The 144,179-nt window shown below is 36.7% G+C and overlaps 6 protein-coding genes, 3 long non-coding RNA genes and 1 other non-coding gene across 16 annotated transcripts; 6 read left to right on the top strand and 4 right to left on the bottom strand.

The window, feature by feature from the left end:
• The first annotated feature begins 11,809 nt into the window (after nt 1-11,809).
• On the top strand, nt 11,810-15,264 carry LOC104120844 (uncharacterized). Its single transcript, XR_001966803.3, has 3 exons — nt 11,810-13,095; nt 14,741-14,809; nt 14,950-15,264. It is a non-coding gene; the product is annotated as an uncharacterized lncRNA (long non-coding RNA).
• Nucleotides 15,265-17,691: 2,427 nt separating this feature from the next.
• On the top strand, nt 17,692-34,205 carry LOC104120843 (trans-Golgi network-localized SYP41-interacting protein 1). 6 transcript variants are annotated; one of them, XM_009632696.4, is made up of 11 exons: nt 17,692-17,850; nt 17,952-18,075; nt 21,509-22,060; nt 22,180-22,414; nt 22,486-27,833; nt 28,727-29,507; nt 29,627-30,312; nt 32,375-32,510; nt 33,266-33,347; nt 33,436-33,547; nt 33,857-34,205. In XM_009632696.4, the coding sequence occupies exons 2-10, from the start codon at nt 18,025-18,027 to the stop codon at nt 33,536-33,538; spliced, it is 7,974 nt and encodes a 2,657-aa protein (XP_009630991.1). In that variant the 5' UTR covers nt 17,692-17,850; nt 17,952-18,024; the 3' UTR covers nt 33,539-33,547; nt 33,857-34,205. The 6 variants fall into 6 exon arrangements, with proteins under 6 accessions (XP_009630991.1, XP_009630990.1, XP_070048313.1 ...); XM_009632695.4 differs by having other exon boundaries at nt 21,509-22,069; XM_070192212.1 differs by having other exon boundaries at nt 21,509-22,069; nt 22,150-22,414.
• Nucleotides 34,206-49,399: 15,194 nt separating this feature from the next.
• LOC104120842 (probable sarcosine oxidase) lies at nt 49,400-50,887 on the top strand. Its single transcript, XM_009632692.4, has one exon. It carries the CDS (start codon nt 49,484-49,486, stop codon nt 50,711-50,713), a length of 1,230 nt encoding a protein of 409 aa, XP_009630987.1. The 5' UTR covers nt 49,400-49,483; the 3' UTR covers nt 50,714-50,887.
• Nucleotides 50,888-54,678: 3,791 nt separating this feature from the next.
• LOC104120841 (serine/arginine-rich splicing factor RSZ22) lies at nt 54,679-61,258 on the top strand. 2 transcript variants are annotated; one of them, XM_009632690.4, is made up of 6 exons: nt 54,679-54,754; nt 58,759-58,861; nt 59,681-59,769; nt 60,188-60,407; nt 60,489-60,599; nt 60,947-61,258. In XM_009632690.4, the coding sequence occupies exons 1-6, from the start codon at nt 54,724-54,726 to the stop codon at nt 60,981-60,983; spliced, it is 591 nt and encodes a 196-aa protein (XP_009630985.3). In that variant the 5' UTR covers nt 54,679-54,723; the 3' UTR covers nt 60,984-61,258. The 2 variants fall into 2 exon arrangements, with proteins under 2 accessions (XP_009630985.3, XP_009630986.1); XM_009632691.4 differs by lacking the exon at nt 54,679-54,754 and adding an exon at nt 57,852-58,007.
• A 7,888-nt stretch (nt 61,259-69,146) lies between these two features.
• Nucleotides 69,147-69,591, top strand: LOC138903605 (uncharacterized). Its single transcript, XR_011412923.1, has 2 exons — nt 69,147-69,207; nt 69,347-69,591. It is a non-coding gene; the product is annotated as an uncharacterized lncRNA (long non-coding RNA).
• Nucleotides 69,592-79,502: 9,911 nt separating this feature from the next.
• Nucleotides 79,503-79,934, bottom strand: LOC138902337 (uncharacterized). The gene has a single exon (XM_070190190.1). It carries the CDS (start codon nt 79,932-79,934, stop codon nt 79,503-79,505), a length of 432 nt encoding a protein of 143 aa, XP_070046291.1.
• A 28,614-nt stretch (nt 79,935-108,548) lies between these two features.
• LOC138902336 (uncharacterized) lies at nt 108,549-109,037 on the top strand. The gene has a single exon (XM_070190189.1). It carries the CDS (start codon nt 108,549-108,551, stop codon nt 109,035-109,037), a length of 489 nt encoding a protein of 162 aa, XP_070046290.1.
• Nucleotides 109,038-114,223: 5,186 nt separating this feature from the next.
• On the bottom strand, nt 114,224-114,330 carry LOC117274315 (small nucleolar RNA R71). Its single transcript, XR_004504424.1, has one exon. It is a non-coding gene; the product is annotated as a small nucleolar RNA R71 (small nucleolar RNA).
• Nucleotides 114,331-123,688: 9,358 nt separating this feature from the next.
• LOC104086833 (uncharacterized) lies at nt 123,689-126,532 on the bottom strand. The gene is made up of 2 exons (XM_009591177.4): nt 126,379-126,532; nt 123,689-125,505 (listed from the first exon to the last, which is right to left on the bottom strand). The coding sequence occupies exon 2, from the start codon at nt 125,469-125,471 to the stop codon at nt 123,834-123,836; it is 1,638 nt and encodes a 545-aa protein (XP_009589472.1). The 5' UTR covers nt 125,472-125,505; nt 126,379-126,532; the 3' UTR covers nt 123,689-123,833.
• Nucleotides 126,533-132,822: 6,290 nt separating this feature from the next.
• On the bottom strand, nt 132,823-133,566 carry LOC104086832 (uncharacterized). The gene is made up of 2 exons (XR_684185.3): nt 133,179-133,566; nt 132,823-133,063 (listed from the first exon to the last, which is right to left on the bottom strand). It is a non-coding gene; the product is annotated as an uncharacterized lncRNA (long non-coding RNA).
• Between the last annotated feature and the right edge of the window lie 10,613 nt (nt 133,567-144,179).

The raw sequence follows: 144,179 nt of genomic DNA, 5'->3' as shown, positions 1-144,179 counted from the left end.
TCCCAAAAACCTGCTTCTTACATCACTAAAAGAGTTGCAACTTAGGCTCCATTTTCAGCCCATAAACTCCAAATTTTAATCATAAAAAGCGAGCAGAAATAACCCCTCAAAACACTCCAAAACCCAGCCATTAGAGCCACCCAAAACTAGCTGCGTTGCAACATGAAAACAACCACTATACCCGCTCTTTTCAACCTTAAAAATGCCACAGCTGCACCTTCATTCATTTTCGTTGTTCTCTTAAGATGAGGAAGTACAGCGAGGTCAATGCCGAGGTCGCCGTCTTGGGTCGAGGTCTAATCAAGCGCTCGTAGTTTGCTGTTGTAGATGATTTATGGTGAAGCAATAAAGGTCTGATCTTTATTTAGTTTTGATCTCATTTATTGATATATTTCTTGTGCTTAGTTGTTGGTTGAGTTTATTTTGACAAAATAGTTGTATGAAGTAGCCTACTCTATAGTTGTTGAAATTATTCACGTGTTTGTTGCTCCCATTGGTTTTCACGTTCATTAATCCTATTAGTTGATGCTTTAAGAATATTTGTAGTAATTGATTAATTATTGGCCAAGTTGACTGTTAAGTAAGTCTTGAGCTTTTTTTACCAGTTGGGATTAAAAGGATTTGGGCCATAATTAAATGCAAATGAGTATTGGGATTAAGAAATCAATTTTGGACCTATAATTTCGTGCAATGTTATTAAGAAGGAACCAAAATTGGGTTTTTGACATTACTTTGAAAGTTTTGGCTTTTAAAAATGATGTTTCTATATTAAGGACAATTGGGCCATGATAAATAAATGACCAGCTGGGTCAAATTTAGTGAGAACTTTAGGCTGTAAATAATTTCTAGTGTTTAAATTTATTCTTTTTCCATAATATTCTTCCATAGCTTTAGCCTTACAATAATCTCCAATTGGTATAGAATAAACAACATATGAATATGTGTAGAATGCTTAGGAACGTTATTAATCTATCATCGTGATTGTGTACACGTTCGCGTGACATATTTATGATCCCAAAAATAAATCAAGGTACTCGTTCGCGCGACTTTATCCCAACAATCTTAACGATAATTAAGTGTTATTAATTGTGTACACGTGCGCGTGACATGATTTTTAGCACACTAAATAAAATAGATTCAAATATACGTGGTTCGTTTCAAGATAAATTCATAACGCCATAATTAAAAGCGGATAGATAAAACATGGAAACCAATAAATTACAGTTCATCCAAAATTAATTCAAGCTAAGTTTAAGTCAATAAACTGAGTGTGCTAGAACCACGGGACTCGAGGAATGCATTACACTTTCTTCCCGGTCAACAGAATTTTTTACTCGGACTTTGTTTTCGCAGACCAATAATAATAGAGTCAAACATTCATTTGACTAGAGATTCAAATAAAAGGTTACTTGGAACACCCAAAAATCAATTTCAAGTGGCGACTCTATAAATAAAATAATCCCCACTCAAGTTTGTCACTTTAATTGGAAAAACTCTTTAACCCACACAATCCATAAAACACACATATCCATCTTTTGGGGTAGAAAACCTCCAAAAGATATATATGTTATTGATTGTGGGTTAAAGAGTTTTTTCAATTAAAGTGACAAATTTGAGTAGGGATTATTTTATTTACAGAGTCGTCACTTGGAATTGATTTTAGGGTGCTCCAAATCACCTTTTATTTGAATCCCTAGTCAAAGGAAGGTTTGACTCTATTATTATTAGTCTGCGAAAACAAAGTCCGGGTAAGGAATTCTGTTGACCGGGGAGAAGGTGTAAGATATTCTCCGAGTCCCGTGGTTCTAGCACGGTCGCTTTATTGACTATAACTTAGCTTGAATTAATTTTGAATAACCCGTGTTTTATTGGTTCTCATGTTTTAACTATGTCCGCTTTTATTGCTTGATTGGATTTATAAAAATTATCCTGAAATAAGTCACGCGTACGTATACTCATTTTGTTTGGTGTGTCAAAAACCATGTCACGCATACGTATACATAATTAATAACACTTTATTATTGTTAAGATTGTTTGGTCAAAGTCGTGTGAACGCGTACTTTGATTTATTTTGAAAATCTTAATCATGTCACGCGAACGTATACATAATCACGATGATTTGTTATTAATCGCGACTAAAGCAAGCTACGATGTTCATGAATTATTTTCCCTAAAAGTAGTTTGAGATTATTGTGAATGCCATGATTTATGGAAGTAAAACTATGGAAAATGATAAATTTAATCACTAGAAATTATTTACAACTTAGAAGATCTTACTATTCTAACTATTTACAAAATTCGGCCCAGCTTGTCATTTATGAAGTTTAGCCCAATTGTCCCAAAAGTTGAAATATCATTTTAACGCTCAAATTTTCAAAGTAATGTCAAACCCAATTCTGGCTCCTTCTTAAAAGCCTCCTACTGTCCACTAATTATAAAAGTCCACGTTCAAAATTTATATCTTCAGCACAAAGCCATGTCGGCTAATCCAAACAACATTTCTCTTATGCCTATCGATAAAGCTAGCAATCATTATAATCTCTTGATTAACTAGTGAACAATGTTCCATTTTAACATTAATCAACCATAACGCATTCAGTGTTCTTAAGACCAAGCGGGGTAAATGTTATGATTCATGACCATCCTCATTCAAAGAATTCAAAAGTTAATTTCCAAAAATATTACTACTTAACAGAGAACAATCACTAATGAACCAATTTATCTACTCAACTTAGTCTCATCAATCAGTTAAGATCACACACAAAGAAAACTCAAAATAATAACCATTCAAACACAGAATTCTTCAATCAAGCGGAGTAAAGAAAACTCAATACACTACGACTACTAAGGGTGGCAAGTGGGCTGGTCCAGGCCCAGGACTGGCCCAGAACCGCTGGGCAAACGGGCCAAACGGGCTAAAAGAGCTAGGATCGTTTGCCCCGATTTTAGCGGGCCAAACGGTCCCAACGACTATTTTTTTTTAAAAAATGAAATAAAAAAATTAAATATAGCCGTTGAGCTGTCAAAATAGTCGTTGGCTATTTATAAAATAGCTATTTAACCCCCCAACTTTGTTTTAATCCCAAACTTTTTATAATTACACTTTTTTCCTATTTTCAACTATAAATACCCCCTCATTCTTTCATTATTTCTTACAAAACCATCAATCTATCACAATCTCTCTCTATTTTTCTTCTATAATTGCTACTATTGCTTACTTTATTGTTATAATTTGTGAAATAATTGTGGAGTTGGTGAATTGAAGTCTTCAACGATAATCAGTTTTCAACAAGTTGTTCGTCAATTCGGTAAACTCGTTCCGACTCTTAAGTTTTAATATTATAATTTTATTTGTTTTATTTATTTTCTATTACTTTATTAATTAAGATGGCTTCCTTAAAAACAAAATTGGTAAAAATAAGGAAAATCCAAGAGTGACAAATCTAGTGCTCAATCTGTTCCTCCTCCACTGCCTCGGGCTTCCCGAATCAAACTCCATATCCGTTTTACACCTGTTATTCTTGATAGCGATAATAGTTTATTACAATTTACTGAAAGTCAATTTTGCCATAATATTAGAGGTGGTGAACAATTAGACCATGAATTAATGAATGCTCTTTACTCTAATTCAACTATTGATGAAAATGATGACGAAGATTAGTATATATTATGTAACTTGTATTTTGGCACATCTTGATTAGTTTTTTCTTCTTCTCAATGGTGGTATTAGCACTTTGTTGTGCTCATTCCATAGGGGATGAAGACTAAGAAAGATATTGCCATATTTTTTAATGCTATAATAAAATTACAAGGCATATCTCTTTACAATATTTTTGTCTTTAGACTTAGATATTATTTTTAACATCCTTTTATCTCTAATTTCTATTTAATTTTTAAAAAATAATCTGTTGGGCCCACTTAGCCCATTTAGCTCGCGGGCCGGGACCAAACGGTCCCAGTCCCTACAAAAAGACCGTTTAGTCCGGAATCGTTTAGCCCATTTAATTTGGGACCGGGACCGTTTGGACCGGACCACTTAGACTGTTTAGGTCTGGAGCGTTCAAACATTTTCTTTCAAACCCAAAATGATCTATAGACAAGAACTTCACCGGACCCGGCAACCTCGAGATTCCAGCGATGGCTTCCGGTAGCATTTTGGTTGTAGATTCAAGGGTCGTTGGCTGAGTTTTCATGGGTGTCTAAGGCTGGATTTTGACAGTGTTTTCGTTGGATTTTTGGTGCTGGTTTTGGGACAGATTAGAGGTCATTTTTGGCTGATTTTCGCTGGGATATTGGGGCTGTTTTTCAGCTCGTTGGTACTGGATTTTGGGCTATTTCAGCTCGTTTTTAGAGCTACTTTGAGACCGATTTCGAGCTAAAGTTTCGCTGGTGTTCCTGGCTGAATTTTGCAGGTTTTAAAACTTATTTTGCTGCTCCCTTTTGGCTTGGATTTTTGCTGCATTTTGGAGTGGATTTGAGGTAAAAATGGATGTGTTTTGTCGAGTTTTAGGTGTTGATTTTGGGGCTGTTTTGAGCTAGTTTCAAGGTGAGATTTATGGGGGATTTCACTGGTTTTTGGTGAAGAAACAATGGATTTTTGCTGCTACTATGAGTAAGGAGAAGCAGTCACATTTTTCTTTCCCATTCCCCCCTGTTTTTTTCTCTTTTTTCCCTAATTCTCTTTATGTCCTCCTATTTAGCTATTAAACTGATTTTCCATGAATTCCATAAGCGTGTGTGGGTGAAAATTAACTAAACAAGTGTGACAATTTGAAATAAAACTAGATATGCACAATTCTCAGCACAATGTCTCCATGAGTTTAAACATACTTTTAATGACTTGTATGAATCTATGAAAATCAGGCAAAATTTACATTTCAATATTTGAATATTCAATAAGCACATGAACGTCAAACAAGAGCAGATAGTTCATTAAAATAGATGAGATAGAATTACAAATTAATTGATGTGTTTACCTCTCAAGTCTCAACAGGAGATATAAGAGCAAACAACCAAATAAAAGCTAAGATCTGAGAAGGGAGTTTAGACCACTGATTTTCAGCAAAGCAACAACAATTTCAGGAGCTCAATTCGCCTTCAAAATTCCAGAAATCATGTGATAAGCTAATGCAATGTGAAGTTTTAAAGAACCTAGATCTGAGCGAGAACTTTTAATTCGAGAAAATTTCCCCAGCCTTTTTGTGTGTGTTCGTGAGTGAGTGTGTTAGGGAATGAAAATAGGTATGTGTATGTGGATCAGGGATGAATGTGAATCTGTGTATTTTCAGCCGTGAGAATGAAAATGAGCGAGAGTAAAATGAGAGAGTCTAGTAAGGAGAGGGGGCGGCTAGGGTTTTTAAAAGTGGGGGAAAGGTCTGTCCTTTTTTTTAAAGGTAATTAGGGAGGTTGTGAGTGGGGAACAAGCACGGGGACAAGAGAAAGTGGAGTAAGAATAAAGAGTGGCGGGACAAAGAGTGGGGAGCAAGAGAAAGTGGAGTGAGAAGTGAGGTATTGGTGAGATGAGTGGGAAAAAATTCAAGCATGGTCAAAAATTAGGTGTTCACACACGGGAAACTGCCTAAAGATCCTAAAGCATCTCGGGCGCTACGCACTAAGGCAGCGCGATATAGTTTCAAAGGAGGACAACTATACATAAGATCTTTCCAAGGCCCGTTGGCCCGATGTTTGGGAGTCCTCGAAGCTAACTATGTTATGCGAGAAGTCCACAAAGGGATATATACAGTTTGGGAAAGGGTTTTGATTGATCAAAAGAAGAATCTACTTCAACTCTGCGGAAATCATTCGGGCGCAGATTCCTTGGTGCTAAAGTTAATTAGGGTAAGATATTACTGGCCCCGGATGGGAAAAAATGCCAAAGCTTATGTTCAAAAATGTGATAAATGCCAACGCTACGCACTGTTAGTACATCAACCGGCAGAGCCACTGCACTCAGTTTTGTCACCATGGTTATTCATGAAGTGGGGAATAGACATCATCGGACCACTGCCCCCGGCCCCCGGTAAGGTAAGATTTCTTTTGATTTTAATTGACTATTTTTCTAAGTGGGTTGAAATATGTCCTTATCAGAAGATCGGCGAATGTGAAGTGATAGATTTCTTATGGGAGAACATTATTTTCAGATTTAGGATACCAAAAGAGGTAGCATGCGACAATAGACCACAATTTATAGGCGCAAAGGTCATGAAGTTCCTCGAAAACTTGAAAATCAAGAGGATCACAGCATCACCCTATCATCCGAGCGTAAACGGCCAAGCAGAATTAACGAACAAGGTGACTATACAAAATCTCAAAAAGAGATTGGAAGCAGCTAAAGGAAAATGGCCCGAAGAGCTGCCAGGTGTACGTTGGGCATACCAAACAGTAGCCAAATCAAGCACGGGAGAGACTCATTTTTCTCTTGTGTACGGGGCAGAAGCACTGATCCCGGTAGAAGTAGGTGAACCTACCCTGAGGTATTTTCGGTCAAATAAAGAAGCAAACAATGAAACAATATTAGTCAATTTGGAGCAGCTCGACGAACGCAGGGACTTGGCGCATATCAGGATGGCAGCCAAAAAATAGAGAATAGAGAGATATTATAATCAAAGAGCCAACCTCTGTTATTCAAAGTAGGAGACTTGATTTTAAGGAAAGTAACTCAGAACACCCGGGAACTTAATACGGGGAAGCTAGGTCCAACATGGGAAGGCCCCTATCGGGTTTTAGCAGTCACCGGGAAAGGGTCATACGAGTTAGAGAATTAAGATGGAGAAATGTTGCCAAATAACTGGAACGTGGCACACCTTAAGAGATATTATTGCTGATGAACACCACTTATACTGAAAGTATGTGCTGCACTGTTTTTCCCTTTGTCCTTTTTTTGTCCTAATTGGAATTTTCTAGCAAGGTTTTTAACGAGGCATCAACGGAAAGCATACTACGAAGAAAGCTTCAGCAATAAGACTTTTAAATGATAAGGCATACAAGTAAAGAATCATTGCGGAGCGGTTAGATAATCGTTTGCTCGATAGCAAAGTTTCTACCAGGAAGTTAAGTTTGCTGTCGAACAGAGATTACTTGACTGTTCGCAAGTGCAAGCCACTGGGGATTGTTAGATAATCTTTGGCTTAATAGCATAAATTCCTAAGGGGAAGCAAAGTTTATTATCGAACTAAAGATTATCTTGCAATTCACTAGTGGAATCCTCGAAGGTGTAAACCTTCCAGCGTTCAAATTCGCATTCTTTGCATTCTAACACTGTGGGAAATGATATGAGGATACGACAACAATCACTGCCACTTTGACCGGAATACGAAACCCGAAAATATAATTGTGTCATCGGGACCGGGGACTGCACGGCCAGCCCCGTAGAAACAAATTGTACAAGTACCACAAGAAATGGCAATTTCTTTTTTAGCACAACAAATGTTTATGTACTTTTAAAAATAGAAGGAATAAAGTAAAGTCTTTTTTGTTTCTATCTTGTTTCTTGTCTGAGTGATGAATTGATTTTATCATTTGAAAGCTAAATAAGTACTTCAAAATTCAAATGCTAGTGCCATAATAAACAGGAGACGTCATCTTCAAGAGCACCGTAAACATAAGAGAGCCCTCTCTTATGAAAACCCTCACGTTAAATGGTTGATTTCGGAAGAACTTGTGCCCGAAATCCAAACGCATCCGAGGGAAAATACACCAAAAGCCTTACATAATTAGACGCAAACAGTAAAACATGCGCAAATACTTAAACAAAAAAAGACGCAAAGAGCAAACTTGTGCAAATATTTAAACGGAAGTACGCAGAAAGGAAAACTTATATGATACTTGAACGAAAAAATATTTTTATTTACAATAAATGTGCCAAATTGCACAAGTACAAAAGTTTGAAAAGGAAAGCAAAAACTAAATTGATGCATCTCCGGAACCCGGAGGAAGAGAAATATCTATGCCCCAGGAGAAGTAGGTGGATCCGCCGCCGGTTCGATATTTTGGCCTTCGTCCTTTTGGCCTTCAGCATCTTCGCCTTCCGGTTCCTCTTCAGTTCCCAAAATCTCAGAACCAAAAGCAGAAGAATCGGTAGGATCAGGTCGGGCTTAAAGACCTCTTTTTTGCAGCTAACTCCAGCGCATGAGCCTTAGCGATTTCGGCATCAAAGTCAATAACACTCGTTTTGGCCTCTTCCAAGGTTTTTCTCCTCGTGTTGTACATAGCATATGTTTTTTCAACAATGAGGGAAGCCGTTCGGCGCTAAAGTTCTCATTTAAGCTGGCTGATCTCATCAGAGAGGTTGTCTCGCGTAAATCTTATGATATCGGAAGCTGGCTTCAAAATCACGGACAGTGGAGCTATAAATTTTATTATGCTCTAAGGTTTTCTAATGTTTCTCCTCCAACTGGGCATGATTTTCCTCGGCAACAGCAAGTTCTTCAGCCTTGGAGTTTAAGGGTACCTCTAAGTTATTTAATCTTTCAGTAGAGGCAGCCTCACTATCGGGTGCAGCAAGGACGACATTATAGACTTCAACCCATTTGGCCATAGTTTCTTCATATTGTGCCCTTAATGGGATAACCTCTTGGCTAAGGGTCACTACTTCTTGCTCACTCTGTTGCAACTGAGCCTCCAATTCAGCAGCTTCAGCAGCTCGTGCTTCCAGTTCCAAGAGGCGAGCATCAGTTTGATTTCGCTCGACCAAAAGTTAATCCCGCTTGGCGGTAAGTTTCTCCTTATCACGAATCAGCCTTTGAAGGCCCTCAGAAGCAAGGAAGTTGGCTTGCAAGAAAAGAATGCAAATTCAAAACCTTTCCATAACACAGATAGAAGAAACAACAATGAAAACAAAAACTATATCGGCGCTGCACTATGCATAACATTGTTCAGAAAACGCTCGCCCAAGAGAGTTTGTATTTTCTCCCAATTTTTCTTTGAAACCAAGGGCTTCAAATAGTTAGCAAGCTCCACCGGTCGGGACAACAAATGATATCTGGTGGAAACTGAGAGGGTGACACTCCTCTTCCTTTGTGGATCCTTAGAAGGGGCAGCATAATTTCGCTCCAAGTTCTCGTGAACTGGGGATTGGGGGAAAGAGACGTTCTCCTCCCGGACAATCACGACCGGTGGAGATGATGCAGCAGTTGCTGGTGGCGAAGGAAGAGTTGGTGAAGAAGGATATAAAGTTGATGGCATTGAAGGATGAGAAGTGGTTGCGGTAAGCGCAATGCTGGTTGTTGGTTGCTGGTCAACCGAAGAAGGCAGGGACCCGGTACTCAGCCTCACGATACCAGGCACGACGATTGGGATTCGGAAGCGCGAGTTGGCATTTTCTACCATCTCGTACTCCCCCAGAGTGCCAAGGCATCGCCCTCGTTTGGTGTAACTAACTCAACAGGTTGAGCAGTCTGTTGATTTCAGAAAGGTTGCCGCCTTCTAATTAGAGAAGCTCCCTCCTCGCTTGCTTCTCCATCATCGTCAATCATCATAGTGTCTATAGCAGTCTAGGGGGGGGGGGAGGTCTCATCACCACAACTTCCGGAGATGACTCGGGAGCGACACTCTTTGCCTTTTTATTTTTTTCCTTGGCCGCGGAGGAACGTCTTCTTTTTGGTTGCTTGTTCTCCGGCCTGGGACTCCGAGAAGAGGCACTTGCACCAGAAGCAGGCCCTGAGATACCTGTTTGTGTAAAAGCTTTCTGCAGCAGTCTCGCCGCATCAGCATGATTAGCCAAAATGTCCTCCTCGAGGATAACAACTGAGCCCTGGGGTAGACCTGAATTTAACAAGAAAGAAAGGTTAATCAACTTCCTTATACGAAAAATAAAGACAATGTGAGTTCAATTTACTATGATTTTTGGCCTTCCACCCATATTTGAGAGACAATTCTTTCAACGTGCGGGTCTCGGTCGTAGTAACGTCCAAGATTTTCTGGACCCACTTGTCCAAGCCCTCAACCCTAGGTGGTACCCACCGAGTCGCTGAGATAAGCAAAAGAATAAGCGTCAATTACAATATGGGACGATCTTTAACAAAAGGAAAGACAAATAGAGAACTTATGAGTGCGGTTCCATAATTCCAGAAAGGATGAAGCCGTTGTCGGAATGATGTCACTGGTGGCAGCTGCAACGAACCGTTCCATCCACCCACAGTCATTATCATCATCTATGTTGGACAACAAAGCATGGTGGCCACGCTTGCTGAAATTTATCATTCCCCCGTGAAAAATCTTAGAGGAATAAAGATTCATTAACCGAGCTAGGGTTAGCTCCTCTCCCATTTCCTGGCACAAGCGATGAAGACATGCGACTGTCCTCCACACATAAGGATTTACTTGTGCCAGGCAAACCTGGTAGAGGATGCAGAACTCCATGATGATGGAGTCAAGCTCTCTACTCAAAGAGAACGACCCCAAAGTGAAGGGTTACGTATAAAAATACGTAAAGCCTTTCTTGGATAAGGTTACCCACTCTACCAGATCAGGGGCGATAATGTTTAGATCTTGGCAATGACAGTCTTCCTTCACAACAGGAATACTGGAAGAACGGATGGAAGAAGGGTATACGCTAACGAACCATGTACGATGGGTGAGCGGAAGGATACTTCTTTTCAAAATCTTTAGTTGTGACAAGACTTTTTGGGATGATGGAGCTTAACATAGGAGGAACAACATCATCAGCTTTACCTTTGTTCTTTGAAGAACTACGGTTTCTAGAAGAAGAGGTCATTTTTTATCATAAATGAACAAAGTTTTTCTCTTAGGAAGAAGGTTAAAGAAAGCTTGAAGACAGAGTACGAGTTGAGTAAAAAGAGTTGGAGAAAGTTCGAAGAATCTATACATTATCTATATATTATTAAAAGGAAGAAAGTTTGGCATAGAATTGTGACAAGTGGCGGAATATGAAAATGACACCACGTGTTAGTTTTAGGACAAAAAGTAGTTATTAGGAGTAATAATTAGTTACATTAGCTAATGTTTAAAATTTAACCGTTTGTAAGTAGTGGTGTCCTAACCCTTGCAAAATAAAATTCACACTTTTTGGTAAGTGGTTGTACTTTTTACGCAATAATAAAACTGAAAAATTAATATTTAATTATTGGTTTTCATAGAGCACATTTTATTTAAAATAATTAAATTAAATATTTGATTTAATTAATAATAGGTCTTCATAGAGCAAATTTTATTTAAAATAATTAAATTAAATATTTGATTTAATTAATAATATATACATACAACCTTTCTTGTGCATCGATCCATTATGTATTGGTTGTTCAGTTATTTTTGCAGTTGTAACATTTTCAGAACTTTTTATATAATTCTAACCATTCTACCAACATATCTTTCTATTAGGATTTCAAAGTATAATGGAATTTCCTATTTGTGGAGCACTTTATTTCCTCTCTAAATTCTCAAAGTAGTCTGCTTTACATGCCAAACTTGAACTTTTTCTGTTGGTAATTTCTAAATTCCCATTGAAGTGGACTATGCATCCAAGATGTTTGATGATATGCAAAACTTGAACTTCTTCTGTTGGTAATTTCTTGGGTGTTAGTTTTCGATTGTTTTGAATAATTTCTTGAGTGATCGTACCTAATTGCAAGGTATCAAAATTGCTGCTGTAAGATTAGGTCTCTTAATTTGTGCTCTATTGTTATTTGTTCCTGTAAGAATAACTTTATCAGTAGATCCAGTTCCAAAAAGGAAGAGAGGAACAAGGAAAGATGAGGATGGATGATCTGCACAACTGCTTGTGTGACAATCTCTTCTATTCAGAAGAGAAAGCGGAAGATGAACGAAGATGCACCTATTTTTTCAGTTAAGTTCTCTACTTTCTCTCCCTTTTTCTTTTAATCGTGTGTTTATTGAGCAGCCTTAATGATAATCATTAAAGTGGACTATGCACCCAAGATGTTTGATGATATGCCTGACTATTCACCGAATGATATTTGAATAAGTACATAATGTAAAACATGTTTTAAATAGAGTTCTTCTCACGAATGCATATCTTAAAAATGATCTTGAAGAACAATCATTGCTTTAAAATTGTATTTCGACTCATAGTGCAGTTCACTATGATTATTGCAAGTAATAATTCATTTCTTTGACACGTCTAGCTTTTCTCTTATTTTTTTGTAATATGACAAAAATTAATCAGCAATTAGGCCAAGCTAATCTCTAATATTTTAAATTTGGTTCTTCTTTGACATAGAGTAAAAACTAAAAAAAATAGAGAACTGGACTTCGACGCTGCCATAACGGATGCTTTTCCATGAAGAAGTAAACTAAAGGTAACTGTCTTTTCCCTTTTTTTGTTAATGATACTTTGGCAGATTACTAGCGCTTTTTAATTGAAGACTTTTGCAGGTTTGATTTTAGTATCTTAGAGCTCAAGCATCCGGAACTACATTTAATAAAGTGAATTTATACAAACGTGCTTTTTACTATTAATTTTATACTAAATTGCTTACAAAAACTTATTCTTAAAATCTCTGTTTCTTTTTCAAGGAGCACAAAGTTATTTGATCCTATTGATATAGCATTCTCTTGGAGCTGCATGTGAGCTTTTATGGCATTCTGATCATATTATAGTTCAGCTTCGGGAAGCTTTTTTTTTTTTTGCTTTCTGAATGTTCACTTGATTTATATCATCTTTTGAGAGGCTAACGATTATAGCGAATTCGAAATATCGACGCTACGAGTTTTGAATATGTTGGTCACCAAACTCAAAGGTTATCAACACGAAATCGAGAGAGTGAGGAACGATGCTTTTCACTTTGGGCTTCAGGGTGTTTAGAGCGATATTGTTGGATCTCATCCTCTTGAAGGTAAGGCAAGAGGGATGAAGCCGAACCATAGGTGTTTGCAATTATTTTCCTATCAGTTACCAAAAAATAATATCTTCCTCTTCATCTCCTCTTACCTCTTCATATAAATTATACTTGCCTTAATACATTACTTTATTCAAGGTTTGTTCCTGCGACTTAGAATACATCACTCTATGTTGCAGTGTTGTGGATAATTTTTGAAATTTTATATGCTTAATGCAGGCCTATTGCGTACAAAGATCAGTTGAAGCCTAATCAATTGAAAGAAAATTACTATGCCCTGGTAAATATTTTATCCATTTTCTTTTAATTCGTACATTGAGTCCATGAAGTAAAGATTAACCATTGAATATTTTTAAGATATAAATTTAAAAATAATTTTGTCATCCATTCCTGTCCATGAATTATTCAGTCTGAGGCGTTTGTTTCACTTCATTGCATCATTAAATTGTTAGATACTTCATTCAATAGAATACTACAAATTACAAAGGTCTAGGAGACTAGGACCAAAACAATATTAAATTGTTGGATGAAGCAAGTGATTTGGAGTAAAGAATTGGATACTTGTAAGTGTAAAATAATACTGATATTGCTTCATTTTTCAAGTTTCGTTTTTTCTTCTGTTCTTTATTTTAGATCTCTTTATATACTTGTTATCATATTATCCTTAAAGTACACTTTGTTATTATAACTAAAATATACACGTTATTTGCTCAAATTTACACTTAAAGAGAAGTGCTTCTTTGGAAGACATGTCGTCTCAGTTGTTTTATCCAATTCAGAAAATTTTCATCTCCTAAGGGGATAATATTGATTCTTTTAGTACCCACTGAAGCTACTTTAGCCCTAAATATGGCATATATTACTAACCATTGAATAATGACAAAAGACGACATAATAACATATAATCATCAGAAAGAGTTAATAGGCGCTCGATAGTATATGGATAAATTTATGCGCAACATTCAGATTTGCAGTTTCACATTCTTACTCAGGCCTTAAGTTATTGTTGTGATGAGGGTGGTTTGTCGACACCATTTCTTGAGCCCTTTCCACTAATATATTTCCTGTAGAATGTTCTATTGCTCCACATCTCAATTGCAACTATATGTTTTCCTTTAGTTATATGACTCTCAAAATCTTTTTTAGTAAGAAGGGTACTACCCAAAACGATGTGAATTAAAGTATCTATATGGGAACTGGTCATAAATTCCTTACCTGGTATAGATCCCTTATGAATCAGTTTTCCGGGTACAAGAAATGAGTGCCCCTAACGACTTTTCTCTCTTCGGTTACTGTTCTACTGGCCTTTTGTTTAGTGGTAAATTATAACTACCTACCTTATGCAGAGACAAACGGAAAACAATCTACAAACACCTGAAATAGATTATTTAATGTCAACGAAATTTCTTTTATGCAGCGCTGCCCTTTTTTATGCACAGTATTTCAGTGTAGATGAATATATTGTCTTGAACAGATTGATGAGTTGAATCCTCTTAGTGGAGATTTTTTCAGCAAGATTGATCCCAACATGTAGGAGTAACTAAGTTTCTCAGGTGGAAATACATAGACAATGTAGCTAGGTTGAGAAATGCTGAACATTTATAGGTTTCACCAGCTCTTTTTCTTTGATGTGATAATCACGTAACAAGAAAATCTAAAAGTATTTCTTAGTATCTATCATAATTTTATTTGTGTTCTCTTTTTATTCGTTTCTACTTATGCCATGTTATTTAAGGTGCATGCAACTAGTTATTGTTGTTAAGAAACTGAAAGAGATATTCATAAAAAGATGGTTTTAGTTTTTAGTAGTTTAATTCAAGCTTGTCAGAATAGTCAAAAGCCAAAAACACAAGAAGCGTTATGGCATGCCAGGTTTTTAACTCAAAACAAATGATGTGTGATTTTTCCGATTATGTTATTCGCAGGAAATAAGATTTGAATCAAATGTGATATGTGAATATATTGATAGGAAGCTGAGTTTTAGTGGTTGTCAGGTATGTGGAATTAATTGTCATTATACACTTTGTGGGTTCTTACGCATTTACTTTTGTAGTTGATTTCCTTCCATAGTTTTTTTTTTATTTCTTATGCTGGACCTTTTAGAATTTGTTTTTGCACTATTACGGCTTTGCAGCTATAAGATGGGAATATTATTTACTTTCACAAATCTCTTTGAAAGCAAGGCAATAAACAATATCGCTTTCCAGAGGTTCCCTCAATTTTGGAGTACTTCCACAAGAATCATCAAGTTTGTGATGCGTCCTCTTATTGTGATATTAGTCCCTAGAGTATTAAATACTGTATTTATTTGAAGAAAGGGTTCCTAACGAAACAATAGCAATTACGTATACCATAGAAAATGTTAGTCTGAAAGAATATCACAATAAGAATATACAATCTGCAATATGTCACACATGATTCATATAAATCTGTTTTTATTATCTCTCCATTCTTTTTTCTTTTGAAACGATCTGCGCATCGCGCGAGTACGTATACTAGTTATGAAATGTAAATGAAGAAGTTTGATGCGTATAAGTAAATGAATAGGCGGCTAAAATCGTGGCCATAATTAACTCGATAACCGGCAAAAGTGATATTGAATCGTGGGATGACGCGTGTTCGGGGTATTAAATACGGAGAGACGTGCGTCTAATCAACCGTCAATTTTTTTTTAGAGGGGGTCAAAGAGTTTCTCGCCAAGAAAGGTATCTCGTCAAAGAGTTTCTCGTTAAAAACTTGGATCTTTTGAAAGATCCAAGTTTATGCGTATGTCTATAAATTACGTATAAATTCAATTGTACCGTATTACGGGTAAACACTAAAGATTTATGAATTTAATTTCATATTTTTGAATTAATTTAGATGAGCAAAAATCAGTAGAGTTAGGCTATGCTGTTATTTGATGCAACATACTCTAGAGAAATGTTTCGGGAGATTTTTTAGGAAAAATAAAAAAGGTAATGCAAATGATCTTAACAAAAATTTAAGATTGTCGAATTTTCCATTCATCAAAAATACTAAAAACAATGAGAAACACACAAACACACACACACACACACACAGCATAATAATACCTATAGTATAAAAAATAATACTATTAGGAACCTTAACCCATTGGAGTAAATAAATCTCAATAATTTTCATGCAAGGCCTTCCTGTTCTGCATTAAAAAAATTCAAAGCTTATTTGGCATGATTTAGAAAGAGATGAAACGTTTTAGTAGTCTGTAGAGTCTGTTACTCTTTTTATTTCCTTCACTAAGGTGATAGTTTGAAGTTTTGAACTTATAGTTTGTATTTTGTAACTCATTTAAAGCCTTTTATTTTGCGAGTTTCACATGCATTATCTTAAGTCAAAGTTACTCTATCGTTTGGTAAGAGAACAAACTATCACGGAATTATAATACGAGAATTCAATAATAACAAGTTTATTTAATGATACATTTTTACTGATAAATATTTGCTACATTGGATTAAAAATAAAATATATAGGGTATAATATAAGACATGTGTTTAATGTACACAAAATAAGTTGGTATAAGCTTTTACTTTTACTTTTACTTTTATTTTTACTTTTAAACTTGGATCTTTCAAAAGACTTAGGGAAAATAGCCTTGGAAAAGTATATCTTTGTCATTATAATATCTTATCCCGGAATTAAATAATCTAAGAATTATTATTCCACCCTTAATGTGGGATAAAATAATACCTCAATTGTGATATAAAATATAAATTAGTTCCAAGATTGCTAATTACGAATTTGAAAATTCAATCAAAACGGATAAAATAATCCGCAATCCCTGGATTATTATTCCTTATCTCACCGGCCAAATGATTCGTGAAAGATTATATTTGTGTCAAATACTCAAGTAGAGGGCTATTTCTACCTTTTCTTTTTCAACCATCTCGTGTGTGTCAAAATGTTGAGTTATTATAACAAAAAAATACATCATTTATGTTTGACTTTTGCATACTTATAGCCATTTTGGCCAAACTTTTAAAATCAGTTTATTTTGAAAAGTATTTTTTTTTTTCAAAAGTATTTTTCTCAAAAGTACTTTTTTGTGTGAAGCAATTTGTGTTTGGCTAATTAATTGAAAAGCACTTCTAAACATCAATTGGTGTTTGGCCAAGCTGTAAAAAAGTACTTTTAAGTGTATTTTTCATAAAAGCGCTTTTCAAAAAAGTACTTCCAGAAAGAAACTATTTTTTTATGCTTCTGCTTCTACTCAAAAGTATTTTTTTTATTTTCTAAAAATTTGGCCAAATATTTAACTTTGAAAAAAAAAAAAATTGGTCTTGGAAAAGTTTGGCCAAACATGCTACTCCCTCCGTCCCATATTATCTGTCATGATTCTCTTGTACACGCCCCTTAAGAAAAATTAATTAGGATGGAATTTTGACTACTTTACCTTTATTCATGTCTTAATATTTAATCTTTCTTCATTGGTATTTGAACAAAGTTATTTATAATTGAGCTATTTGTAGTCTTCAAAAATAATTGTTACTAAGAGTAAAAAAGAAAAAAAGATAATCAATTCTTTCTTGAACTTCTAAAGTAACATATAATTTGAGACAACTATTTTTAGTAACCACGACCGATTAATTTCTAACGAAACTTCAATCTTCAAACGCCAGTGCAATTCCTTTTCCTCAAGGAAAATGAGTTTCCTTCATCGTCCTGTGTCCATTTTATTTCTTTTCTTATTTTCTAATTTAATATGAATATTTTCCCAACCCATGTCAATTAAAAATGGGCCGGGTACGGGTCATTTGTAGTCTTACGGTTGACAGGCCCATTGTAACTGAAAGCTGGGCCTACCCAATTTTCACCAGCAACCAACCACCTTTGCGTCAGATCTAAAGATAATCAGCGTCGTCTTCACTCTTCTCAAACAAAAACTCATAACGAATTCATAGCCCAAAAGAGAAGGAAAAGAAAAACAGAAGAAATATATTTATGTATTCAGAATAGAATAGAATTGAGATTCAATACAGATTTTTTTTTCTTGCGATTCAAATATAGAATTCGAAAGGTATATGAATCGTTCATTTAATTTAATTTAATTTCCTGTATTTCAATCTTTTGAATTAGGGCTATTTTGATAGTTTATCTGAATTTTTGATTTTCTTACAGTTCGATTGTTGAAGGGTAATGGTGTTAAAAGAGCATTAACTAAAAGAATTGCAGCTGTATCGGATCGGATCGGATGGACAAGAATAAGAGCCGAACCGATCTGCTCGCTGCCGGTCGAAAAAAGGTAACCATTTCCGTACTCTTTTTTATTTTGCACAGTTTTAAAACACTAGATGGGTTTTTACCATTTGACTAAGCCTTGGTGGGCACTGGGCAGCGTGATTCGGTACCTGGGCTGATGGGAGGCGAAGATACCTAGTGAAATAGCCGGTGTGTTCATGCCAGCTGCTAAGCTGTAAAAAGCACTAGGTGGATTTTCCCATCTACCTTGCGGGCTCGGGCACAATTACCTGGTATGCTGATGGGACGTAGCACATACCAGGTGGAATAGTCAAGCAGCGCATGAGCTGGATTGGACACTACCGTCATAAGAATGTGTGTTGCTAAGCGGTAAAGACGCTAGCTTCGCATCTGCCCCTTGGACAAAGTTTCCCGGTACCTGTGCTTGTGGGAGGTAGCAAGTAACCTGATGTAATAGTTGAGTTGTGTTCAAGATGGCTCGGACACCATCGCCATTAAAAGAGTTGTTTGTCTAAGCTGTATAATTGCAGTTGTAAAATATATAAAATTAGAGAAATCAGAGAAGTATAGCCAATCCTAAGCCTAGATAATAGATGAGGATTTAGTTGTACTTGAAATAGTCTAATGATGATGAATCTTCTTAATACCTATGTTGCTTGTACTCTCCGAAAATGTCGCCAGGTGCGTGTTGGATCTTCCAAATGTAGTGTATTTTTGGAGGATCCGAAACGGGTGCGGCGTCATTTTGGAGAGTCCGCGCAACATAGCTTAATACGGAATTCTGACACCTGCTCGTGATGTATAGAGGAAAATGCGGAATTTGGAATGAAAGAAATAAGAGAATATTCCAGGATGTTGAAACAATTTTAAATTGCATCAATTTCTTTTTCAAACTTCATATATTATTTTGGTGTAAAGAGGAGATAACTACACGTCCAGATCATTGAGATAGTAGATGACTGTGGGTAAATTTATGTATCGATTTTTAACACCTACTTGGTGTGAGATGGATGCACACCAGGTTAGATAGGATTATGAATGAGGTTATTCGCGACAAGGTGGGTGTGGCCCCCTATTGAGGACAAGATGCGGGAAGCGCGACTTAGGTGGTTTGGTCATGTGAGGAGGAGTAGCACAGACGCCCCAGTGAGGAGGAGGAAGCGAAGCTGTCTACGAAGCTTTGCTTCTCCCCCTGTAGTCGTAATACTCGGCTTGTCGCTACTTTGATTCAAAAGGTAACCGACGGTTCCCGACTTTCTCCGCTTTCCGCAACCGTAACCACTTGTCATTCCGATTACTTCATCCATAAACCTTTTTTTTATTTCAAAATAGCGATACGCTCTAAAAAAGTAAAGGAGAAGCTTCCATTCTAGAAGCTACCGCTTCCCGCCTCCCTCGGGGTGAGAAGTTCCCTTCCCTTTTCTAAAATGCCTGAGTGGTCTGCTCAGCAAACGTACAAAGTGGACCGCAGTTTGGCTGACCCTCTTCTTCCCATTCGGGTTGGGTTGACCCAGAAGTACAGTAAGAAGGAATGGACCCCTATTGAGGACAAGATGCGGGAAGCGCGGCTTAGGTGGTTTGGTCATGTGAGGAGGAGTAGCACAGACGCCCCAGTGAGGAGGTGTGAGAGGTTGATATTGGAGGGCCTACAGAGAGGTAGAGGTAGGCCGAAGAAGAAGTGGGGAGAGGTGATTAGGCAAGCCTTGCCGCAGCTTCAACTGACCGAGGACATGACCCTTGATAGGAAGGTGTGGAGGTCGAGGATTAGGGTAGTAGGGTAGGTAGTCTAGAGTGTTCATAACAGTAGTATTCGTACGCAGCCTCGCTTTCTGTTGATAGTAGATTTTTATGACTAATCGTTATTTTCTTTCATTGTTGATTACCTTACTATCTTGTTGTTTTTATTCTGTTTTTATATGACTTTTTGGTGCCATCCCTTATTGTCTATATTTTCATTAATGTGGTGCTTATGCTTTCCTGAGCCGATGGTCTATTGGAAACAACATCTCTATCCTCACAAGGTAGGGGTATAGTCTGCGTACACACTACTCTCTCCAGACCCCACGGTGTGGGATAATATTGGGTATGTTGTTGTTGTTGTTGTATTTGTTTTATCCCCAAAAGAGAAAAAAGCAAAAGTTGAAAAGCATAGGTACTAGATACATCACTCCATAAGGGAACATGACCGTAAATCTGAGCTATTCACCTCCTGAGTGAAGATAGGAAATCTCTGGGCTATTCCAACTCTTTGAGCAAAAGTTGAAAAGCAATAGTGTGTTTGCTGCTTATAATGTTTTTATTTAATTCTTCCCAAAAAAGAAATACTTTAAGCAGCGAACACTTAAGGCTTATATCTACTATACGCTCGTCCCAGCATGCTTTTCAAGCATAATACTTTAATCAAAACGTTATATATCTCTTGCTTTATGAATAAAAAAAAATACATCTCTTGCTTTATGCTAGTTATGAAAAATTGGGCTATAAGTAGGGTTATCAACCTTAAAAGCTCTTGAACACTTTTTACTCCTAACTGCACTATCCACACGATAATTTCTATAATTTGTTGAAACTACAAGAGAATTGGGGATTTTATCATTTTTTTAAATGGAGAATTGGGGATATGATCATTATGAGTGGTAATATAGGATTGCCCTAAAATTCTGCTAAATTATTCTTAATCCTTACTAAACCCAACAATAATTATGAGTTGATCTCGAAGCTAGGAAAACTCATGATGCAACTCAACCCAATCTCACAAGATTAGAGTTTAACGTTTGTATCTCGCCGATCAAAGAAGAAAAATATCTTACTTTCGAGTCTTGAAGAATCATGATCTTGATTCGGTTCACCCTAATATTCTTTTCCTTCTTTCCATGGACTGCTAAGAGTTGTCAAAAATCTTTAATACACATTAGGGTTGAAGCTTATATAGTTACAGTGTAAAAACACAAGAAAATATCGAAAATATCGCACCGGCATGGGATTTACAGTGGTGCTTTAATTCTCACGTGCGCTGTAACCCTCCGCTTTGCATGCCCAACTACCCTTGTTTTACCGCATCACCATACACTTCTTCGGGATGAGGTAGCCTTGTTTACTTCGGCCATATAGTCTCAGCACTCTCTTCTTCCGGGACTTGTTTTGTGGTGTGAGGCATTACAAGCTAATAAAGTTTGTTTGGTATGTTCTTTTATTTATCAAGATAATTTAATGAAATATTTATGGTCTCTCTGTGTGTATGTAAACTGATTTGAAAAAGAAAATTATGTCTACATAATTTTGGAAGATTTCACATGTTCATGGGTGACTCAATGTGTTATAGGACTTATGACACTCATGTCTTGTGCATGTGCTAGTATTGGAGGAAACTCAGACTAAAAAGATTTTATGGCTTTCATATGTATGATCTCTTTCGTAAATTAAATCTATTCCGATTTATTCAGATTTAATTAATGTGATATTCTTATGTTTACCAGCTTCAACAATTTAGACAGAAGAAAGACGGTAAAGGTGGTAAATCAAGTAACGCCAGTAAATCTGGCAGTGATGTTACTCCAGATCTTGTTAACGTGACGGCAAAGTCAGATCAGGTTCCTGATGAAGAAAAACCACTTCACAGAGGTGATGGTACTCCTACTTCCTCGGAGTCACTTACCAGAAAGGATGTCTCAGTAACACATGCTGAAGCTCCTCCTCTTGATGAGTCGCTCAACGTTGAAACAGTTGAAATGATATCAGCCAGTGGCAAGCTGGTAAAAGAGGATGCTGGTGAACCTGAAGCTTCTTTGGATTCAGATTCTGGTGATCGGGATATTGTTGGTTCATCTTCAATTTCTGAACATGCTAATGCCAAAATGGTAATCGAAGATGTAACAGACGCTTATTTGGAAGCTCCCAGAATTCTTGCTTCTGATGTTTCCGCTAAAAGTTCCACAACGGATGTTCCTGTTGATTTCTCATCTTATTCCAGTGCTGATGAAGCAGTTGCTCACCAAGTAGAAGTGGAAAGGCCGCATGTATCGGAGCAGGTATCAGATGTAGGTTGTGCCTTCTCTCTTGACATCCATGCCCTTTGCATGTCATATATCCAATTGCGTGTATTTGCCTATAATGAAAGTCTCATTGTTGCTGGGTAGGGACAATGCAGGAATCACATAATTCAGGTTCGAAGCAAGTTGATTCAAGCAGTGAGGTAGAGATTGAAGGAGACAAGAAGCTCCCTTTGAACGAATCAACTGAGACTTCTATTAGCCAGACAGCCACTCTAGTGGGAGATGAGGGCAATGAGGAAACAAAAGCTGAATACATTCAAGTCAGCGAGCCAAATAATGTTCTATCAGCTGTTTTAGCAACTCAAAATGCAGAAATAGCTGAGGACAGTGGTAGGCATCCAACTACTCTTGATTCTTTACCTGAATGGATGAACTCTCTTTAATAATTTCTCAAATGGTAGGTCATCAGATGGAAGATGCAGCTTCTGGTTTGCACGAGGAAGAAAAACTAGAAAGGCCTTCGAGTGCCGGTGAATATGAAAATTACAGGGATAATATTCAAATTTCTGACTCCATAGATATTGTTTCTGGGGATTCTGTAAAAAATAAAATGGTGAACATCTCATCGAGGTCAGATGAAAGTTATATTAGCTTGTATCAGCTGGCGGAGGTGGTACGAGACCTTGATGAAGATGGCTTTAGGTTCTTGCTCACGTGCAGAGAATCAGCTCCAAATGCACCTTCTTCGAAGCTTTTTGACGATTTTGAGAAGCTCAAAGAACAGCTATACCTAGCAAGTCTTGTAAAAGATGTCTCTTGTTTGCAGCTAGCTGAAGAGTCAGAACTTCAGATGGAACTCAGTCGTCAACATCATACATTGACTGATCAAATATCTGCGGCCAAAGCTTCATTGAATGACCTTGGAGAGAAGAATGATATCCTTGCTGATCAGCTTGCGCAGTTGAGAACTGAATTTCAATTGATTGTATCTGAAAGGGATGGCTTCCAAAAGCAGGTTCACGTTTCTAAAGGTGAGGTTGGAGAACTTTCTGAAAGAATAAATGAATTGCAGACTAATTTGGAAACATCACTTGGTGAAAATGCAAGTCTGTCTTCTGAGATGGTTGACTGCAGGAATTTGGTGGCAACTTTACAGGTTCGAAATGAGAGCTTAATAGGAAGCCTTAATTTGTTATCTGAAGAGAATAAGAAGCTTTTGGAGGAGAAGGAGAATCTTGTTTTTGAGAATGAAAAACTGAGAACAGAGCTAGCACAGTCTAAAACTTTGTTCGGATCACTGCAGTTGGAAAATGCAGAGTTGTCAGAGAATTTCACTTCTTTGAGTGAGGAGAAAAGGAAACTTGATGGAGAGAAGGAGCACCTACTCAGTGAGAATGAGAAACTGCTCACTCAAATGTCGGATCACAAAAATGTTGTGGAAGCTCTTCAGGTTGAGAACAAGAATGTAAATGAGACCTTGATATCTGTAAAAGAAGCAAAAAAACAGCTTCAGGAGGAAAACCAGTCTTTGCTCAGTAAAACTGAGAAACTAGGGTTGGAATTTAAGGAGTCCAAGTCTCTAGCTGAAGCTCTGCAGATGGAAGTGGCCGAAGCAAAAGGGCATTTGATGGAAGAGAGAAACAAGCTTGAGAAGCAGAATAAGTATTTTCTCTCTGAGTCTGAGAAACAGTCATTTCAGTTGGCAGAATATAAGAACTCGTGCAATAAGGCGGAAGATGACCTGAAAGACTCAACTCTGCGTATTGAACAACTAACCGAGAAGAACATGCATCTGAAGAGAAGCTTGGAGTTGTTTGAAGCGATGAAGACAGAGTCACCTAACCAAAGTAGCTTTGCATATCAATCTAGGGAAGCTGGACCTCAACTTGAAGTTTCTTGCCAGTCTAGCTCTGCACCCGCAAATCTGATTGATGATGATGGTTCAAAATGGTTTGGAGTTATGAAAAGACACGAGGAGGAGGCAGAGAGAGTACTTGAAAAACTTGAGAAAGCAATTGGAGATATGCACTCTCAGTCAGCTTCTATGAGTAGGTCATCTGGTAAAGCGGTTTCACCTGGTGTGTCAAAACTTATTCAAGCTTTTGAGCCAAAGGACCATGATGACGAGCACCACCCAGAGGAGCTTCAGTCATTTGAAAATCAAACAGATGGAGATCCCTATGTGCTAATTCAAGGGCTAACAAAAACATTAAGAGCGTTGCTGAAAGATTTGGTGTTGGAAGCTGGCAACGGCTACCAATTTCTTGAGGGAGAGAAGAGCTGCAAAACAGCTGCTGTGGTTGCTGCTGAAGAACTCATGGCCAAATGCCAGTCTCTGAATGAACATATTGATCTTTTGGAAGGAGCAAACATTGAGCTAATGGTTTTCAATGAATCTTTAGGGGGATGTTTCTGGAATGCTAAAGAAAAGGAGGGAGAAATTAGGGTCCTAAATGAAGCTTTGCGCAAGCAAGAAGTCGCCGCAAAATCTGAGAACAATAAGTTAAAGGGGAATCTTAGCAGCTATCAGGAAAAACTATCTATTTTGCAAAATCAGCTGGGTGAAATGCGTGAAAGCTGCAAAGAGATGGGTTCTGATATCTCTAATCAGGTAGAAGTTCTTTATAGGGAAGTTGCTGACAGAGGATCAATACTTCGAGAAGAATGGAACTCTACAATTGATCAGGTTTTTCAGACACTTCGGAGGCTAGATTTGTCTGTTGAGACTGTTGGCTCCTCTTTGCCGTCAAGAATAGACCATGGTCTAGGGTGCATAAACTTAAGTAGCCGTACTGCTGCATCTATCGATGCTGCCATCAATGTGATTGAGGCATTGCAGGATCAAGTTGAAGCTTCTCGCCATGAGTCAATGAGTACCTCCCGTGAAGTCAATGAGAAGTTAGACTTCTTGCAAGTTGAAAATGAAAGGTCTGCCAGTCTTATGCATAAGATTTATAGTAAGCTCAAGAAACTTGTGAATGAAACGCCAGGGCATCTACAAGAAGCTGAAGTTGACGATCCTAAGAAATCAGTAGATCTTTCTCATCCTGGTGCTTTTGATTCCGTACTGGAGCAGTTGCAAAGGTTTCTTGATGAGAAAGCACAAGTTGAATTTGTAAATGGAAAGCTGAAGTCTGAGTTGATGGCCAGGACAAATGATTTTGAAGAACTGAGCAAAAGATCCCTTGAATCCGATTCTATTTTAAAGATGGTTCAAGTGGTTGAAGGAGTCATTGCTTTGGATAGCTTTGAAACCAACGTTAATGACCCAGTATCCTGTCTAGAGTCCCTAATCTCTCTCCTAGTTCAGAAGTGTAAAGAGGCAACTGAACATGCGAGGTTGTCCAGGATGGAATATGCTTCCAAGGAAGCACAAGTGATTGATCTGCAGGGACAAATGGATCACTTGAGCTTGTTACTTGTTCAATGTGAAAATGAAGTTGCTGTCCTTAGGGAAAGTTTGAAGAGAGCTGAGGAAGAGGTTGTAGCTATTGGTTCGCAATATCAAGAGAAAGTTGCTGATATTGAACAGTCTGAGCAGCGGGTGTCAGCTCTAAGAGAGAAGCTTGGCATAGCAGTCACCAAAGGCAAAGGTTTGATTGTGCAGCGTGACAGTCTTAAACAATCTCTTGCAGACACATCCTCTGAACTGCAGAAATGCTCTGAGGAGTTGCAATTGAAAGATGCAAGGCTTCAGGAAGTTGAAATGAAACTCAAGACCTATTCGGAGGCAGGTGAGCGCATGGAAGCTTTGGAATCTGAACTCTCATACATTCGCAACTCTGCTACTGCATTAAGGGAGTCATTCCTTCTCAAAGACTCTGTTCTTCAGAGAGTAGAGGAGATTTTAGAAGATTTGGAGCTCCCGGAGCATTTCCATTCAAAGGATATCATTGAAAAAGTTGATTGGTTGGCAAAGTCAGTTACTGGGAACTCTTTGCATCTGGCTGAATGGGATCAGAAGAGCTCTATTGGAGGATCATACTCTGATGCTGGATATGCACTCACTGATGGATGGAAAGAGGCGGCACAGTCAAACTTGGGATCTTCCGAAGACCTTAGAAGAAGATTTGAGGAGCTCCAGGGCAAGTTTTATGGGTTGGCAGAACAAAATGAGATGCTTGAACAATCCTTGATGGAAAGAAACAACCTTGTTCAGAAGTGGGAAGAGATCTTGGACGGGATAGATATACCTTCACACTTGAGATCTATGGAGCCAGAAGATCGGATTGGTTGGTTAATGCTTGCGTTTTCAGAAACTCAAAACCAGTACAACTCTCTCCAACAAAAGTATGATAATTTTGAATCATTATTTGCATCAGCAAGCGCTGAACTGGAAGAATCACGCAGAAAAATATCTGAGCTTGAGAATGCATATCAATTGGTTGTCAGTGAGAAAGAGTTGCTTTTGAAGAATTTGGAGTTTCTTAACTTTGATTATGAGGAAATGTCAAGGAAAACTGCCCAATCTGACATAACTAATGATGATTTGCGGAGCAGAGTAGGTGACTTGCAGAAGAAACTGAACGAAATGCTTGGAGCAGAGGAGCGTATTCATCATCTTGAAGGTGAAATAAGAAGATTAGGAGATATGGTCAAAGATGTCCTTCCGAATTCTGAGACAGATGATGCGTTATTTAGCTCTGGTAGCACTGAAGCTTTGGAACAGCTACTTAGGAAGCTTATAGAGAAGTATACCGCTCTTTCTTTACCTTCTGAGTCCGAGTCAACACATGAGCATGTTGATAAAGGGGCTGATCTCTCTCATGAAGAAAAGAGAGAGAGTAATGTCAGGTGTGCTGAAGATGCAGATGGAGGTGCTCTCAGCAGAAAATTGGAGGATGCTCTCAGCGACTTGTTGTCCTTGAAGGAGGAGAGGGAGAATATTGTGTTGACTAATCAATCATTGGTTCGTGAACTTGAAGAATTAGGTATCAAAAATAAAGAACTGCAAGATCTACTCAGTCAGGAGGAACAGAAGTCATCTTCTTTAAGAGAAAAATTGAATGTTGCAGTTAGGAAAGGCAAGTCCTTGGTGCAACATCGGGACAGCTTGAAGCAATTAATTGAAGAGTTGAATGGTGAAGTGGAGCGCTTAAAATCTGAGATCAAGTTGCAGGAAAATGCTATTTCAGACTATGAACAAAAGAAAAAAGATTTATCTGTATTCCAGGAGAGGATAAAGACCGTAGAATCTGAGAGCTCAATCCTGAGAGATCAATTGGCAGAAAAAGACTGTACCTTGAGCATGATTTTGAGTGCTCTGGATGATGTTAATGTTGGGTCTAACATTGGTGATCCTGTCGAGAAGCTAAAAACTGTTGGGCAATTATGCCATGATTTGCAGTCAGCTCTTACTTCTTCCGAACATGAAGCAAAAAAATCTAAAAGAGCAGCTGAGCTACTTCTTGCAGAGTTAAATGAGGTGCAAGAAAGAAATGATGGGCTACAAGAGGAGCTAACAAAGTCTCAGAGTGAACTCTTTGAACTGTCCAAGCAAAAAGAATCTGCTGAAGTTGCCAAACATGAGGCTCTTGCACATTTAGAAAAGCTATCTTTTGCTCACTCAGAAGAAAGAAAGAACCAATTAGCTGAAATCACGATGCTAAAATCTGGTGTGGATCGGCTAAGGGAGGATCTATTTGTATTTGACCATTTGCTCAATGATGTTCTATCCATGGATTTGGAGACTATGCGCAATCTCGGTTCTAGTATGAAAGTATGCCTAGAACCAACTGATCAAAATCACTTTTCTCTACATGTGACTGATGCTTCAAGTGGCCTTAACTTTGCAGAAACGGAAAACAAGGTACCACAGTTTTAAGTCATTTCATGTCACTTGTCTTATTTTGAATGCTTATAAATTTCTTTGGGGCTGAGCAATATCAACTATCAAGTCTATCACTTTCCAGTTGTTCCATGAATAAGCTAGCAAAAGATTATCAAGAAAATAGCTTACTTCTTTCTGCGGGTTGATTTGAAGATTTTTCATTTTTTTGGAAAGTTTAAAAATTTCCAATCAGCTTTTTAACCTAGTTTATATGATGATGTGGCATCTTTGAATAGTTAGGAATTTCGATAATCTAATTAAGGCTGATTAAAGGTGGATTTCCTCTTAACATTGATTCTGGGCTGGGAACATACATTGTAGGACATGCTTCACTATTTGAAGTTTGCTAAGGTAGTTGATCTCCAAATATTTTGGTGAAGGAAAAAAAGATTCTTATTTTTTGTGGGACAAGGAAAGGAAATACATTATTTCGTCACACTTTTCTAATCTCCCTTGCAATTAGTATAGAAAAATAAGGAGAAAATGACTAGTATAAGGTCCAGAATCTCTTCCTATATGTCTGAGAAATTTACCAGACATATATTAGTAAATCTTGTTAGCGTCAGACCTTGTGAAATTCACTGGTACTGATACATAGCAGTTTTTGTTGATTTTGTACCAGTGTGTTCCCTTCTGATCTTGTAGTACCAGATGACTCTTCTGTATTACACATTTCCTGCTTCCATAGTTTGTTCTCATTGCTTTCTATTGTGCTTTTCATCCTCATCTGTCATTCTCTCCTTAAAGAATATTCTAGGTTTTCACAGATCTTTTTCAACTTTTTGTTTCAATATATATTCCTCCTCCAAATGCTTAGATGATGGAGAACTGAAAGGACTATTGAAGTAAGAATGTTTGTGTACTTGCTGCAGGTTTTCAATAAAGAAATTGGTTCTATCAACGTAAAGTTAAACAGGCATTCCCATTTATTGCATGAAGAAACTGCCCATATATCTGAGATATTAAGAACCATACATGAAGAAATATCCTACCATAAGCAGCACTCAAATTCGTTGAAGACAGACGTGATGCGGTTAGAATCTATTCAAAAGGAGAAAGATGCAGAATTGTTTACTGTGCAAAGATACAATGCTATGCTTTATGAAGCTTGTACCACTTTGGTCATGGAAATTGAAAGCAGAAAATCCGAATTGGCTGGAAACAGCTTAGCTACTGGAGCTTCCAAAATCAATTCAGTGTATCGAAGTTTAGCTGAAGGAAATGATTTAGCTGAGAAGACTGACCAGTTTTCTGAGGAAGGTATTAGGTCAGTAATAGAGAAATTATTCATGGCTGTGAAAGATATTATGAGTCTGCAAAGTGATACTGCTGAAGTTGGCCAAAAGGATATGAGAGCTGCTATATTAAATCTTCAGAAAGAACTTCAGGAGAAGGATATACAGAGAGAAAAAATATGTGCAGAACTTGTTAGTCAGATTAAGGAAGCTGAATCTGTTTCAAAGAGTTATTCACAAGAGCTTCAAATAGCAAAATCTCAGATGAATGATTTACACAGGAAGGTGGACCTGATGGAGGAGGAGCGAGATTCTCTGGCACACAGGATAAAAGAACTGCAAGATCAGGAGTCCAGCTTTGCTGACTTACAGTTAAGAGTTAAAGCACTTGAAGACATGCTAGCTGCAAAGGAACAAGGTGATTTTATTGAGCTCAATTTCCAGCATTTGAAATTTTGAACTTAATTCTTTTGTTTGTTATCAGCTTTAAACCAAACTCTGACTTCTAGAAGTATTTTCTATTTTGTATGACTATAGAAAATGAGGCACTGATGCAAGCACTCGATGAGGAGGAGGCCCAAATGGAAGACATGACAAACAAGATTGAAGAAATGGAGAGAGTCCTACTTCAAAAAAATAAAGATATGGAGAACCTTGAAGTTTCCCGCGGGAAGACTATGAAGAAGCTTTCTGTTACAGTAAGCAAATTTGATGAACTTCATCAACTCTCTGAAAGCCTTTTGTCTGAGGTTGAGAATCTTCAGTCACAATTACAAGAGCGAGATACAGAGATTTCTTTCTTGAGGCAAGAAGTTACAAGATGCACTAATGATGCAATAGCTTCTGCTCAGATGGGTAGCAAAAGAAATACTGATGAAATCCGTGACTTTTTGTCATGGGTTGACAAAATGATTTCCCGAGTCCAGACGCATGATATGAATTATGATGATGCAAAAATTAGCCAGATCCATGAATATAAGGAAATGTTAGAGAAGCAGGTCGTGTCTGTGGTATCTGAGCTGGAGGATCTGCGTGCACTGGCACAGACGAGAGATTTAATGTTGAAAGTTGAAAAAGATAAAGTAGAACAGCTGGTTAGGAAAGAAGAATTTCTTGAGAACTCTTTGCGTGACAAGGAATCTCAATTAACCATGCTTCGAGGGGCCAGTGACATGGGGCAACTAGTAAATTCTACGTCGGAAATTATAGAGATAGAGCCAGTGGTATGTCATTTCATTTATTTCGTTCTATTTCATCAATTTTATTTTTTGGTTCCATCAAGCTGCCTAACTGTTTTATAATTGATAATATTACATATCAGCCAATTAAAGTGAAGCATATTAAAAGATTTATTTGTTGTGTAGATACTTGTCTTCAAAATCTGAATATGCTTGATTACTCTTCCTTATTCTCCATCTAGTAATTAACTAAAACTACGACAAAGATCCAGCATATCAGTAGTACAAGAATTAGCAAGTGATTTGTTTCATATTATCATCATATACCTATTGGATGAGCTCTTGTACTTTGAACAAAATCATCTATTCTATTGTCAGTCTTGTACAGACACCTTAGAGGGAACATTAGCTTTTGATATGAACTAGGTCAAACTGGAAGCAGGTAGGATTTACATTAAATTAGATAAGCCAAAGGGATTTACATATCAGTGAACTGGAAATTTAAAGTTCATATCCGCAATGAGGTGAAATGTAGGACATGAAAAGTACAAATGCCAAATGCTGCAATATTTTGTGGCTCTCCGTTACCAAGATTTCCTGAAAGAACTGATTCAGGGGAATGTACGTACCTTTCCAAAAAAAAAAAAAAGGATCCTGGGAAATTTCTGGGAAAAGCTAGCAAAAGGAGGAATAGGTGCTCTTGAGAAAAAAGAAAGATGCTAAAAGGTGTGGGATATATTAGAATGAGAGCATGTCTGCCGATGATTCTCAATAACTAAACAGACTGCCGTTGTCCTCCTTTGGTGGAAGGAGAACGTGGGAAGGATGTGCTAATAAATGAATTTCTGAAGATGCTTATTGAGTCTGCTCTCCACATCATTCTGTTCTAAGTATATATGTACTTCATGACAATCTTTACTAAAGTTTGAGTTCTGGAGGAAAACAATAAAGTCACTTCCGACTTAAAAAAAAAAAGAATCACTTCCCAGGAAATCTGGAGCTCTATATTTGATGTGAGAGTTTCCGGAGATCTTCTTCTTGAGGGAAATTTTTGTTTGGATTATTGTGTCTAGAGAAAAGTTTTAGAAAACAAATGTGTATAGATTGGTTCTTTTGGAGACAGGAAACTGTAACAATCCTCTACTATGTAAAAATATGGACCATTGCTTCAGTGATCCTAAAGAAATACTAATATAGACTAGTATTGATATTTTAACATCAAACAATATTACAAAACTTAAGGAAAAGATAAATAGTTATTTTGCATTTTTGGACAATAGCAGAAGATGGAAGGGATCATTAATGAAGTATATATTTAAAAACAAGTTGAAAAAGTGAGGATCAAAATGATAACCTTTAAAAGTTTGGGGGCTGTTTTTGAAGTTTTGTTTGGGTTTGGTTTGATACACAACAAAGACACTCGGTTTCTGACTCTCTGTTTTTCCTCTTATCCATTGATGCGGATGGTCTAACTCATCATCGGTTAGAATCTGTATGTTCTACTCTGGGTTTTAACTGGATTTGGGCAACATTTGAACACAGATTCTATTATCAGCCTTTCACATGTCCAAGTCTCTCTTTTTAAGGATGGCTTCATTATATACATATGTAAACATTTTTGAGTTTTGATTTCAGAACGAATGAGTACACATTCTTGGATGACGGTAGTGGTAGTAATGATTATCTAGTAGTGCTTGGCTAATATGGATTATTATGTGTGACAGTGACCTTGAGTTTAATCGCTGGTATTTACAGGATTTCTATCAATATAATATAAGAGCAAAAGGAAGTTGAAATGTATTTCAAAAGTTTATGATGGTAGAGGAAGTTAATTTTTTCAGATTCAAGATGTTGAGTACTAATTTAATATCACCAAGCTATGGACCTGTAGTAAGAGTGTGCTTAGTATAGAAAACCAGTCTGAATTGGAATATGATAATAGCATGCTATGGATTAGCCCTGAAAGGTATTTGTATTTCATCTCTATAATATCTTTAGTATTATGTGGCTAAGCATCATGTTCTTGCAGCTATACTTCTTGGCATTATTGTTGTTTTTTTGATCGGTGTACTTATTGGCACTATTTTCTTCTGCTCTTCAAATGCAGGCCAACAAAAGGGTAATGCCTGGAACTGTTGCATCTCAAGTTCGCAGTTTGCGCAAAACTAATAATGACCAAGTAGCTGTTGCTATAGATGTGGATCCTGAGAGTGGGAAACTAGAAGATGAAGATGATGATAAGGGTAATGACTTCTATTGCTAGTATATTTGAAGAATCAACATTGAAGTGTGATTGTTTGATAACATTCTTTTTGATTGGTAAACATGTTTACTGTATTCTATTATCTTGTTACTCCGGTTATATAGTAAGTTGACTCCAATATTGATTCTAATGTCAAATGGTTGGAGGTTGAGCTTACTTTCACTGTGGTTGTGGAAGGCGGCTTTGTTAGGCTGTGGCATAACGCATGAAGGTTTTTTCAAACATCATATCTTCGTATAACATTTTTTCTGCTCTTATATAATCTCGATGGTTTCGCTTCTTTAACCTTGCGTTTCATGCTTTGTCAGATGTCTCTTTTATTTTGCTTATTCTCATTCTTGATGGGCACTAGATTGAGTTTTCCTGATGATAGATAATCTTAGAAAGACATTATGTTGTTAAGAAAGTACTCCGATGATTGGTTGACAACTAAATTCCTTTCTTTTCTCTTTTCTTTCCTTTCCTTTTTTCTTCTGGGTGGTATGTCACAGTAGGTCACAGGGTGTGGAAGAGGGTATTTTTTTTTTTTTTTCATTTGTATATATGTGGTTGTAGAGCTTTCTGTTAGAATCTTTGTTTGTATTGAAGATGAAATCCCTAGATTAGTGCTAAATTTACCTGTTTTGTCTTAGTTACATTCATTCCCGAAGTCTTCTTCCCCTTATACCTTTTGAAGGGTGGTTTGGTTGGTATTCACCTCTTCAGACTGCTGATAACACCTTTCTTTCCTCTCAGCTCATGGTTTCAAGTCGCTAACGACATCAAGGATTGTCCCACGGTTTACAAGACCCATAACTGACATGATAGATGGTCTATGGTATGACAAATTTCATCCCTTGCTTTCATTTTCTATGCATTTGAAATTTTTGTTATCTAACAAAAGCCATATTGTGTCTGAATTCTAGGGTATCTTGTGATCGGACATTAATGCGGCAGCCTGTTCTACGGCTTAGTGTGATCATCTATTGGTTTGTGTTGCATGCTCTTCTTGCGACATTTGCAGTATGAGAAGAATCGGTCAGTTCTCTCATCTCGTCTCCCCTCCTTTTGTTTTCTGTTGTGCCTTGCTCCTAGTATTGGGTTGTCTTTACAGCTTTCTTCTTGCTGTATGTGGAGAATTAAGTCGCCTAAATAAAATGATAATAAGATCCTCATTATTTTAACTTTGAATTTGAAGAGACTGGAGTTTAGGAATCTTGGAATGCAATTATCGACTGCCTTGTTTTACTAATCTCTTTCCAATAGTGAGAAATTGAACACCTAACATGCCTTAATTTCTTATCGAGTGATGAAATACAGTTTGCTAATTGTTTCCATACTCTGCAGGCCCGTTGTCTGATTTTCTCACTGTGATTAGTTGTGGAGTCACGGGCAAAGATAGTGCACTGATGTCTTCACAATTTTCTGTAAATCATCCAAGTTAGTTTGGCTAGATTTTGGCTGATAATTCATTATTTTGCTCAACCAGGAATTTGTGATTTGTTATGTTTTTTTGTGAATCACGTTCTTGGTTGTATTCATATAGGCAATCCATAGCAGTGTATCCAAATATGAGATTTCATAGCAGTAGGGGCACATGGATGGAAAAATTAGATTAGTGACATCACAATCAAAGATGTGTAACCCATTTGTTAACAGTTTATCTTAATAAGAAATGTGTAGGTTGCTTCTTGTACTACAGCATTGTTTTTTGTCCTTTAGGTTTTAGGTTTGGGTGCAGCCACATACAGGAGAAATTGAGCATAAAAATGTTGGAATTGACCTCTGTTAACATGAGTTCGATTTTGGTGGGGATTATATTATGATGAAATGGGAAATTATGTGAAGTGTACGACTTTTCTTGTCCTTATATTTTACATTCATTAAATGTTTCATGTGAGTGATCATACTGTTTAGTTGTTTAAAAGACATTCTTGGATGGGCAGAAACTTTGCAGCACTGAATTAGATGTATGTAAATCTGGATCTTCATATTGTACAGTACTACTGACCATCTATTTACATTCTCCTGTCTGCTACAAAATTTTAATGCTGTTAATCTCCCCGTTTATGACTATACAAAATTTTATGTTAGGTCAACACCCCTAGCAGTCCCAATATAAGTTTTGGCACATCTCAAGTAGGATTAAATTGTTAAAATGTTCTCCTTTTGCAACTTCTGTATTGAATATAATTGTCGTTCTTATACTGATGATTTAGTTACGCTAGTGAATTTTCCGCACTTCGCGCGATCATAAAGAACGTTAATGTATTTACAGATTTTTTTAGATATTCAATTAGTAGAGATAAACTTTTTCATGTATAAGCATACAAAAATTAATTATATAAATAGATTTAAATTACAAATATCAATACTTCTATTCAAATTAGAGTTTTTAGATATGAGTTTACGCTTCTCAAGTGTGAACCCAAATGAAGTGATCAAGAAAGAGACATAATATATAAACATCACTCAAAAAATAATTACCATGTTAAATTAAAGAATTTGTACAACACTTTATATTGTATCGCCATTTTCACATAAATAGTTGATAACATCACGATATTAAGGGGAGAAACTACAACCATATTTGTCATTCATGCTTGAATCAAACATCTCATAAAAATTCTTCTACCAGAATTAACAACATCTTCATCTAGTTTCTCATAAAGTTCCCTAAATAATACCATAAATAGAAAAGATTTAAATTATGGATTTTAAAATTATATCCATTTTTTAAAAAGTTAATTAAAGTTTATCAATCTATTCCTTTCAAATTTCACTTTGAATTATCATGTTAAGCATGTAGAGCATAACATGATGGCATACCTTGTTTGGTAATCACCAATGACACTTAGGTTTAGAGAATGAGATTGATCTAGGAAAAATTATCATATTCATGACAAACAATTAATCAGAGCATGAAAAAGTTAAATGTAATATTAATGTTCAATTTACATACAATTTTGGAATTACTATGTCACGACCCAAAAACCTAACTTGTCGTGATGGCGCCTATCGTGGAACTAGGCAAGCCGACTCATTTCCAAACAATACCGATATTTTCATTTCAAAGATAATTTCAGTGTTATTTAACATAGAACCTTCATTTAAGGAGTTCAAATCAAAGAAAATAAAAGTGCGGAAAACAAAAGCTCGACATCGGGGTGTCACTAGTCATGAGCATCTACTACAATCTGTCTAACAACATCAAGGCTAACTCAGCCTGGAAAATAGCTAAATATAACTAGAGGAAGATAAGAGGGAGAAGAGCAGGGGCTGCGATCGCCAACAACTACCTTGCTATCTCCGAGAAAATCTGTAACCAGAAAAAAATCAACAACCGCTACCGTGTCCGGCTACACCTGGATCTGCACACAAGGTGCAGGGAGTAACGTGAGTATGCCAACTCAGTAAGTAACAACAATAAATAAAGACTGAGCAGTAGTGACGAGCAATAAAGCATATAACATTCATATCATGAAATCTCAGTAAAGTACAACATGCTTTAAAAATCAGTGTTTGAATCAAATCATCTCGTTTAAACCCGGTTCCAGTAAAAAATCATTTAAAGATATTTTTCCAACAGTTTTTCAAACAAAGGCTCAATGCAAAGGTGAGCAAAAATGATGAAATCATAAACAGCCCCTTGGGCAAAACATCACTCATAAATAGCCCCTCGGGAAAACCTCACAGTCACTCGTGCCACTCGGGCATACCTCACAATCACTCTTGCCACTCGGGCATACCTCATAATCACTCATGCCTCCCAGTCACTCAGGACTCGGCACTCGCACTCAGTAGGTACCTGCGTTCACTGGGGGTATGTACAGACTCCGGAGGGGCTCCTTCAGCCCAAGCGCTATAATCTGCACGGACAACTCACGTGCTATAATAATAAAGTATGTTGCAGGCGGGCAGCCCCGATCCACACTCATCCTCACAAATCAGGCCCTTGGCCTCACTCAGCCATAAATATGCTGCAGGCGGGCAGCTCCGATCCACACTCATCCTCACAAATCAGGCCCTCGGCCTCACTCAGTCATAAACCTCTCAAGCCACTCGGGCATTTCAGTAAAACAGGGCATTCGGCCCCAAACTTTAATATGCATCAAAATAAAGTCATAAAATCGAGTTATGCGGTAAATAAGTATAAACATGACTGAGTATAGATTCTCAATCGAAAACAATGAGAGGATGGTAAGAAACAGCCCCTAAGGGTCCAAACAGCATTGGCGCAAGGCCTAAATATGGCATTCAGCCCAATTTACAGAAATTTTTTCTAAAACATATAAGTATCATATTGTTTCAACAAAGTATGCAACTTTACAGTTGCTACGGGACGGACCAAGTCATAAATTCCCAACAGTGCACGCCCACACGCCCGTCACCTAGCATGTGCGTCACTAAAAATAGTAGAATGATACAAAATTCGGGGTTTCATACCCTCAGGACTAGATTTACAATCGTTACTTACCTCAAACCGGTCAAATCTCTACCCCGCAATGCTCTTACCTCTGGACTCGACCTCCAAATGCTCCAAATCTGTTCATAATAAGTACAATATCGTCAATATACGCTAATGGAATGAATTCCACAAGAAAAGCGTCAAAATTAGATCAAAACCCGAAATTGGGTCAAACCCGGCCCCCGATATAACGTCTCGAAATCCGATAAAATTCACAAAACTAGAAAGCTCATTCACTCACGAGTCTAACCATACCAAATTCATCGAAATCCGACATCGTTTGGTCTTTCAAATCCTTAAATTTCTCTCCAAATATTCTAAGCTCTAACCCCTCATTTTCACTAATTACAATGATTAAACAACGAAAAAATCACCATATATACGAGTATGAGGCTCAAGTAACTTACCTCAATGAAATCCTCTTGATTCCCTCTTCAAAACCCTCCAAAAGCTCCAAAAACCGAGTTGAAATTGTGAAGAATGACCAAAAATTCGCGAAGGGTTCAATTTATACCTTTCTGCCCAGCAAAACCGCATCTGCGGTCCAGATAGCGCACCTGCGGCCTCCGCTTCTGCGCCCAAAAGTCCGCATCTGCGGAAGTCACTTAAGGTCCTAAAACCCGCACCTACAATCACCTTTTCGCACTTGCGGTCTCGCAGGTGCGACCCCTCATTCGCTTCTGCGATAAAACCCCAGGCTTCCAAACCCCGCACCTACGACTAAATTCCGCACATGCGAAAGTCGCACCTACGGTTCCCAACCCGCAGGTGCGGCCACACCAGAACAGCAGCACCAACTGCATTTTTCTAACTTCAAACTTCCCGTTAACCTTCCGAAATCATCCCGAGGCTCTCGGGACTTCAACCAAAAATACCAACAAGTCCTATATCAACATACAAACTTAGTCGAACCTTCGAATCACTCAAAACAACATTCAAACACCAAATTACCCTCGGATTCAAGCCTAAGAACTTCTAAATTTCCAAATTCGGCAACCGATGCCGAAACCAACCAAACCACGTCCGAATGACCTCAAATGTTACACACATGTCACAAATGACACTATGAACCTACTCCAACTTCCGAAATTTCATTCCGACCCCGATATCAAATTTTCCACTGCCGACCGAAATCGCCAAATTTTTAATTTTGCCAATTCAAGCCTAATTCTATCACGGACCTCCAAATCACATTCCGAACGCACTTTTAAGTCTAAAATCACCTAATAAAGATAACAGAACCATCAAAATTTCAATCCGAGGTCAAATTCTAAAGAGTTAAATTTTGGTCAACTCTCCCAATTTAAAGTTTCAACATTGAAATTCCTTCTTCCAATTCGATTCCAAAATACCTGCGACCCAAAATCGACGATTCACACAAGTCAAAGTACATCATACAGAGCTACTCATGCCTTCAAACAACCGAGCGAAGTGCAAATATTTAAAAAGACCGATCGGGTCGTTACATCCTCCCCCACTTAAACATACGTTCGTCCTCGAACGTGCCCAGAGTTGTTCCAAAAGCCATCAAATCGCTGTGTAGCTTTCACATGCACATACCCGGGGGTGATCCCATGTCACCATATCCCATACAAGTCTGATAGCACAGCATAACTGAAATTTCTCAATTCAACCTAGCCCACAAGCCTTTGAATCAAATTTCCAACATCCGAAATTTCCTATAAGATGAGAAGTTTGCATCTACATACCGTATATGTCTGAACAATCTGTACCAAAAGCCGTAACCATAACTCAAATACTCAAATTCAAATACCGCATAGCTCGAATGCTCGAAGCAATGATTTCAAATCACAGTATCGACTCAAATCAATCCAGTGCCAGTAATAAACCTCATATCAGACAAACCCTCATTCTAAAACCTTCGTACAATATCGATGATGAAAGAAACATACCGAATTCATAACCATTCATTAGACCATCAAGTCATGGAGCTCTCGTTCCTTCTACAAGAACTATAGCCAATTTCAAAGCCGACTTCCGATATTATCCTCCTAATTATACCACAATCAAATCTGATAGCATCCATTCTAGGCCCAATGACCTCATCTCCTCTAACGCGACCACTCTAGTGACACTACACATTAATACAATTTAAAGCCATAACCCGTGCAATCCGTGCACCAGATAGCAACATTCCAAATGTACCCAATCGTAACAATGACCCAAACAGGAGAACAGTTCTGCAAGCTTGACGAGTACCACCCCGACGCAATGCTAAGAACCCATCACACACCGCAGAACCATAACATACGAATCTTACACAAGGGATCATATTTCCACATAACTCTGCTGCAATACGCGACCTTATCCAAATACTGATCCATATGAAACACCTCAAGCCACCCTGCTAAAATCAATAACAATGCGCAATTCAACATCAAGTGCCCAAAGTGCATTACTATAACCACAGAGAAGCAAACGACACAATGCCACATAAAATCCGAAAGAACATGACCAATACATCATCAACCAAGCAATATCCAATATTATTCTCGCTCAAATTCCGCTATAAGGCCACAATAGAACCGCACCATATGTGCATATAACCACGAATCATAACTCCTCGTAGCATAGAAGAGTAACTCACCGATCATTTCAGAGCAGGAATAAGCTTCACATCAACCGAATGTCACATCATTCAACTATAGCAGTATGGAGCCAATCAATTCGGCTCGGTGTAGAATACACATCCTAATTGAGCCTACCAATGGGGCCCGAATCAACTATGGTCAGCCACCAATAGATAAATAACCTCCGAAAGTCCACAATGACGGAATCATAACACCTTCTATCATCTGGCTAGCTCCGGCCACAACTTCACAGTTCACCACCATGAAACAATCTGCTCATGAGAACTCCCAATCTTCAATTCCATAGAACACATGAATCACCCTATTTGATTCCGCCTCCACCGCCTGAATGCCTAACACCTCTATCATACACAATCCTCCCACGAAAAATACTTTGAAACTTCTTCCGTGCCACCTGGCAAAAAATTGAATATCAACAGTCGATCAACCAGGAGAGTGCCGCAATACCAGCGAAGTACCCATAAATCAAAACACACTACCCCTTCTGAAATGTACACTCTCATCAAGCTATACCAGATAGTAATATCATTTACCTAGGCATCAAAAACCGTTCATGATGCCTAAGAATTTATGTCCTTCCCTTCAAAACTGAACTGTGACCTGGTACATGTAAATCCTATTCCCGCACAACACACCACATCTATTATGCCATCATGTGACAAGCATAAGAATTCCATTATCAACTCTGAGTCACTAGCAAATTACATACCTTATTAGTCAGAAACCTCTTTCTTGCTTTTTCTAGGAGGAAATCATAACACACAACATACTCCGTACATCGGTAGAAATTATCCGGTTCAAACCATGGTAGAACCCATCATGAACACTTAGAAATCCATTTGCATATAACCAAGCCATCTGAACTGAATTCCTCTAACTTCACCAAGCCACACAGGTTGCCAAATCCAGGAGCATTGCCACGAAACACCTGTAGATACTAGCCACATCATAAGTACACAAATAACCGATCATACCCATTACTGTGCTACCCCAACCTACTTCTAAAATGTCCTATTTTCCCAAGTCCTTTCCAAATTGCCTTCAAATTGCTATTTTATTTCCTTGTTAGAACACTACTATCCTTAACTAAAACTTGCCCTACGAACTCTAGCATAGAATCACACCGCTCTAAGGTTTATAAACCACCGAATTCCCTTTTTATGTATTCCAAAGGTTCCACAACCAAAATGCTTACTCTAAAGAGACTTTATGTGAACCTAAAATTGTTTCATTCACCTTCTTGATACTTAAATGCATAATTCACAATGATATAAGATGCAACGAGTCTCAACACCGTTCAATGCAACTCCCAGTTTTCTATCCATATTTATAAATCTTGAATCCATTGTAACCATTCTCGAATTAACCGACCAAACGGACCGAAATGACCTGTGCCTCATTAGTACACCAACACCCAAGGGAATAAAGAGTAACCCTCACTCCTACGCAACCAAGTAAATTCCTGCTCCATGTACACTACATTCTCTGTGAATAACCACTCAATTATTTTTATGGTCCTCCTATAACCATAGAGTGTAATACAACTTGTGTCCAGAAATTCCTTTACCCAAGTCATCCTCGATCTCGACCTCTGTAAGTCATAACTGATTCACCGGTATACCCCGAACCGAAACTAATACGACCCATAACCGTGCAATCAACTCGTCGATAGCTGACTCCCCCACTTAGCCTTAAGCTGCAATTATATAAAATTAGAACCCGTAAGGATTTCTCCTTCTCAATTACCAAGGTCTCGCATCGTTAACCTGCCAGACTTCTTGAAGTCTTTTATTAAGCCTTTCATGAATATTCTGAATCTTCAGCCAAAATTACACACGCGACCTCATACCGAGTAGCTAGTAATATTCCTCTCAAAAGCTTCATCAACATCACGCCACTGCTAGCTGTACACAGGAGATAACCCACAGGTGAAATTCCTTAGCGACATCTCCCAATGACACTGCACTGAGTGCAACGACCACGAAATTCGTAAATTCTCCTGAGTTCATGCCCGCCCACCATTTATATAAGTCTGCACTTTCCCTATTGACATCAACTGTACGTCAACAATACCTTCCTAACTCAAGTCATATTGCACCTGACATGATAATCAGATCTTCACGCCTCTATTCATTTCAAACACACTCCTTTCTGCCATATTCAATTTTTCCTTTATACACTAACCATCACTCCAAATAGAGTCTGCAGGCCGATTCACATATTAACATGATTCCAAACCATTCTACACTTTCTCAAGGCGCACGACCACCCTACTAGTGAATTTATATGCTAATCTGCCACTCTTACTTCGGTTAAATCATCTCCTTTAAGAAACTTCTCAACCTCTACTTCTCCTACTTGATCTGCTAGTACTTCAACCACCGCAAAACACTTCCCGCCATGTCTTCCCTCATACTTTGCTACCCAACTGCTGCATCAAATCGAAATGAATTTCTGTCGCACCTGGACCAATAAAATATTACCGACTCTAAGTCTCTTCAAAGATTATCTTTCCCGAGTCATCAACATCAAAATACCCATTCGCAACCACCATTACTACACAACCACTTACTTTTCTTGAGTTCAAACTCATTGACAGACATGAGAATTTAATTTGCCCCAAAATTTAACAACGTGAAAGATCCTTCAAAATATTCACACTCGAGACGGTACGTCGCATCAAAACGAAAATCAAGCACCCAATGACCTTCTTTTATATTTAAAGAATTTACTTCTCGTCACATTCACATAGTCTTAACACTTCTCGCAGTTACATCATACTCACCACAAAGCCATTTCACTGCTCATCGAGCCACAATTCAACTCGTAGGGACATTATCGGACATATGAGTCCAAATGTATAGATTACAACTGAAGCTACAGAGCCAAAACTACGGTTTAAACCTGGCCTCAAGTCCTCCAGACTAGCCCATCACCAAAACATATAATACACATCTCGAACCTCGTTCATAGAATCACAAACCAGCGATGCACAACTGATACTGAGCGCTCATGTGCGCATACGAGATGCATGGAAGGAATTCAAAGAGTTATGTCTCAAGCTGAATCAATTTCACACGATAGAATACAAGAAAGTAAAATTTTCCTAAGGGTTCTGCAGCCTCTCGAAGATAAGTACAGACGTCTCCGTACCGATCCACAAGACTCTACTAAACCTGCTCATGACTCGTGAGACCTATGTAACCTAGGCTCCGATACCAATCTGTCACGACCCAAAAACCTAACCTGTCGTAATGGCGCCTATCGTGGAACTAGGCAAGCCGACTCATTTCCAAACAAAATTGATATTTTTATTTCAAAGATAATTTCAATGTTATTTAACATAGAACCTTCATTTAAGGAGTTCAAATCAAAGAAAACAAAAGTGAGGAAAAGAAAAGCCCGACATCGGGGTGTCACTAATCATGAGCATCTACTACAATCTGTCTAACAACATCAAGGCTAACTCAGCCTAGAAAATAGCTAAATATAACTAGAGGAAGATAAGAGGGAGAAGAGCAGGGGATGCAATCGCCAACAACTACCTTGCTATCTCCGAGAAAATCTGTAACCAGAAAAAAATCAACAACCGCTACCGTATCCGGCTACACCTGGATCTGCACACAAGGTGCAAGGAGTAACGTGAGTACGCCAACTCAGTAAGTAACAATAATAAATAAAGACTAAGCAGTAGTGACGAGCAATAAAGCATATAACGTTCATATCATGAAATCTCAGTAAAGTACAATATGCTTTAAAAATCAGTGTTTGAATCAAATTATCTCGTTTAGACCCGGTTCCAGTAAAAAATCATTTAAAGATATTTTTCCAACAGTTTTTCAAACAAAGGCTCAATGCAAAGGTGAGCAAAAATGATGAAATCATAAACAGCCTCTCGGGCAAAACATCACTCATAAACAGCCCCTCGGAAAAACCTCACAGTCACTCGTGCCACTCGGGCATACCTCACAATCACTCTTGCCACTCGGGCATACCTCATAATCACTCATGCCTCCCAGTCACTCAGGACTCGGCACTCGCACTCAGTAGGTACCTGCGTTCACTAGGGGTGTGTACAGACTCCGGATGGGCTTCTTCAGCCCAAGCGCTATAATCTGCACGGACAACTCACGTGCTATAATAATAAAGTATGTTGCAGGCGGGCAGCCCCGATCCACACTCATCCTCACAAATCAGGCATTTGGCCTCACTCAGCCATAAATATGATGCAGGCGGGCAGCCCCGATCCACACTCATCCTCACAAATCAGGCCCTCGGCCTCACTCAGTCATAAACCTCTCAAGCCACTCGGGCATTTCAGTAAAACAGGGCATTCAACCCAAAACTTTAATATGCATCAAAATAGAGTCATAAAACCGAGTTATGCGGTAAATAAATATAAACATGACTGAGTGTAGATTCTCAATCGAAAACAATGAGAGGATGGTAAGAAACAGCCCCTAAGGGTCCAAACAGCATTGGCGCAAGGCCCAAATATGGCATTCAGCCCAATTTACAGAAATTCTTTCTAAAACATATAAGTATCATATGGTTTCAACAAAGTATGCAACTTTACAGTTGCTACGGGATGGACCAAGTCACAAATCCCCAACAGTGCACGCCCACACGCCTGTCACCTAACATGTGCGTCACTAAAAATAGTAGAATGATACAAAATTCGGGGTTTTATACCCTCAGAATTAGATTTACAATCGTTACTTACCTCAAATCGGTCAAACCTCTACCCCGCAATGCTCTTGCCTCTAGACTCGGCCTCCAAATGCTCCAAATCTATTCACAATAAGTACAATACCATCAATATACGCTAATGGAATAAATTCCACAAGAAAAACGTCAAAATTAGACCAAAACTCAAAATTGGCTCAAACTCAGCCCCCGAGCCCACATCTCAAAATCCGACAAAATTCACAAAACTAGAAAGCTCATTCACTCACGAGTCTAACCATACCAAATTCATCAAAATCCGACATCGTTTGGTCTTTCAAATCCTTAAATTTCTCTCCAAATACTCCAAGCTCTAACCCCTCATTTTCACTAATTACAATGATTAAACAACGAAAAATCACCATATATACGAGTATGAGGCTCAAGTTACTTACCTCAATGAAATCCTCTTGATTCCCTCTTCAAAACCCTCCAAAAGCTCCAAAAACCGAGTTGAAATTGTGAAGAATGACCAAAAATTCGCAAAGGGTTCAATTTATACCTTTCTGCCCAGCAAAACCGCATCTGCGGTCCAGATAGCGCACCTGCAGCCTCCGCTTCTGCGCCCAAAAGCCCACATTTGTGGAAGTCACTTAAGGTCCTAAAACCCGCACCTGCGATCACCTCTTCGCACATGCGGTCTCGCAGGTGCGACCCCTCATCCACTTCTGCGATAAAACCCCAGGCTTCCAAACCCCGCACCTGCGACTAAATTCCGCACATGCAAAACTCGCACCTGCGGTTCCCAAACCGCAGTTGCGGCCACACCAGAACAACAACACAAGCTGCATTTTTCCAACTTCAAACTTCCCGTTAACCTTCCGAAATCATCCCGAGACCATCAGGACCTCAACCAAAAATACCAACAAGTCCTATATCAACATACAAACTAAGTCGAACCTTCGAATCACTCAAAACAATATCCAAACACCAAATTACCCTCTGATTCAAGTCTAAGAACTTCTAAATTTTTAAATTCGGCAACCGATACCGAAACCAATCAAACCACGTTCGAATGATCTCAAATTTTGCACACACGTCACAAATGACACTACGAATCCACTCCAACTTTCGGAATTCCATTCCGACCCCGATATCAAATTTTCCAGTGCCGACCAAAATCTCCAAATTTCCAATTTTGCCAATTCAAGCCTAATTCTACCACGGACCTCCAAATTACATTCCGGATGCACTCCTAAGTCTAAAATCACCTAACGGAGCTAACGAAATCATTAAAATTCCAATCCGAGGTCAAATGCTAAAGAGTTAAATTTTGGTCAACTCTCCCAATTTAAAGCCTCAACAATATAATTCCTTCTTCCAATTCGATTCCGAAATACCTGCGACCCAAAACCGACGATTCACACAAGTCAAAGTACATCATACGGAGCTACTCATGCCCTCAAACAACCAAGCGAAGTGCAAATATTCAAAACGACCGGTCGGGTCGTTACATACTATCACCAAACTAATGAAAATAAGGCATGCAACATGCTATAACAAGTTAAATTATGGTGAGAGTGTAAAGGAATCGTTATATTATCTGTATATATGAGTTAATTAGTAAAATATAAATAAACTGCCAAATACATTATGATCGATACTTAATCATTTAGCTTGTAAAAAGTAAAAACTGACCACAAAAAATAAACAATTTGATACAAAGGATAAAGAATAAGCATGTATCACAAACAAATGCACCCCTACTAACATATCGCTACTCAAATAGTAATCTACCATTATTGTCCCTCTGAGTTTAATTCTCAAGTTCAATTCTTCACAAATAGAAAGAAAGCCCCGTTCAGTTCTTATCCAATACTACAAGTAGCATTTTTTCTGTAATTTTTTCTAAGCAAATACACTTTCATTTACATTTGCATTTTCAGTTTCTCAACGAACAAATATAACTTGCTTTATCGATGAAAAAAAAGTTTAAAAAGCCAACATAGCCTGTTTTTGTTAATGTTATCCAATAGATCAAACAAACCAAAAATATGGATTTTTTAACCTCTCACTTGGTAAATGGTTCAGTCGATTTATATCTTTGTATGGTATTACAACAATAATACAAAATTAATACTAAACGATAAGTACTTATCTGAGGTTAGAGCAACTTGGTCAGGAGTCTAAGGATAGTTGATTACCTAAGCGGCAAGTCGCTTTCGCCAATCCGTAAGAGTTTTCTTCATCTGAAAATGAGAAGAATAAAATGTAATGATGAGGGAAGCAAAAAATTTCCAACTTCTTTAGTTACTTGGAATTTGTAAAAGGCAGGGAGAAATAGCTTTTTAGAACAATTGTGTCTGTAATTGTGACTATTCCTATCTCAGATTTTTTTTAACTACTGTTAGATGACCTTTAGATGTGATCTTTCAAATTTTAATAGAGTACTTAATAAAGAAAAAAGGCAAAAATTTAAGAAAAAAGATTAATGGGAATTCTAGTCCCTAAGAAGTATCATGTCAACATTCTTTGGCCCTCCTTTATATATACAGAGATTGTATAGTCCGATACAAATTTTTCTGTCCCTTATATCTATGTTAGGGAAATGCTGACAAATCCAAAATTTAAGGTGCAGATTCTTCAAAACCTAATGCTTTCGGTTTAAATTATGTATACGTACTTGGAAATTTGAGGTGTGTATTTATTTTCAAACTTCTTTTGCACAAATAGCCCGCTATATTTATTGTTTATTTTTTTTAACCATATACATAGATTATACGTTCATTATACACATATAATACATAAATTATGCATGCATTATACCCCGTCGGCTATTTTTAGTTTAAGCGGTTAGGTAGACGACTATTTGTGTTAATTCCTCTTGTTAATTTGGACCAATTAATGGCATGTAGATATATTATAAGTTTTGTCATATATAAACACCTCCCCGTTACATGACCAAAAAAAATGCATTGATAAATGAACGATGGAACTCAACTTGTGAATAAAGCTGGACAGAAAATTGAAAGATTCGTCTGGTTCAATCAGATAAATTATCTTCAACGTATAAATTGGTCTAGAAATTCTCTACTTCAATATTACGACATAAATAAATTATCGGGAAAAACATTAGGGAAGAAAGCCGTTTTTTTCCTTTAATGAAAAATATTTTCCAAGGTAATTCCTTTGTGGTGTTTGGTTGCCAGAAATTGACTTATATAGGGAAAAAAAACAAATCGAAAAAACTGAATTCAAAAGAGTAAATCCAATGAAATTGACCCTAATAGCAAAAACAAAACAAAAAAATAAATGGAATAGCATATAAAACCAAACAAGAAAACAGAATGATCAGTCACGTAACAAACTAGAAAGGAAAAAGATGCACTCGTGATTCATGTGAAAGACAGGAAAATCCTAGTTTCACATGTTCTGTCAAATAAGGTTAAAGAAAGAAAACACAAACAAACACAAACATAAACACAAACACAAACACAAACGACACGTCTTGAATCATTTTGGATGGAATCAAACTAAAGATTCCAATTTCTATAACATCAACAAAAATGGTTGATTTTTCTTTTTCTTTTGTCTTTTTGCATATTAAACTAATCATTGCCACGTTTGCATGACTCGGGCGATGAGATAATGTTTCATTATTTTAAAGAATATTAACTAAGAAGGTATTTTATAATGGGCAATGTGTACTCTAATATTTAGGTGATTCTTTTGAAAATTTAATAGGATTGCCAAAAGAAAAACAGTCAAGGAGTTGCAATAAGAAAATATTATATAAAATGTTATTCTTAATATTTCTTGATAAACCATTCTGCAATAGATAAATTCAAGTATATACCTAATTTGGTGTTTTTAATTTTAAAATGAATTCGATCTTTACCCTATGAATTGAAGTAAAATATTTAAAAGATTTTGGATGGAAGTGTAGTGGTTGTATTTGTTATATAAGTTTAGTAACTAGTACTATGCTTTACTTCAAGTCTTTAATATTAACATATAAAGATACAACATAAGTACATAGCGCTTTTTCTACATTTTTAAAAACCATTTGTTTTATATGTCAATACATCGAATGAGTACAATGAGTTCTCATCAATTTCAAATGGTATGTTTCATGTGTTAAGTGTTAATGTAACATTTTAGACGAATCTCATTTTAATAAAATAAGATAGCGTACATAATATATAAGGAAGCATAACTTGATCCTAATGATATGTCTTGAAACCGCACCCCTAAATTTGAAGTGGACTAAGCTATTGTGCACATACATTATTTAACAAAACACAAAAGACTACACTCTCTTTATTTTAAAAAAATAAACCATTTTATTATTTGGGGAGTCAAATAAGATTTTGTTTGACCATATTTTTCTCAAATAGTTTGTAAACATTTTGAACTGTTAGCTATGGTAACTTATAGTATTTTTTATGTAGTTTCTAAATATATAAATTTTATTTTTCAAAAAATCTTAAAGAATTTATGTTCGAATTGAAAATTAATCAATTTAATCTATGTACTCTGAAAAGATTCAAACAAATTGAGACGGATGAGTAGACAATATATACAAGGAAGCATGACTTATCCAGTAATGCGTGCAGGGGCATATATATGACTAAGGACATGGGTTCACGTGAATCAATATTCGTCTCCCTAAATCATATATAATAATGTTATATTTTTTTAAAATTATTTAAATATATGTGTGTACACCCATGTTCAAAGACTCCTATGATACAATAATTATAGAGTGTACCTCTACGAGTAAAATTAGCAGTTCAAATCCTACTTCTCGCAGTCTTATTTTCGGCACGGAGCCTTGATATATACGTGAAAATCACTAAAAATTTAAAAAGAATGTAATTTTGAACCTATAATTTAAAAAATATAGTGAGTTCACATTAACAAACTAAAGTTAAACACGTAATCCAAAATTCACTTCTTCACAATAATGCATTCATCCTCTTGAAATCATGAATCCGGCTCTAACGTCGACTAAAAAAGAAAAAGTAGAGGAAGAAAAAATATATTTTTATATCTTCACTTGGAAAATATTCCAGTACTTTTTTGTTTTCTTTTTTGGAAAGATCTTAGGTATATACGTGGAAATTTTAATCCTTTAAAAACACCATTCTCCTAGCTTACTTGACAACTCCAAAAACTCTCCCCCCTCACTCTCCAACACACACACCAGAGCAAAACAAACAAACAAAAATGGAGAATTCCATAGAAATGTTTGACGTAATAGTAATAGGAGCAGGCATAATGGGCAGCTGCACAGCTTATCAAACATCAAAACGCAGCCAAAAAACACTCCTTTTAGAGCAATTTGATTTCTTGCACCATCGCGGTTCTTCTCATGGCGAATCAAGAACCATACGTGCCACTTACCCCGAAGATTACTACCCGAAAATGGTCTTAAAATCCGAAACCCTCTGGAGAGAAGCCGAATCCGAAATCGGATACAAAGTTTACTTCAAGACTTCACAGTTTGACTTAGGTCCTACTGATAACAAAGCTCTTCAATCAGTTATCTCTAGCTGTGAGAAAAATTCAATCCCCGTTCGCGTTCTTGATAATAAACAAGTGTTTGACGAATATGGTGGATTGATTCAGTTGCCAGAAAATTGGGTTGGTGTTGTTACAGAATATGGTGGTGTTATTAAGCCTACAAAAGCTGTGTCCATGTTTCAAACACTTGCTGTTAAGAATGGAGCTTTTTTGAAAGATAATATGGAAGTAGTTGAAATCAAGAAAGTTGAAGGGGGTGTTTTGGTTAGTGTTAAAAGTGGTGAGGTGTTTTGGGGTAAAAAATGTGTGGTGACAGTTGGACCGTGGATGAAAAAGTTAGTTAAAAGTGTAACAGGAATTGTACTTCCAATTCAACCTTTGGAAACAACCGTTATGTATTGGAAGATTAAAGAAGGGTATGAGTCAAAATTCACTATTGAAAATGGTTTTCCTACTTTTGCTAGTTACGGAGAGCCATACATATATGGAACTCCGTCGCTTGAGTTTCCGGGATTGATTAAAATTCCAGTACATGGTGGGCGTCTTTGCGAGCCAACAGATCGAACGTGGACGCCCACAGTATCGCTGGATCCACTGAAGCAGTGGATCCAGGAGAAATTCGGAGGCTTTGTCGACTCCACAAAACCGGTCATGACACAGTCATGTATGTATTCTGTGACCCCAGATGAGGATTTTGTGATTGATTTTCTTGGTGAGGAATTCGGAAAGGATGTGGTAATTGCTGGTGGATTTTCGGGGCATGGTTTTAAAATGGGGCCAATTGTTGGGAAAATATTAGCTGATCTTGTTATGGTTGGAGAAGCAAAAGATGTGGAGTTAATGTACTTTGGGATTAAGAGATTTGAGAAGAATCCTAAAGGAAATTTGAAGGAATTTGATGATCAAGTGAGTTCAGCTCATTCACTCTCTTAAGTGTAGCATATGTTAATTTGTTTGTCTTATTCCATTGGTATTGTGGCAATTGTACCTATGTGGTATCTTATCACAAGGATATGGTTATTTAACTCTCACCAATCAGGTGAAAGTTTAACTTTTTTGTTGTTATTTGGAAATTCTAATAATAATTTTACTATAATTTCTTTCAAATTTATGAGCTATAAAATTATAATGTATAATCTCTCCGTTTTAATTTATGTGAGCATATTTCTTTTTTAGTCCGTGCCAAAAAGATGACCACTTTTTTTATTTGAAAATAATTTACCTTTATACAATGATTTATAGCCACACAATATATATAGCACACATATATATATATATATATATATATATATATATATATATATATATATGCGCCTCATTTTACACCACAAGTTTAAAAATCTTCACTATTTTCTTAAACTTCATGCTCAAGCAAATGAGTTCATATAAATTAAAATGGAGGGAGTATTAGTTAACTAGATCTTGCTATGTCAGTATACCAATGTAATGAAAAAGAGTTAGTACTTTTTTAATTATCCCCTTTTAAGATCCTTGAATTTTTTTCTTTTATTTTTATTTTGTTCATGTTGCGACTTTCACAATACTTAGCTGGTCATTTTGTAATAGGGGTGGGTACTCGGGTAATTCACACTGGATATGAAAATTTAGGCTTGAATTTTGATTTTTGAATTAAAGAAATTATAATTCAAATAAAATCGGATTAGATAGGATTTTTTAAAGTTCGGTTTTGGAATTGGCAATCAGTTTGTGTGCTTGGAAGATAAGAAAGGATAAACAACTGGGGAATTGGAATTGGCAGTCAATTTCAATGCTGCAAACGTGTGAATAGGGAGATACAATTATTGGTACCAAGTCAAACTCAGGACCACCATTCCTTATAAAAAGAGAGTCAAATAAAAGAGAGTTTCTCATCAAAGGAAGTGGACTCTAACAAGCATGTAATAAACTAGATCCCTTTTCCTATGTATAATTAGAAAAAGATCATGTAAAAATCATGAAAATTTGGAAAAATATTTTCCTCTTTTTTATAGGGAAGTTATTTTACTCCAATTGGGAAAAAATGAGTTCAATGAATAAAATTATTTAAGTTAATCAAACCTGAAAAAATTGAAATATATTTTCTAGAAAATATTTTCATTTATACTAAACACACCCTAGATGGAAAGTTCTATTTCCCGCTTGAGGACCGACGACTTTGTTGGTCACAACTAGTATTACTTTTTTGACAAAAAAATTACAGAAATATAATATTTTTTGGGGTGAGCTTTAATTTTTGAACCCCGCTTGTCCATAGGAAGAATTTTAAGGTTAAAAGTGGTGCCCATAAAGTAAGCGAGGGATAATACTTGTTAAACTTAAAATTCTGCCCACAGGACAAACATAGACAAAAATTCAAGACAATATTCCGTATTTCTTTTTGGCCCAGTTATTCACAATAGGCAACATTTTCTAGTTTCAGGTCACCACTTTGAGTCACGTCTTCAAGTGTTAGATCAACCTAACTCTAATATCAATAATTATAGTTGTGTTTGGCAGCTGATATAAAATTTTCAAATTTGAAGCAAGTGTTGGATGAGATGGCTTTCCACTTGAACCAAATTAATACTAAGATGGAATGTGCAAATATTCACATAAAATTGTGGCTCAGGGTTTATCAAAACGCAATACTTTCGGCTCAAAGCATAAAATTATGAGTAAAAAATTATTAAAATTATAATTAAAAGAATATCTAAACCTATAATTTTAAAAATTTTAAATTTTAATGAGTTCAATACTAAAATTTTTAAAGGTTGAACTCATATACTTTAAATCCTGAATCTGCTTCTACTTGTAGGTCTACATATAATCTGCTGAAATTATTGTTTCATGTCAGATGTAGAGCCACAAAAGCTCAAGGATGGTTAATAATGGACACCATTCGTCAGAGAATTATAATGTATGTATAAAAAATTATATAATGTATAAAAGTTAGATATTATTTTTATACATTTATATATCTATATTATATTAAAAGTACGAAGACCCTTAGCGAATTGTCGTTCGCCTTTTTTACCCTTTAAAAATAGAGTTTAGACTAGACAAAATAGTAATTTAATTATTTCCCTAATAGTTATGATTTTTTTTATTTTCCTAATAGTTAGCAATTTAATTATTTTCCTAATAGTTAGGATTTTTTACTTTTCTAATAGTTAGGACTTTTTATTTTCCTAATATTTAGGACTTTAAATCAACTAAAATTATAGTTATTAAATACTTTCTTATTTGAATTATTTAGAAAGTCCTAATATTTAATAATTTAAAATCAAATAAGATTTTATTTATGTAAATATTTTCCTTACTTGAATTGAATAAAATAACTACCAGCATGTAATTATAAGTATGTTTCTTCCATATAGAATACAAAATAATCCTAACTCCATACAAAGAACGTGTGATATACAAAATTAACTTTGTAATTAAGTATGTTTCTTTCTCTAGATATAAACAAACCAAATTAAAACATCCTTAATAAATTATGAAGTTTAAAAGTATAAAAGAACAAAGTTTTGTATTTATCAAAAAACAACGAGATTTTTGCTCTGAAAAGAATAGTTAATGTTAGGTGGAAGAATTATTTTGAAAACTAACATTCTGGTTAGTTGTCATATTTTGAATGTGAAAAATAAATATTCTCATAGGAAAAAAATAATTGTTGATATTCGAGAAAATAAACATAACAAAACTATAAGTATTTAAAGATACCTAACAACCTAAAATTTTATAGAGAGAGTTAATTGCCACATAGTGAAAATTGATCTATACACCAACTTTTATACCTTTTGAAAAACTAATTTTTATTTAAAAAGTAAATATACGTTTAAAATAGTTGTCTAACATGTAGAACTAAACCTGATTTTAATTTTAACATAAATTTAATATTTTTACTGCTTCTAGAATAGTATTAATGTAGTTCTTTTAGAACCCGTGAAATCCATATAATTTATTACAATCATAGACTCTTAGTTCTTTACTAATTTGTCGAAAACAGTTACTACATTTTTTCTTATTGATTGAAGTAATATCACAATTCGTATTTTCTCAGCGAGAAAAAAAGAGAGCATCTTTTATCAGTTAGTTGACTTTATTTGTATTTTCTATACCAATTTAAAAATATTTAACTTTTCAAATAAAATTTTACGAGAGTGTGGTTGTAATAGATAGAAAGGTTTTCTAAAACGCGAGGTCGTCGATAACAATCCTTAGAAAGCGTGCTTTTATATTGTGCATTGTTGGACAACAATTATAACTACAATTAATATTTAAAACTTGGGACTAGCTAATATTAAGATTTGAATCAGCCAAAAAAAGTTATTCTCTCTAATGTTAAGAACAAATAATTAAGTCCTAATTAACCAAAACATTCTTTGACTTAACTAATTTATAGAAAATCTAAGTCATTCTTTTCGAAATTCATCATATAATTAAATAAGTTATAAGTAATTATTAAAAATGCAAACATTAAACAATAAGATGAAGGATCATAGACAAAATATATTCTCAGTGAGTTGTCATTAATTATTTTTTATTCTTTTGGTATTCATTTAAATAAATGATAATTCCCTATATTTTTCTATGTACGACGTTACTTATCATAAAATATTAACTTAATGTAGGCATTTTAAAACTCACCATTTGATAATTTAATTTACATGTTCTTCTGTACATATATTTTATTGATTGATGCTAAGCATTGACGCTTAGCACACGTACAACGCACGTACACTAAATATTGAACACCTCAACGAAATTCCTAATTGGCTTCAAACATTACGTGGAGCCGAAATGCTGTAGATTCCTATTGAAGCTAAAGCTTAACGATTAAGTCTGGTCTGGAATCAGATGCTACAATTCATTTCAAACAATATCAAGATAGGATCAAATTAAATCCTCTTCGCTTGTCTTTTTTCTCCTTCGTTTTACACTTTGAGAAATTTAGCTAGTTCATGGGTATGTGCATGAGCTTCACGGGAAAAGGTCAGTCGCAATTCTTCACTTCTTTTACCTTATAACTTAATTAGATTTAAAAGATTATGTCAATCACTTTCACAGTTTAAGTTTACTTAGTGTTTACATTTCTCCGAATATTACTCCCATTGTTTTAAAAGGCGTGAGCGTAAGGCGAGGCGTTTTACATATGCCTCAGCGAGGCATAAGCCCCGAGGCACGGGGCGTAAGTCCCATATATATTTAATTTTTAATATTTTATAAAATAATATAATTACAGTAAATATTTATAAACAAGTAAAATTGTATAAAAAATAAAGAAAATTATAAATATGTTATATATATATATATATATATATATATATATGTGCTTCATCCCCATAAAAAAATTAGTCAAAACAATCTATTATACGCTACTTAGAAGCTCAAATAACTTGAGTTCGTTGCTTTTGGGAGATGCTAACAGACTAGCAGACAAGATAAAGAATTGGGAAAGACCATGAACTGGGGCTTCAATCAATAAAAAAGGTCTTGACTTTTAGAATTTAATACATTTCAGATCCTTTTTAAAACTTTTGAGTAATTACCAAGCTGAATTTTAAAAATTTGGGTATTATATGAAAGACTTATTCAACAAATTTTGTTTTAATTTGAAAAAATATCTGGGGATTGCGCCTCGCTAAAAAAACTCGCCTCAAATGCGGCGTACGCCACGAACGCCGGACGTACGTCCTGAATTGCTGGGCGTACGCCTCTTAAGACTTTCGCCCTGGCGCGTTTTTGGTGTGCCTCGCCCCAAAAACGTCTTTTAGAACACTGATTACTCCCTAGTTTCACCGTCTAATTAATCCTCCAGTTTTTCGTTATTTACGGGTTAGGTTGATGGTATTCCTAATATGAAAATCTTGTATAAAATATAATTACTTAGGGGGTACTTTATGCTAAATCGAATGTGAAATAAGAATACGCTTATTAGCCATGTAGGCAGTGAATTATTTAAAAATAAAAATATCTTTTTAGAATAAGTAATTCGTGTATAACACTTTCTTTATTATTAATTATTGAATTAAAATTCTTTTATTATTAATTATTATATAAACAATCCCTCCATTATATTCCTCGCATAACTAACACTTGAACCAAATGATCCCTTGGTGTTTTGTTAGTCACAAACTAGAAGTGAACTATAAGATACGATTTTGCAGTGTTTTACAAATATTAGTATCTTAATAATTGTACGTGATGATTTATACATTTATTTATATGAATGAACAATAAAATTTAATTAATGAGAGAAATTTTATGTATAATAATACAACAATCGTCTAAATGCTGAAAAATATGATTACATTAGCGTAATACATGAATTTAAAATAAAAGGACATCATCAAAACCTACACAAATGATCAAGTTTGTCATGTTAGTTGGATAATTATGTATTATAGTTTAACAGTATTTAATGTGATGATATCTTAACGAATACTTCTTTGTGGACAATATTTTTTTGTGTATGTTTCCTCCTAATGCTTTGGTTGCTCTACCTTAACCAGAACTATTGTTGTCGATCTTGATATCTCTCTTGAAAGTGCAACATACAATTGTTTGTGTAAGAAAATATACTGCGATAAATATAGTCAAATATTTAGGATGTTTGTCCTTGTGCTTTATTTATTATATTTGCAAAACATAAACATACTAAAAATTATTTTCACACAAATTTAAACTGATATTCCTTAGTTTCGGAAGACGAAAGTTGAATTCAAGGATAAGAATATACTTAGAAGCACATTGACCGGTATCATAATTTTTGCATGTAATGTTATTATCAAAATTTTTATATACCACATGTGTGCTATTACATAAGCTATTCGGCGTATCTAAATTTTTCAGTAGCATTACATACATATTTTTCTTCAAAATCAACCTATATACAATGGAAGACCAATTTTAACTTAGTCTATTATATAAACGGTGGCACTAACATACGTAAGAACGAATAAACTTGACAACAAACATGTATGGTAGAAGGTCATTTGGTATTAAAGTATTTAAGTATTCTTCTTGGTAGAAATTATTGATATCATTTTGTGGAGTCAAACACAAAATAACATCTTGTTTTTACTATAAAATTCTGCAATCAACCTTTTATTTAGTTGATAACATATTTATTTCTGCTAGCTACGACATCTTTTTAATTCTATCATGCCATTTTGCACAAATTATATTTTAATCTAATGATAGAACTATTTCTCTTATTAAATGCACTACTATTACCATTGGGATTGATAACCAAGTGTTCATGAAGAATCAAATAATCTTTTAATTGATGCTCTTCTTCGTTTCTGACACGAAGCAAGAAGACATTAAATACTGGATCTGTTCTTACTTTATATTTCTTGTCAGTTGAATCTTTTTTATTTGAGGCTAGAAGTATAACTTTGGCAAGCTAACTTTTACGGTCTCTGCTTTTATCGATTTTAGAACTACTGGTAGTACTTGACATAAATCACATCCCAAACCATTAATTTTCACCAAACGGTTCATTAATATCTAATGTATCTCTAGAACTTTGGGCAATTATTTCGATCGTTTGATACTTAGCCATAAGTGTTTCATCCCATATTATCAATTTTGCTTTCCTTATAAATTTAGCACCATTGTTCTTCTTTGATATATTAGTGATGGTTATTTAAGTTGTTTGAAGAGTTATATCAAATCTAAAGTGGGTGACATCACAATAAAATCGTTGTTGGTACACCATTAGCTTTTAATGCTAATAGTATCATGCCTTTTGATATGATATTTGCAAGTAATGCATGACATAGAAATATTATTTCGTTTCCGCTGGAGGCATCTACAAAGAATAATCCCGTTGTAAACCGACATTATATTCATCATTTTATAATAATATAGATTATTTTAGCTATTTGAGTTTTTTTATAAAATATCAATGAAAAAATAATACTCCTAAGCTATCTATAAATAAATATTTATGTGGTCATTTTTTTAATTCAAATTATGAGTAGTTATTACTTATTGGGAGATCATGTCCTCTATTTTTTCAAACTTTAAGGCCCAGGCCCATTTTTGAGTTTCAGCTTTCTTGGGCTTAACCCAGTAAGTCCAGTTTTCAAGCCCATTTCATATCCATTAGTCATCCAATTATTGACCCTAAAATATCTCTCTATACATTCCCTATTCATATTCCTCACTTTCTCAGCAAATCGGGGTGGCCTAGGGTTTTTTTTGTTGTTGTTGTTGCAGTTCTTCACTAGGGTTTCAGGTTCCTCTCTCCTCTTTCATCAATCTCCAACCTGTAGATCTGTATGCTTTGATCTGTTATTTTAATATTGAAGTTATTACTTCTTCTCCTATCTTTAGATGCTTAATTTTGTGAGTTCCGCGAATCATAATTTTGTTGGAAGTTTCACAGAATTGGAAAAAAAAGTTTTTTATTTTATTTAATTTGATTATGTTACGGATATTTAGGATAGTTTTGTATGATTTTTTTGTGTATGAAAATAGTGTTTCATTGAACTCTTCAATTGATGCCCTTTATTGTGATTAATTTCTAATCTGTGCATAGTTTAAGCAGCTTTATAGGTAACTGTTTTTATTAAGAGCTTAATTTATATACACCGGGCAAAGAATATTTACAGGTGTAAAGGAAATCCTACACTGCTCTACACTTCATAAAAAAATGGGACTTGTAATTTAGAAAATAAAGCAGGTTACTTGCTAGAACAAATAAAAATGACCTGATAGTGTAAAATTTCTTTACACTTGTACTGTATATAATACTCTTTTGGTATAATCGAGCTGGTGACCAGTGTAACATGATATTACATCATCAGTGTATACAACTCAAATCTGCAATAATATAAGCATACTACAGTGCTACCAAGAAAATAGAGTTGAAAATACCCATTTGTTTCCGAGGATTTTGGTGAATTTCTGACAGTGCAATTCAATTTCTTAGTTATTAATGTGATAGGTTCTATTCATGTTTGCCTGAAATCGGTGTTCTTTAATAGGTTATTATTCCGAGATGTCAAGGGTGTATGTTGGAAATCTTGATCCTAGGGTCACTGAAAGAGAACTGGAAGATGAATTCCGTGTCTTTGGAGTTATAAGAAGGTAAATCAAATTATACACTGAATTCTGCATTTGTAATTCGTGTGCTTTGAAATTATTTGCATATTCTACAAGTTAGTTGAATTGAAGAGAGAGTAACTACCTCTTATGTATAGGATTTTTGGTGCAACTTTATTTTGTTTTTGGCTGTTGAATACTGCCTATGCAGTAGAGTAACTAAATATTTTGCTTACAACTACTACCTATTATAAGTAGTTGCTAGTTATTCGTTCTACATTGCTTGGATTGTTTGGTAGATTCCTTCGTCAGTTCTTGGATGACGTGTGCACTAATAATCTAACATGGAGGAGCATTAAAGTCTTATTTTGTGATCAGCTAAAAGAATTTATATTAGTCTAGCTTCCCAGCTTGCTGAGTATACCTGTGACCTGTCTCCCTGAAACAGTACTTATATGCAATGGAGGTTGTATTTTGCTAATTTTATAAAAAATGAGTGTAAAATACACCGCAAGTGCATTATTTCCTAATATTCATAACTAACTTATGAAGGAAGTTTCTAATGAAATGGGATGTGGTATAAAATTTCCATGCTTTTGTTGCTATTTGATGTGTTGAGTCTGTGCTGCGTACTCTTCTGAATAAAAAAACACTGATTAATGGATGTCAAAGAAAGTGATATGTTGAGATTTAAACCAAAGGGATTTGGCTTATTAATTCTAGATATTAAGAGCATTGGTTGCACTTCAGTATCACTAGAGGTTATTTCATTTATGGAATTTGACTCCTTATTTTTTCGATCATTCTTCTTGCTATAATGCTTTCTGATTAGCACACTTGATCCAAAAATATAAATACTTGCAGTGTTTGGGTTGCAAGACGCCCACCTGGTTATGCTTTTATCGACTTTGATGACCAAAGAGATGCACGCGACGCAATCAGGGAAATTGATGGTATGGTTCCTTACTCCTGCATATTGTTCAACCTTCTTTTTGGCAGCCCGATGTACTAAGCTCCCGCTATGCGCGGGGTCCGGGGAAGAGCCGAACCACAAGTGTCTATTGTACGCAGCCTTACCCTGTTTTTCTGCAAGAGGCTGTTTTCACGGCTTGAACCCGGTCACATGGCAGCAACTTTACCATTTACGCCAAGACTCATATTGTTCACCCTTCTGAATGGGTTTATTTATCTTATTTATGGCCATGCAAATTTTAGCCTTTTCCGGTGTTCAATCCCTTTTGTTTTATATTTTAGGTTGATAATCACTTTTATTTTTATGCTGTCGCTCTATACTATAGATTCTGTAGTGTTCAGCAAATATGTCGGGAATTGAAGCATTTGATGGTGTTCTCTTCCTTATACATTAAACAGGGAAGAATGGATGGAGAGTGGAGCTCTCGCACAATTCTAGAGGAGGAGGAGGAGGAGGCCGCGGAGGTGGTCGCGGTCGCTCTGGAGGCTCTGATTTGAAGTGCTACGAGTGCGGTGAGGCTGGTCATTTTGCTCGTGAGTGCCGAGGGCGTGGAGCTCCTGGAAAACGTAGAAGTCGCAGCCCTCCTAGATATCGGAGGAGCCCAAGTTATGGTCGCAGGTCAGAAGAAAACTTCATTTCCAATATACAGCAGGACATGACAAATTCGCTTTTCCCCTCCTGATTTCCTTTTTGAAACAGGAGTTATAGTCCTCGTGGACGTTCGCCCAGACGCCGAAGCCCATCGCCTCGTGGTCGTAGCTATAGCCGATCTCCTTACCGTGGACGAGATGAAGTTCCTTATGCCAATGGGTGAACTTACTAACTTGGGAATCTTTTATTGTGTCATCTCTGTTTATTGGACATTCTTTTCTTAATAATGTGTAAATTTGGTTAAAGTTTGGTATTTAGATACTTGTGCATGTATATGTATTAGGATTTGTCTCTTGAATTGTTATTTATATTATTTCGTATCCATTTGGTCCATCATGCCTTAGTTCGTGTAGCATTGGTATTGACAGTGTTGTTACCTACTTATTTTTGGTTTTTGAATCGGGATGTTTGGTCTCATGCAATACAAACTTGTTATATTATTTATTCATTCGTATTGATAAAGAATGTTGTCTTTTTCCTTAGCTTCTCTTCTGCTTTGTATGCAGAAATGGCCTCAGGGACCGAATCAGAAGCAGGAGCTGAATGGAAGAGATGATTTCTTGTCTCGATCAGGAGTTTTTGGATGTGTTACTATGCTTGACTTAGTCGCAGCTGTGTAAGTGAGGCCATGCCCTCAACTTAAACGGGTTTCAATTTCGTTTAATATTATAAGTGTGTTTTTTATTTTCTTAAACTTTTTCCCATTTTAAGAAGCACTATCTTAGGGACTTAGACCTTATGTATTTTATGGCATCTATTACTTTTAGAGAATGAAAACGTCTTATGAATGCTGCTAAAAATTTATTTTTGTTTTCTTGTGTTGAGGTGTCTTCTGCTACTGCTTCGTTGGTTTTCTGCTCCCACACTCTGTGGTTTCGTTCTTCACTGCCCTGCTGTGGGATCTTCAATTTCAAAGATTGTGGATCCCAGCTAGCTACTACATCACTATGCTTCTGTTTGATTGAATCTCTGCGGCTATGACACGCCTCACCTCAAAGTGTAGTGGTAATTTAAGTAGATATTAAGGATGATGAATGGCATCACAGTCAAATGGCAGGTACCTAATCTGTTACAGAGTGGTTTGAGGAACTCACATTCTTGTTAAACAATTGATCGCCACTTCAGCAAGGTCGTGGGGCTGGGTATCTGAGAGTTATGAATCTTACTCATGGAAGTTCCTGGCATCGAGGATTGCATCAACCTATGGGCCTGTGATTCCCTTTGCTTTTTATGCTGCTGCTATCCTCTTTATTTTTTTCCCTTTTTAAAAAATAAAAATCTGCTTCTCTTTATTTGATTTAAACTATTTTGTGTTCTTTTTCTTTTCATCATTTCTTTATCAAAAGCTTCCCTTTTTCCTCAGCATTATCTCTCCGTGTTTATGGGGAGAAAGGAACAAATTTTTATCAAAATATTGCTAGTCAGTTTGACTAATTTTCAAGATGTAAACTTCTCCGCACAAATTAACATAGAAGTTTTCTTTTTTATAAGTGGCCTTATAACCTACTACAGAGTTTGCATTAAACCAAGTAAGACCTGTGGTACACTTTGCTTTGGTATGCTGTATGTTCCTGTTTTTCTCTTTCTTTTGGTTTTAATGATATTTTTTTCCCCTTTAAAATTTGTTTTGTTTTGTCAAAAGTTTCGCGATATAAACTTTCTTTTCTTCCCAACAAGTTCTGGAGAAGTTTCGTTTTGCTTAAAGCCCTTGGTTTTGTAAAAATTTAGAAGAGTGAGTGAATTGCTTGGGAGTGATTACATCAATCTCCATTTAATTGACCTATAGTGTGGATTGTTTCATTGCCCGCTTTGACCCCCTGGGATACATCATTGAGCTGACTGAGGTTTTCAACCCCGATAGAGCTTCCCTGCCTTCAGGCCTTCGTCTCTTCGTACTGGTTTTTGTCCTTCCACAGGACGGGCTGCTTTGTTGCCAGCTATTGGTAGACATTCAAGTCATTAAACCTTGTCTCTTTGCCCCTCACCCTTCCCAAATTTCCTGCTTGCAGCAGCGTTGAGCATCGTACTAAGATCTATTTTTGTATTCATACAGTTTGAAATGTTTAAGGTTTTTCACCAGTTGCCTAAATTGTTATATTGTGCTAGCCGTAACAATCTTCAGTTTTTGCACGTCTACTTCACATGTATTTTCAATCTGTGAGAGGTTCATGTCTTGAGAATAAAGAGGGGAATAGGCTTAGCCACCCTTTTCTTGAGGATTTTGCCCCGTTTTGACATTTTAATTATCAGATTTTTATTGCTAAACTATACATAGATATTTGCAAGCTAGTAATGGACTTAGGGTGTTTCTTTGTTCAGTAGCATTAACACTTTAAATTTCTTTGCTTGAATTGTCACATTAGGGGTATGTTGAGTTGCTTGAGTTTCAGTATTATGTTACCGATTTGGTGTTGTTCAACTTCATTGGCTTTCATCTTTAAAAAAAACATCAGCAGGATAAGTTTTTATTACATCCGTTTCAATTTATGTGAATCTATTTCTTTTTTAGTTCGTGTCAAAAAGAATGATCTTTTTCCTTATTTGGAAACAGTTTACCTTTATGCATTGATTTATAGTCATATCTCATTTTATACCACAAGTTTAAAATTCTTTTTTTTTTTTGCTTAAATGTCATGTCCCAGTCAAATGAGTTCACATAAATTAATTGAAATTATTACTGTACACTTTATTCTATTTTATATGGCATATTTAGGAGGAAAATACTATTGCTTATGGCCATATTTAATACTTCAAAAATAAATAGTCATTTTGTAACATTTTTTATACAGTTCTAAATATGCAAGTTTATTGAAAAAAGTTGAAATATTTTGGGTTTATATTATACTAGTATACGTACTCGAGATGCGTGGATCGATTCAAAAAAAAAAATAGCGAAGATTAAATTTAGGCAACAAAACAAATAGATGAATTTTATCGGGTTGTCTCTATATTATTGTTGCGAAGGACTACCAATCCCAAGTTACTTGTGAAAAAAGGGCTTGAGTTAAAAACTTAGCAGCAAGAGAAGAATATGAAAAAAAAATTAACCTCAAAAAGTTTAATTTTTTGATGAGGCGAAAAACCAACTAACTAATTTAGCTTTGCTAATATATCCATCGGCTTGCCACTTCCTGTTAATAAGCTACCTGACAACAAAAAGAAAATTAAAGAGAGACAAAATAAATACTCCGACTAATCCATAAGGACTTAAAGTATGCTTCTATATTAGTTGATCAAATAACTCGACCAACTTACTTGAATTGCCATCAATAGAATTTTTAAGTACCTCAAATATTAGGGGTTAAATTTGATAAGAACTATTTCATTATAGTCTGCTCAGAATCTTGTAACCACAAAAGCTACTAGTGGCATAAGGAGTCTATCCGATATTAAAGAATAGATTTGATTTACCGGAGAAGATGAATCTCCAGTAAATCATCCAACATTTTGCAATTTTCTTTTCAATCCTTTCTTCATCAACGATATGAACTAACGCCGAAAGAATAGCACTTGTCTGCAAGAAATACTCTGCAATTTGTGAAAAGTATAAAACGTGATTAAATGACAATATAAGACTGCAATTTGCAATTCAGTCTATAACATAAGATTTACATCACCTTCGTCTAATTGGAATACTAAAAATATGAAGCAAATGAATTGGTTTAATAGAATTGCAAATAAACAATTCAGAGTAAGATTTGAACCGCCAACTTCACTAGTAGAGGTGCACCAAATTGTGTCCTTTAAATGAAAGCAATTTAGATATCCAGACTCACTCATTAGAAGAACGGTATGGTAGATGAAGATGTAATACATAGAATTCAAAACCGGATGACTAAAATGGAGGAGCCTTGCGGGCTAGCAACGTGAGTGCGACTTATTAGAACAATTGGAAGACCAACAATGTTACATGTGTGTAAATACTGAGCCTAGGTGTCTTAGAAATTTGAATGCTATGAGGGTAATACCAGATTATACGGGATTAGAGATGATTGCGTTGGCAGAGAATGCAACTAACTCACGAAACATGTATATGATAAAATGAATAAGTTAGCCTAAGATGATTTGGTTATGCTCCACGTATTCCTACAAATACATCATTTCGTACGTGTGGCACTACAGACACATCATTTCATAGTTCTACTTACCCTCAGTTTATGTTCTTCAAAATTGAACTGACAGTGGTGTCCAATGACTCTGCAGGACAATTTAGTTGAAGGTATAGTTGCATCACTGTCCCTGGTCTATTTTTCTTTACAACTTTGATCTCTCACAACTGATTTAAAAGATGCTGTATTTGAGGTATAATACAACCGCTTAGAAAAATAAAGGCATCAACATCCAAAAAATTGGTGCATGATTCATTCCCCAGCATCTCATTTCCTTCTTATTTATGGGGTACTTGACTTTGTGTCTATATGCATGTGAGGATTGATAAACTTGAAAGAACTTTAGGTTAACCAATAACGTCAAAGTTCTTTTAACTTTAAGTTACAAAGTATTAAGATATAATTTTCAAAATTTCAAATGAGCTTATTGCTAAATCTGTACGCCTTTGCTCTTATTAGATTTACTTGAGAGGTTTGATAAGTTATAAATGAAGGTAATAGTTCTCTGTTTTTAGCTGTCCCTGAGTTTCGCTAAAGTTAAGATAGTTGTAGTTAATCACTGAAAAAACTAAGATCTATTTTTAATAGTTCTCAGTTTTTAGCTTATCGCTAAAGTTTCACTTTGTTTTGAAGTTCTTTAAAATCTGAGTTTGTTCTTTCGCAGTTAAACACTTAAAAAGCACCATAGACTCGAGGAAATCTACTTTTGTTTACAAGTATTGTATGAAAGCTAGAATATGTAGATTAATTCAATCTGGAACTAGAAGATATAAACCTCATATGTTACTGGGAAAAAAGATTAAAACCTATTCATCCTTCAGATGATATCAAATCAACATCCTGTATTCTTTCATGTATTGCATGTTCTGAAAATAACAGACTACCAATGCCTGTTTTTTATTTTTTTCAATTATTTTTTATTGGTCTAACAAAGTGGTATATTGTGGTCGATGTGTGAGGTGTAGATTTTTGAGAGTGAGGTTATGAACTAAGAGGCATTTTGTATCAGGAAATTTATGCTTTCATTTTAGTTTCCCATCTTCTACTTTAGTCTTTTTATATTAGTAGCTTTATTTAGTGTATTATTGTCACGATCCGAAATTCTCACATTCAGACTGTGATGGCGCCTAACATTTTACTTGCTAGGCAAGCCAACGTTAGAATAATATTAATCAATTTTTAAATTATTAATAATCAAAGAAACAAATGTGGAAGCAAAGTTTGAAATATAGTGAATAATCCATAAAAACAACGGTGTCTAAATACCATCCCAGAATTGGCATCACAAGTGCACGAGCTTCTAGAATAAATACAAATAAAGGTATGAATAAAATAAAGCTGTCTGGAAATAAACACATATCTAAAGTAAAATAGACGGAGACTTCAGAACTGTGGACGCCATACAGTTATACCTCATGTCTCCTATGGTAGCTGAAATCCGAGCAAGTCTATGGTGCGCCGCTGGGACCAACTCCAAAATCTACACAAAAAGTGCAGAGTGTAGTATCAGTACAACCGACCCTAAGTACTAGTAAGTGCCGAGCCTAACCTCGACGAAGTAGTGACGGGGCTAAGGCGGGTAACTTACATTACCTGTACGCAATATTAGTAACAACAACAATAATAGAAATAAATCAGGTAACTCAGCAGTTATAACCAATTATCATTTCCATCAATTCTGTTGCAGCGTGCAACCCGCTCTTACAATATATTCATATTCGGTTATGTTGCGGTGTGCAACCCGCTCCTCCAATATATTCATTTTAATCAAGTCTGTTGCAGCGTGTAACCCGATCCATCAATATATATATATATATATATATATATATATATATATATATATATATATATATATATGTCGACTTTGAAATAAGTCTGTTGCGGCGTGCAACCCGATCCTCCAATATGAACTCTTAATAAGTCTGTTGTGACGTGAAGCTCGCAAATGCGAGAACCTTCACATTTCCGCTGCCTTCGCAAATGCGAAGAGTATGTCGCATTTGCGACAATTGGCCCTTCGCAATTGCGAAGATAAACTCGTAATTGCGAAGATAAACTCGCAATTGTGAGAACTGCTGGCCTAGGCTTTCTTCGCAATTGCGATAAAAATCACACAATTGCCATACTTTCTTGGTTCGCATTTGCGATGTATGATCTCGCAATTGCGAGATCAGAGGCCTGCAACAGGTTCAGTTATACCAGCAAAATTTTCTAAGTTCAAAACATCCCGTGGCCTATCCGAAACTCACCCGAGTCCTCGGAGCTCCAAACCAAATATGCAGCAAGTCTAAAAACATCATACGAATTTGCTCGTGCGATCAAATCACATAAATAACACCTAAAACTATGGATTTAGCACCAAAACCCATGAATTCCTCAAGAACATTTCAAAACTACTATCTTCTCAACTGGACATCCGAATCACGTCAAATCAACTCCGATTGATACCAAATTTCACAAACATGACTTTTATATATATATATATATATATATATATATATATATATATATATATATATATATATATATAAAATATGTACCGGAATCCGGAACCAAAATACAGGTCCGATACTAACAAGATCAAATATTAATCAATTTCTTTAAATCCATAGAATTTCAGTCTTATAATTTTCATCAAAAATTTATTTTTCGAGCTAGGGACCTCGAAATTCGATTTCGGGCATACGCCAAAGTCCCATATTTTACAACGACCTTCCGGGAACGTCGGAACACATATCCGAGTCCGTTTACTCAAAACGTTGACCAAAGTCAACTAAAAATCAATTTTAAATCCCAAATATTATTATTTCATAAATTTCCACATCAAGGCTTTTCGGATTTACGTCCGGACTGCGCACACAAATCGAGGTATGTAAAAATAAGGTTTTAAAGGCTAACGAGCCTGTAATAGAGTCTTAATTCACAAGATGACCCTTTGGGCCATCACAATCTCTACCTCTAAAATAACCGTTCGTACTCGAACGGACATAAATAAATAAAAAATACCCGAACTGGCGAACAAGTGGGGATATCTACTCCGCATGTCCGACTCGGTCTCCCAAGTAGCTGCCTCAACAAGCTGACCTCTCCACTGCACTCGAACTGAAAGGTAACTCTTTGACCTCAACTAACGAACCTGCTAGTCTAGAATGGCTACCGGCTCCTCCTCATAAGTCAAATCCTTATCCAATTTGACAGAGCTGAAATGTAACACGTGGGACGGGTCACCATGATATTTCCGGAGCATAGACATATGGAACACTGGATGAACCACTGATAAACTAGGTGATAATGCAAGCATATAAGCTACTTCACCCACCCTTTCAAGAATTTCAAAGGGTCCGATATACCTAGGGATCAACTTGCCCTTCTTTTCGAACCTCATTACACCTTTCATAGGTGAAACCCGAAGCAATATTCTTTCTCCAACCATGAATGCAATATCACGAACTTTACGATCGGCATAACCCTTTTGCCTAGACTGAGCTGTGCGAAGTCGATCCTGAATAATCTTGACCTTATCCAAGGCATCCTATACAAAATCGGTACTCAACAATCGAGCCTCTCCCGGTTCAAACCAACCAACTAGCAATCGACATCGCCTTCCGTATAATGCCTCATATGGGGTCATCTGAATGCTCGACTGGTAGTTATTATTATAAGCAAATTCCACAAGCGGCAAGAAATGATCCCACGAACCTCCAAAGTCTATAACACAAGCGCAAAGCATATCTTCCAATATCTGAATAGTGCGCTCTGACTGCCCGTTTGACCGTGGATGAAATGATGTACTCAACTCCACCCGCGTGCCTAACTCACGATGTACAACCCTCCAGAAGTGTGAGGTAAACTGCGCATCTCGATCTGAAATAATAGACACGGGCACACCGTAAAGGCGGGCAATCTCACGAATGTAAATTTCAGCTAACTTCTATGAAGAATAGGTAACTGCCACTGGAATGAAATGTGCTGACTTGGTCAACCTATCCACAATGACCCAAACTGCGTCAAATTTTCTCTGAGTCCGTGGGAGTCCAACAACAAAATCTATAGTGATACGCTCCCACTTCCACTCAGGAATTTCTAACTTCTGAAGCAAACCACCAGGTCTTTGATGCTCGTACTTAATTTGCTGACAATTCAGACACCGAGCTACATATGCAACTATATCCATTTTCATTCTCCTCCACCAATAATGTTGCCGCAAATCTTGATATATTTTGGCGGTACCTGGATGAATAGAATACCTGAAACTGTGTGCTTCTTCAAGAATTAATTCACGAAGCCTACCCACATTAGGCACACAAATACGACCATGCATTCGCAGAACCCCATCTTCCCCCACAACAATCTGTTTGGCATCACCATGCCGCACCGTGTCCTTAAGGACAAGTAAATGAGGATCATCATACTGCCTCTCTCTGATACGCTCATATAAAGACAAAGTCTTAAAAGTTGTTACGCTTACTGACGACGAGGGAATTATAAAGAAATACATTCCTTCAACACAAGAAGGACACATTCAAAGTATGTTTCTATTCTCAATTTTTCTCAATTTTTTTATTTGTGATTGAATTACATTTTAATTATGATACACTTTTTTATAGGACCCAGATTTCAATAATAACGAAGTTAGTCATGAAGATAACGAAATCACGGTGATTTTACAACTCATTATAAATATTTTACATAATTTATTATTTTAATGTAATGATTTGCAGGTTATAAAATAATAATGCAACAAGAACTATAGATTAACTATTGATTTTCACAAGTTTATCTGTTTTAAATAAGTAGGATTCGACTGAAGATAATGAGTTGATCGATATTGCACATACACCTGCCAAGATAGGTATAACTAATCCTGCAGCGATGGTTGAAGAAGATTCAAATGCACAGTTATCAGAAAATAAGATCAAGAGAGTATTTAAAAAGAAGAAGACAACATAAGTTGTTTGCATGTGTAATTGTTGGAGAAACTAAGAATAGTCTGTTTAGTTAGTTTATTAGTTTTATTAGTTATGAACAAGACGTTTGAATCATTTCATGTTTTTTTTTTTCTGGTATTGAACTTTTCCTGTTTAGTTATTTTTGTATTTTCATTTGTTATGGACAAGATATTTGAATTCGTTCATGGTTAGTTTACAAGGGGGAAAGAATAGACAATTTCTCTTGCCCAATATGAGTTCTGCACAGTATGATACATCATCTAAATCTGCAGTAGCGTCCGAGGACGAATCCTCCAAAACTCTCTCGTGTTGGTCTTTGCTTCCAAAAATGGGAAACCTCGGCATATTTCTTCCTGGACCTTCATAATAAGGTTCAAAGTAACTATAAACAGGTGACGAAACATTCAGTGTTCCGTTCTTACTATGAAGCAAATAACCACAATTTCCTATTGCTTATGGCCATATTTAATACTTCAAAAATAAATATATTGTCATTTTGTAACATTTTTTATACAGTTCTAAATATGTAAGTTTATTGAAAAAAGTTGAAATATTTTGGGTTTATATTATATTAGTTAAATGAGTTGACCCATGTTTCAAACCCTGTGGGTTTAGCTTGCGAATCACAAACTGCAATACCTTTATTTTTTGTTTGGGGGCGGGGAGTAGGGGTGGATTTAAATTGCAATATTCTCTTAGCCAGAGCCTTCTTACATTGCTAACGTGAGAAAATGGAATAATTGGAGGTTAATCTTAATTATAATAAAAAAACACATACGTATTTATGTGAATATATTCTTATTAAGTAATGTTAAGAAAATGAAATTTAAGCATAATAGCTCAATCCAAAAGCTATCAAGAGAAGGGAAAATATTTTTCAAATCTTTTCTTCAACCTTCCCCACCCTACTCCCCATCCCCACCAACCCCCTCCCCCTACACCCACCCCTACTCCCATCCCCACCACACCCACCGTAAATAGAAATATTATTAAGAATACTTTTTTTCATCATGTCGTAAATAGAATACTTTCTTTTTCATTTCAACAAATGAGAATTTTTTTTATGATGTAGTAAAAAGTAGTTTCTTTCATTTCAACAAAAAAAGTATTTTCTTTTCATGATTTAGGAAAAAATATTTTCTTTCATTTCAACAAAATGATGTAATAAAAAGTAATTTCTTACATTTCAACAAAAAATGTACTTTCTTTTCATGATTTAGAAAAAAATATTTTCTTTCATTTCAACAAAATAATAATGCAGTAAAAAGTATTTTCTTTTATTTTAACAAAATGAGTATTAATTTCTTTTCATGATGTAGAAAAAATATTTTCTTTCATTTCGACCAAATAAGTATTAATTTCTTTTCATGATGTAGAAAAAATATTTTCTTTCATTTCGACAAAATAAGTATTAATTTCTTTTCATGATGTAGAAAAAATATTTTCTTTTATTTTAACAAAATGAGTATTTTCTTTTCATGATGTAAAAAAAATATTTTATTTCATTTCAATATTTTCTTTCATTTCAACAAGACGTAGTAAAAAGTACTTTTTTCCATTTTAACAAAATGAGTATTTTCTTTTCATGGTATAGAATTCTTTTTTTAACAAAATGAGTACTTTTTTCATTTTGCCGAAATAGTACTTTCTTTTTCAACCAAAAAAGAGTACTTTCTTTTGTGTTATGTAGCACAAACTTCAACCTTGTTTTTGCGTGAAAAAGTAAAATGGCACATTAGTCCCTTTGCGTTTGTGTGAACTTTTAAAAAAATAATTAATTTCTTGAAGAAAATAGAGTGCTGAAAACATTGAGTATTTGGGGTTTGGGGGGAGCGCAGGAAATATGGGTATTTGGGGGGAGAGGGGTAAGGAAAGTATAAAAAATTATTTTTCTAAAAGATATTTTTTTCTCTCTAAACAAACACTAGAAAATATTTTCCGAAAAAAGTTTTTCACTCACCCAACAAACAAGAAAAAATAAGTGATAAAACCACTCATTTTCCAAGAAAACATTTTCCTTCATACCCAACACACCCTTAAGGTGAGAGTTTCAAAATCATATAAAAAGATAATTAACACCGCCTCATGCCCAATCTGGTCAATTGGAGCAAGAATAACATAACACAATGGCCCAACATTGAAATTTGAATGAATCAAGAATAGGGGTGAGTCGATTCTGATACCAGAATATATTCTTTGCAAAAACATGGTCAAACAAAACTCCCCAAATAGTAAAATGCTCTTTCTTTTTTAAACGAAGATAGTATTAATTACTCTCACTGACAATCTAAACTTTTGAGACATTAATTAGAGCAAAGATCAAACCATGGTTCAAGTGTGTATATGTACAGTACTTTTGGCTCCCTTACTTGTCGACCAAACCGTGTAACTTCTCTAACAATTTTCAGCTCTTCTCTATATAAGAGATCCCTCAGCTTCCCCTCCCACATTAAACACAAAAGATCTCTCTCTCAAACTTAGCCGGCCATGAAAACACAAAATTGGTCACTATTAAAGACACTGATGAAAAATGCAGCCAAGAAGATAGCTTTTCTACTTAGTTCTAACATGCATAAATGGAAATTAACTTCAAAAATCCTTAGCTTTCGAAGGAAGCATCCTATAAAATTATTCAAAAAGTGTAAGAGCAGCTCCTTATATGATGTAATTCGCGACATTGATGAATTTGAACAACGGGATGATCCTTCTATACGTTGTATTCAAAGAATCAGAAGTAATGTGGATAACGATGATGAAAATGACATTGATCGAAGATCGGAGGTGTTTATTGTTAATTTTAGAAGACAACTTAGATTGGAAAGACAGATTTCTTTGGAGCTTCGGTACAGTACATGATCATGAAGATTTCTTGTTGAGCAAGTAATCGACTGTTTAAAAGTTTTTGGAGAATATAATTTGTTATTTATTTATTTTGTTTCTCAATTCCTTGTTCTGCAGCCAAAAGAATAAGATATATATATATAGAAATAAATGTTGGTCTTATGTTTATTAAACAAATTAAACTTGTATTTAATTGATTTTTTTCTTTGTTATTGTGATTACTGTTGTAATTATATTATAAGTACTGAATTGAGTATTGCAGCTTCTTCTTTTTCTCTTGAGTACTATTGCATTCAATTATCAAATAATTTCTCTTAGATTGACTATACAAAATGAAAAGAGGAAGGGATTCGCCACTCGCCCACTACATTACTCCCTCTTGTCTAAATCCATGTGGTGTAGTGTGATTGGTCATAACGTTTAAGAATTCTAAATTTGTGTCTTTAAATATGTAATAATATTTGTGTGATTAAGAGTAAAATAAAAATTTAAGTTAAATTATTTCGACACTTTAAAAGATGACATTCTTTATGGAATGGACATAATGAAATGACTTAATTTGTATACACTAACAATGTAAAGATCATTTTAACTCTATTTGTGAATTTTAATTGGTTATAAAAGATTATTTACCATTAATACCACAATGCCAATAATTGTCATGACCCGGAATTCCCACCTTCGAGACTGTGATGACGCCTAACATTTCACTCGCTAGGCAAGCCAACGTTAGTGTAAATCATTTGCCATTTTAAACATTTCAAGTAATTAAGCCCATTTAAACTGAAATAAAGCTAAAATGATGTGCGAAAAGGTAAAACAACCAAAATGTGTGTAAGAACAATTCCGGACCTGGAGTCACAAGTGCACGAGTTACTAAAAATTCTACAAACAGAGTCTAAAGAAATACAACTGTTTCGAATTAAATGAACAGTAAATAAGAAAAGAGGAAGGGGACTTCAAGGTCTGCGGACACCAGCAGATTTACCTTGAGTATTCAAATGTGCCAATCTAAGCAGATGCACCTCACGTACAGCTGAGACCAATACCAAAATCTGCACAAGAAGTGCAGAGTGTAGTATGAGTACAACCGACCCAATGTACTCCATAAGTGTCGAGCCTAACCTTGACGAGGTAGTGACGAGGCTGTGATACGACACTCACATAATTAAACCTGTACAAACGAAGATATATATGCAACATAACAACAAATAGAGACTAAGTGCGTACGATTGGGAGGGGACATGCGAAAGGGGAACAAGATACAATAACTACAACAGGAATAACAACATAAGACAGTTAAATAAATCATGAACCAATGAAAACGGACAACATAATAAACAAAGACGACACGACATCACCCATCGTGCTTTTACTCTCAACCTCACTATAAAACAATAATAATGGCACGACATCACACTTCATGCTTTTACTCTCAACCTTTCCATGAAACGATACACCCTTCGTGCTTTAATTCTCTTCCTGAGTATGTACTAATCAATAAATGAAGCAATAAATGATATGATATCACCCTTCGTGCTTTAATACTCTCACGCACCATGTAGTAATGAATATAAGAATTTGGGAGATAGAATAAGCAAGAATAAACCTTACGTCAATAATGATTCCAAAATACTAAACCTCAACTTCCAAAATACTCAACCATCACAATTAGTCCATAAATACGTAGAGAATGATCAAGTAGGTAATCAACTAAGCTAAGCATGGATATCATAATTAAAGAAGGCAATAAATTACAAAGAAACAAGTCCCACCCGCATGATTTAACCCAATAACAACGCATAAGTATTCGTCACCTCACATATACGTTGTACCCATACATTTAAAAACGTAGAAAATAGGCAAACAAGTCCTAATCTCTCAAGTCAAGGTTAACTACGACACTTACCTAACTCCGCAGTCAATTCAGAGCTCTACCGGGGCCTTTCCTCTAGAATCCGCCTCCAAACCATCCGTATCTAACCACAATCGACTTGATAACGTCAAATAATGCTAAGAGAATCAATTACAATACATAAAGGTAGAATTTTTACACATTTCCCAAAAAAGTCAAAAAAGTCAATCCCTCGCTCGCTTGGTCAAAACTCAAGGTTCGGACCAAAACCCATTTACTCATTCACCCTCGGGCCCGATTATATAATTAGTTTCGAAATCCGATCCCAAATTGAGGTCTAAATTCCGAATTTGCAAAAAATCCCAATTCTTCCTAAATCCCTAGTTTTCTACCATGGAAGAACAATGATTAAGGCTAGAAATTAATGGGTGATGTTAGAAAAGAAATAAAATGAGTCAAAGTATACTAACCTATGAGTTGGTGTTGAAATTTCTCCTCCAAATCGCCTCTAAGCCGAGCTCTAATGGAAAGATTATGAAGAATGGGTGAAATCCCATTTTTGAAATGTTTAAATGACTGGGCGTCAGGATTTTGCGAGTTCGCAAAGGGCCTGCCGCGTTCGCGAAGGGCCTAACGTGTTCGCGAAGGCTGCTCCCCCAGGCCTCCACATTCGCGAGCCAATGCTCGCGTTCGCGTAGAAGAAAGCACTAATCCTCCTTCCAAGGTCTAAAGCCTACATGTTCGCGAGAAGCTGGTCGCGTTTGCGAAGGATAACCCCCCATTACTCCACATTCACGACCCAGCTATCGCGTTTGCGATTAAGGTAATCCACCCCATCCCAGTTTACCCTTCGCGATCGCGAAGAAGGAAACACCAGATGACAGCAGAAGCTAAAGAAACCAAAATTTCTAAGTCCAAAAATTTCCTTAGCTTATCCGAAACTCACCCGAGCCCTTGTGGCTCCAAACCAAATATGCACACAAGTCCAAAAATATTACACGAACTCGCTTGTGCGATCAAAACACCAAAATAATACCTAGAACTACGAAGCAGATACCAAAACGAATGCAATTTTCAATAAAACTTAAGAACTTTCATTTTAACAACCGGACGTCCGAATCACGTCAAATCACTTCAGTCTTGCACCAAATTTTGCAGACAATTCGTGAATATAGTAATGGACCTATACCAAGTTCTGGAACCAAAATCTGGACACAGTATCATTAAAGTCAAACATCGGTCAAATGTATAATTTTTTTAAATCTTTAAACTTTAATTTCCCAACAAATTGCGATAACTCGGGCTAGGGACCTCCAAATGCGATTCCGGGCATACGCCCAAGTCCCAAATCACGGTACGGACCCACCGGGATCGTCAAAATACGGATCCGGGCTGTTTGCTCAAAATGTTGATCGAAGTCAACTTGAATGAATTTTTAAGGCACAAATTCACATTTTAATCAATATTTTTACATAAAAGCTTTCCGGGAAAAGACACAGATTGCGCACGCAAATCGAGAAATGCTAAAAGGAACTATTTGAGGTTTTAAAACACATAATTAAGGGTTAAAACTCTAGATGACCTATCAGGTCATCACATTCTCCATCTCTAAAACAAACATTCGTCCTCGAACAGACATAGAAAAGTACCTGGACTGGTAAAAAGGTATGGACTCGGACTCCCAAATGGCTGCCTCGATTGGTTGACCTCTCCACTGTACTCGAACTGAAGGATAACTCTTTGACCTCAACTGTCGGACCTGCCGGGCTAGAATAGACACCAGCTCCTCCTCATAAGTCAAATCCTTGTCCAACTGGACTGAGCTTAAATCTAACACATGGGACAGATCACCGTGATACTTCCGGAGCATGGACACATGGAACACCGGATGGACTGCTGATAAACTAGGTGGCAATGTGAGCCTGTAGGCCACATCACCCACTCTCTCAAGAATCTTAAAAGGCCCGATGTACCTAGGGATCAACTTGCCCTTCTTTCCGAACCTCATCACACCCTTTATGGGTGAAACCCGGAGCAACACCATCTCTCCGACCATGAATGCAACATCATGAACTCTACGGTCGGCATAACTCTCCCGCCTAGACTGAGCTGTGCGAAGTCGATCCTGAATAATCTTGACCTTATCCAAGGCATCCTGTACAAAATATGTACCCAACAACAGAGCCTCCCTTGGCTCGTATCATCGAACAGGCGAATGTAACCGCCTCCCGTATAATGCCTTATAGGGAGCCATTTGAATGCTCGACTGGTAGCTGTTGTTATAGGAAAACTCCGCGAGTGGCAAGAACTGGTCTCAAGAACCCCCGAAATCGATAACACAAGCGAAACATGTCCTCCAATATCTGAATGGTGCGCTCGGACTGTCCGTCCATCTAGGGATGAAATTCTATGTTCAACTCAACCTGCGTGCCCAACTCACGTTGTACTGCTCTCCAAAAGTGTGAGGTGAACTACGTACCTCAATTAGAAATGATAGACACAGGTACACCGTGAAGACAGACGATCTCGCGGATGTAGATCTCAGCCAACCGCTCTGAAGAATAGGTAACTGCCACAAGAATGAAATGTGCTGACTTGGCCAGCCCTTCCATAATGACCCATACCGCGTCAAGCTTCCTCTGAGTCTATGGGAGTCCAACAACAAAATCAATAGTGATACGCTCCCACTTTCACTCAAGAATCTCTAACTTCTGAAGCAAACCACCAGGTCTCTGATGCACGTACTTTACTTGCTGACAATTTAGACATCGATCTACATATGCAACTGTAGACACTGAAATTTTAACAGATCAAGATAAATCCTAAATTCAAGACGACTCTTGAAATATTAGGAGTCTATTAGGGTTACTTGGTGGCTACTCCACCAAAAACCTAATTTATGCCTTTAAAGAAGGCTATATATGTCCTTCAAAGATGATCTCGACAATCCCATAGTGCACAAAGAGATCACATATATGATTTCGAAATTCCATAAAAATTCATGTAATATTCATTAGAGATCAAAGACATATCAAATATGTCTTGCTCAAAGTTCTAGCAACATTCAAGATTCAAATGGAGTGTTGCTATATTCTTCTTAATCATCAAATACATCAAGGAGATGCATATCATCCTACGTTCGAGAAATACGCCGCTAAGGCCCTCGAATTATGGATAACAAATCGGAGAGAAGAATCAAGGGATAAACAGAGTTGTAACCTGCAATGTTTATCAAAAAAATCTTTTTCTTTATAGTTGTTTGTGATTGTAGTTTTATTTTTCTGCATAAATTTATTGCAAACAAAAACTATATCCTTCTCCACCAATAATGCTGCCGCAAGTCCTGATACATCTTGGTGGCACCCGGATGAATGGAATATCGGGAACTGTGAGCCTCCTCAAGAATCAACTCACGAAGCCCATCCACACTGGGCACACAAATACGACCCTGCATCCTCAAAACCCTATCATCTCCAACAATGACTTGCTTGGCACTACTGTGCCACACCGTGTCCCTAAGGACGAGCAAATGAGGGTCATCATACTGCCGCTCTCTAATGCGCTCATACAAGAAAGACCGAGCGAGTGTACAAGCTAGAACATAACTGGGCTATGAAACGTATAACCTAACAAACTGATTGGCCAAAGCCTGAACATCTGATGCGAGCGGTTTCTCTCCAACTGGAATGTACGCAAGGCTGCCTATACTCACTGCTTTTCTACTCAAGGCATCGGTCACCACATTGGCTTTCCCGGGATGATACAAAATAGTGATATCATAGTCTTTCAACAGCTTCAACCACCTCCTTTGCCTCAAGTTGAGATCCTTTTTTTGAACAAATACTGTAGACTCCGATGATCTGTGAATACATCGCACGACACGCCGTAAATATAATGCCTCCAAATCTCCAGCGCATGAATAATGGTTGCCAACTCTAAGTCATGAACATGGTAATTCTTCTCATGAACCTTCAACTGCCGCAACACATATGCGATCACCCTGTCATCGTGCATCAATACTGCACTGAGCTCAACACGAGATACATCATAATACACCGTGTAAGATCCTGAACCTGTGGGCAACACCAACACTGGCGCCGTAGTCATAGGAGTCTTGATCTTCTGAAAGCTCAACTCACACTCGTCTGACCATCTGAACGGGGCACCCTTCTGGGTCAATCTGGTCAATGAGGCTGCTATAGATGAGAACCCTTCCACGAACTGACAATAATAGACTGCCAAACCCAGGAAACTCTGGATCTCTATAGCTGAAGTGGGTCTGGTCCAGTTCTGAACTGCCCCAACCTTTTTAGGATCCACTCTTATGCCCTCTGCCGATACGACGTGCTCCAAAAAGGCGAATGAGTCCAACCAAAACTCGCACTTTGAAAACTTGGCATATAATTGGCTATCTCTTAGAGTCTGAAGTACAATCCGAAAATGCTGCTCGTGCTCCTCTCGACTATGAGAGTAGATCAAGATATCATCATTAAATACAATCACAAAGGAATCCAGGTAGGGCTTAAACACCCCTTCTCGACCATATATCGATCCTTCACATAAGAGATAACCCTGCTGGTAGAATGGCCAAGAGTCCCCTCCACTCCAATCGAGGCAACCCCGGCAAGGCTAGGGTCACTGTCTTGGCATGACCAATATAGTATGATAAGGTGACAACCATTCCATACTCAAGATGACATTAAAATCTACCATATCAAGAAGTAGGAGATCTACGCTAGTCTCAAGACTCCCAATAGTAACCACACACGAGCGATAGACACGATCTACTATGATAGAATCTCCCACAGGTGTGGACACATACACAGGAGCACTCAAAGAATCACAAGGCACAACCAGATATGAAGCAAAATAGGATGACATGTAGGAATCCAGATCAAATAGAACTGAAGCATCTCTATGGAAAACTGGAATAATACCTATGATGATAACGTTAGATGACTCAGCCTCAGGTCTAGTTGGGAAAGTATAACATCGGGGTTGGGCCCCACCACTCTGAACCATGTCTATCAAACGACCTCTAACTGGTTGGCCTCCACCTTTAACGGCTTAACCCCCACCTTTAGCGGCCTGACCTTCACCTCTGGATTCCTGACCTCCGCCTCTAGCTGCCTGAGCGGGCGGTGAAGCCCGGTGCCAGAACCATGGCACGAGAACCTTGTTGTTGTGTGCTGCCCGGTGACCGTGGGCAAAATCTAGTAATGTGCCTCGGATCACCACAAGTATAACAAGCCCTCCATTGTTGACCCTGGAACTGGCCCTATCGACCTGAGTAACCACCCTAAAAACTCTAGAGCGGAGGTGCACTAATAGGAGCTGGTGGTGCACTATAGGATAGCTGGTCGGGATGAGACACATAAGGGCCGTAACTACCTGACACACTATGAGATGCCTGGAGCGCTGACTGAAACGTCCTGGGAGGATGGCCTCTACCAAAAGTACCCCTACCTCTAGATGAGGCACCACTGAACCCACCGAACTGACGAGGCCTCTTATCAGACCCCTGCATCCTCTCCTGAGCAAGAGCCATCTCGATCCGCATATCAACATTTACAGCCGTCTGAAAAGAAATATCACCCCCGGTCTTCTTGGCTATCTGTAGCCTGATAGTGTAAGTGAGTCCATCAATAAACCTTCTCACCCTCTCCCTCTCAGTAGGAAGCAAGATGAGGGCATGATGAGCTAGATCCATAAAACGGGTCTCGTACTGAGTAACAGTCATACTGCCCTGCTGGAGATGCTCAAACTACCTGCGATAATCCTCTCTCAGTGTGATAGGGAGGAATTTCTCTAGAAATAGCTGTGAGAACTGATCCCAAGTAAGTGCAGGCGACCCAACTGGTCTGGTCAACATAAAATCTCTCCACCACATCTTGGCAGAACTCGTCATCTAAAACACAGTAAAATCGACCCCATTGGTCTCAACTATACCCATGTTCTGTAGCACCTCATGGCAGCAGTCAAGATAATCCCGTGGGTCCTCAGAAGGTGCACCACTGAAGTGAACTAGAAAAGCTTAGTAAACTTGTTCAATCTCAATAAAGCCTCAGAAGACATGGCGGGCCTATCATCGGCCTATGTCGCAACAACTGGCTGAATTACCCCAACTGGCGAGGCTGCTGGAGTCAGATACTGGGGAGCCATCTGCTCCAGAATGTGAGTAGCGGGATTCTGTGCTCCTCCCCAGCCTGAGGCTCCACTGTTGGTGCTGGTGCGCGAGCTCTAGGCTGAGCTCTGCTTCTTTCTCGGTCCTGGCACGACCTCGGCGTCGACCTCTGCCCCTCATAGGAGCTGCCACTGAGGAATCCGTCTGTTGTCCAGCTGTAGATGCAGTACGTATTCTCGCCATCTGCAAGAGAACACGAATAGAAGAGTTCAATCATCAATGATAGAATAAAGTCGCACGACAGCGAAGAATAGAAGTGAAATTTTTCCTAAAATCCATAGCCTCTAGAAGATAAGTACAGACGTCTCTGCACCGATCCTCTAGACTCTACTAAGCCCGCTCATGACTTGTGAGACTAGGCAACCTAGTGCTCTGATACCAATTTGTCACAACCCGAAATTCTCATCTTCGGGACCGTGATGACGCCTAATATTCCACTCGCTAGGCAAACCAACGTTAGTGTAAATCATTTTCCATTTTAAACATTTCAAGTAATTAAGCCCATTTAAACTGAAATAAAGCTGAAATGATGTGCGAAAAGGTAAAGCAACCAAAATATGTCTAAGTACAATCCCGGACCCGGAGTCACAAGTACACGAGCTACTAGAAATTCTACAAACAGAGTCTGAAAGAAATACAACTAATTCGAATGAAATGAACAGTAAATAAGGAAAGAGGAAGGGGACTTTAAGGTCTGCAGATGCCAACAGATCTACCTCGAGTCACCAAATGTGCCAATCCGAGCTGATGCATCTCACGTACAACTGGGACCAGTACCAAAATCTGCACAAGAAGTGCATAGTATAGTATGAGTAAAACCGACCCAATGTACTCCGTAAGTATCGAGCCTAATCTCGACAGAGTAGTGACAAGGCTATGACAGGACACTCACGTAATTAAACATGTACAAACAAAGATATACACGCAACATAACAATAAATAGAGACTAAGTGCGTGCGATTGGGAGGGGACATGCTAAAGGGAAACAAGATACAATAACTACAATAGGAATAACAATATAAGACAGTTAAATAAATCATCAACCAATGAAAACGGACAACATAATAGACAAATACGGTATGACATCACCTATCGTGCTTTTACTCTCAACCTCACCATGAAACAATAATAATGGCACGACATCACCCTTCGTGCTTTTACTCTCAACCTCTCCATGAAACGATAAATACGACACGACATCACCCTTCATGATTTAACTCTCTTTCTCACTATGTACTAATCAATAAATGAAGCAATAAACGTCACGACATCACCCTTCGTGCTTTAACACTCTCCCTTACTATGTAGTAATGAGTATAGGAATTTGGGAGACAGAATAAACAAGAATAAACCTTACGTCAATAATGATTCTAAAATACCAAACCTCAACTTTCAAAATACTCACCCATCACAATTAGTCCATAAATACGGAAAGAACGATCAAGTAAGTAATCAACTAAGCTAATCATGGATATCATAATTAAAGAAGGAAATAAATTACAAGGAAACAAGTCCCACCCGCATGCTTTAACCCAACAACAATGTATATGTAGTCGTCATCTCATATACACATTGTACCCACACATTTAGACACGTAGCAAATAGGCAAACAAGTCCTAATCCCTCAAGTCAAGGTTAACCACGACACTTACCTCACTCCGCAGTCAATTCAGAGCTCTATCGGGGCCTGTCCTCTAGAATCCGCCTCCAAACCAACTGTATCTAATCACAATCAACTCGATAACGTCAAATAATGCTAAGGGAATCAATTACAATACATAAAGATAGAATTTTTACACTTTTTCCAAAAAGCCAAAAAATGTCAACCCCTGGCTCGCTTGGTCAAAACCCGAGGTTCGGATCAAAACCCATTTACCCATTCAGCCCCAAGCCCGATTATGTAATTAGTTTCGAAATCCGACCCCAAATTGAGGTCTAAATCCCGAATTTTCAAAACCCCTCAATTCTTCCTAAATTGCTAGTTTTCTACCATGGAAGAACAAAGATTAAGGCTAGAAATTAATGGGTGATGTTAGAAATGGAAGAAAATAAATAAAAGTATATTAACCTATAAGTTGGTGTTGAAATTTCTCCTCCAAATAGGTCGAGCTCTAATGGAAAGATTATGAAAAATGGGTGAAATCCCGTTTTTGAAATGTTTAAATGACTGGGCGTCAGGCCTTCTTCGCGTTCGCGAAGGGCCTGCCTTGATCGCGAAGCACAACAACCCAATTGGCCTACGCGTTCGCGAAGGCTGCTCCCCCAGGCCTCCGCGTTTGTGAGCCAATGCTCGCGTTCGCGTAGAAGAAAGAACCGATCTCCCTTCCCAGGTCCAAAGCCTACGCATTCGCGAGAAGCTGGTCGCGTTCGCGAAGGGTAAGCCCCCCATTGCTTCGCGTTCGCGACCCAGCTATCGCGTTCGAGATTAAGGAAATCCACCCCAACCCAGTTTATCCTTCGCGATTGCAGAAGTAACTTCGCGATCGCGAAGAAGGAAACACCAGTTAGCAGCAGAAGCTAAAGAAACCAGAATTTCTAAGTCCAAAAACTTCCCTAGCCTATCCAAAACTCACCCGAGCCATCGGGGCTCCAAACCAAATGTGCACACTGGTCCAAACACATTATACGAACTCGCTCGCACGATCAAAATACCAAAATAACACCTAGAACTACGAATCGAATACCAAAACGAATGAAATTTTTAATAAAATTTAAGAACTTTCATTTTAACAACCGGATGTCCGAATCACGTCAAATCACTTCCGTCTTGCACCAAATTTTGCAGACAAGTCATGAATACAGTAATTTACCTATACCAAGGTCTAGAACTAAAATCTGGATCCGGTATCAACAAAGTTAAACACCGGTCAAATTTTTTGATTCTTTAAACCTTTAAACTTTAATTTTCCAATAAATTGCGATAACTCGAGATAGGGACCTCCGAATTTGATTTCGGGCATACGCTCAAGTCTCAAATCACAGTACGGACCCACCTGGACTGTCAAAATATGGATCCAGGTCCGTTTGCTCAAAACGTTGACCGAAGTCAATTCGAATAATTTTTTAAGGCACATATTCACATTTTAATCAATTTTTCACATAAAAGCGTTCCGAAAAAAGACACGGACTGCGTACGCAAAATCGAGAAAGGTTAAAAGGAGCTATTTGAGGTTTCAAAATACAGAATTAAGGGTTAAAAATCTAGATGACCTATCGGGTCATCACAATAATGCTTATCAAGAAATTTATCGGTAATTATTTAATAAATAACCCAACCAGCGCATATATAATTAAATTTTTAAGAAGTTTGTGAATGTTTTTTTCTGTAAACCACGTTTAAATAGTTGCTTCGAAACCATGCTTAACGGTATACATATTGTTAATTCTACATAAAAGTTTTCTTCATGTAGTTTTTGGACTTACTCCTATTCTTGTAAGGTTGAAGAATTAATCTTCTTCATAGAAACTACGAGGTCCAATCTACACCATTTTAAGTTAAACCTGCACTATTTTGATAGTTATTTTTTGTAACTAAATATTTTTATTTATCACTAAGGAAACTGTACAACCATAACTAACTAACACATTTAGCTATCCAAGTATATCTGTCCAACTGCTACATGGCCAAAGAAGTTCTACTAGAATCTAAACGTAAGTACTTCTCTTCTAATTCTAGCAGGCGCTCTCACATTATAAACACAAGCAATATCTCTAGCTAAAGATTCACTATTTCTATACACTTTTTCAAAGATTCTCATATTTCTTTCAATCCATATTATGTGTATATCAGCTTGAAGATCTGCACAGCTTGAGACTTCCTCTTTGATCTGCTAATAATCTCTTGTTGATATTGTTGCCATCCCCCTGTATTCATAGGTCGACCTTATGCCCATTGAAGCACTGCCACACTTTTTTTGGAGAATTCACAGTCCAAGAAGAGGTGCTCATTAGTTTTATCAGAACTTTGGCACAACACACATTGAGCATTTATCTCTAATCCCCATTTGACTAATTTGTCAGTAGTTAGTAGTCTGCCCTGCATCTGCAACCACAGGGTAAACCTAGCTTTTGGTCGAGCAACATTGGAGAATATCATGCATTTTCATGGTACTTTAGGTTCATTTCCCAGCAGCTGTATGTATATTTGCCTTGTGATGCTCTTTCCAGCTTTAAAATTGCATTGAACTTCTTCCAGTGTAGACCTTGCTTCCATAATCTTCCTGATCATCCAACATGCCTGTTTAGGTATTGCCACAGAGATCATTGAATGGCCTTTGATATAATATGTGTGAATCCACTTGATCCATAGTTTATCCTGCTTATGTGCTAGATCCCAGCAAGTTTTTGCTATAGTCGCTTTATTCCAAATGTAAAATTTGTCAAGTTAAGACCACCAACCATAGGTAGCTTCTACAATATGCATCAACAACTTTTAAAACTTTACCAAGTAGTACAAACAGTTGGGCCCAATAAACTTGCACACCTTTAGTAACAAACTTATGAATATTTTGACCCTTTGTAAAATTGACTGCCCATGAAAGATTACGTCAAAGTGAAATAGTATATTAAATGATTTCTGTATCTAAATTTTATGAAAACATGATATCAGCAGTACATCTTACTGGTAGGGTTGGCCGGTTGGTAGGGTGGGGTGGGGTGGGGTGGGGTGGGTTGGTTGGAAATGACACAGAAGATGTTTGGAAAATGACTTGCCTTCTCGTGCCACAGAGTTTCCAGAAAATAGAGAAAAATGTGTTCTTAGAAAAAATATTTTTCAAAAATATTTAAACTAACCAAATATAAAAATAATCAAAGAAAAATATTTTCCTTAAACCAAAAACTCGTACCTTTAATAAAACTTCCCTTCAATGTCCTATTGAATTCTACCTACAACCTTAAAGTAAAAGAATTCATGAGATTTAAAGAGCGACCAACTTGACATCCAGTTATCTAATTTCACCAGTATTTTAGATATTAAAGTCACTATATTTGTAGATACTTATATTCGGTTAAACGCGTATTTGCAAATGCTGAACTTTAATATTTGCAAATATAAAAATAAATTACTAAAAATTACGGTGAAGTGGTATGTATTCCTCTCTTCTTAACCAGGGGTCTTCCATTCGAGCCCTAGCTATATATGGAGTCGCCTTTTACAGAAAAACTTTATCCCCAAAAATGAAATTTTTTAGTGTGAATCCGAATTAGTTGGGGCCCAAAGCGGATACAGATAACCGAAAAGAGAAGATACGAAAAATTAAACTATCTACGGGCAAACGGGACCTTAGCTTATTAAGAAGAAATCGTGCTTAATGTAGGAAATGCAGTGTAGAATTTATCTTATGAAAGCATAATTATATGTTGTAAGTAACACGTGCAGTGTAGAATTTATCTTATGCCATTAATTCATAAAAAAACTTATAAGTCAAGAAAAAAGATATATAATAATTGATTTAGGTTAGTATTAATATGACTTTTCTAATTGACAACTATGTAACTGAATCGCTGTCCAACGTAGGACCGTGCAAAATACATATCCAGAGACTAGGTAATAGAAATAGGAAAACATGTTTCCTGAAGTTAACACAAAATGAAAACTTAGTAGTAGTGTGCTTTTGTAGCATGTGGAGTAGCGAAAATGATATACCAGATTTTCTCTTTTATTATTGCCATTATTAATTTTCAGGTTCTTTTCTTTAGCCTATTTATTAATTATCATATAGACTCTTGAAGTCTAGATACTAATAAAGTACGTAGATAACTTTTGCTTTTCGTTTTGTTTTGGCTGCTCTCCTTCTATTTGTTACCACTAGTAGGGGATGATATCAAGAATACTAAAGAGGATATAATAATGTCAAAGAAAATGCTAGAGTGAGACGAAACATGTAAATGATGTAAGATGGTACTAACAAAGTTTGGTTAGATTCAGTCTTGTGAATTGTAGTGAAATGATAAATACTTCTTCATTTTTAATTATAGATGTCGAGTTCAATTCCTGAATATATATAGAGTCGTCTTTGTTAGAAATCATTTTACCCCTTATAATATGAGATTTTTTGGAGCGAATCCAGATTTAAGAACTCCAACACAGATCAAATAAAAAGTTTGTATATAAAAAAGGATTAAATATTAGATATTCAGGAGCCTTTTTTTGGGAATCAAATTTGAAACTGATGTAATCTTTAAGACTAGCATAAATAGGTATATATAGTATAAAGAACATAGGTCACATCATCAATTTTTCTCTCTTTTTCAAACTTAAGGTAGCAACTAACACACAGTTGTATGAAAAAGAAAATGTATAGTTAATTACTTTGAAATGTCATTCGTGGGGCTTGTATTGCATGTTCATGACCACTATTATCATGAGGGACCTAGTAATATATAACACCATAACAAATTCTTATAAATTTACTTTTAGAAGAAAAAGTTTAAATTATGACACAAACCCGTCTTTATTTATGAAGATATGATAAGATAGGTACATTATATTCAACTCTTTCACAATCAATCAACTCTTTTTCATCTTAGTTCCTCCTATATAATAGACCCCTTGTTGGCTTCCTTTCATTTCCACACTCTAGAACACAAAAGGCAAACCTAGATCTTCTCTAGCAAATTACAAAACATAGCCATGAATATTACACAAAGCTGGTCACTAGTCAAGGCGTTCAAAAAGGCAACTAAGTGTACCCAAAAAACACTCAAAAAGGCAACCAAGAGGTCACTTTTCTACTTAATTAGATCTAACATGCAGAAAAAGAAACTAACTTCAAAAATCCTTAAATTTCGACGGAAGAATCCTATAAGGTTATTCAAGAACTGTAAGAGCTCTTCCTTACACTATGTAACTCGCATTATTGATAAGAGAGCAGTGGTGTTTATTGCTAATTTTAGAAGGCAACTTAAATCGGAAGCAGAGGCAGATTGAAACTTTTAAGTTTATGGGGTTTGGATCACATCCCTTTTTTGCTTATTTGGTACTTGAAGACTACTTATACCTAAGTGGATTTCTTAATATAAATATAGGATATGAGTCAAACCTATTGAATTCTCATAACTTAACGGTAAATTAATCCACACTGGTTGGAAAGACAGAATATTTTGGAGCTTCAGCACTGGAAATGATGGAAATTTTCTTGCTGAGCAAGTAAGAAATATATTGAGAGTTTTGGAGAGTATTTATTTTGTTTCATTTCCTTTATTGAGTTCTGCAGCCAAAAGAGTAAGATAGCGTTGAGTTAGTTTATAGTATTTGAGGGTCTTAAATTTAATATACATATATGTTGGTGAAAGAGAATGGCTTATATGGTCATTTCTAACGTTCTATAAATATAGCAACTTCCTTAAAGTTGAAAAAAAGAAAAAGAGTGAAAAAATGAAAAGAAATTATGGCTAATGGGAATTGAATCAGTGACCTCACGAGAGTTTTGAACCCCTTGAACACTGAACTATGCTTTTGGGTTGTGTCAAGGGGATTCAAAATATAATATATAGAGGGAAAAAACAGATTTTGCCTTATAAATACAGTGTAATTTTTTGACGAATAGGGTTTGGGTACCCTTCCACCCCTAAATCCGCCCCTGCCTACGGTATGCTAGGGCTTTATTAGGTCCTAAAGGAAATTGTTTGTATTTCCCTAATTCTTTAAAGGCAACGGTATCTCATTAAACTTTTTTCTTTGTTTTTGTGATGATGATTACTTCTATTATTAGTAAAGTAATGTTGAATTTGATTGTGGTATCTTCCTTTCTTTATTGAGTTCTGCGGCCCAAAGAATAAAATAAAAATTAATATAGGTCTTAATGTTATTGAACAAACTGATATTTTATCTGTTATTGTGATGATGTTTACTGTTATTACTACCCCTGCTACGACTGGTCTACTATTGAACTAGTATTTTGACTATTGTAGCGTCTTCTTTTTTCTTTTATGAGTAGTATTGGTTTCAGTCATCAAATAATCTCTTAGCTTGATGGTAAGAGATTATCCCTACCCCGCCCCCACACCCCCAAAGTCAAAATTCATGGTATAAATTTATTAGAAAATAGTTTTTGTTTCCTTACTTTCCAGCTTATGTCTACTTAAGCTTATAAAATATTGACCCTTTTACTAGTTTAAAGTATGTGTGATGACCGATAGGTCATTTTGAGTTTTAATTTTTATTTTTGTGTTTCGAGACCTCGAATAGTTCTGTTTAGTGTTCTTTAATTTTCGTGCGCAGTCCGTGTCCTTTTTCGGGATTTGTTTTTGTGAAAATTAAAGAAAATGTGAATTTTAGCCTTAAAAATAATTTGAGTTGACTACGGTCAACGTTTTATGTAAACAGTCCCGGATCAGTATTTTGACGGTCCCGGTAGGTCCGTATCGTGATTTGGGACATGAGCGTATGTCCGGAATTGAATTCGAAAGTTCCTAACTCGATTTAACGTGATTTGTTAAAAACTAGTGATTTGAAGGTTTAAAGGCTTCCTAAGTTTGACCGTATGTTGACTTTGTTGCTACCGATTTCAGATTTCTATTCCGGAACTTGGTATAGGTCATTTCGCTATTTATGACTTGTCTGCAAAATTTGGTGCAAAACGGAGTTGATTTGACGTGATTCGGACGTTCGGTTGTAAATTTGAAAGTTATCAAGTTTCTTTGAAAATCTCATGCATTTTGATATCCGATTCGTAATTCTAAGTGTTATTTTGGTGTTTTGATAGAGCGATCGAGTTCGTATGATGTTATTACACTTGTGTGCATGTTTTGTTTGGAGCCCGAGGGGCTCATGTGAGTTTCAGATAGGCTACGGACCATTTCGGGCTTATGAGATTGCTCATTTTCAATGATTTCTGGTGTCTATTGCGATGTTCTTCGCGATCGCAAAGACACTCTCGCGATCGCTAGGGGTAACCTAGGCTGGGGTGGGATTTCTTCTATGCGAATGCGAGGTTTAGGTTGCGAACGGGAAGCAGTGGAGGAATCACCCTTCGCAAATGCGACCAATACCACGCGAACACGATAGGTAATGGGCCTGGGAGGGGATCTGTTGGGTGTTCTACGCGAACAAGAACCAAGGGTTGCGAACACGAAGGCCAGAAGGGATGGGCCATCGTGAACGCGAAGGCCAATTAGGCCGCAGTGCTTCGCGATCGCGTCAGGTCTTTCGCGAATGCGAAGAAGACCTGACGCCAGTACTTTAAAACTTCTAAAGAAATCGGGATTTATCCCATTTTCCACCAGTTTCATGTTTGATCTAGGCCTAGAGGCGATTTTGAAGAGAAATTTCTTCCCAACTTCATAGGTTAGTAGATTTTAACTCATTTTTTTTCCATTTTCTTCAACATCCATTGATTTCTAACCTTTTAATCTATGATTTTCATGGTAGAAATTAGGGATTTAGGTAGAAATTGGGGATTTTGAGGAATTGAGATTTAGACCTCAAATTGAGGTCAGATTTCGAAACTAATCACATAATCGGGCTCGAGGGTGGATGGGTAATTGGGTTTTGGTCCGAATATCGGGTTTTGACCAAGCGGGCCAGGGGTTAACTTTTGTTGACTTTTTCTAAAATCATTAAAGATTGAATATTTTTTACTCGTGGATATATTTGGTTAGATTCGATTGGTTTGGAGGCAAATTTTAGAGGAAAGGCTCCGGTTGAGCTTTGATTTGATTGCGGAGCAAGGTAAATACCGTGGTTAACCTTGACTTGAGGGATTAAGACTTGTTACTCTATTTGCTACGTGTTTTATGAGTGGGAACAACGTATATGTGAGGTGACGAGTACTTATGTGTTATTGTTGGGTTAAAGCATGCGGGTAAAACTTGTTTCCTTGTGTTTTATTGCATTATTAATTATGATATCCATGCTTAGGTTAGGTTATAATTACTTCTTTGATTATTCCTTTCGTAATTATTGCTTATTTCATAACTTTTGAGTATTTTTGGAAGTTGAAGTTTGGCATCTTGGCATCATATTTAACGTTAAATACATTCTCCGTATTATTTATTACTTGAATTCATATTATTATTGTTATTACATAATGATGAAGAGTGTAAAAGCACGAAGGGTGATGCTGTGTCATTTATCTCATTCATTTATTATTACATGGTGAGGAAGAAAGTAAAAGCACGAATGGTATTACCGTGCCATTTTCATATCATTGGTTTATCTGATTTCATTGGTTGATGATTACTTGGCTATTTCATGATTTTATTCCTGTCGTAGCTATTATATTTTCCCCATTTGCATGCCTCCTCCCAGTTTGTACGTTACCATTCCCTGTTATTACTGCTGCTTTATATATACTTGTACAAGTTTATTTACGTAAGTGTCTTGTCATAGCCTCGTCACTACCTCGTGGAGGTTAGACTCAATATTTACATAGTACATTGGGTCGGTTGTACTCATACTACACTTCTGCACTTCTTGTACAAATACTGTATTGATCCCCGCGGTGCGTGAGGTACCTCAGCTTGGATCACAGTTTACAGAGACTCGAGTTAGATCCGTTGGCGCTCGCAGAACTTGAAGTCCTCTTCCTTTTCCCATTTTTACTGTTCTTTTCCTTTGAAACAATGTATTTATTTCAGATTCTATTTGTAGATTACTAGTTGCTCGTGTACTCGTGACACCGTATCTTTGGGAGTAGATATTATCACGTGACTTATATTAGTACTGTGTTAGATTGGGTTTTAAATTTTTCGTTGTATGTCATCATTGTGTTTTTAAATGTTACAATTGGTTATTTAATTATCTCATATCGGCTTGTCTAGCAAGTAGATATTAGGCGCTATCACGACCCTGAGGTTGGGATTCTGAGTCATGACAAGTTGATATGAGAGCACTAGGTTGCCTAGGTCTCACGAGTCATGAGCAAGCTTAGTAGAGTTTGGAGGATCGGTACGGAGACGTCTCTACTTATCTTCTGGAGGCTATGAAGTTTTAGGAAAAATTTCACTTCTTTCCTTCTCTATCATGCGATTTTATTCTATCATTGATGATTGAACCATTCTATTCTTGTTCTCTCGCAGATGGAGAGAACATGTACAACATGTGCAGGCGGACATGAGCCAGAGCCCCCTGTGGCAGCTACTACCAAGGGCAGAGGCCGAGGTCGAGCCAGAGGCAGAGCTCAACCTAGAGCTCTATCAACATCACCCGCAGTGGAGCCTCATATTAATACTGAGGAGGAGGTCCTAGCTCAGATCGAACCCGTCGGACCAGCTCAGGTCCCAGAGGAATTCATAGACACTCCAGTACTTCAGGACGCTCTAGTCCACTTGGTGGGCCTTATGGAGAGTGTGGCCCAAACCAGTGTATTTCCAGTGGCACCAGCCATCTCTCGTGTTGGGGGAGGAGCACAGACTCCTGTAAGTCACACCCCGGATCAAGTGGCTCCCCTATATCAGACTCCAGTAGCCCAGTAGTTGGGGTGGTTCAGCCGGTTTTTGCAGCACAGGCCGGGATAGGCCCGCTATGTCTTCTGAAGCTTTGTTGAGGCTGGATAAGTTTACTAAGCTCTTTCCCGTGCATTTCAGCGGTGCACCTTCTGAGGACCCACCAGACTACTTGGATCGTTGCCAGGAGGTATTGCGCAACATGGGTATAGTTGAGACCAATGGTGTCGATTTTGTAGTGTTTCAGATGACTGGTTTGGCCAAGAGATAGTGGAGAGATTATATGTTGACTAGACCAGATGGTTCCCCTTTACTTACCTGGGATCAGTTTTCACAGCTATTTTTGGAGAAGTTCATCCGTTTCACTCTAAGAGAGGATTACCGCAGACAATTTGAGTGCCTTCAGTAGGGTAGCATGACTGTTATCCAGTACGAGACTCGATTTATGGGCCTAGCTCGCCACACCATTATCTTGCTCCCTACTGAGAGGGAGAGAGTGAGGAGATTCATTGATGGGATCACTTTTACTATCAGGCTACAGATGGCCAAGGACTGGAGATGATATTTCTTTTGAGAGGGCCGTAGATATTGCTAGACGGATCGAGATAGTTCATGGTCAAGATAGGGGGCCGATATTTGATAAAATGCCTCGTCATTTTGGTGGCTTCAGTGGTGCCTCATCTGGAGGCAGGGGTACTTTTGGTAGAGGCCATCATCCTAGGCCGTTTCAGTCAGTGCTTCAGGTATCCCAGGCCATCCTATTAGTGCACCTTTGATCTAGAGTTATCAGAGTGGTTATCCAGGTCGACAGGCCCAGTTCTAGGGTCAGCAGTCACAACAACCGAGGGCTTGTTATACTTGTGGAGATCTGAGGTACCTTTCTAGATTTTTTGCCAGATCATAGGGCGGCATGCACCCATAGGTTTCTCGTGCCATGGTTCCGGCACTGGTAGCTTCACCGCCTACTCAGCCAACTAGAGGCGGAGATCAGGCTGCCAGAGGTAGAGGTTAGGCCATTAGAAGTGGAGGCCAACCAACTAGAGGTCGTCCGAGGGAACGAGGATCAGAGTGGTGGGGCCTAGCCCCATTTTTATGCATTTTCGGCTAGACTTGAGGCCGAGTTATCTGACGCCATCACAGGTATTGTTCCAGTTTGCCATAGAGATGTTTAAGTTCTATTTGATCCGGGCTCTACTTATTCCTATGTATCATCCTATTTTGCTTCATATCTGGTTGTGCCTCGTGATTTTTGAGTGCTCCTGTGTATGTATCCATGCTTATGGGAGATTCTATTATTGTAAATTTTGTCTATCTCTCATGTATGATTACTATTGGGAGTCTGAAGACTAGTGCATATCTCTTACTTCTTGATATGGTGGACTTTGACGTTATTTTGGGCATGTATTGACTGTCACTATATTATGTTATATTAGACTGTCATGCCAAGACGGTGACCTTAGCCATGCCAGGTTTGCCTCGATTAGATTGGAGAGGGACTTCTGTTCATTCTACTAGCAAGGTTAATTTCTTATGTGAAGGCTCGACGTATGGTCGAGAAAGGATGTTTAGCTTATTTGGCCTACATTCACGATTCTAGTGCGGAGGTTCCTTCCATGAATTCGGTACCTGTTGTGTGTGAGTTTCCAGAGTTGTTTCCTACAGATCTGCTGAGGATGCCACCCGATAGAGATATTGACTTCTATATTGACTTGGCTCCGGGCACTCTGCCCATTGCTATCCCACCATACCGTATGGCCCCGACAGAGTTGAAGTAACTGAAGGAGAAGTTGCAAAATTTGCTTGATAAAGGATTCATTAGACTTGGTGTCTTGCCTTGGGGTGCGCTCGTGTTGTTCGTGAAGAAGAAAGATGGTTCGATGAGGATGCGTATAGGCTATCAATAATTGAACAAAGTCACTATCAAGAACAAGTACTCATTGCCAAAGATTGATGACTTATTTGATCAGCTTCAAGGTGCCAAAGTATTTTCGAAGATCGATTTGAGGTCTAGCTACCATCAGTTGAAGATTAGGGCATAAGATTTCCCTAAGACATCTTTTCAGACTTGATATGGGAATTATGAGTTCCTAGTGACGTCATTTGGGTTGACCAATGCCCTAACAACATATATGGACTTGATAAACCGGGTATTTAAGCTTTATTTGGATTCTTTTACGATCGTATTCATTGATGATATCTTGATCTACTCCCGCAGTCGAGAGGAACATGAGCAACATCTTCAGATTGTACTTCAGACTCTGAGAGATAGACAGTTATATGCCAAGTTTTTGAAGTGCGAGTTTTGGTTGGACACAGTTGCCTTTTTGGGGCATGTTGTATCGGCCGAGGGCATTAAAGTGGATCCTAAGAAGATTGAGTCGGTTCAGAACTGGCTTAGACCTACTTCATCTACAGAGATTCAGAGTTTTCTAGGTTTGGCGGGTTATTATCGCGAGTTCATGGAGCGATTTTCATCCATAGCAGCCCCATTAACTAGATTGACCCAAAAAGGTGCTCCATTCAGGTGGTCCAATGAGTATGAGTTGAGCTTTCAGAAGCTCAAGATTGTTTTGACTACAGCGCCAGTGTTGTTGTTGTCCACAGGTTCAAGATCTTACAAGGTGTATTGTGATGTATCGCGTATTGGGTTCGGTGCAGTATTGATGCAAGATGGCAGGGTGATTGCATATGTGTCGCGGCAGTTGAAGGTTCATGAGAAGAATTACTATGTTCATGACCTAGAGTTTGCAGTCATTGTTCATGCACTGAAGATTTGGAGGCATTAACTCTACGACGTGTCGTGTAAGGTGTTCACGGATCATCGGAGTCTAAATTATTTGTTCAAGCAAAAGGATCTCAACTTGAGGTAGATGAGGTGGTTGGAGCTGTTGAAAGACTATGATCACCATTTTGTATCATCCGGGAAGGCTAATATGGTGGCCGATGCCTTGATTAGAAAGGCTGTGAGTATGGGTAGTCTTGCGTATATTACGATTAGGGAGAGACCTCTAGTATCACATGTTCAGGCCTTGGACAATCAGTTCGTGAGGTTAGATATTTCGCAGCCCAGTCGTGTTCTATCTTGCACGGTCTTCTTTGTAGGAGCGCATAAGAGAGCGTCAGTATGACGACCCCTATTTGCTCGTCCTTAAGGACACGATGCGGCACGATGGTGCCAAGAAGGTTATTATCAGAGATGATGGGGTGTTGCGAATGCAGGGTCAGATTTGTCTGCCCAATATGGATGGGCTTTGTGAGTTGATTTTTGAGGAGGCCCATAGCTCGCGGTATTCCATTTATCCGGGTGTCGCCAAAATATATCATGATTTGCGGGAGAATTATTGGTAGAGAAGAATGAAGAAGGATATAGTTGCATATGTGGCTCGGTGTTTGAATTTTCACAAGTAAAGTACAAGCATTAGAGGCCTGACGGTTTGCTTCAGAAGCTTGAGATTCCCGAGTGAAAGTGGGAGCATATTAACATGGATTTTTTTATTGGGCATCCACGGACTTCGAAGAAACTTGATGCAGTATAGGTCATTATGGACAGGTTGACCAAGTTGGCACATTTCATTCCAGTAGCAATTACCTATTTATCAGAGCGGTTGGCTAAGATCTATATCCGCAAGATCATTCATCTTCAAGGTGTGCCAGTGTCCATCATTTATGATTGTGGTACGCAGTTCACATCGCACTTCTGGAGGGCCGTACATCGTGAGTTAGGAACACAGGTTGAGTTGAGTACACCATTCCACCCCCATACGGACGGTCAGTCCGAGCGCACCATTCAGACATTGGAGGACCCGGATCAGTAATAATAAATGAATGAGATAAATGCCACTATGGTCAACATATGAAAACGGGCTCGGATCAGTTTTTTGATGGTTCCGGTGGGTCCGTATCATGATTTAGGACTTGGGCGTATGTCCGAAATTGAATTCGGATGTCCCTAACTCGATTTAAGGTGATTTGTTGAAAACTAGTAAGTTGAAGGTTTAAAGACTTCCTAAATTTAACCTTAAGTTGACTTTGTTGCTACAGGGTTCAGATTTCGGTTCTGGAACTTGGTATAGGTTCATTTCGCTATTTATGACTTGTCTGCAAAATTTGGTACAAAACGAGTTTGATTTGACGTGATTCAGACGTCCAGTTGTTAATTTGAAAGTTCTTAAGTTTCTTTAAAAATTTCATGTATTTTGATGTCCGATTCGTAGTTCTAAGTGTTATTTTGGTATTTTAATCGTGTGAGTGAGTTCGTATGATATTATTACACTTGTGTGTATGTTTGATTTGGAGCCCGAGGGGCTCGGATGAGTTTCGGATAGGCTACAGACTATTTCAGGCTTAGGAGATTGCTGGTATTTAGTGATTTTTGGTGTGTGGTGCGTTGTTCTTCGCGATCGCGAAGGGTAACCTGGGCTGGGGTGGGATTTCTTCTATGCGAACGCGAGGTTTAGGTCGCGAACGTGAAGAAGTGGTGGGATCACCCTTCGCGAACGCGAACCAAGGATCGCGAATGCGAAGGCCAGGAGGGACGGGCCATCGCGAACGCGAAGAAGATCTGACGCCAGTGAATTAAAACTTCCAAAAGAAGTCGATCTTTATCCCATTTTTCACCATTTTCAAGTTTGAGCTTGGCCTAGAGGCGAATTTGAAGAGAAATTTCATCCCAATTTCATAGATTAGTAGATTTTAACTCGTTTTCTTTTATTTCCATCAGCACCCATTGATTTCTAACCTTTAATCTATACTTTTTCATGGTAGAAATTAGAGATGTAGGTAGAAATTGAAGATTTTGAGGAATTGAGAATTAGACCTTAAATAAAGGTCGTATTTAGAAACTAATCACATAATCGGGCTCGGGGATGAATGGGTAATTGAGTTTTGGTCTGAATCTCAGGCTTGACCAAGCGAGTCTGGGGCTAACTTTTGTTGACTTTTTTCAAAATCATTAAAGATTGAATCTTTTTCATTCGTGGGTAGTTTCTAAAGCTTATTTTGAATTGTTTGAACTATATTTGGTTAGATTCGATTGGTTTGTAGGCGAATTTTAGAGGAAAGGCCCCGGTTGAGCTTTGATTTGATTGCGTAGCAAGGTAAGTATCGTGGTTAACCTTGAATTGAGAGATTAAGACTTGTTACACTATTTTCTACGTGTTTTATGTGTAGGAACAATGTATATGCGAGGTGACGAGTACTTATGCATTGTTGTTGAGTTAAAACATGCAGGTGGAACTTATTTCCCTATTTTATTGCATTATTAATTATGATATCCATGCTTAGGTTATGTTATTACTTCTTTGATTATTCCTTTCGCAATTATTGCTTATTTCATAACTTTTGAGTATTTTTGGAAGTTGAAAATTGGTATCTTGGCATCATATTTGACGTTAAATACATTCTCCATATTATTTATTACTCGAATTCATATTTTTATTATTACATAGTGAGGAAGAGAGTAAAAGCACGAAGGGTGATGCCGTGCCATTTATCTCATTCATTTATTATTACACGGTGAGGAAGAGAGTAAAAACATGAAGGGTAATGTCGTGCCATTTATCCCATTTATTTATTATTATACGGTGAGGAAGAGAGTAAAAGCACGGAGAGTGATGCCATGTCGTTTCATTTTACTTATATCATCTTTTTATGGTGAGGACGAGAGTAAAATTACGAAGGGTGATGCCGTGCCATTTTCATATCATTGGTTTATCCGATTTCATTGGTTGATGATTACTTGGCTATTTCGTGATTTCATACATGTCGCAGCTGTTATATTTGCCCCCTTTCCATGTCCCCTCCCAGTTTGTACGTTACCATTCTCTGTTATTACTGCTGCTTTATATATACTTGTACATGTTTATTTATGTAGGTGTCCTGTCATAGCCTTGTCACTACCTCGTCGAGGTTAGGCTCGATATTTCGGAGTACATTGAGCCGGTTGTACTCATACTACACTTCTGCACTACTTGTAAAGATACTAGTATTGATCCTCGCGGTGCGTGAGGTGCCTCAACTTGGATCACTGCTTATGAAAACTCGAGGTAGATCTGCTGGCTTCCGCAGATCTTGAAGTCCCCTTCCTTTTTTTATTTTTACTATTCTTTTCCTTCGAAATAGTGTATTTATTTTAGACTCTATTCGTAGATTTCTAGTTGCTCGTGTACTCGTGACTCCGGATCTTTGAGAGTAGACACGTGACTTATATTAGTACTGTGTTAGATTGTGTTTCAAATTTCTCATTGTATGTCATCATTGTGTTTTTAACTGTTAAAATTGGTTATTTAATTATCTCACGTCGATTTGCCTAGCAAGTGGATGTTAGGCGCCATCACAATTACGAGATTGGAATTCCGGATTGTGACAACATGTCAGGAATTTCTCTTTAAAGCATTACTTATTGAAATTTAAAAACGTGTAAAGTTAGATAATATAGTGAGAATTACTCCAAACTAATCATGGAAAATACAAACACATGCTTTCTCGACAAATTACATGACCTATCTCTTTACATGAAAAGTACTCCCTGTAACAACAACATGCAGCAACAACATACTTAGTATAATCCTATGTAGTGAGGTCTTAAGATGGTAGTGTGTATGTAGACTTTACCCATATTTTGTGAAGATAGAGAGGCTATTTCCAATAAATCCTCGGTTCAGGAACGCATAAGCAACACATTAATGGAAAAAAAGATAAGAAGGAATAACACTGAAAAGCCATATAAAAGCAGCATAAAAAACAACAAGATAGTAAAATGACCAAAATGATGAGTGCTAACTTGTGCCCAAGTACATCTTCACACTAATGAAAAGGAAAGCATAAGCACCACATTAAAAAGGGCTAAGTGCGCGCCGTTCCCTGGTGCAATCCCATCATGACCGAAAAATGATCGAGTCCCCTCCTACTGTCTTTACCCGGGTCTTCGCTCTATCATACATCTCCTTAATGCCCCAATGTAGGTAACAAATTACCTCTGGCCTCCAAACTCTTCAAAAAACTCCATCGACGTATAAAAGAATATTTTAAATAAGAACGACATAAGTAGAAGTCATCATTAAAGTTGCATATCTTTTTGTATGTTATGAATGAATTTCTTAAACAAAAATGTTAAGAAAAAGAATTGTTCAACTATATTTGACTCGACCTGCGAATAAAATAAAAAAGCGTACAAGTATATATATATATATATATATATATATATATATATATATATATATATATATATATATATATATATAACACTTATACCTCACAACTATTTAAAGACTAGTCTATATGTATATGTGTATTGCAAGTGCGGTCCTTATCAAGTAGTGTAGACGGTAAAATCATATTAAAACAAGAGCGTAATGAGTAATCGAAAATTTGAAGGAGAAAAAATATGAGCTAAAATTGATGAATGGCTAGCCTATTCGAGTGAATTGAATTGTTGAATGTCAAATAGTTAGATACTGTCTGCAAAATTGAACAATTAAAATTAAATTAATAATTAGGTAAGTACAATGTATAGTGAGTTTGATTTGAATGTAAGCAATGCAAACTTATGATATATTCATATCTCACCTAATACTTTTTCATAGTAGAAAATAACTATTATGTTCTCCAAAAGCCCCCAACTCAACACAAAATTATCTTTGATTATGTAAGTCAGCTTCTTTTAAGAGTCAGTCTCTAAATTTGTCCTAAACTTTATCAGGATCAACAACGACAAAATGTAATATTAGTAAGACTATATCTTGTCTTGACATAAATTTGACATCCGCCACAAATATATTTAGTGTTAAAAAAGACTGGATAGCGACATCTGTAGACATCCCAACAACAAAAGGCATATAACTTAAAACTATAACTAAAAGTCTGATTATTTCTTCAAAACAGTGATAACTCGGGAAGTTCTAAAAATCATTTTCTAACCATCTTTCGTGCATCGTACACGGAGATAAAAATAAATAAAGATACTTTAAAACTTATTCTTTTAAATATGCCATAACATATGCGTTGCTGTAAAAACTTGTCAGTAAATATATAACATGAAGTTTAAATTAAATTACTTTCAAATTTAACAATGCATAATTCTTTTAGGAGCGAACATAATGAAATGATTCAAGTCTTGTATATAAACTAAGTTATAATATGGAACAGGAAAATAGTAGTGCTTTTTGACGCACACTCTTGTGTAGTCGAAGTGATTTCCTGCTAGAAAATAGTGTATGGACCCTTGATTAATTTCGAGTTAATTATGCCTTTTGCTTTATTATAGGAAGTCTCTTTTATGGTTAAGGAACTGGTATTGCGTGCTAATTATTCTGCTAAACTTAATTACAGAGGCGGAACATGATTTGATTTATGAGTCTGGGTTTGGGATTCTGTTACAATACATTTGATTTAACTAAGTTCGAAATTAATCTGTTATTCATAATCATACCTAGTTAGTGAATTTTTTTAACATATAGAGTACGAGTTAAAGTTATTGAATTTAAGTGAACCCACAAATTATGTACTAGATCCACACCTGCTTGATTATGTGCTATTTTCTTCGTGTTTTATTTGACTTAGTTTTGGTTTACATAATTTTTTTCCAAACGCACGGTTTTATTTTACTTAATTACTATTTAAACAGTTGATGAAAAGCCATTTTTATATTTACGTTATTGTTTTTTTGAAGATAAAGCATATTAGCACTTATTTGTATTATTCCTAGATCAATCAACACTCTTATTTTGAAAGAAAAAAAGAAACAAACAGTGCTTGATTTCAACGACACTAGTCAAGTATTAAATGAAAAAGAATTAAAATTAATTGCAATATGTCTTCTAGTTACATCGTATTTTGTAGGAAATTGCTCTGACAGTATTTTCACGAGTAAATATTAGTCGAACTCCTTTACTTATTTATTTTGTGTTTTACACCATTTCTTACTGAGTCAACATTAAGGTAACAAGTTTTTTCCTGGATTGACCAAATTGACATTAGGATAGCAGTACTGAAGTAGCCTTTTCAGAATATCAAAATTAGAAGAAAATGAAATTCATAATACCAATCTGAGTAGTTAGAGGAGGATAAATGGGTTATTCATAATACTTTTGTAACGAAAAAACAATAGTTCCCCTACAGTTCAAGTTTCGGTAGACAGAAATTTACTTGTGCCGGTGGGATATAATAAGTACCTTGTAGAATAAATCGAGGTATTCGTAAGTTCGTTAGGACACCACGACTATAAAAAAAAAGGTTTAGTAACTAAACAAGATGTAAAAGAGATGATGAATATAATGCGAATACGAAGGTGGTGCTAATTATGTATAAACTAGTGAATTACCCCGCGCTTTCACGCGGTCATAAAAACTTCTTCTAAGTAAACGCAAAACGTAAAAGATTAAACATAATATATATATATATATATATATATATATATATATATATATATATATATATATATATATATGTATATATAAAAGAAATCACTAATAATCAGAATGAGCAGCTCTATAGGAAGCAATTAACCTGGCAATCGCTAAGTATATAGATACAACACTGCTACATAAACATAGCAAAAATTCACAAATAACATAATATGCAGTACAACTATCTATTGTTTTTGCAAATGTTCAAAGTAGTTACCCGAAAAGAATGTGATAAACTCCTCCATGGCCACGCAGATGAGATTTCTATTGCATATCACTGTATCAAGCATTGAACGGCGTTAGAATTCTACCATATCTTGGAACAGGAATATGGAATTAATTTTCAAGAACCATTATATATACATTCCCAACAAAAATACATCAGTATGGTTCAGACATAGAAATATAGTCGTATGAGGACTTAAACTTGATGAACATTTTGCATGCTATTTCTTTCTTTGAGCATCCTTCCTCATTATTTCTCTAAATGAAGGTTTCAAAATAAATAATGTCTCAATAACACACCATATGAATTTAGAGGAAAACAATAACTACTCGAGAGAAGAACAATTGATTATATCCTTTGGGAAAGAAATATGCATCCAAATATTCAGAAGGAGTTATAAAGGAACGCAAGGGTTATTTTCTCAATATTTCGAATGTTGCTATCCGGGCAGTGAGCATCCAATTGTTAATTCCTTTCCTTTGAAAAAAGAACAGCAAACAGCAAACAACAACCATCAATATGTCTTGCAGAACTTCCTGAATAAACAGTTCAAGGAACCATTAGCAGTTAACACTATGGCCAAGCAGTTCTTTTTAGGAAGCCCATTTCACTTCGCGCAACATTACCTGCCGTGTACATACCTCTAGAAGAAAATATTTTTTTTTTTTTTTAATAGTATATTTAAGCAGTATTTGCTGGAGGAAGTATTTAATCAAATCAAGTACCCTCCACAATAATGAGAAATCTTTCAAAAAGAGACTTTCTTCTTCTCACGCCCTCTGAAGACAAAATATTAAGAGAAAAATAAGATAGCACCAACTGTGTCCTATCATCTCTTGAAGGATATTGAATTACATCCACATTTCTTATGCAAGAACCGAATCTTCTTGTTCCTTGATACTCTCTTAATTACCTCCAACAACTGTAACACAAAGTCGAAGACAACAAATTTAAGCCCTGAGGCCCGAGATAGAAAAAGAAAAAATAAAAACTTAAAAGAGATATTTGAAAATTAAACACCAATCTATATATAAACATGAAACTTCAAACCGTCCATGGGCTTCTTGTCCTCTGTTGTAAAGGCAATAATGGGAAAAATTAAATAATAAACTAAACAGCCCATATTCTCGCCAAATATAAGCCCCGGGAAGAAGGCTGGAAGTGGAACGAAGATTGTGTTTCATCCTTAGTTATTATGGAGGGAGGAGTTGAAGGTTGTAACAGTTGAAAAAATAAAAAGGCTGTAATAAAAGTTGTAACGGTTGGGAAAATAAAAAGGTTGTAATTGTTGGAAAAATAATGGAGTATTCTATTGAATTGACAGAAAGAAAAACCAAAAAATTGACAAAATAGATAATTAAAAATCCTTGCATATGAGACATGCCACATCAGCTTAGCAATTCTATATATATATATATATATATATATATATATATATATATATATATAGAGAGAGAGAGAGAGAGAGAGAGAGAGAGAGAGAGAGAGAGAGAGAGAGAGAGAGAGATTATTATGCAGATTAATCAGATAATGTGGGAAGAAAATTTCAAACAAAGGTACAGAAGCAAGTAAATGAAAATAGCAATGAGTTTGCATGTAATGAGATGGGATATTTGTGATGAATACAAGCAACAAACCAAAGGATACACCAGCCCAATTGAAACAATTTAATAGGTGCAATATTTACTGATACGTATTTTCTGACCCCGAGAGGATAGCTTCTGCCTTACCTGGTGTAATACAGAATCACAGATATCATAAATTTTGGTTCAATACAATTGAATAAACTGTACATTCACATTGTATTGCTTTTAAATAAATCACGACGTGCATCGAAAAAAGAAAAATTCAAAAATAGTCAGATTTACAAGTGATAATTGAAAAATAGCCACAGTTTCAAAAGTAATCGAAATTTAGCAACTTTTCATGTAAAGATAAATCTGAACGAAAATACTGTTCAAAATTTGAAAAAATATTCCCGCATAATATACTGGGGTTCGAATTTTTTACATATGAACTTCTAGCATAATATACTGGAGTTCCAATATAATATACTGGAGTTCCAGCATAATATATTGATCCAGCATAATATGCTGGAAGCTCATACACATATGCTCCAATCTCCAGTATATTATGTTAAAATTTTTCGTGTGCTAGAGTTCCAGTATATTATGCTGGAAGTTCATATACAGGTGCACCAATCTCCAGTATATTCTGCCGGAACTTTTTGTGTTGCAGCAAAATAGTGGTTATTTTTCAATGATTTTGCATACGCTGGCTATTTTTTAATTACCAGTCCGAAAACTGGCTAACCCGTGCTATTTTTCACTCAAAAAAAAAAAGCATGCACAATGGATCTGACGATGCACTTAAGTGGAGAAATAGGAAAAGAGAACAAAGGGCCCAAAAATTTGTACAAATTTAGCAACTATCTGGATAATAAAATTATTAAACAAATGAAAGAGATAAGGCATGGACAAAGGGGGAAAGTTGGTGCTGAAATACTACTCCTGAGAAATATCCTAATACACCAAAAAATGAGTAAGAGATTAGTATATATCTCATTACCACCCTCAAGTATTGCAAAGCCAATATATTTAAGAAATGTAAAGAGAAAATTTGAAAAGACCATGATACAACTTCAATGTTGTGCATGTGAGAATTTGAAGAAACATTACAATTGAGTTCATGATTACCAATTACAAAATATTTATTCCGAGAGAGTTTGATTCCTAAGAGCTTTCAATTTTTTATAATCCTTCTTCACATAGTTTTTCTCATGGTTAAGCAAATCTCAGAAACCGATTGAAAACAATAAACAACAAAACCAAAATTTGAAATTAGTAAGATTTTGTGTGAAAAAAAGAAAAGAAAAAGTTGTTAAGTTACAACAGAGTTGGTTCTGGAGGCACTGCAGATTATTACTGGTGAATAAGCTTTTCATTAAATAAAGGCACAATCTTACTTATGTATTCTGGGCCTTCTTACATAAGAGACACATATTGTTTTAACATTTGTAATATAAATACTGATTAACATTTTTGCTCATAGTTTTTTAATTACAAAGCGATCACTTTTGAGGTTTTACCATTTATTTTCCATGAACATCACATTATCTTTGATATAACACTCTACCATGGAGGAAGAGCATAGCAAAATAGACACACATATACGTACTTGGTCCGGTATTGTACATACTCGAAACCAAAATACAACCACAAGAGCATCAACAATTTAAGATGTTGATGTAACGGATGTGAAGCATCAACAATTTAGGACGTTGATATAATAGATGCCAATTGATAGTTACTTTTTTCCAACAAACTTGTAATATAAGACCATAAAATATTTTTGTAAAAAAGAAAACTCAAATATAAGAGCATCAAATTTAAAATACTAACCTTGATCAGATTCGGCGTACATGCGGCAAAAAATAGTAACAAAAGGAATTTGTAATATAAGGCCATAAAATATTTTAAAGAAAAACACAAATATAAGAGCATAAAATTTAAAATACTAACCTTGGTTCAGAGTCTGTGTATGCGGCAAAAGAAAGTAACAAAGACTGGTGGGTAAATTGTAAACCAACTAATAGAGATAATTTAGAGAGAGAAAATAGTTAGAAAAAGGGTGATAATAACTTAGAAAAGAATTAGAATGGTGGTACCCATAAATATGGGATGATAAGAAAGAAGTGAAGTAACGTTTTTGGGAGAAAGATGAGGAAGAGAGCAACGGCAATAAAGAAAATTTAGGACGCGACTTTTCAAGTTTTGGTGTAGAGCACATAAATTGAAAAAATTGAAGAAAAAATAAGAAAATGTAGGAAAAATGATTAATTCAAATCCTACATGTAAGACTTGCCACTTCACTGGGCTATGCCCCTCTTTTATAAAAATATATAGACTGTTCTACGTACATTTTATTTACTTTCACCGAAAAAGAACAGCCCTGCTTTTACCGTTTCACCACTCTATATCATTTTAGAAGGTATATTTTCAAATTCATACAGTTTTTCATGCTACGTACCACATTTAAATAAATTTGGATATAAAATAAGTCATTATAACATTTTATATACGTTATAAATATGTGAATTTTTATTCAAAGAAAGCTTATAAGCTGATGTTTTAGTTAATTAGTACTAAACTAAAAGTTAAATGAGTTGACCCATATTTCAACCCCCTGCCATTATTAGTTTTCAAAAGTGCAAATAACATAAGTGTAGGTTGGGTTCAACCAAACTTAACTATGCTCATGTGTTTAGCTTGTGAATCTTGAACTTGTCTAGTAATTAGTGGAAGTTTCTTCTTGATCCAACAATAAAGTGGGGTCCCTTTATTCATTTTAAGCACAAAACCAACTGCAATACTTTCCTTTTTGGTTTAAAGTACTGCAGTATTAGGGTGTGTTTGGTATCAAGGAAATTATTTTTTATGGAAAATGTTTTTATGAAAAATGATTGGTATTATCACTTATTTTTCCTTGTTTTGGTTGGTGAGTGAATTTTTTTTTTTTAAGAAAATATTTTCTAGTGTTTGGTTAGAGAGTAGAAAATAGTTTTTAGGAATTTTTTTATGCTACTCTCCACACTCTCCTTCCCCTAAGTCCCCATGTTTCATGTGCTCTCTCCCCCTCCCCCCTCTCCCAAATACCCAACGTTTTCACAACTCTATTTTCTTTAAGAATTTAATTATTCTTCTAAAAATTCACATAAACCCAAAGGAACTAAATATGCTGCTCTACTTTTTCATGTAAAAATAATATTGAAATTTGTGCTCCATAACTAAAAAAAAATACTACTTTTTGGTTGAAGTACTCTTACTACAACATGAAAATAAAGTACTCATTTGTTGAAATGAAGGAAAATATTTATCCTACATTATGAAAAGGAAATACTTTTTTTGTTGAAATGAAAGAAAATACTTTTTACTACATCATTTTGTTGAAATGAAAGAAAATACTTTTTCTACGTCATGAAAAGAAAGTACTTTTTTATTAAAATGAATTTTTTTTTATATCTTGAAAAGAAAATACTCATTTATTGAAATAAAAAAAAGTATTCTATCTATAAAATGAAAAGAAGGTATAATAATATTTTTATTTAGGGTAGGGGCGGGGGTTGCGGGCGAGGGTAGGGTGGTGGTGGGGTGGGTTGGCGGGGATAGAGAAAGATAAAAAGAGTTTTGGAAAATGCTTTCCCTTCTCTTGATGAGGAAATTGGAGGAAATATTTTCCTCTATGAGTTCATAAGGAAAATGTTTTTCAAAATATTTAAGCCAACCAAACATGAAAAAATTAGAAAATATTTTCCTTCATACCAAACACACCCTTAAACATTGAGCCTAACTAAACCTCAAAAAAGTTTTTTGTAACATTCCGTAAATTCGGATTAGGTGTGGACATATTAAATGAGTATTAATGTTATATTTTAAACATGCAAGGTTTATCGGGATGAGTATGGGTGGAAATAGTTGTTTTAAAATCAAGACGGAGAGTGAGATGCATAAGATTCGATAAAATCGACTAAGTTTACGAAATGTCTGTCTTCCAGTAAGATTTAGTGAAAATCTGTAAAGAATTTGGGAAAATGCAAAACATGAAATCTGTAGCCCTTTGAAATAACTTTGTAATGATATATTGTAGAGCCTAAGCGAATATATGTGAAAAAGGTTATGTATATTTTACTGGACAATGCGCAGTATCCGTGCCCAGCTAGTCCCGTGCGCGGCCGCGCACTTGTGGCAGTGCTACTGCCCTTGCTGCGTGTTCAGGTGCACAGGAGTGCACCGAGGGAGTCATTTTAAAATCCCTACTTCGTCCCCTATATCCCAAAATACAAAAACTTGCTCTAGGAAGGGAAACTCTCAAGAACCTAACATGAAACCTCAAGTTTTTACAGAGTCCAAAAAGGATGAGGATCCGCAAAACTTCATTGATGATGTTCAGAAGATATTTTGAGTGATGCATGATACATACACTGAGGTAGCAGAGCTTGCTGTGTATCAGCTGAAGGATGTTGCTAACACTTGGTATGAAACATGGGAAGAGTCCCGAGGGGAGGATGCGGCTCCTACGACTTGGAAGGAGTTTGCAAATGCGTTTCTTGAGCATTTTCTACCTATTGAGGTCTTGGAAGCTAAGGCTTTAGAGTTTGAGAGGCTCAGACAGAATGAGATGAGTGTGAATGAGTACTACCTCAAGTTCGTCTCTTTGGCCAAGTATGCTTCAGAAATGGTACGTGATATGAGGGCCAGAGTTACACGGTTTGTGTTGGGGCTTTCAGATGACTTGTTTGCTGATGCTAATATAGCTACTCAGAACAATGACATGACCATTACTAAGATGGTTGCCTTTGTTCAAGGGAACGGAGATAGGATGAAGGAAGAAGAGCAGCTACAGAGATTGAAGGACAGGGAGTTCAGCAAGAGAGCTAAGTTTGCATGAAATTTCAGCCATGGGGGATTTCAAGGAGGTAGTAATTTTTAGTTCTTCAGGAAACCAAAATTAGTACCGATTCCATCTTCAACTAGTGTACCAGTTCAGAGGTTCAAGTTTAACAAGAAAAAATAGAATTTCAGAGCAGCAGGCTCACAGTCATAAGATAGTATGGACTACAGAGTCCCTGGTTACCCTATTTGCAACACGTGTGGTAAGAGACACCCAATGGTGTGTCGTTCAGGCACAAATGGTTGCTTTGGGTGCGGTTAACAGGGAAACTTCTTGAGGGATTATCCATCAGCAAGGCAGAATAATGAAGGCAATATTGCTCAGTCCACTAATTCAACAGCCCTTCAGAACTCTCAAGCGTAACAAGGGCGTGGTGCAGCAAAGTCTGGTAATACGGGCGGTGGTCGAAACCGCTTGTATGCACTAGAAGGCCGTCAGGATACAAAGGCTCGTAGAGACGTTGTCACAAGTATGCTAACAGTCTTTACCTTTGATGTTTAAACTCTTATAGATCCGGGATCCACCATATCTTATGTAATCCCATATATTGCTAAGAAATTTGGGATATAACCAGAAAAGTTGTGTGAACCCTTTGAAGTGTCCACTCCAGTTGGAGAATTAGTTATAGCTAAATGTATCTATAGGGGATGTCTAGTCAAAGTGTATTATCGCCTTATTATAGCAGACTTAATAGAATTGGAAATGGTAGACTTCGATGTAATCATGAGCATGGATTGGTTAGAGTCCTGTTACGCCACAGTGGATTGTAGAACCAAAATAGTAAGTTTCGAATTTCCCAGTGAACCAATCTTAGAATGGAAGGTTGATGCAGTAGCACCTAGAGGTAGGTTTATTTCCTACCTTAAAGCAAGAAAGATGATTTCTAAAGGGTATATCTATTACTTGGTTCAATTTAGGGATGCAGATACTCAGATTCCCACTCTCCAGTCAGTACAAATTGTAAATAAGTTCCCAGAAGTGTTTCCTGAAGATCTTACCAGAGTCCCTTCCGATAGAGAGATTAACTTTGGAATTGATCTACTCCCCGACACTAAGCCGTTATCCATTCTACCTCATAGAATGGCTCTAGCAGAGTTGAAAGAGCTAAATGTCGAGTTGAAAGATCTTCTAGATAAGGGATTTATAAGGCCAAGTGTCTCACCTTGGGGCGCACCAGTCTTGTTTGTCTGAAAGAAGGATGGTTCTTTGCGCATGTGCATTGACTATCGTCAGTTTAAAAGTCACCATCAAGAACAAGTACCCCCTTCCCAGAATAGATGATTTATTCGATCAACTTCAGGGTGCCCAGTGTTATTCCAAGATTGACCTCAGATCGGGGTACCATCAGTTGAAGGTTAAGGAAGTTGATATTCCTAAAACAGATTTCTGGACTTGTTATGGGTATTTCGAGTTTTTGGTAATGTCGTTTGGTTTAATGAATGCACCAGCAACTTTCATGGACCTTATGAATAGGGTCTTCAAGCCTTATCTTGATTTGTTCGTTATTGTGTTTATTTATGACATCTTGATTTATTCCCGTAGCGAGATTGACCATGCAGAACATCTCAAAATTACGTTGCAGACACTGCAGGATCACAAGCTACATGCGAAATTTCCTAAGCGTGATTTTTGGTTGAAATCAGTAACGTTTTTGGGCCATGTCATCTCAAGCGAATGCGTGAAGGTGGTTTTCAGAAAATAGAGGCAGTGAAAAATTGGCCTAGACCCACATCAGTATCTAATATAAGAAGTTTCTTGGATCTAGTAGGCTATTACAAGTGCTTCGTAGAGGGATTTTCCTCCATCTCATCCCCTTTGACTAGACTAACTCAAAAGAAAGTCAAGTTTCAGTGGTCGGATGCTTGCGAGAAGAGTTTTGAGGAGTTGAAGATGAGGTTGACTTCAACTCTAGCCTTGACACTACCGTAAGGAACCACAGGGTTTGTTATTTATTGTAATGCTTCAGGGGTTGGCCTTGGGTGCGTGTTAATGCAGCACGGTAAAGTCATAGCCTAAGCATCACGACTTTTGAACAAGGGGGAGATGATAGTACTTTGAGGTACAGAGGAAGGCTATGCATTCTAGACGTGGATGGGCTCAGAGAGCGGATTATGTCAGAAGCATACAATTCTAGGTATTCTATTCACCCAGGTTCCACAAAGATGTATCATTCTCTTAAGGAGATTTATTGGTGGAACGATATGAAAAAGAATGTAGCAAATTTTGTGGCTATGTGTCCGAATTGTCAGCAGGTGAAAGCCGAACACCAGAGGACTGGTGGTTTGGCTCAGAGTATAGAAATTCTCGTTTGGAAGTGGGAGATGATAAACATGGACTTCATAACAGGTTTACCTCGCTCGTTTCAGAACCATGATTCGATTTGAGTGATTGTAGACTGACTTACCAAGTCAGCTCACTTCTTGATAGTGAAGACTATAGATTTAGCAGAGGATTATGCCAAGTTGTATATCCAGGAAATTGTTTGATTGCATCGGACTCCTTTGTCCATCATCTCAGATCGTGGTGCTCAGTTCACAATGAAATTTTGGAAATCCTTTCAGAAAGGATTGGGCACAAAAGTGAACCGCAACACAGCTTTTCATCCTCAGATAGATAGCCAGGCAGAGCGCACCATTCAAACTCTTGAGGATATGGATAAGGCATGTGTTATCGATTTTAAAGGTAATTAGGATGATCATCTACACCTCATTGATTTTGCTTATAATAACATCTATCAAGATGGCACAGTACGAAGCTCTGTATGGGCGAAGGTGTATATCACTAATTGGTTGGTTCGAAGTTGGCGAAGCGGAGTTTTTAGGACCTGATTTGGTCTATCAGGCTATGGAGAAAGTCAACTTAATTAAAGAGCATCTGAAGATGGCTCAGAGTCACCAAAAGTCCTATTCGGATGTGCAACGTAGATACTTAGAGTTCCAAGTTGATGATTGGGTATTTCTGAAAGTTTCACGTATGAAAGGCGTTATGAGATTTGGGAAGAAGGGGAAGCTTTGTCCCCTATATATTAGGACATATAGAATCCTGCGAAGGATCGGGCACATGTCTTATGAGTTAGTATTGCCACAAGAATTAGCTTCTGTACACCCAATATTTCATATGTCTATGTTGAAGAAATTCACGGGAGACCCGTCTCTTGTGGTTCCTACAAAGATTATAGGGGTTAAAGATAGCCTGACTTACGACGAAATTCCAGTGGCTATTCTTGATCGTCAAATATGCAAGCTCGGAACTAAAGAAATTGCTTCAGTGAAAGTGCTTTAGAGAATCAGAAGGTTGAAGAGGCTACGTGGGAAGCCGAAGAGGACATGCACTCTAGATATCCCCATCTCTTTGAAGAGCAAGCAGAAAATGTAGAAGGTAACTAACCTTTTCATTTAGACCTTATATTATAATCTCCATGTCTTTTAGTTTTCAGTCAGCTCAGTATTCAGTCAATTCAGTAGTTATTCAGTTTAGTATCTCAGCAGTTCAATAATCATGTATTTATTCAGTTTAGTATACATGTGTTCATGACAGTTCAATATTCGCATGTTTCCATCAGACCCGGTTAAGGTCCAGAGTTAGCCGTAGTTATAGTAAGGATAATCGAATTCGAAGACGAATGATCCCAATGGGGAGATAATGTAACACTCCATAAATTTGGATTAGGTGTGGACGTATTAAATGAGTATTAATGTTATATTTTAGACATGTGAAGTTCTAATGGGATGAGTATGTGTGGAAATAGTTGTTTTAGAATCAATACAGAGAGTGAGGTGCATAAGATTCGATAAAATTGACTAAGTTTATAAAAGACCTATTTCTAGCAGGATTTTGTGAAAATCTGTAAGGAATTTGGGAAAACGCAAAACAAGAAAGCTGTATCCCTTTGAAATAGCTTTCCAATGACATATTGTAGAGCCTGGACGAATCATTGTGTAAAAAGTTATGTGCCTTTTACTTGACAATGCATAGTATGCACGCCTAGGTGCGTGCCCAGCTAGTCCCGTGCGTGGCCGCACACTTGTGGCAGTGCTACTGACCTTGCTATGCATTCAGGTGTGCATTTAGGCCTTCAGCTGTGCGGGAGCGCACAAAAGGGGTCGTTTTAAAAGCCCTACTTCTTCCCTCACAACCCAAAACACAAAAACTTGCTCTAGGAAGGGAAACTCTCAAGAACCTAACCTCCCCAAGGTCCCTCCACCATCCAAGGTGAGTTCTAATGGTCATTCTAAGTTAATTTTAATTCTCTAACACCTTATTAACATGGGTAAACCCTTTAAATCATTAGATATTTGATTGGGACATCATTGTTGAGAAAAGAAACTCTAGAACTCAAATTCAATAGGATTTAACGTAAAACAGGTAATATCTTCACCATCTACTTGATTTTAGTATTGGATTAATGATTATAGACTCTAGTTCATGAGATATGAGTTGATGGGTGATAAATAGCCAAAAGTGCATGAATTTGAGTGTGTTTTCATCTCATTTGTCGTGTGAGTTGCGGGAGATTACATGATATTTGAAGTGAATTATACTCATTACATATTTCTTATTTGTAGGAGTGAGCTTGAATGATAATGGAGCAAAAGATATCAAATTATTGCAAAAAGGAGAAAAATGGAAGGATTGGGAGCTTGTCTATTCTCATGCGTGGCATGAAAACGGACGCAAAATAGGAGAAAAGTGAAGGCACAAAACAGCGAAGAGAAGCAAAGGCACGGATCGCTTCGCGGAATGAAAGAATTTCAGAAGCTGAATCCGCATCCATGGGCGCGCGACGCGCGAGGGCAGACGCAGATTCCAGCTTTTTCTATCCGAAGTGGGATAGAAAAGTTCCACCCCTTAGCAAGCCTAAGTGATATAAATACATCAAAGAACGACTTTTTAAGGGTTACACAACATCTTTGAAGGCAAAAACAAGCAAGGAGCAAGACGGAAGATTCAGAAATGAGTTTTTATCTTTCTTCTTCCCTTATCTATTATTGGTGATGAATTCTTATATTGTAGTTATGAAAACAATTATGAGTAGCTAAACTCTTTATTCTAGGGTTTGATGGAACCTCTTGGAGGATGAATTTTTATTGCGTTTAATATAAGTTTGCCATTGGATTTTCTCTACTTGTTCCACTACGTGATTATTGTGGTTGATTGAAGGACCCTCAATTGGGTATGCATATTTAATGTGTATAACTTGGAAAAGGATACATATTTAGGTAGTTGTTGAACAACATCACTCCTAACGTATATGAGTGATCAATACATAGGGTTTAAAGGTGGGATTAGAAATAACAAAACCTTGGTGCGATCGTAGTGAGCGGTAAACTAATGCCAGCTAGCATAGTTTGGAAGAATACGTCTAGTAAATTATTGTATTTGCTCGGAAGAGAACTACGATACCTAAAGTGCTCACGATTGGTAGAGAGTATCTAGGCGAATTTATAGGAGACATAACAGGAAGGATTCCGATAAGAGGGGAAATAGTAACCCTAGACCCTTACAATCTTGTCTACAACATTTGCTTTGTTAGTAATAAAATTACAGCTTTTTAATTACCTTGATTTTAGTTAGTAAACATTCAACTCATTATTCAATATTTCTGGAAGTTGATTACTTGAATTCTTGCAAAACTAGCAGTTGTGATTAGTAGGTTAATTCCCTATGGGATTCGACTCCGGACTTGTAAACTAGATTATATTTGCAATGACCGCTTAGTCCTTTTTATAAGGCATAGTTGGACGTGATCAAATTTTGGCGATGTTGCCGGGGATTTAACGGTCTTATTAATTACAGCTAGAAACTCTTCAAGAACTGGTGAATTGTTTGAAGCATTATCAGATCCTGAGAAAGCTTTCAAGGCATTAAATCGTGCAAACAAGAAGGACAAACGACAACAGAACTCAACAGAACGAATCGAACTAGACATGGGTGACGTAATAGACAACCCAAACAACAGAAACAATGGGAATGACCCGAACAATCAGGGTGTGGAACCTTTTATGCCAGAAGCGACCTTGTATGATTGGGCACAACCCACCGTCGAATATCTGGAAACTGCAATTGCAGTCCCTCAGATACAAGCAGAGTCATTTCAAATCACAAACAACATGCTACGTCTGCTGCAGAACAAAAGACTGTTCTCCGGGTCTTACATTGAAGATCCACAGTAGCATCTGAAAAGCTTTTTGTCAATTTGTGTCACTCAAAGGCAACCGAATGTGACACCGGAAGCAATTAGACTGTTATTGTTTCCATTCTCAATGACTGGAGAATCTCAGACTTGGCTCAATTTGCTCCCCATAAACTCCATCACCACTTGGGAGGAATTAGTCAAGCAGTTTTTGTACAAGTTTTACCCATCCAATAAAACTGCCAAGCAAGTTGATGAGATATTGAGCTTCATGCAGAAACCAGCTGAAACACTACAAGAAACATGGGAGAGGTTCAAAGGGATGCTACTTAAGTTTCCACATCATGGCATTCCAGATCAGATGTTGGGACAAAGGTTTTACATGAGATTGATAGATAGATTGAAGGCCAATGTTGATGCTTCAGCAGGTGGAGCATTTTTGAGCAAATCATTTAGAGAGTGTAAGGTCCTGCTAGATAAAATGGCTCAAAACATAGAATGGATGACAAGAGATACTACAATCACCCCTGTAGTTCACTCAGTAGCTTTGGACCCAAATAACACCATAGCCGAGAATATGGCCACTCTGATGATGCAAATGAGTATCCTTACCAAGAATATTGATGAATCAGGCCAGAAGCAGGTACATATAGTTGACACGACTAATGTGGGCTTATGTACACTATGCCTAAACCAACCATATGTGTGCTCGTGGAGAGGTGAAAGTGACAACCATAACTATCAAGAGTATATGAAATATGTGGGCAACTATGGAGGCCAGAGACAAGGTGGTCAGACTTGGGGACAACAGAATTAACAATATAGGCCAGCACAACAGCAGTATAATAATAATAATAATAATCTTGGAGTTGCACGACCATAGGGTCAGGATGTGCCTTATCAAAGGCAACAAGGGTACAATCAGCAGAATCAACAACTAGCTTATCAACAACCTCAACAGTAACAGATAGTGCGACAAGATGATGGGTTGTTTAAAATTAAAGGAATGCTGCAACAACTCATTGGGTCCAGTGGGAAAATGGATGAAAAGGTCCACGAGATGCAAGAAAAGGTAGTATCACACGACTCAACTATCAAGGGTATTGAGATTCAACTAGGGCAGATATCGATGGCTCTGAATAATTGGCCTTAAGAGATGTTACCTGCAGATACACATGTCAATCCGAAAGAGCAGGGCCCAAAGCAGCTTATGGCGGTGAGTCTAAGAAATGGTAGAGATCTTGATCTAGAGCAAGAAATTGCTCGCGAAAGCCGACCAACTGAGATACTTGTGCCAGTACCAATTGAGGTGGACAATTCAACAGGTTTAACAAAGGTAATGGTACAACATGCACAAGATGAAACACTCAAAGAAAAAGAGGTTGCGAAGGAGCCTGAGAAAGTGCAAGAGAAGGCATCATAAAAAGTGCCGGAGCAGGATCTAACTCAAGTCACAGGAAGGAAGCGACCTCCAACACCCTTCCCATAGAGGTTGGCTAAATATCATAAGGATGAGCAGTACAAAAAATTCATGGAAATGTTGAAGCAAATTCTGGTAAATATTCCTCTAATTGATTCTTTGAGGGAGATGCCCGGTTATGCAAAAATGATGGAGTACTTGATGTCACGCAAGTTCGACTTTTAAGACTTGGTAACTATGACATTGAATCAGACCTGTAGTGCTATTGTGACAAGACCTATAGCTGAGAAGCTATCCGACCCTGGAAGCTTCACAATTCCATGCACCATATGTAGCTATGCATTCGCCAAAGCATTGTGTGATTTGGGGGCAAGCATAAATCTGATGCCATTGACTATCTATAAAAAGTTAGGCATTGGAAGAGCAAGGCCCACATCGATGTTACTATAGCTAGCTGACCAAATGGTGAAAAAGCTATCTGGTATACTTGACGATGTACTTTTACAAGTTGGAAAGTTTGTGTTTCCGGTAGATTTTGTCATTTTGGAGTGCCAGGTTGATGAGGAGATTCCAATAATTCTGGGAAGGCCGTTCTTGGCCACAGGAAGAGCTCTGATTGATTGTGAAACTGGGGAGCTGAAGATGAGACTAAATAATGAAGAAATAACATTTAATGTATAAAAGTCTATGCGGCGACCCAGTGAGTTTGCAAACTGCTCTTTGATAGAAGCTGTGGATGTGATCATGGAGGAAGATGCCGAGGCACTTATTGCAAATGACCCTCTTGCGGCATGCCTCATGAACTTAGAAGAGGTAAATGGTGAGGACTTGGCAGAGTGGGTGTTGGCTCTTGAAGGCCAAGGGTACTGGAAAAGAGAGCTCGAATTCGAGTCTTTACACTTAGAAGAAAGAAAGACCCCTCCAGCTAAGCCATCGATCAATTAGCCACCACAGTTGGAACTGAAACCACTACCATCTCACCTCAGGTATGCTTTCTTGGGACCTAACTCGACTTTACCTGTTATTATCTTATCTGGTTTGTTTGATATGCAGGCATAACAGCTTTTACAGGTGTTAATAGAGTGCAAGATTGCAATTGGTTGGACCATTGCAGATATTAAGGGTATCAACCCAGCCTTCTGTATGCATAAGATTTTACTAGAAGATGGGCACAAACCTTCCAGAGAACATCAAAGAAGGCTGAACCCCAATATGAAAGAAGGAAGTGATCAAGTGGTTAGATGTGAGAATTATTTTTCCCATCTCTGATAGCAACTGGGTTAGCCCAGTTCAGTGTGTTACAAAGAAAGGTGGAATGACTGTGGTGCAAAATGAGAACCACGAGCTGATCTCAACAACAACAGTCATGGGATGGAAAATTTGTTTGGACTATAGAAGATTGAACAAGGCCACCCGAAAAGACCATTTTCCCCTGCCGTTGATTGATCAGATGCTAGGTAGATTGGCAGAGAGGTCCCACTTTTGCTTTTCGGATGGATACTCGGGGTATAATCAGATTTTTATTACCCCGGAGAATAGAGAGAAAATGTCATTCACCTATCCATATGGCATCTACGCCTTCCGGAGAATGCCGTTTGGCCTATGCAATGCACCCGCTACATTTCAAAGGTGCATGATGGCCATCTTCACAGATATGGTAGAGGACATAATAGAAGTTTTCATGGATGATTTCTCAGTGATGGAAAACTCGTTCGATGACTGCCTTAGGAATCTGAAAAGAGTGCTGAAGAGATGTATGGAGACTAATCTGGTGATAAACTGGGAAAAGTGCCATTTCATAGTATAGGAAGGTATAGTCTTGGGGAACCTAGTGCCAAGTAAAGGCATTGAGGCAGATCGTACAAAGGTTGATGTAATATAAATGTTTCCACCACACACTTCCGTCAACTCAATAAGAAGTTTCCTTGGCCACGCTAATTTCTACACACGCTTTATAAAATATTTTTCCAAGATTGCTAACCCTTTGTGTAAATTGCTTGAAAAAGATCACCCCTTTGTGTTTTCAACTGCATGGTAGCTTTTGAGGAATTGAAGAGGAGGCTGGTGTCTGCACCTATCATAGTTGCACCAGATTGGGAGCAACCATTTGAGTTCATGTGCGATGCAAGCGATTATGTTGTAGGAGCAGTGCTGGGGCAGCGAGAGGAGAAGGTCATGCACCCAATATACTATGCAATTAGAACCCTGAGTGGTGCCTAAATAAACTACACAATGATCGAGAAGGAGATGCTAGCAGTTGTGTTTGCATTTGACAAATCCAGGTCATACCTGATAGGCTCGAAGGTAATTATTTATACTAACCATGCTACCCTCAGGTACCTAATTGAGAACAAGGATTCAAAGCCACCCCTGATTCGATGGGTGCTGCTACTACAAGAATTCGACCTGAAAATCCATGACCAAAAGGGAACGGAGAACCAAGTGGCAGATCATTTGTCCAGGTTGGAAGGAGCGGAGAAGAAGGTTGAGGTAGACGATATCGTGGAAACTTTCCCAATTGAACAACTGTTGGCCACAAGTCTTGAGGTAGCGTCATGGTATGCTGATATTACAAACTACTTGGCAAGCGGTATTATCCCCCTTGACCTATCCTCTGTACAAAAGAAAAAGTTCTTTCGTGATTGTCGTATGTACTTTTGGGATGGGCCTTATCTGTTCAGGATTTGTGTTGATAACATAATTCAGAAATATATTCCCGAGATAGACCAATCTTCTATTTTGCAGGCTTGTCACGTATCCCCATATGGTGGCCTCTTCAGGGGAGTAAGGACATCGACAAAAGTGATGGAGTCGGGCTTCTACTGGCCGACATTGTTCAAAGATGCAAACTTCTGGGTAAAGGGTTGTGATGAATGCCAACGGACCGGTAATATTTCCCGCCGACATGAGATGCCCATGAACCCAATTCAGGAGGTGGAAGTGTTTGATGTATGGGGAATCGATTTCATGGGGCCTTTTGTCAGCTCATATAGAAACAAATATATACTCGTAGCTGTGGACTATGTGTCAAAATGGGTAGAGGCTGTGTCGTTCCCTACAAATGATACAAAGGGGGTCGTTGGTTTTTTAAGAAAGAATCTATTCACCTGGTTTGGCGCTCCAAGGGCAATAATCAGTGATGGAGGCACTCACTTCTGCAGTCGAGCCTTCGAAAAGTTGTTAGAAAAATATGGTGTGTGCCACAAGGTTGCCACCCCATATCACCCACAAACGAGTGTGCAAGTGAAAGTTTCGAACAGAGAGATAAAGAGCGTTTTGACAAAGACCGTGAATGCTACAAGAACGGATTGGGCGAGAAAGTGAGACGATGCACTCTGGGTCTATCGTACCGCTTTCAAAACTCCGATTGGCATGTTGCCGTATAAATTGGTATTTGGGAAGGTGTGTCACTTAACCGTGGAGTTGGAGCATAGAGCTTTGTGGGCATTGAGGCAGCTAAATCTCGATATGGAAGCTGCGGGTACAAGTAGAGTCATAGAGTTGCACGGGCTTGATGAGTTTTGCTAACATGCTTTTGAGAGCACAAGACTATACAAGGAGAGAATGAAGATGATGCATAACAAAAATATTCTTTAAACCTGGAGATATGGTATTGCTATACAATTCGAGACTGAAGTTGTTTTTGGGCAAGTTGAAGTCAAGATGGTCAGGACCATTTCGTGTGGTAGAGATGCATTCAACTAGAGCCATCAAGATTACAACGTAAGATGGCTCCCGCAAGTTCAAAGTTAATGGGCAAAGGCTAAAACATTATCAAGGCATGGTAGAGGAAGATAAAGTGATCTCGACCTTGTACTTGAAAGATCCTTGATATGTTATAGCCCGAGTCGTGTCGCGACGTTAAATCAGCCACTTCTTGGGAGGCAACCCATGGCTTTGTTGTAATTCGTCGTGGCGCGACGTTAAATCAAGTGCTTATTGTGAAAGTATTGACATGTTTATGAATGTTACAGGAATGAGATTGTGCGAATTGTTATGACTCGGGGTGAAAGAATAATGATAAAGGGCCGAAAGTGGCTAAATTTGAAAAGCTAAAAAAATAGCCAACACTGGGCTCATCTAAATCCGCGCCTCGCGCGAAGGCAGACGCGATTGACCAAAAAACAGTAAAGTGGGGGCAGAGCGCACCCCACGAATTCGCGAATTTTTTTTCCTTTATTAATTTTTTTTATTTTTTCGACTATACTCCTAAATAGGTTAGTTTAATTCTTTTTCCTCATTCAAAACCCCTAATGCCCCACTTCCCAATTCATTCAATGGGTTTGACAGAAAAGTATGAACGGTTATAGGTTTAGGTTGTTGATTATTGATTATTGGTTAAGAGTATTTTTTATCTTATGGGTGATAAAGAATGATGTTGATTATAACAATCTGAGATTTTAAAATTATCTAGGAGCGAGAGAATAGTTTGTTGGATGTTGAAACTCCATTAATGAGGGCTATATGGCTTTACGCCCATAAGATGTTTGATAAAATTTTTAAGTTACTAAAATATGATCCGCAGTACTAATATTGGTTCCTCTTGATATATATTGCCATAGATTACCGTTGAAAGAGGCGACAAACATTAGCGGCGGATTAGTGATAGAAAATATTCGTCGCCAATTAAATCTAATGACGAAATGACTTGTCGATTTGGCGACAAAATTGATGATAATTGCGACGGATATGTGTTGTCGCTAAGAGTAGCAATAGATACGAACCGTAGCTAATTCGGTGCTAACTTACCAACAGATTCAATTATTTCGTTAGTAAGGGGTTAGCTACGAGCAAATTAGCGACATATACTAATCCGTCGCTATTCCGTTGCTAAACCTATTTAGCGACGGAAATATACTATTTAGCTACGAAATTCGCCCGTCACTAAAGCCGATTTTTTTTGTAGTGTCCCTACGTCTCATTCTTATGACTATTACGAATTTTCTCAGAAAGTAATTATGCCTCAGTTCTATGAATAGTTATAGAACTTCTATTCTGTAGATGACGTAGTTTCATAATTCATTCAATATCCCATGAGTCTTAGTTATGACAGATCATTCTATTATGAATATATATCTTAGTCTAGTCCTATTTAGCATTCCGATATCATGTAACCCAATATGGTTCACTATTTCAGAATCATGTATTGCAGTATGATTCTAAGTTCTTTATTTTAAATCCTGAATGTTGAACACTTGTACTTGGGCCCGAGGCCGCAGTTTGTGCGCGCGCGCACGCGCGCACACACACACACACATATATATATTGGGCCTTAGGCTACAGTTTATTTATTCAGATAAAAGGTGGTTCATCATTCAAAAGATGGAGTATTCATATCCTTACTTTCTTTGTTCAGTTCGGTTTATCAGTTATCAATTCTCAGTTATCAGTTATCAGTTTTAGTTTCAGTATTCTTTAGAGGCTTCGTAAACTATAGTCGAGTGAGTCAGATGTTAGCAGGCTTTTATGTGTTAGACTTGTCGGCTACTCGTTTATACTTGCATACTTTTCAGTACTTTTCGCATTTATGATGTTTCAATCAGACTCTTTAGTTAATCAATATGTTGCATGTTTATATTCATCTTACAATTATACCACATGTTGATCCATCCATCCAGTTGGTTCGCTCGGTCACATGCAGTTAGGTACCGAGTGTCGTGTTACGCCCAGGCCATGGTTCGGGGCGTGACATTTTTTTAGTTGAGTTATGCACAATATCTATTTTTTTAACATAGTAGAGAGAAAATACCGATCCTGGTTCAAGTCTCGCTACCATCAAAAAGATTTTTCAATACTTGACCCATGAAAAACAATCAAACACACACATAAAAGGGTGTGATTATATAATTAATAAAAGTCTATCCACTTACTTAAACTTTTAGATAAGACGATCAAACAATTAGTAAATATTTGCTTGAGTCATTTAGAACAAAGAATGAAATAGTTTTAGTGCCAAATAGCAAAGAACAAATTAAGGTTCAAGTGTGTAGTGTGAATAACAGTTTTAGCATTTCTTTATTATCTTTGCCTGGCCAAACCGTGTAACTTGTCTCACAATTTTCAGCTCTTTCTACCTCTATATAAGAGACCCCTTACCTTCCCTTCCCACATTAAACAGAAAAGATCCAACTCTCAAACTTAGCCGGCCATGAAAACACAAAATTGGTCACTATTAAAGACACTGATGAAAAATGCAGCCAAGAAGATAGCTTTTCTACTTAGTTCTAACATGCATAAATGGAAATTAACTTCAAAAATCCTTAGCTTTCGAAGGAAGCATCCTATAAAATTATTCAAAAAGTGTAAGAGCAGCTCCTTATATGATGTAATTCGCGACATTGATGAATTTGAACAACGGGATGATCCTTCTATACGTTGTATTCAAAGAATCAGAAGTAATGTGGATAACGATGATGAAAATGACATTGATCGAAGATCGGAGGTGTTTATTGCTAATTTTAGAAGACAACTTAGATTGGAAAGACAGCTTTCTTTGGAGCTTCGGTACAGTACATGATCATGAAGATTTCTTGTTGAGCAAGTAATCGACTGTTTAAGAGTTTTTGGAGAATATAATTTGTTATTTATTTATTTATTTTGTTTAATTTCACTTTCTTTATGAGTTCTGCAGCCAAAAGAATATATAGGTCTTAAGTTTATTGAACAAACTGCTATTTAATTAAAATTTTCCTTTGTTATTGTCATGATCATGATACTGTTATTATAAGTACTGAATTACTGTTTCTCTTTGGTTAACCCAAGAAATGAAAAGAAAAAAGAATTCATCTCTTTCTATTTGTTCTTTCTAGCTTAGGATTATATTGCACTATTATGTATTGACTGAAAGTAGACTTAGGTTCAACCTTTAAATCCAAGTTAGACCAAGAGAAAACTTTGTCTTTAGAGCCCAAGATTAATAGCTTAATTAATATACTATATTATTATTGTGGGACAATGGACCATGTCCAACCGTCGAATTCCTAGTCTGAAGTTGGACTAAGTGAACGATTTGTCCTTGGGAGCCCAAGTTTAGTAACTTCAAAGCCATGCTCAAAGCTATATCAAGTGATATTTTACCCCTAGGATTAATAATAAGATCTCACGTTACGTGTTAGAATATCCTACGTTAGTCAAAGGAATGATCAATCCTTGTATCTTTGGATAATTTTCATTTTATGAGTTAACATTTAGGGTTGAGTTAGACGAGAGTCTCATTTTCTTTGTCACAAGCTGATGTACCGAATATTACTTGAGAAAACGTGATGTTGTCTCTTTGTGTGGTCTAAAGGCAATTCTTGCCTTGAGTTTGTCTCAACTCTCAAGGTCAATTTCTTTACATGATTTTTGCTAAAAATCATTCTTTACATGATTTTTCGATTGACTAATATCACCAAATGGTTCAACTTTGGCTCTTATTTCTAAGCTAAAACAATTTTATGTTCTACTATAGTTCCTCAAGTCCCACCTTAGTACTTAAAGACTTCACCAGTAATAACAGATCCGTGAAAACAAGGAAATTCATCTTGTGAGGATTCCCAACTACTAGTAAATCGAGTCGTGGTTGCTACAGACAATTTGCTCCCGCAAGGAGAAACCCGTAAGTCTGCTAACTACTCCATCTGTTTCAATTTTGATGACACGTTTTTCTTATTAGTCCGTTCAAAAAAGAAAGACATATTTTTATATTTAAAAATAATTTAACTTTAAACTTTTCATTCTACCCACTTTATCCTTAATGAGAAGCTTTTATAGTCATACAAATATTATGGTCCCACTAAGATTTTGCCCCTTAAGTTTTAGCACCACATATTTCAAAAGTCATTCTTTTTTTCTCTTAAATTTTATGTCAAGTCCAACTACATCATCTAAATTGAAATGAAGGGAATATTATTTATAGGTTAATACTACAATAAGATTAAAAGAGGAATTCATAACCTAAATCAATTTAATCGTTAATATCTTTTGTTATGACTTATAAGTTTCTTAAGGAATCAATGGTATCAGGACAGGGGCAGATCCAATTGAACATGCACGTGCACATACAAAATAGAATAAAATCGTTATGAACCCTCTGATTCTATATCTTGAATATGCCTCTGTATCAGCTTCAACGGTGAAAAATTAAGAACCATATCACTCATGTAATCTACATCATAACCTGAAATTGATTCGGGTTCTTCTTTGAGAGATCAAACAGAGCTCGACTAGTTACCAGATGAAAATTTAAACAATCTTGTCATAGTTATATATGACGGTAAATATTACAATTGGAAAATAACAATGTCCCACTTTTTCGCATAATGTATAAATTCTTTTTATTGCTCCAAAAAAAGCAATTTTCTTTTGTTACAATATCCACTTCTTTGGGGGAATTATAAGCATACAAGTTACAACAATGAATGGTCCTTATACACAACAACACAAGTATATGTACTTACCTGTGATCTTGTAAGGAAATGACAGTTTCAAAAGCACTAGCCAATGCTTTCACTCTATTCTTCCTTTGCTCTCTAAGTTTACTTGCAGTTTCTTCAATCACATCATTAGATACTACACTTTCCTTCTTATTCCCTTGCACCAAATGAAGATAAGGCTTTGCAAATGCCATAGTGCTAATTTTGTTCTCTTCCTTTCCTTTGTTTCTTCCTTCACTTTTTTCCTCTTTCTCTTCTTTAATATCCAAATTCATTTCTTTTTCCTCATTTTCCTTTCCCTCCTCTTTCTCTTGTTGACAATTATCCAATTCTTTTAATAATACTTCACTTTCTTGAACCTCCTCTTTCTTTTCTTGGTTCTCATTCAATGCTCTTATTGCACTTTCTTGTTTTTCTGTCTCTTCAACATCAAGTTTACTAGGCTCCTTCTTGATTTCTTCTACTTCTTTATGGTTGTTGATGCTTGTTTCTTCAACTAGTAGTTTTTCTTCTTCTATTTCCATCTTAACGACTTTTTGATTTTCGACAACATATAATGAGGATTCAGCAGCCTTGAGGTATTCATCGATGTTTACAATTTCACTTAGTTCTTCATTATCTTCATCAATGACTAAATTACTTTCACTATTTACTACCTCTTGTTCTAATTCTTCACCCTGAGGATCAATATGCTCAACTATATCTGTTAAACTCGATGTTATAAATGTTTTTGATGTTAAACCAGCAGGACTATCTTGCTTCACTGCCCTAGCATAGAGGCCAGGAGTATGTTTTTTCCCAATAACATCCTTAGTACTAGTATGAGATGATTTGGACAATTTATTCATAAGGGGTTTTTGGGAAGTGGACTTTTTACCTGAAAATGATAAGGATGGTTTGATAATTCTTTCCCTAGGATTAGGAGATATTGTTCTGTTTTTTAGCAGGGGAGAAGACAAGGGAGGCTTATGATCGAATGATCTTCTTCGAGCTAGAGTTTGTTTATTGTGAATGTTGGGATCACTACTTGATGTGGTAAGCTTCTTACCTTGAGGACTATTATCAAGAACAGAATGTAGGGGAGGCCTATGATCGAACGATAATCTTCTTCGAGCTAGACTTTGTTTACTGTGAATGTTGGGATCACTACTTGATGAGGGTAGCTTCTTGCCACGAGTATTATCAAGACTAGAAGATAAGGGAGGTCTATGATCCAACGATAATCTTCTTCGAGCTAGAGTTTGTGTATTATGAATGTTGGGAGGAACACTTGATGATGAGGCTACTAGCTTCTTGCCTCTAGTATTATCAAGATTAGAAGATAGGGCAGCCTTATAATCCAACGATCTTCTTCGAGTTAGAGTTTGTTTATTGTGAATATTGGGATCACTCGACGAAGCTACATTCTTGCCATGAGCATTATCAAGACTAGAAGGAGGCTTATCGAACGATGTTTTATGCTTTAGAGTTTGTTTATGGTGAATGTTGGAATAATTTGATGAAGCTGGTTTGGATTTGAGATAGCTAGGGATGATGTTCTTATTTGAGGCAGTAGGAATAATGGCATTATGTGTGTGGACAAGAGACTTTGTTTTAGATATGTTGGTGCTTCTCTTACCCTTTACTAGAGGGGCAATGTCCCTTGTCCTTGTTGCCATTCCTTTGCCTAAAGTCCTTGACAAGATCTTGAACCTGCAATTGTTGCAAAATGTATAAACAGGTTAATACTTAACAAGTCTAAGATTTACAAGTTGGACTAATTAACGGCTTCATTTTTTCAAAATAATTTTGAAAATATTGTTCGTTTATGAAATATGATCATATTTTGGGGAAAGAATTTTCAAGTTCTCAAAAGCTGGTTTATGGCAGTTTTGGGTGAATTTTGTTTTTCCCACTCACAAAACATTAACTTTTCTTCAAATGAAATGCATGTCCAAACATAACTTCAACTTCTAAAAATTATTTTTCAACACAACTTCAAAAACTCTTTTTTCAAGTTTCAATCAAAACTATGTCCAAACGCTAGCTAAGTTGTAACAATCACAAGACAAATAGTCAAACTTAAACCACAATAGTGTAACCAATATAATATGTTCAATTAACAATTCTCCGGAAAACCTCATCATATAAATCTAAATGTTATTAAATTCAATAAAAGATGAAAAAATCATTCCTAAAAATCTCGTTATGTTCTTAACAAAATTCCGAAAGAAAATACTATTTTTTTCATGCACTTTAATTTGTCCACAAAAAAATTATTATTTCTCTATTCTTCAACTATTAATGTTAATTATAACCAACAGGTAACGCCGGAGCCACAAAGATAGAAGGGTGATCAATTGAGCACCTTTGTCAAAAAAAAATGCATTGTGCATATAATACAATATGCTTCATATACAAGCCAAAAATTTATGTATATATTTAATTTTGAACAATCGTAATGAAATTTTTGGTTTCGTCACTGACAATATCACATATTTCTTGAAATCATCACAGGAAAATATACAAATTAATAAAGGATTATATAAACGGGGGAGAGAGGGGAAAGAAATGAGAAAGATGCACCTTTTTTTATTAAAAAAAAATGAGCGAAAGCCTTCATTATTAAAAAAGTAGATAATTGATAGAGGAAAGAAACTGAAGAATTTGGAGGAAAAAAGAAGGAAGGAGAGGAAAGGGGAAAAAAAGGAAAAGAGTAATTTGGCAGGGAAAGAATTTATAAGAAGAAAGTTTGTTGATATTAAATGGTTCGAAAATTGGCAGTTTGGTTGTTATAGTTTATGCGTAAAGTATGCACAACCCAAGATTGTTAAAAGCACAAAAACAAATAATTACGCCAAAACTATATTATCCCCTAAGAGAGAAAAGTAATTAAATTGTTTTTTTTATTAACTTAACTCGAACATTAATCCATTTTTTATTAATTTCTAGCCATGAGAATTTTGTTAATATTTTATATTATATATATATTATGTTTTATTAATAAGGACTATCAACGTGAAACGAGAGAAAACAAAGCCCATTACTCTGAAAGCATGGCTCTTGGCTCTCTCCTCCCCCGAGTGTAACACCCCGAAAAAATTTCGAACAGTTTTAAGATCATTAAGAAGATTGGCGGGTGCTAATTATATTAATTCGGGTATGAACAAGACTGATAATTTGAATGATATCAATTGATCATCATAATATATGTATGAGGTGCATTAAGAATGATTTATGGTCTAAGAAGAGCCCTAAGGCTAAGTCAAGTTAAAAATTATATGATGAGATAAAGTTTCAAGCGAGTTCGCGCAAGACCTAACTTCAAATGAGCATAACTCTCACGATATGAAGATTTATATGGTATATAACCTATCCAAAGAAAGGTCTATATGTCTAGTTTCTAATGCTTCAAACTGTTTGTCATTTGGAGATTACTACAAAAAGTTATTATTTTTTTACTAAAGAGTGGCAGAACAGCTACGCGAGTCTTGCATAGCCTACGCAGCATAGCAGTGTAGCCTACGCACTATTACGTAGGCAAATCCAGCAACTTTCAGTTGAAGGGGAATGGAAGTCCACCCTGCGTAGCCTTTGTGCGTAGCCTACGCAGGAGGCTACACAGCTTCAAGGGTCATTTTAAGGAGTTGAAAAACGTTGGTTTAGAGAGAGAATGAGTTAGTTCTTCATCTTGGAATGGATTTCTATAGAGAAGGAGGAGCTCTTCCACCATGGATACACTTCAAGGTAAGTTATTTTGGTACAAGGATGATTATATAACATCATTTAGTGATAATACTAACATTAATATGGATCAAATCCATAGAAAATGGGTTGAATCTTCAAGAACACCAAAAAAAGAAAAAGTTAGATTCTTCCACCAAGAGGTAATCCCTTCACTTGAGCTTCATATATATGTCATATTGGAGTATGGGTAGCATGTTTATGAATTTTATTTGAAGTTATAATGGGATATTGTATGAACCCTAAGGGAGGATCTTGAAAATGATATTTTGGGCAAAGAAGAAGATAAATAGTAATGAATTGATATAAAAGGAATTATTTTGAGTTTCTAATGATTCCAATAAACTTGATAACTTAAATTGATGAACAAATTGAATATGGAATCACCATTTTCACAACATACAACACTAGTTCTTGAAATGGGTGTTCTTGAACATATGGTTTTGTTGGAGAAGACAATGAATAGTGACTTAATGATATTGGGTAATTAACATAGTATTATAAATGACTCCAAATGATTATTAAATGATAAGAATGTAATTGAATAGGCTAATGGATGGGCCTATTGGATAATTTGGGATGGTTGAAGGCTTGTTGTCGAATTATGAAGCCTAAATGGATATTTATGAATCTTTTCGTATTTATTTTGATGTAGTTGGGATATCTAATGGTAGGTATTGAATTGTGAGTGATATTTGGACATTTTAATCAATTGGAGCATTGTACTATTTTCGGAGCTTGAAGGTTGAGGTAAGTAACTCTTCTAATCTTGGAGCTGAGGGTATGAATCCTGAATATACGTATTATGTGAATTGTTTGGAGGTGACGCACATGCTGGGTGACGGGCGTGTGGGCGTGCACTATAGAAATTGTGACGTAATTGGTTTCGTAAAATTTTGTAGTTAAATAATCTTGGTATTTTCTATGTAGTTTTATGTGTTGAAGAAATTGAGCTGAGAATCATATTAAAAATCATATTAAGGCTATGTGCCAGTATTATTGAGACCCACAGAGGTCATATTGCTATTGAATTATTTTTTTAAAATGAAATTTCATACTCAATCATGTTCATTCATTTCATATCATATCTCAGTCTCTGTTACTATTTATTGATTCATCATATCATCATTTCGGACTAGTTTCATAATATTGTGAGCCCGAGAGACTGGAGAGATTGATGACTAAGTGAGGCCGAGGGCCTGATTGTGAGAATAATTATGGGATCGGGCTGCACGCAGCAGTATGCCATATTGGCTTTATATACTTTATTATTATGGGATCGGGCTGCACGCCGCAGCAGGCCAGATTGGCTTATTATAGCACGTGAGTTATTCGTGCGGATCCAGATATTGATACTATAGCACGTGAGTTGTCCGTACAACACGTGAGTTGTCCGTGCAGATTATAGTGCTTGAGCTAAAGGAGCCCCTCCGGAGTCTGTACACACCCCCAGTGAGCGCAGGTACCTACTGAGTGTGAGTGTCGAGTGCCGAGTGTCGAGTGCGAGTGCCGAGCGATTAGGAGAATTAAGTGACTGTGAGGATTGAGTGACTATGAGGACTGAGTGATGGGGAGGGCTGAGTGAATTGATACTCTGAGAGTATGCATATGAGTTCATCTCTGAGATACATTGCATTGACATGCACACATGATATTCAGGCATAGAGATGTATTTTTTGTCATATTGTACGATGTTACATCATTCATGATTTGTCACACATATTGGCAGATGGGCATAGTAATGCATTTGTTTTACACTGGTTATCTGGAAAGAAAAATGAAAGATCTTATTTATTATTGAAAGGATTTTGAAAAAATTATTGTTTTCAAACTTATTCATATTTTTGGCAACTCCGGTAAACGATTTGGGTTTTCATTGATGTACTTGAAATGCAGAACTATTTTCAGAAATCATGTTTTTGCTGAGCATTTGATTGTTGAGTTACTTCTGGTATTACTTGTTTAAGTTGTTATGAACTATTGTTGGTTATTGAAGTTGGGACCCGACCTTGGTACAAGCTCGTCACTACTTTCAACCTAAGGTTAGGTTTGTTACTTATTGAGTACATGGGGTCGGTTGTACTCATACTACACTTTTGCACCTTGCGTGCAGATGTTGGTTGCTGATGTTGCTGTGTTCGTTGGGAGATGGATCTGAAGATGTACCTGCGTTCCGGTTGTAGCTGCCTCTTGTTCATGGTAGTCTTAGATTCATAAAACTCTGTTTATGTACTTTTCAAACAGATGATGTATTTACTTCATACCACATTTGTAAACTCTATTCTTAGAAGATCATGATTTGTACTATCAGTTCTTGGGGAATGTATAAGATTAAGATTTTTGTTTACTTAAATTTCTTTAATAATTATTATTGAAATTGGATAGTTGATAATTGGCTTACCTAGCTGGTTGGGTTAGGTGCCATCACGACTAGTTGGATTTTGGGTCGTGACATTGAGCTCGTCCATTTATCGGTTGATCTCTTGCACTCATGTTCGAATGTTTGCTTGCCTTTTAGGTCCCCGAGTGAGATTTTTGTTCATTGCAACTAGGGTTGTTCAAAACCGAATCAAAACTGTTAACCGAACCGAACCGATAGTTTGTTGGCTTATTGATATCGGATTATGGGGGTAATGGATGGTGAACAGATTGAGATTTTATAATTAACGGCTTAACGGTTTGGGGGCGGATTACTCAATTTTCTTATCGAATAAACCGTTAACCCGTTAAGAATTTTTATATTTACACTTTCCTATGGATCTTGAAGTAGCAAGAATTCCTAAGACTCGATGTCCATTCCAATTTATAACTTTTCCACCATAATTTTTAATTCTATCCAGCTCATCAGGTCTGTTAGGATGTGAGTCAGTTAACAAAACCACCCATAAAAAAGAATTCATTTCAATATTATACCAAAATATTTCTATTTGGTTTAGCCGATAAACCGCCTGATAATCGTTAATCAGATACCAATCTGCCCATTATCTTATTGGATGGCTAGCAGATTACTATATTTATAATTCAATAACCGATAAGTCAAACCGTTAAGCATAATTATCCGCCCGATAAGCACCCCTAAATTTGCATCCCCCTTCAAGGTTCTTCGTACATGAATAGTACCAGGACCCTTGTACCCACACCCCCTTTATTTTCCTTTAAATAAAAAAAATAGTGGCTAAATTCACATTCCATTTCCAAATTATCAAGGATTTATAAGATCTTTCTGTTGGTGCATTTTAATTATAAAATTATAATATTAAAGTGCATTATTTTTTGTGAAGTAATGATTATAAATTGGCAAGAAAGTGGTCATTACTTTGGTGTAACTCATGAAACCACTAATGCTACTATCTACTACTAATTACCCACTAAATATTAAATTTTGTTACCACAACCATATTCTACAATTTTATTATCTCACTACCTTATTATTTATTTCATGGAAGAGATTCTACACCTATAAATAGTGGTGTTTCTTCCTTGTATCGTAGATGGGAAAATATTGTGGTGTGCATGTAAAAAGTGAAATTGGTGTAGTGAAAAAGAGATTTAAGAGAAGGAGAAAATCTAAGTCAACAACTTATTCTCTACAAAAGAGAATATTATTTTTGTTGAAGGAAGGTGTTCATTTTGGTGGAGTTTTGGACTCAACAACTTGTCCAGAGTTTGTTCGAGTCATACGACGTTGTCGGGCTGTTGTATCCTGGAGGGGACAAGTCAAGGATATTACTGCTGGACCGGTGAAGATGCTACCGCATTGGGCTTGAATCTCCTTAAAAAGAGCGAGATATCCGCGCCTCAACTTAAAGAATATTTATTTATTTTTCTTCATATTATTTTTTCAACTGTAATTACTTGTAATTTCACCAACACTTTCCATTAATTTTTTTGATATAGTTTCTTGATTATGTAATGGGAAGCACATCATATAGCAATCTCATGGAATCACAGCTCATACTCTAATTATTAGAGAAAATTTTACACTTCTTAAGAGTAACATACATAAATAGCATATCTTTATTACTGTTACAGAAATAGGCAGATTTTATAACAAATATAGCATTTAAATTTTTTAAATATAATAGCAAACTTAATTTAAACGCTAGTACTCTACTAAATAAGGGATTAAATGGGCAATTTTTATAAGTATACATTTTCTTTTTAAACTCCTATCTTTACTCTTGAAATGAAAATCTAAGCGGTTGCAATTAAATCACTTTTCACATGAGCTTCCATGACCTTCTTGCCCTCTCTCCTCCAAAATGCTACAATTTTGTACCTTTTGTCACTAATGTTGCAACTGGAAATTTATATAAGTAAATGAACAAGTTGTAACACCTTAATGTGATGTTATAAAACATGGCTTTTTTCAACGGAAAAAGGGTCAAAATTACTCATATCATTTGAAAATGGTTTAAAATTATTCTCCGTCTATCTTTTGGTCCAAAAATACACATAAAATTATTTCTATTCCTATAACTACCCCTCGTACGACAGAAAATGTGGGTTCCCCTTTTAGTGTGTTGACAACGTATTATTAGGCCACATAGCTATTTAGCTAAAACAAAATAAATAGGTGTGATTTGTGTATTTCAGTGGGTTTTATTAACATGTTTCATATATAGTAACTAAAAGAATCATGCTTCTTTCTTTGATATTGTCTAAGAAGACACGTGTGAAAAAAATAAGGAAGAAGATATAATAAATAAAAAGAAGAAGCATTAGAAGCAGACCTATAGTTGAACTCTGAAGAAAAGCAAGAGGATGGGTAATAACTTAGTATTAACATCTCATTCCATTAAGTTTACCACATTTTTAGTTCACTTTGCACAATACACATTTCGAAGCATAACATGTACGGCACCTGAGAGGTAACACATAACTTTCATAACAAAAAACACTAAATTGCAAGCTTGGAAAGAGAATAGCATAATATCTTCTAAAGCGGCTTAATAAAATTAATGGTCTAAAGCTAAGCTTTAATAAAGGGTCTTAAACTTTATGATAGTCAAATTTATATATATACACTAGTGAATTTACCGCGCTACGCGCGGTTGAAAAGATATCAGTAAATTTAAAAATAATACTTTTTATAAGTTTAGTTGTGATAGAATAGATAAAGAATTTCTTGTTTATGCATATAAATATTAACTTTATTAATAGATTAAATTACAAATACAATATTTTCATTGGATTTAGAGTTTATATGAAAAACATTTCACTTTTAAATATGTGTATGTGTATTTTCTTCTATTCAAAAAAGAAAAAGAAACATAAAATGAAAACTAAAGAAACTTTCTTTTTGTTGCTAAAGAAAGGATTACTTCATAACTAAAAGAAAAGCATATGATTCAGTTATTACATAGCAAGGAGAGATCGCATAGCGACTCTTTCCGATCTGTCATTACTGAAAGCATATAAAATAAAGTGCGGAGGTGTTTCCCAGAATATAGTGTTGTCCACTTCCATTGTTGCTAGATGCATGTGGTTCATCCATATTTTGCTAAAGCGCTAGCCACATAATTTCCTTTCCGATATATATGAGTTATCGCATCCAGTCCCACAACATCAAGAAAAAAACAACAATCAGCAATAAGATGTGAGTATTGATGTTGTTGGGAATTAAACAAATTGCATAATACCTGGGAATCTGTTTCAATTACAATTGAAAAGAGATTCTTTGTGAAAGCAACTTCCAGCCCTGCTAATGGGGCAAGCAGCTCAGCATGTAAGGCAGATGTTGCAATCGCGCTCTGTGCGAACCCCACGACCCATGAGCTCGTGTGGTCTCTAATCAGCCCCTATATACCATTGGTGTGGTTATCTGATTCAAAAGCACCATCGATGTTGAGCTTGTAAAGCATTGGAGGTGGCAGTAGCCATTTGATTGGGACTTGGTGTCTGGGGTTTGAGGAAGCTATGGTCGTGGTGAGTGATATGAATTCTGAGACTTGCAAGATGATGTTTTTTAGCAAGTAGTAGCAGATGTGTGGTTGAACAGGTTGGAGTTCCTGTTAACCCAGATGTTCCAAAGGAGGAATGGTAGTAGGGTGGAGTATATAGTAGCGTTAGGTGTGTTGATGGTGGTGTCCTTTTTACACATTTCCTTGAGCCATGTGTCAAGGTTGTGTTGTTGAGGTATGGGTATATTAAACAAAGGCCATAAGTAGCTGGATTTTATCCATGTAAAAACAAATATGGTGGATGTCTTCCATTAAATCAGGACAGAAGTGACAAAAGTTTGATTGGAGTATGTTTATTTTGTATAGAAAGTCCCTAGTAGGGAGTTTTTGGCGGAGCAGTAGCCAGAGAAAGAATTTAAACTTATTTAAGTACTTGATACGCCAAATCCAAGAGGTATTGGTAGATCTGGTCGGAGGGAGTTGGTTTGTGATCTATAGTTGAAGTAGGTAAGCTGACTTGGTGGTAAAGTTACCAAGAGCTTTTTGGTTCCAAAATGAGTGGTCTGGTTTGTGGGTTGAGAATGGAATGTATGTGAGGTGTATTTGGTCTATGATAGCAGATGGTAATATTAATGAGATCCTGTCGAGAGTCCAAGAGTGGTTGGATATGATTGTAGAGACTATGGGTTCTTCTTCCATGTGGGTGATGGGACCTTGGATGGATTTACGGAGGCCGTTGTTATTTGGTAGCCAGTTATCATTTCAGAGGTTGATGGTAGTTCCATCACCTATGCTCCAAGAGAACCCTGATTGAAAGAGACCATGGGCTTTGGTCATACTTTTTCATACATAGGAGTCAGTTGATTTTACTTGGTATATCCCTGTACATATGTATTGGATGTATTTTGCTTTGAGAACTTTAGCCCACAAAGTATTTATGTTGATGTTGAAACGCCATAGAAGCCCTGCTAGCATTGCAAATTTTTTTCATGCGTCTTTTATAGGCCCAATCTCCCAAAGTTTTTTGGTCTGGTGACTACATCCCAATTGGCAAGGTGTATCTTCCTTCTTTCAGAGGTGGAACCCCAAAGGAAGTTTTATTAAATGCGGTCGATGTGGTTTCTAGTAGAAGTTGGTAGTAGGTTGTGTTGCATGGAGTAGTTAGGGATATTGGCTAGTACTGAGTAGACAAGGGTAGTTCAGCCCGCTAGATTTAATAGCTTAGCTTTCCAACCTGATAGCTTATTATTCATTTTATCAAGAATGAATTTGCAATCTGTACCTTTAGGGAAATAAGTTGAAAGTTGAAAGCCAAGGTATTTGCCAAAACTTGTAGATGAGCAAATGTTGAGCACATTTGTTAAAACTACTTGGGTGTTCATGGGAACATTTTTGTAGAAGAAGATTTTCGATTTGGAGAAGTTTATTTTTCACCCCGACTGAAAGTACAAGGAGCTGAATATATTAATAATCGTACTGGCATTTTATATATCAGTTCGAGAAAATAAGATAAGGCTGTCAGCAAATAGTAGATGTGAAATTGGTGGTCCTGATCTACTAATCTTAACTGGTATTCAGTATTCGTTGAGGGTGGCCTGGTCAATTAGGTGGGTCAAAGATTGCATACAAAGGGGTCTCCTTGGCGTATGCCTCTCAATGGTTCGAAAGAATTTGTGGGCTTACCATTTATCATGATGGAAATGGAAGGAGACGAGATACAATTCATGATGAGGTTAATGAAAATGGCGGAAAAACCTAAATTATAGAGTGATTTACGGATGAAGGACCATTCGAGTCTATCAAAAGCTTTTTCAAGGTCTAGCTTAAGCATCATGTTGCCCGTGCAACCTGACATGTGTTGAAATTATTGGATTGCTTCTTGAACGATGATGGCATTATCAACGGCTCGCTTTTCCGGAACAAAGCTGCATTGGGTGTGACTGATTAGGTGTTTAAGGAAGGGACGAATTCTATTAACAATAATTTTAGTGATGGTTTTGTAAATAGTGTTGCAAAGACTGATTGATCTATATTATAAGATATGTTTGTGGTTCTTCACTTTTGGTATAAGAGTAACAAAGGTGTTATTAATCTCTAGAGGTATGATGGAGGAGGCAAATGCATCTTTAATTTGTAAATTTGTATTATAGCTGACTTAGTATCAGACCAGTATTTTTGGAAAAATATTGGGTGAAGACCCTCCGAACCAGGATCTTTAAGAGGTTTGAATGAATTAATGGCCCGATGGATTTTCACTTCAGAAAGGGGTCTTGGTAAGTGAAGTATGTCCTCATCGGAGAGGGCATACTCAAAAGGCGATAGTTCATGGGGGAGATTGGAACTAGACTTTAGCTCAGTGGAGTAAATTGCATGGTAGTGTTTTAGAATTATGAATTTTATCTCTTTTTGGTTATAAGTCCAGTTACCTACGGAGTCATTTAACCCTAAAATCTTATTACGTCTACGCCATTGAATAGTGAAAATATGGAAGAATTAGTGTTGGCATCTCCATTTTCAAAAATCTTCTTCATTTTTTAGGACCAAGTTGCACTGATAAGGGAGGCCGGTCTCTAGATTTTGGTGAAAGAAGATTTTACGGGCAGTATCAATATTTTGTAGTCACGCTAGTCTAGCTAGAAGAGCCTTTTTAGCTAGTGTGAAACATATTGCCAAAGGTTGACTTATTCCATTCCTGGAGATGTTTTAAAAAAACATTAGTTATGCCAATACTGGGCTATAATACCTCTAAAATCAGGGTGGCTAAATCACATTATTTTGAGGCGAAATAAGTTATTTGACCTGGTATTTTTCGAGAGAGAAAGTAGCAGAGGGCAGTGGTCTGAATGGGTTCGAGGGAGGTGAGTGATGGTAGAGTCTGGGTGTAAGCTAAGCCATAAGGGGTTTGCATGGAAACGGTTTAATCTTTCTAGAATTAGGTTACTTTTAACTTTTCTTAGGTTACTTCATGTGAATCCGGACCCAGTAAAGCCAAGGTCCATCATGTTAATTTATAGATAAGTAATCAGTGCAAATGCATGTTTTTTATTAATAGGGTTACCACCAAATTTATCTGCAACCGAAGTTATTTCATTAAAATCACCACATAAGATTCCGGGTTGATTATGGGATGCTCATAGTTGTTCTAAGTTTCCCACGGAATTTTTCTATCATTAAACCTAGTGCTGGCATAAACAATTAATAGAATTCAGGGTTGGGCTGAGAGACTAACCTGAACATTTGCATGGATCTCCTGGTTGGTAACTGCAATGGGGTCCATCTGTGCAATTTTATGTTCCCTCCATAGCATGACCATTCCACCTGAATAAACTCGTCAATTAGGGCCTCATGGGCTGATTCCTGCATTTTTGTCTCCGTAAGGCAGACCATCATTGGGTTATTCCAAGAGAGAACTACTCTGAGGTTCCTTCTAAAGTCAACTCCATTGGTTAAAAACATAAAGAAAACCAAACGACCAATAGTTAAATTCACTCACAAGTATTGAAAATCACAAACTATTCTTTTTGCCAAGCGAAGTACATATCCACATACCACTAAATGTACAATTATTTTAACTTCAATTTTAAAACAAATATTAACTTCAAATCAAGTACTCATTCATAGATATACATACAATATTCGAGCCTTAAAGAAATTTTTAAACACATTGAAAAATCCTTCAACATTCAAGAATTGCCAAATGCCCTTGCACCAACTGGACTGTGGACATTAATTTGAGAAGATTGACTAAAAAGGAAAGAAATACAAAGAGAAGGAACAATAAAAGAGAATTAAGAACCAACAAAAAGAAATAAATATAAAGAGAAGGAACAACTATGAGAGTTAAGAAATAGAAGGATGCATAGTTTTATTTGAATTTTGATAATTAAGATCTTGGTAATCCAAATGAGTTGAACCTAGTCATTGACTCAACCGGGCCAGTTAATACATTCCTACATTCTGGCTCATCTTCATGCATGTTGCTTTTCCACATAGCTTTAACATATTCCCAATTGAAATTATTGGCAGCTCTTCCTTGAAAATTAGCCTTTGACACCATATAATATGCAATTTAGCTTGTTTAAATACATATTTTAACATCTCAAATGTGAAACCAAAAAATATACAACTTAATCGCATAAGGTTCTCTTTGTCTATACATTATCAACATATATGCACAAAGATAATACTACTTTTCACCATAGATAGAGTATTCTACATATGAACCTTTTCACCAGGTGATCAATCAAAACCTCAAAGAGCTCCTATGGAAATATCACAGCCTACTAGTAAATAGGGTGTTGTTGGTTGAAAACAAAACAAAAAAGAAGAAACCGAAAAATAACTATTTCACCATCAACCGCACAACAATCAATTAAATTCAACTTTTGATAAGCATTATTATTACTCGACAATCATGTTGAGTGTTTCATATGAACAAAATAAGACAATAGTATGTTTTTATGGTCTGTCTTGTGTTCACAAGTCTCATGTGGAATGCATTGATGAATGAATTTTTGTCAAAATATAAAATGCCCTATATACCATTGTTTTTTTTATCTTGTTCACACTTTCAAAATAGTATATTTGCATTATAATTTAGTTTATAAACCTATACAAGCTTTTTCATAATTGTCCATAATTTTTAAGGACTTTAAATCAATTTCTTTCTGCATTTTATTGTATAAATATCCAATAATTATCTTTCAAATTATTTTTATGATGATTTAATCATCCAAACTTATCATTTACACCAACATGATGTTTTAAATATTTTCAGTGCATTTTTACATTTTTAAATTACATTTGCATTTCTAGGGCTAATTACACATTTTTGTAATAATAGCCCATATTCATGTATAATTATATTATTTATGCGAAAATGACTCTTTATATTTTTATAATGTTAAGTAATTATTTTTAATCATTTTAGTGCACAAATAATATTTTGTTATTTATTAATTACTTTTATAAATTATTATTTTATTAAATATTAGGTATTTAAAAACTAGTCTAAACTCCTACCTATTTTCGGACCAATTACTGGCCCAAAATTTAATACCCTAGCCCAAATAACCCCAAGCCCAAATCAATTAACCCAACCCCACAACCCGGTTGCGACCCGTTTTAACCACCCGACCCAGTTCCCCTCTAATCGTGGCCGTTGATCTCTGAGATCAATGGCCCAGATTAAACCTTTCCTTTTAATTACCACCCTCATCCCTAATCCTAATCATTTCCCACCGTCCGCTGCCCTCATATCCCACCTCCCTTCTCCCTCCTAAGAACCCTAGCCGCCGCCCCCTAAAATCTCTCATAATCCCACACGATATGGGATTCTATGGCTACCCTTTGCCATATACGGCCTCTCTTTGGTACTGGTTCTTCTTCTATACTGCTTGCCTAGACATGTAAAGCAAATCACATAAGGATCGAACCAAAATCGGTTCAAATCCTTGACTTTTCTGATATTCTGTCTACATTCATCATCTTGCGTAAGTACGCATATTTATGTATCTCTTATGGATTCTTACTTACCCTAAAATTAGGGTTTCCAGATCTCTTTTAATCGAACCAAAATAGGTTCGATTCTCTGATTTTAAGTATTATTATGTCCATATTTGTCCTATATTCTACTATGGTTTATTTTTATTATATTTTTGTTAATATTTGTCTTACCCTAAAATTAGGGTTTTCAGATTTTCTTAAATCGGACCAAAATTTGTTTGACCCTCTGATATTTAGTGCTATTTGGGTCTATATTCATCCTATGTTATTATTTTTGTGTATATTCTGGTAATATTTATTTTCCTAAAAACTAGGATTGCTTGACTTCTCTTAAATTGATTCTGAATCAATTTCGCATGTTATTCTTTCCTTTTCTTTTGAGGTTGATTGATTTTTTTCCTTGTCTGTGTGTTGAATTTTTACCACTATATAAACCCATCCCCGTTCCCCCTTTAGACAGAACTGGAATCACTATTCATTCACTAAAAGCTGAAGTTTTCTACTCTATACTTGTTCACTATTCGATTCTGTTTGGTTCTTGGCCGGCTAAAAGCCAAGGCCACCAGACTTCTACTTTTTCTGACCTCTCTTGGGTGTGAGCACTACCTGGGTTCTTAAAACCCTTGGAACTTGACACATTCAGGACGCTGGGTCCTTACTGCAATTTTTTTCTTGTTTATTGCACAGTCACTGGTTAGTTTCTAACTTTCACAATGTTTATTATGTTCTAATTAGCATGTTCTCTGAACTGCATGATCTAATGTATTTCTTTGACTCCTTTCTGCCTAATTCTGCTTGTGATTGCTAGCTTAATAATGCTTTGCACTTAGCCTAATTAATTTATACAAAATGAAGCATGCTTAGTTTAGTTAGTGATAACCTGAAAAATCTGTTTTGACTATATGCTTCAATCTATGTTCTTTGGCTAATTCTGAACTTCTAATGACCAATTTGATGTTATTAGTATGCCTTAACTTGTTTAAGACCTTTACTCTGAATGTTATATGCTCTTATGACTATGGTTATCACCCTATGTATTCTTGCCATATCCAATCTGTACCTCTGACAACTTGTGATCCTTTAAAACCAGTCTGCCTTAACTGACACTCTTTATGTTACCTGATCCTGTTTGTATTATATTGCTTAACTCCTGTGTTTGGTATAATATGATCCCTTAAGTCCTAAATTAGTTGCATTACTTGGTTTTAATAGTCTAATACCATTGCCTGTTAACTTACAATCCCATGCTCCTTGTTCCTTATCATATGTCACCCTGCCCAATGTGTAAATTTGCTTTTGAAGTTCATTATGTGATTATCTTACAAGATTGCAAATGTTTTCCAAACCTATTACCCTACTACTATTTTCACTGGTTGTTTCTTGTTTAATTCTGGGGATGGCTGAAAGCCAAAGCCCTTCCCCTAAGTCTCCTCTATCAACCTCCCTAGCGTAAGCACTGCCCTGGGTTCTTGAAGCCCTTGGGAACTCTGACACACTAGGGTCCAAGGTTCTTTGCCACCTTTTTCCTAATTGCTCAACTTTGCCCCCTCTTCTCACCTACTGGATAAACCAGTTGGTTTGTGTAAATGGCTATACCTCTGGGACTTTTGATAGCTATCGGATGTGGGCTATTTTGTGTGAATGGAGATTGTTTCTGGGCTGTTGTGAAACTGTGTTGAAGGCCTAGCTAGGCTAGGTATACATTGGGCCTGCCTTAGGCCCACTATAGCTATTCTGTAATTCTGTAATTTATTTCACTCATTGGGCTTGTAATAATATTATAATAACAATTGGGATATTAGTAAAATTGGGAATAGGGATTTATTTTAATATTTGCATGAAACGGGTAGAAATCATGTCTATAGGTGTTTACTTTGCTCGAACATGTTTTGCTATTGTGTGTGTTAGATAACCTGCCTATAGGTATTTAATTCGTTTAACATATTCTGTTTCTACATGCTAGATATCATGCCTATAGAAAATAAAATGACCAATGTCTCAATGTGCATTACAGCATATTCATTAGGTGCTACGACCATAGGGTTCTGTTAATTTATGTTCTACCAAATCTGCATTTTAGAAATCATGCTATAGGGTATAATTAGTTAATGTGTTGTTGTTATAATTGCTCATTTAGGAAACATGACTATAGGAGCTAAAATCAGTTTCAATCGCTAATCGTAAAAATCTTGCTTTAAGTTCTAAAATTGAACTTTTAACACTGTTTCGTTGCCACTATTAGAAAGCATGCCTATAGGAGCAAACTAAGTAGTTTTGAATATCTCCTGTTATTATCACTGCCAATTAGTGCGTAAATCATCTAGATAGCATGTTTATAGGTTTAATCGCTTATAACCTGTAATTAGTAGGCAACTGTGTAGTCACTTAGAAATTATACTTTGCATACAAAACTTCCTGCATGTTCGAATCCCAAGGTCACATAGAAACCATGTCTATAGGGTCCAATAGCTTTAATTTGCCTCAATCCTGAAATTGTCTAACGTTTAATGTGAAAATTTGGTCGCGTGCATTTATTGTCTAAGTGTGGAGGCTAACTTGAGCCCTTAATTGCTTTTACATGAAGTCCAACTTGTTTTGTATGTCGCCTAATTCTATCATTTATGAGCAGCCCAAGCTAAGTCTAGAAACCGTCCAAAATAAAGGTCCAAACACCTCCTGGGCCATAGGCATGGGACGGGTAGTGCACGCATAGGGCACTGTTTAGAATCAACTAATGCGCTTTAGGTAAAAGCTTAAAGATAGTAATCTGTAGCAGGAGATGATAGTCTGTGCCCGCTAAATAATACGAGTAACACCCCACCTCGAGGGAGTTACGAAGTATTATTTATGTTGCACGAGGTGATCATTTAGGCTAAAAAAGTTAGGACCCCCCATCTTGTCTTTAAACCAATTATCTGTGTTTACTCAAGGACTTTCTAATAATGATTTTTTTTCAAACTTCTTGTTTTTCTCTCTGACTATTTGACTAATTCATATAATTCAAGTTCGGTCGGGACCCACAGTTGTGGACCTCAAAAAGTGCCTAACACTTTCTTTTTGAGGTAATTTGAGCCCTTACCCGATCTTTGGTGACGCAAATTGGTTAAACCAGAGTTATTTGCAAATAGGATTCTTGGCCAAAGAGAGTGTTACACCATGTGAGTCCCAAGATGACGTATAATAAATATGAGACTTGTTAATCATGATCTTAAAGTCATAATATGATTATATATGATGTTTGGATAGAAAATATAAAGTTTGGAAAAAATCGGATTTAAATTGCAGAAAAACCGACTACGGATTTACCTTGAAGGCCTTGGAATGTAATTTTCAACGCTCTTAACCGTTCGTTCATACGACATATGGATAAAAAGATATAAGCGCCGGAAGATGGGCGAATGATAGGGTGCCAAGGTAGCACCTCTTTGACTTTTCTAAAGTTGATATATATGTCTTAACTCGTCTCTCTCTTCATTTTACATAGAACCCGACCATAGAACACCATAGAACCTGTCCTTGAGCTCTCTAATAGTGTTTCAAAGAATACTAACATCCCGGGTACGAAATCGAGAAGCGATAACATCAGAACGATCCATACGACGTAAGTATCACTATATCGCCTCTCCTTTTCTTTGTAGTTTGGGTTTTAGAATGTATTTAATAGTTAATAAAATATCTAATTTCTGTATTTAAGTATTTAAATATCAACGAAGGTTGATAAATTCTTTTCTTAATATTTAGAACTCATGGGACGGTGATCGGAAGTCGTGAGTTTGATTAATTTCACTTTTAGTGGACTGTTTTGTAATCTACCCGTGTTGGCTTATTGTTCTGCTGATTTATGGAGTTTGGAAGGATGAAGGGCATGGAGAAATGCCACATGTGGTAGGGTAGTAGGCTGGTCGCTCGTTGTTGCAATTTCAGGTTAATTGATAACTTATTGATTGGGTATGTTATGGTATATTTGGGGGTTTTGTTGTATTAAAGGTCCCGAATTGTAGTTGGGTTATTTTTGAGCTGTTGATTGTATTGTGTTTGTATCTCTCCTATAGTAGGCTTGATTGAGCAGTGAAATCAGGGGAAATGCTACCCGTTTTATTTTAGAACCGAGTTATCATTTGAGATACGTGATATACCACCGCCATCTAAGTTGTACACGTATTTATTTGTTATAGGGTTGGCACGCTTAGATGTCGTAAGCTTGTTGTTGAGTGCATTGACGACTTGAGGTATGTTAAGGCTATCCATTCTTTCTTTTTGGCATGATCCATATGATACAAATGAAACGAGCAAATGTACAACTTTCAAAAATGACTCTATTCATAGAAATACTAGGGGTATCTATGTTCTTGATTCCCCATGTGTCCTATTATTATATCTTCTATTCATGGGTCTCAGAAAAATACGTAAGTTGCTAAAGTTTATCCGAAGGCATATTGATTTTATAACATTCCAAGAGATCTTATTGACTTACTTCCTTATGCATTGCATTCATTTATACATGTACATTGACCCATGACCAGATGGCGTTTTATATATATATATATATATATATATATATATATATATATATATATGAGATATGGGGAAAGGTTATGGCATTATATATGCACCACCACCACCTGATCAGCTTGTATACGTTTATGATTTTGCCCATAGAGTCTGAGATGATATGATGGGATGCCCTCAGAGGCTTGATGATGTTATGTACGTATATACCTATGCATGATATGACATTTATACGCATACGCATGAAATTATAAATATTTTCATGATTCACAGAGCTATTCAGACTTACAGGTTGAGTTCTTTACTCCATGTTTCTTTCATGTCTATTATATACTAATTTTTATACCTTATATACTAGGTACATTATTGGTACTGATGCCCTTATTGCCTGAGGGCCTGCGTTTCATGCCACAGGTATAGGTAGACATGCTGACGGTCCCCCATCTTAGGATCCTTGCTCAGCGAGAGTTGGTGTGCTCCATTTGATCCAGAGCTGCTATTGAGTTTTGGTACGATACTTTTGTATACATATGGGTATGACGGGGCCCAGTCCCGTCCTCTATACAGTTGTACACTCTGTTAGAGATCTGTAGACAGTCATGTATAGTTGGATAGTATATGTCCTTGTCGGCTCGCCCTACCGTATATATATGTATGTATGTCTTTTGGGCATAGCTTCCTACGTATGTTGTTCATATAAATCAATAGTTTATTTCCAGACATTAG

This window comes from Nicotiana tomentosiformis, chromosome 12 (assembly GCF_000390325.3).
Source record: "Nicotiana tomentosiformis chromosome 12, ASM39032v3, whole genome shotgun sequence".
In the NCBI taxonomy this organism is placed as follows: Eukaryota; Viridiplantae; Streptophyta; class Magnoliopsida; order Solanales; family Solanaceae; genus Nicotiana; species Nicotiana tomentosiformis.
The sequence above is the reverse complement of the archived record's forward strand: the minus strand, read 5'-3'. Positions and strand labels throughout refer to the sequence as shown.

Bases quoted from the DNA above. Each gene is read 5' to 3' on its own strand.
- LOC104120843 (XM_070192212.1), top strand. From the start codon at position 18,025: ATGGACAAGAATAAGAGCCGAACCGATCTGCTCGCTGCCGGTCGAAAA. The intron at 27,834-28,726 runs GTACCACAGTTT...TACTTGCTGCAG, and splicing joins TTGCAGAAACGGAAAACAAG to GTTTTCAATAAAGAAATTGG. The intron at 32,511-33,265 runs GTAATGACTTCT...CTTTCCTCTCAG, and splicing joins AGATGAAGATGATGATAAGG to CTCATGGTTTCAAGTCGCTA.
- LOC104120842 (XM_009632692.4), top strand. From the start codon at position 49,484: ATGGAGAATTCCATAGAAATGTTTGACGTAATAGTAATAGGAGCAGGC.
- LOC104120841 (XM_009632690.4), top strand. From the start codon at position 54,724: ATGGGTATGTGCATGAGCTTCACGGGAAAAG. The intron at 54,755-58,758 runs GTCAGTCGCAAT...GTTCTTTAATAG, and splicing joins CATGAGCTTCACGGGAAAAG to GTTATTATTCCGAGATGTCA. The intron at 58,862-59,680 runs GTAAATCAAATT...AAATACTTGCAG, and splicing joins GTCTTTGGAGTTATAAGAAG to TGTTTGGGTTGCAAGACGCC.
- LOC138902337 (XM_070190190.1), bottom strand. From the start codon at position 79,934: ATGACTGTTACTCAGTACGAGACCCGTTTTATGGATCTAGCTCATCAT.
- LOC138902336 (XM_070190189.1), top strand. From the start codon at position 108,549: ATGGTAGACTTCGATGTAATCATGAGCATGGATTGGTTAGAGTCCTGT.
- LOC104086833 (XM_009591177.4), bottom strand. From the start codon at position 125,471: ATGGCAACAAGGACAAGGGACATTGCCCCTCTAGTAAAGGGTAAGAGA.